Consider the following 144,179-nt stretch of genomic DNA (forward strand, 5'->3'; position numbering starts at 1 on the left):
TGCCATATGTATTATGTAAAGGCAGTTACTACTTGACCTGCCAACAACACCACACTTTTAATTAACATTTATTCCAGGTGAACACAAGTAATAATTTAACGTTCCTTAGATTATCTGTATCCTATCCTTTAATGCTACCCAGCTCAAAATCAACAGGTGACATATAAATAATAAACAGATTCTTAACCTTAAAAATCTGTTTCCCATGGTCACTTCTGTAGTACAGAATACTGTATGTTTCAACATCCAGCTGCAGATAACAGATATCTCTAGCTAGTTTAAGAAAAGAAAAATATATAATATAGAAAATTAGATGCTTTCAACATAATTGAATGATCTAGAAAAACAGTCTATAGGCTGGGTTTCTATGAGAGATTCCCAGAAGAACGTTACACTACTGGCCTGACAAGGAGGCTGTTGCCTACACTGTGGTTACTTAGCTGGGAAATCAGGAATCTGCTGCCACACCTGTTACTCCAGGATTTCACTGCTGCAACCATGTTCCATGCCAGCAAATCAGATGTTCTGATTTGCCTCTCTATAGGCATAAAGCCTGGTGACCAGGTACGGAGCAGAAAATGCAAATATCTCCATCACTGTGCTTGCAGGCAGGAAGTGCAGAAGTGTGGCCTCCAACTCACTTCCACCTTTTACCTTCAATAATGTATTTTAGCCTTATATCCATGTAATACATTTAGGCCTATGGCATTTTTTATAACCAATGTAGAGCAATAGACCAAAGTTTATTTAACTACTCCCATTGGATGGACACTTAGGTCGTTTTTATTTTTCACTAATATAAAAAATACTGAGACAAACATCTTTGTACAGACCGCCTTAAGAGCACATTGAGAGTTTTATCCAGCATAAAAGCAACCAAGTGCAATTTCTCAGTCATAGAGCATGCTCATCTTGAGCTTTAATAGATACTACCAGATTGTTAAATGGACTTTTTAAGTTGCTATATCAACTTACTCTCTCACCCATAACATCTAGCAAACCTAGACAAATTTTGTAATTCTATTTCTTAGGGTTTTATTTTCTTGCCAACAATTCACACAAATTGTTGCCAACACGATATTATTAAACTTGTTAAAACTTGCTAATTTCAGGGGTAAAATATTCCAACTTATAGTTTGAATTTGTATATTACTGTTTATATGTGAGATTGAGCATCTTTTTACTTATTTAATATTTTAATTTTATCTATGAATTTCCCAATTTACATCCATTGTTTCTTATTTTTTATTGGACTGCTTTCTTTTTTCCCCCTTGATTTAATTTGCCTTTAAACAATCTGGACACTAATTATTTATACCTTTAACTTTTATAACTTGTTTAAGCAGGCCTTATCTACCCTGAGGTCATAAACATAGTCTGTATTTTCTTATTTTATTTTTGTAGCTTTGCGTTTTTATTTTGACTTTTAAGTCAAGTAATTTTTTTTAATGCTGTGAGGTAGTCTAACCTTATTTATTTATTAAAAGAATTAGCCTTTGGTACCAATAGCTTTTATTTAATAGTCCATTCTGACTTAAATGCTACTTTTATCATAAATTAAACTTCTATATACACATCCATATTTTCTTTGCTTTGTACTATATTTCACTGAATAATCCTGCAAAATCATAGCCCTGTATTAATTTGCATAGCCTTAAAATGTGTTTTTGTATCTGAAGGGTAAATGCTCCCCCTTCTTAGTCTTTTCAGAATTATCTACTATGAATTTCTTATTTAACATTAAAATTTTCATATTACTTTAGGATTTTGATTGGGATTGTATGCATTTATATATTAATCTTTTATAGATTTTATATTTTTTAAAATATAGAATCTTTACATCTTTAATAAGGTGTAGTTTTTAGTAAATTTTAAATTTTATCTCAGTAAATATCTTCTATATGTCATGCTAGTTTATGTGTTGGTGAAGGTTAGTTACTCTAGCTGTTGCAACTAACAACCCCCAAACCTTACTTACATCATAGTATGATGTGGACCAAGTTGGGTAGTGCTCTGCTTCATTCAGTCATTTTGGAACCTAGATTGACAGAAGTGCTGTGTTATCCATGAGAGATTCCCAGGTTGCTCTGAGTGGTGTGCATAACTATTGTTCACATTTAAAATTGGTCATTTGCCCCACATTGCTGGAAGTGAGGCAGGGAAACTGTCCTTAATGTGAGCCCAGGAGGTAAATAAAATGATTCTGGCAGTCTCATAAAATTGCCTCCCCACCTGCTTAGAAAGTGCAGGAGAATAAACTAAAAAACTATTAAAATTAGTAAGAGATGAGATGAGATCAAGATGGCAGAGTAGGAGGACAAAGAACTTACCACCTCCCATGAACACATCAAAAATACATCTACATGTGGAATGATCCTCACTGAAAACTAACTGGAGACTGGCACACAGACTCCTATACTACCAAGGCTGTAAGAAAGATACACACAGAACTGAGTAGGAAGGGAAGAGAAGCAATCAGGTCAGGACCAGTGCCTCTGGGAGGAGACACGGGGACAGAGATACTCCTTGGGGAGTGAACAGTATGAGCTATATATTAGCTGTCCCAGGCCTGGGGTCAGACACAAGGAAGATGAGCCCCATTGGCTGGTCGGAGGGCAGGTGGGACTAACAAGAGGGCTATGGATTCTGCTTGTGAAGAGCATGCCACTTGCTTTCTTGCTCCCAAAGCAGGACAGAGAAGGTGGATTGGAAATTGTATGGGTAGCTGGATGGTTTCCCATGACCACCCTGCCATAAAACCCAGCCCAAGCCAAATGAATGCTCCAGCCCTGCTTGGGAGCTTGGCTGTGAGACACAGAGGTGACTCAGATCTGAAGCAGCGTCTGAGCAGAGTGGGGACAGCCATTACTGGCACTTACACAGGCAGCACATCAGAAGCAGCTCAGACCTCTGTCTGTTGCCAGAATGCCACAGCCCGTGCCCCACACAGGCCCCACCTTCCCTGCAGTGCAGCTCCACACCAGGGTGAGGATGACAGAGGCTAAGGGGAGAGATAAGCTGTGAGGTATAAAGGAGGCTCAGACCTGAAGTGGAGTCTGAGCAGGGTGGGAACAGCCATTGCTGGCACTTACACAGGCAGTGCATCAGAGACAGTCCAGATCACTGGTCCCATCTGAACTGCCATGGCCTGTGCCTGGGCCTGTGCTGAATACCCCTTGCCAGACCCTCTTGCTCTAGCACTGCTCCCCACTGGGACTAGAGTGCTGGTGCTGGGAGGATGGGGAAGCACACAATTAATGGGAACTTAGCCAACCCAGAACTGACCCTCAGGGTTTCTGCTCCAGTAACTTGGGAACTGACCACTCCCTCAATAGGGAGGTGATGATAACTGATCAGAGTGGAAGCCTCAGCTCATACCTGGTTTTGGCCATAGCCCCTCCATCTCCAGCCCCACTTACTACCAAGAGGATAGCTGCCAGCAAACCCTGAGTAGAGATGTGACTTGTTTTCATGTCAGGTCCATCTCTCCCACCAAAGCCACAGGGCACATGGGGACTGTATAGGGATGTGCTCACATAAACACTCCCTGTCAATACAGCAAAAGGTAACTGTTTCACCTAATTTCATAGACACAGAGAAAGTTAATCAAATGAGAATAAAGGAATTTGTTTCAATTCAAAGAACAAGAGAAAACTCCTGAAAAAAAATTAAGAAAACAGAAATAAACAATTTACAAGATAAAAAATTCAAAGCATTAGTAATAAGAATGCTAACTGAATTAGAGAAAAGAATATATGAACACATTGAGAATTTTTAACTATAGATATAATAAAGAACTGGTCAGAACTGAATAATACAGTAACTGAGATAGAAAACACACTGAAGGAATTATTAGCAGACTAGGTGATACAGAAGAATGCCTATGTGATCAAGAAGATACAATAATGGAAATCACCTAATCAGAACAGAAAAATGAAAAACAAATTAAAAAATAAGAGCAGCTTAAGGAATCTCCGGGACAACATCAAGCATAGTAATATTCACATTATAGGGGTCCCAGAAGGGGAAAAGAGAGAGAGGTGTGTATTTGATGAAATTATGGTTGAAAAGCATCCCAAATCTGAATAAGGAAATAAGTATCCAAGTACAGAAAGTACAGAGGGTCTCAAACAAGATGAACCCAAACGGACCCAGACCAAGACATCATAACTAAAATGGTAAAAGTCAAAGAGAAAGAGAGAACTCTAAAAGCAGCAGGAAAAAAAAATGGTCATGTAAACTTGCAGGCCAGGTGCGAGTGGCATGATATATTCAAAATGCTGAAAGAGAAAAACCTTTAACCTAGGATACTCTACTCAGCAAGATTCTTATTTAAAATTGAAGAAAAGATAAAGACCTTTTCAGACAAACAAAAACTAAAAGGGTTTATCAATACTAATCCTACCCTAAATGAAATGTTATAGGGTTTCTATAATAAGGGGGAAAAAGGATATAATAAGAAAAAAGAATTTATAGGAAAGGAAAAAACCAACTAGTAAAGGCAAATATATAGTAAAGGCTGAGAATCCTAAGTACTATCTGTTTAAAACAAGTAGATATGTTATAGGTCAACATATATGAAGCCCATTGTAAGCACAAATCAAAAATCTACAGTAGATACAGAGAAAAAGGAACATAAGATACCACTAAAGGAAATCATGAAACCACAGGAAAGAAATAAAGAAAAAAAGAACAGAGAAGAAATACAAAAACAAATGGAAAACAAACAATAAAATGGCAATAAGTATATACATATCAATAATTCCTTTAAATGTCAATGGACTAAATGCTCCAATCAAAGGCATAGGATGGCCAATTGGAATTTTAAAAATAAGACATTTTAATATCTACTTACAAGAGACTCACTTCAGAGCTAAAGACACACTCAGACTGAAAGTGAGAGAATGGAAAAAGATATTTCATACAAAGGAAAATGACAATAAAGTGTGGGTAGCCATACTCATATTAGACAAAATAGAATTTTGAACAAAGTTTATAACAAAAGACAAAGAAGGGCACTATATAATGATAAAGAGATCAGTACAAGAAGAGGATATTACACTTGTTAACACATACATGCACCCAATGCAGGAGCACCTAAATATATAAAGCAAATATTAACAGACATAAAGAGAGAAATTGACAACAATATAATAAAAGTAGGGAACTTTAACACTCCACTTACACCAATGGACAGATCATCCAGACAGAAAATCAATAACGTAACAGTGGTATTAAATGACACAATAGACAATTTGGACTTATTAGATATCTACAGAACATTCCATCCCCAAACAGGAGAATACACATTATTTTCAAGTTCACATGGCACATTCTCCAGGATAGATAACATGCAAGGCCACAAAACGTGTTTCAACGAATTTAAGAGGATAGAAATGATATCTAGCATTATTTCCAACCACAACAGTATGAAACTAGAAATGAATTACAGGAAGAAAAATGGGAGAAAAAACAATACGTGGAGACTAAACAATATGCTACTAAGAAATCAATGGGTCAATGAAGAAATCAATGAGGAAATCAGAAAATAGCAAAATAAGTGAAAATAGAAAAACTAATTTCCAAAATTTACTGAATGCAACAAAAGCAGTCCTAAGAGAGAAGTTTATAGTGATACAAGCCTACATCAAGAAACAAGAAAAATTCCAAATAAACAACCTAACCTATCATCTAAAGGAATTATAGAAAGAAGAACAAATAAAGCCCAAAGTTAACAGAAGAAAGGAAATAATACAGATCAAAGAGGAAATAAAATAGAGACCTCCCCAAAGTGGAAAAGATCAATGAAATCCAGAGCTGGTTTTTTGAAGATAAACAAAATTGATAAAACCTTTGGCCAGACTTACCAAGAAGAAAAGAAAGAGGACCTAAATAAACAAAATAAGAAATGAAAGAAGAGAAATAACAACTGATACCACAGAGATACAAAAATCATAAGATAATACTATGAACAGTTATATGCCAAAAATTGGACAAACTAAAAGAAATGGACAAATTTCTAGAAAAATACAAGCTGCCAAGGCTGAAACAGGAAGAAGTAGACAATCTGAACAGACTGATTACTAGTAGTGAAATTTAATTTGTAATAAAATTTGAAAACTCCCAGCAAACAGAAGTCCAGGACCAAATGGCTTCACAGGGGAATTCTACCAAACATATAAAGAGGAGCTAATGCCTATCCTTCTCAAACTATTCCAAAAAATTGAAGATGATGGACACTCCCAAATATTTTCTGTGACACCCCCATTAACCTGATACAAAAACCAAACAAAAAACTACAAATTAATAAAATTACAGGCCAATAACTGTGGTGAATGCAAAAATTCTCAACAAAATATTAGCAAACAATATCAGCTAACACTTTCTGAGCCATTACTATTTACCAGGCACTATAGTAAGCTTTCTCATAATTTAACAGTCTGGTGACAACCATGTGAGGTAGGTATTATTACCCTCATTTTTCAGAAGAGGAAGCCAGGGTGTGAGAGGTCTCATGTCATCTGTAGTTTGCTTTAAAATATTTCAACATACACAGTGTGCTCTAAATATATGTATTAGTTAGTTTGGGCTACACCCTTGTGACAGTTATGCCCTAATCAGGAATATACACTCCAGGGGTGGTGTGCCCACTCCAGAGGGAGCTGCTATAAGCTCCTCAGGTATTTTTGTCTCTCACCAACACTTGAAGTTTTTTCATTAGCCTAATGGATATTAAACATGAGTTTCCATTGGTAAAGTTAACAGCTTGTTCAACATATATGAATGAATAACATAATTTAAAGAACCCACTGGCATCAATGGTATATAAGACACTTAACCCTTATCAATGACCCCCAAGGCTGATCAACCCTTGTAAAAGGTCCTGTGTGCACCTGCTGATTCCAGAGGATTGTTGACTCCAACAAAACAGCTCACAGAATCCTGCCACTAAAATATAGCTGCATTATAGTTTTCTCAGGTTATATGTCCTGTAGTGGGATTGCTGGGTCATATGGTAGTTCTATTTTTAGTTTTTTAAGGAACTTCCATACTGTTCTCCATAGTGGCTGTATCAATTTACATTCCCACCAACAGTGCAAGAGGGTTCCCTTTTCTCCACACCCTCTCCCGCATTTATTCTTTGGAGATTTTTTGATGATGGTCATTCTGATCGTTGTGACAGATGAATGGATAAAGAAGATGTGGCACATATACATAATGGAATATCATTCAGCCACAAAAAGAAATGAAACCGGGCCATTTGCAATGAGGCGGACCCAGAGTCCACCACACAAAGTGAAGCAAGTCAGAAAGAAAAAAACAAACACCGCATGCCAACACACATACATGGAATCCAAAAAAAGAAAAAAATGTTTCTGATGAACCTAAGGGCAGGACAGGAACAAAGACGGAGATGTAGAGAATGGACTTGAGGACACAGGAAAGGGGAAGGGCAAGCCTGGACAAAGTGAGAGAGTGGCATGGACACACACACTACCACATGCAAAATAGAAAGCTAGTGGGAAGCAGCTGAACAGCACAGGGAGATCAGCTCGGTGCTGTATGATCACCCAGAGGGTGGTCAGCACGACAGAGAGGACATGGGGATATATGCATACGTATAGCTGATTCACTTTGTTATACAGCAGCAATCAACACACCACTGTAAAGCAACTACACTCCAACAAAGATGTTAAAATATATATTATATATATATTTATATATAGCTGCAATTGCCTCAGAGGTAACTTTTATGCAAGGAGAACTATGGGGAATCAATAGCTGGGATTCCATCAAGCTTACTGAACAGGGACTATGCATGTTTCATATGTGCTTGCTAGTAAATGTCTGTGTGTAGCAGAAGTCAGTCTGAGACCTCTTTTCCTTGAAACTCAAGAGTGAGGTTGTAGCAGTCACGTAACGTGGCCCCTACCACCCCAAATATTGAAGAGTGCCCAAAATCTACCAAGAAAAGTTTGTGCTTTGCCTACTTAGACTAGGTATGTTGGAATAAAAGGTTCAGAAACCTGCTCAAGGTCACACACCTGGAAGTGCTAAACTAGGATTAGAACCTGGAGTTATTTGCCACGCTACCCACCTTGTTCCATTGCCTCCCATGGGACTCAGAGTTGCAGGAATGGAATATGAGGTCAGGGTGCTATTACAGATGGGTGAGAGATAATTTTCAAATGCCTCATTCCAGGCAAGTTTGAGGCTCAGTTGTGGTTCACTCCAGAAAAACAGCCATTTAAGAAGTTTACCTGAGGCCTGCTAAATTGAAAATCCTTTCCTCTAGCTCAGCTAGAAGTGGGCCTCCACGCTATTCAACTACAGATATAACCACACATATCTATGTCAAGTGTGACCCTAGAGGGAAAATGCTCATTCTTGGGGTGTTGCAAGTGGCGCTTAAGCAAAGATAGCTGCTGTGACTTAGTCTTTTTAAGATTCTTCATTCTCTCCTTGGAGTCCTAGCCCTGATACGAAGAAATATAACCAGTTTATTGAAGAGCCAGTCCTTGCTGGTAACACAAACATAAAATAACTGTAGTTTTTCGTTTTTCATCACTGAACCCCAACTGTCAAGTGTTGACTCTTCTTTCCCTACTGGCTAACATGACATCTCAGGCAGATTTAGCTTTCTGGTTATCAAAAGTTATTTAAAAGCCCATGTAGTTTATACCCCCCATCTTATGTTTGATGCCACATTTTTTCTTCCAAATAACCATCCAGACTGTGACTGCAGGGGCTGATGTGGGGAGAGGTGGTGGTCTGCTCTCTCTCCTGCTCCCACATAGAGATGGGAGATCTGGCTCCCAGCCCACTTCATCCAATCCTAATCCCTCACTTCCTGCACCTGACAGTCCTACCCAGAGCTACTTTCTTCCAGGATCCCCGTCACCAAGTGAAGGCTGCTCTCTGGATGTCCTGGTAACTCTCACATCCTTATCTAACCAGTCAGTGATATTCGTCCCATGGTCATCCCCCCTCAATTACACATCCCTCTCCAATTCTCTTTTGCCCTACTCAGGTAGGTGGAGGGCAGGTCAACAAATCCACTGCCAAAGGTGATTCCGATCAAGGAACTATGGCTGTGATTGGCTGAATAATGGCCTCCCAAGATGTCCATGTTCTAACCCATGGAACAGGTGAATATGTTACCTTACATTGTAGGTAAGTCTCTTTGACTTTGCAGATGTAGTTCAAAGAAGAATCTTGAGGTAGTGAGATTATCCTGGATTATCCAGGTAGCTCCAAGGTAATCACATGGGTCATTTCTCTGTAGAATCCTTTGTTTTCGGCTTTGGCTCAGGCCATCAATTCCCAAGCCAAGGAAAAGTCCCACTCAGTATATTTTCCCCTTGGTTGTCTGGTCCTGAAGCAGTAGAGGCCACAGCACTTTTCTCTGAGGAATCTGATGTTCTGCAGGGTTAGATCCCAATCCCCTCATTCTGTATCTGGTGCTCTTTTCAGGAATTCAGGACTCTGAATAAAATCGGGCCTCCGAGTTCTGACATTAGGGTTGAACAGCATGGGGTTGCACCCAGAAGAAACCCAAGTTTGCCATTTTACTTCCTTTACAATTCTGGAGTTCAGCTGTGCGGTTCTGACTTAGGCCAGCTCGTTCTTCCCTGTTGTCAGCTGGTGGGTGGGCTGGAATGCTCATTCACAGGCAGCTGGCTGGCTGGCTGACTGGTGGGTGCAGGGCCCTCAGCTGCAATAGCTGGGCCGGGCTCCACACAGGCTCGCATCCCCCAGCAGCTTAGCCCAAGCTTCAGCACATGGAGACCTCAGGTTTCCCAGCAACATAAACAGCTGTTGCACTTTTTTTTTTTTAACATAGATACATTCCAGTACCAATTTATTTTTTTTAATTAATTAATTAATTTATTTATTTTTGGCTGTGTTGGGTCTTCATTGCTGCACATGGGCTCTCTCTAGTTGTGGTGAGCGTGGGGTACTCTTTGTTGTGGTGCACAAGCTTCTCATTGATGTGGCTTCTCTTGTTGGGGAGCATGGGCTCTAAGCATGTGGGCTTCAGTAGTTGTGGTGAACAGACTGAGTAGTTGTGGCGCACAGACTGAGTAGTTGTGGCTCATGAGCTCTAGAGTGCAGGCTCTGTAGTTGTGGCGCACAGGCTTAGTTGCTCCATGGCATGTGGGATGTTCCCAGACGAGGGCTTGAACCTGTGTCTCCTGCATTGGCAGGCAGATTCTTAACCACTGTACCACCAGGGAAGTCCCTGTTGCATTTTTATACACTAATAATGAACTATAGAGAGAAAAAGCAAGAAAACACTCCCATTGAAAATAACATCATAAAAGAATAAAATACCTAGGAATAAACTTAACCAAAGAGGTAAAAGACCTATACTCTGAAAACTGTAAAACAGTGATGAAGGAATTTGAAAATGCTACAAAGAAATGTAAAGATATCCTGTGTTCTTGCATTGTAATAAATAATGCTGTTAAAATATCCATACTACCCAAAACAATCTAAAGATTTTATGCAATCCCTGTCAAAATACCCATGACATTTCTCACAGAACTAGAGCAACTAATCCTATTGTGGTTTATAGGGAACCACAAAAGATGCTGAATAGCAAAAGCAACCTTGCAAAAAAAAAAGAACAAAGCTGAAGGTTTTGTGGTCCTTGACTTCAGACTAAAATATAAAGTTACAGTAATCAAAACAGTATGGTACTGACACAAAAACAGACATACAGATCAATGGAACAGAATAGAGAGCCCAGAAATAAACCCATGCCCTTATGGTCAATTAATCTATGGCAAAGGAGGCAGTAATATACAGTGGAGAAAAGACAGTCTCTTCACTAAGTTGTGCTGGAAAAACTGGAAAGCTTCATGTAAAAGAATGAAATTTGAACATTTCCTCACACTATATACAAAAACAAACTCAAAATGGATTAAGACCTATATGTAAGACCTGAAATTGTAAAACTTCTAGCAGACAACATAGGCAAAACTGTCTAATATAAATCAGAGCAATATGTTTTTTTGAATCTGTCTCCTAAGGCAAAAGAAATAAAAGCAAAAATATACACATGGGACCTAATGAAACTTAACAGCTTTTCCATAGCAAAGGAAACAATTGACAAAATGAAAAGACAACCTACTGAATGGGAGAAAATAGTTGCAAATGATATGACCAATAAGAGGTTAAAATCCAAAGTATATAAATAGTTCAAACAACTGAATAGCAAAAAAACTAACAACCCAATTAATAAAACCTGAATTGACATTCTTCCAAAGAAAACATGCAGATGGCCAAATAACACATGAAAAGATACTCAACATTTCTAATCATCAGATAAATTCAAATCAAAACCACAATGAGATATCAACTCACACCTGTCAGAATGGCTATCTTCAAAAAGACCACAAATAACAAATTTTGACGAGGATGTGGAGAAAAGAGAACCCTAGTACACTGTTGGTGGGAATGTAAATTGATGTAGCCACTGTGGAAAACAGTATGCAGGTTTCTCAAAAAGCTAAAAATAGAACTACCATATGACCCAGCAATTTTACTGCTGAGTATATATTTGAAGAAAACAAAAACATTAATTCAAAAAGATACTTGCACCCAATGTTCAATGCAGCATTATTTACAATAGCCAAGATATGGAAGCAACATAAGTGTCCATCAATAGATGAATCAATAAAGAAGATGTGGTATATACATGCAATGGAATACTACTCAGCCATAAATAGTATGAAATTCTGTCATTTGCTACAATGTAGATGGATCTAGAGAGTATTATGCTTTGTGAAATATGTCAGACAAAGACAAATACTCTATGTTATCACTTACATGTGGAATTTAAAAAATAAAACAAATGGATGCAAATAACAAAAAAGAAACAGACCCACAGATATAGAGAACAAACCAGTGGTTACCAGTGGGGAGAGAGAAGGGGAGAGGGGGCAAGATATACTTCTCTGTATAAAATAAATAAGCAAAAAGGATATATTGTACAGCACTGGAGAATATAACCTTATTTTTGAATAACTTTAAATGGAGTATAACCTATAAAAATAGTTGGATCTTTAGTCTGCACTCCTGGAACTAATATAATATTGTAAATCAACTATACATCAATAGACAAACAAACTAACAAAGAAACTAGTAACAGATTTTAGCAATGTAATTGGAACAAAGATTAGCTTATAAAAATAAATCTTCTCATATATTAGCAATAAACAATAAGAATTATAACAGTTAATATGACAGAATTTTCTACCTGATTTTTAATATTGTCTCCAAATAGAGAATATTTTGGTTCTTCCTTTCTAGCTTTTTAAATCTCTCATTTTTATTTTAAATTTCAATGCTGGAACATTTCATGATATTGAATTAAATGGGACTAATTCTTGTTTGTTGTAATAAAATTTAAATTGTTAAAAAAAAAAAAAAGCCTGAAATGCTGCTGGCTGGATTTCTGAAGTGTTTGTCTTGATGGAATTTCTCTCTTCATAACAAAACATGATTTTTAGACCATTCACTTGATAATCAGCCCCTACTTGTGTGGCTCTGAGATTTTCTCCCCAAAGAGACAATATTCTTATTGGTGAAGTAGATTTAACAGTGATTCTGCCTAAAGGTTTCTGGAAATTTTTTTTTTTTTTGGTTGGTGGGGAGTATGGTTTTAGAAACTAACAGTTGAATAAAAGTCTGGTGATAGTTTAAATAGTAACTGTCTATCAGAGTTGTTTCTGCATTTTAGTTGCCCACATAACCTACAGTTTACCAAACTATATCATTATTACTATTTATTATTGTTGGTGGAAATAGCAAAATTTATAGGCAGAAAACTAGGATTCAAGCTCTTCTTTCATCATTTATTGTTTATTGAGACAGCTACTTATCTTTTCCTTGTCTTGACTCCATTTTTAAAAGGCATTGAAAACATCTCTTTCTGAACGATGTGAACTGGACAATGTCTTTCTGTTTGGTTTCTATTATTAGTTCATCATTTTCCAAGTTTTTTACTATCCTTTTTAAAACTGATGACTTCTCAAACTATGTCTCCAGCATTGATCTCCCTACAGAGATCCAACTCAGATTTCAAAATCCCTTCTGGAATCTCCGTTTGAATGGAGACAAACACCTTGAATATACTTTCTCCAAGATACAACAGATCGTCTTATCTGTCAAACTTGATCATTTCACTGTGTTCTCAATTGCTATTCAATTATCAATGTTGTGTGTAAATATTTTCTTAAATGATACTATACTTTTGAAATATTGTCTTTATCTTTCAATTAAGTAATGCTACCCCATGTTTATGGCAAAGCTATTTTTAAACTTTTTCTCATATATACTGTGAAGGTTTTTTCCTGAATATGCTTGGAGAATACTCTCTCAATCTTGATGACTTGCATTTATGAAAGTCAGCCCTTTCTGTGATTAAATCAATGGACCAGAAAAGCAGGATATATTAATTGTGAACTGGATAATCTGGTTAATCATCCTAGCCCAAGATTTCTCTCTAACTGTGTTCTCTGTGAAATGACGTCTGTCAAATATATAACAACAATCTACTTCATAAAATTATTCTCTTCTTTTCTCACTCTATTTGTTCTCCATGCACGATACTATCCACTCCTGCAACTTTATTTACTATGTGTTTACCAAAGCATCACAAATGATTTCTCCAGCACAGATGACTCTGACCTCTAGACTAGCATGACCACATGCTGACTGAACACTTACACTCAGGTATTCCTTAGTTATCCAGGTTATCCATTGATTCTTCTACCTCATTTGCCCAGATGCTAAAACCAGAAGCTTTCTTGTCAGCCTTGACGTCTTTGAATAATCCACTCCCTACATCAAATCAATCACCAAATTCTAGTTATCTTTTCTTTAACCAGCTCTGAGTCAGGATACTTCTCTCCCTCTCACTGGTGTTAAGTTAATTTAGGTTCCCTCTTTTCTCACGCAGAATTTTGCAGTAACCATCTAACTGCTTTCCCTGCCTGTGGTCTGATTCACCTTCAATCCTGCCTCCAGGATTCAAACAAAATAATTTTTCTAAAACCAAAATCTGATCAAGCTATTTCCCTGCTTAAAGTCCCCAATCTTTCACATGGCTTATAAGAGGATTCAAATTGTGTCTTCAGATTATCTTCAAGGCCACGTCTTTCAACACCCACCTAACACATTTTACTAGGTTCCAAAATATTTTGTGCTCCCTATCACCAGTGGGGCTTTGCAAGGCTGTCTCCTCTACCTAGCACAGCTCTCTTAATCCCCCTCTTCCCATCCTTTATATTTTCTCACTTTCTTTCAATTCAATTTCACTGACCTGTCTTTTTGACCCCCTCTTCCAAGACGTAATGTTTTCTCACTCACGTGATCTAAATACCCTTTACTCAGTCTGCATTTTAGTATGTATCACACTGTAGTATAACAAACTGTGATAACTGTAAACTTTAATTTCTCTTTTATCAAATTGTAGGAGCCTTGAGGAGGGGAGGATTTTATTGACATTTTGCTCATTTTGTAACCTCAGTGCTTAAGACTTTGGCACACAGTGCCCATTAATAATTTAGTAAATAAAGAAATTAATAAGGATTACCTAAAACATTTGGAAAGCATAAAATATTATATGTAAATATTTCAAGTAGTGGTAATAAGGAGTACTTTTTAAAAAGAAATGAAATTATTATTTATTAGTTATTGCCACCCTTGCCTACTTTAAAATGAAACCCATGAAAGGACATGTTCTTTTGGAGTTTTCTACACTGAATTTCATGAACTTTTTCTCTTAAGGAAGATTTGTAGATGTGAATTCCAACCAAAAATGAAGCATTAGCTATTTTGTGTTCAAAATAAGAATTAAATATGCAAAGAGGTTCTGTCATAACTCCTAGGTCAGAACACACAGATTCTGTTTATAAAATTATATTTAGTAATGGAATGATTAAGTGAGAGGAGAGAGGTAATTTTTCACTTTAAAAACTACTATTTTGTTTATGCTCTCAGTTAAGGTTCAGCATTTTCATTCTCAGCTTTTCCTTTTCATATGTTTTTATTTTCTGTGTTGCTTATATTCCAATTAATTTCTCCCCAACAACATGTCAAATTATCTATTTTATCTTGAGTAGAATACACAAATAAAATATGGCCTTTTTATTGCCTAGTATATGAAGTATTTGAAAGGCATCTAGAAGTGTATAAAAGGATATATTCCATATAACCACCTCAGACCATTTTTCAGATTTACCATCAATAAGGAAGTGAATGAATATTCCCTTAAATAAGTGAAGTCATTCAGCATATAAATCTGATTTCTCAAATCCATGTATGAGCCTTAGAAAATAAAGCAGAACAAAAGAAAACAAACCAAACAAACAAAAGGAAAATCACAAAATGCCATCCCTGCCCAGTCACCACACAGGGAACCCTATTTATAGATATGATCTGTCCCAGAGAGCAGCCACTCAACCTCTTGGTGCTACTTTAAAATGACAGAAAAAAAAGAAACTAGTAGAAGAAAAGGCAAAGTTCATGAAGCAGAATAGTTTTTAAATTTAATTTCCTCATGGAGGGAAGAGTAGTTATTACATCCAGAACATGAGCAGAACAACATGCAAGAGAAACATCTGAGGAACAAGAACTCTTGGAAATTGAAAGTACAAAAGCAGAATTTTTTAAGAAGTTTAGAAGATAAATTTGAGGAGATTTCATAGAAAATAGAATGAAAAGTCAGTGAGATGAAAAATATGAAGTCTTTAAAAATGGAGAATTGGACAGGTGTGGACCAGATGGTCGAAAACCCCGAGCTCATCTCCTCCCACATGCACACCAAAATTACAACTATTTACAAAGTAACTATATACGTGAATGACCCAAAGACTAGCAGAAAAGATTCTCTACAACTAAAGATATAGAGAAAGGACCACAACAAGACAGGTAGGAGGGGCAAAGATGCAGTAGAGTCAAGACCTATACCTCTGGGTAAGTGACCCTTAAATAGGAGGATAGTCACAATAGCAGAGGTTCTCCCACAGGAACGAGGGGTCCAAGCCACACATTGAGCTCCTCAGCCCAGGGGCCCTGCACCAAGAAGATGAACATCTGAAAGTCTGGTTTTGAAGGCCACTTGGGCTTGCTTATCGGAGAGTCAGAGGGCTGTAGGAAACAGAGACTCCAGCTTTGAACAGGTTCCAAGTACCAGAGCACAGAGAGTAATTTGAAAGAAGCCTGGATCAGGCACACTTGCTGATCTTGGAGAGCCTCTGGGAGAGTCAGGAGGCAACTGGGACTCCCGCTGGAGATGTAGACACTTGTAGCAGCCATTTTTAGGAGCTCATTTTGTCATGAGGACACGGGCCCTGGCATGGGTCCATTTTGGAGTCTTCCCTCTAGCCTATTAATATTGGGAGGCTTCCAGGCCACCAGAGGGCCAGTACCAGTTTTTTACCCCCCTTGGCCCTGCAGCCAGCTGCACTGGAACGAGGCTTTACCCACCAGTAGGATAGTACCAGCCCTAGGCCCTGCAACCAGCTGCCTTGGGACCCAGCTTCACCCACAAGTTGTCAGGCACAAGCCCTGTGACCTCTGAGACACACAGCCAGCCACTCTAGGACTGGGTTCTATTCACCAGCTGGCCAGCAGCTACTGCCTGAGGCACAGCCTGGCAGCCAACAAGACCAGGGGCCAGCCTCACCTACAAGGGCATACACAGTAGTCCATCCTGCCATAACAGAAAGGTCCACACAGCCTACATGGCGAGCAGCTCTAGAGCATAGAGCTCTGGAGACCAGAGTAGAGTGTGCTATTGAGCCACATAGGACGTCTCCTACATAAGACCACTTCCCCAAGACTGGAAAATGTAACTAACCTACCTCATACATAGAAATAAACACAGAGTATTAGGAAAAATGAGGAGACAGAGGAATATTTTCCAAATGAAGGAACAAGACAAAACCTCAGAAAAAGAACTAAAAGAAGTGGAGATAAGCAATCTACCTGAGAAAGAGTTCAAGTTAATGATCATAAAAATTCTCAATAAATTCAGGAGAAGAATGGATGAGCACAGTGAGAATTTTGACAAAGAGCTGGAAAATATAAATAAGGACCAAACAGAGCTGAGGAATATAAGAACTGAAATTAAAAATACACTAGAAGGAATCAACAGTAGATTAGATGATACAGAGGAACAGATTAAGGAATTGGAAGACAGAGTGGAAATCATCCACGCTGAACAGAAAAAAAGAATTAAAAAAAATGAGGACAGTGTTTAAGAGACCTCAGGGACAACATCAAGCATACCAACTTTGCATTATAGGGGTCCCAGAAGGAGAAGAGGAAGAGAAAGGGGCAGAGAACTTATTTGAAGAAATAATAGCTGAAAACTTCCCTAACCTGGAAAGGAAAGAGATGTAAAGGGAATTCCCAGCATAAAGGTGAATAATCCCAGGTAGCATAAGTGCATCAGACTTTGAGAGCAGCCAGTCCACATAGAATCAGAACAGAAGAATCTAAAAGGGAATCTCTAAGGAAAATAAAAGAAGCTAAAATAATAAATTATCTAATGCATATGGGTATTGTTAGAGATCTATAATTCTTGCAAGAGTTTTGGGAAATAATTGTAATAGAATTTCAGTTAAGGTTCAGAGAAAGAAAAACACCACTATGATGTGTGTTCAGGGATAATTACTGGAATTAAGCCATACATGGAATTAAGCCATTACTGGAATTAAGCCATACAGCCAGACAAGCTGGGAATGTGAAGTCTAGGAGGGGCATTAAAGAACTAGAGAATTAAGCTACTAACCAGCCCTCCTAAAACCCTGGTACAGGTGGACAAGTTGGAGCTTGTAGGAAAATCTAAGAAGCCAAATATGTCTAGCCATTGAAGTGGGTCCCCAAGAGGGGAGCTTGTGGAGAGGTCTGTGGGAAGTTCTGTGTTGATACTGCATCTGATGGTGGACGTGCAATCAGTAAAGCCTGTAGTCTAGAAGAAGAACTGGACAGGAAGCAGAGGAAAGCAAGCCCAAACCGTGTTTATCTGTCATTATTCTGTCCACGAAAGGATCTTTGAAAACCAGTGCTCAGAGTTTCATCTCTACCTCTAAGATCTTGCACCAGGCTCTCTTTCGGATGACTCTAATCTGGGACCATGCAGAAAAATGAAGTCCAGAAAACAGTTCCCAGAATCATTAAGTTAACAGAGCAATTCAATATAGGTTAAAACAGCAATTAAGGAAAAACTATCCTAGGCAACTGTTAACACCAGAGGAAGAGACGTTTATACAAGAAACAAATATAATCAGAGCATTTCACTTGGCTCATCTCTGAATAATATTTACTCAATCATCATAAAATTATCTGACATATTGATTTAACCACAAATCATAGTTATATTGAATGCATAGGATGGAGGAGCATATTTGTATGGAGAATGAGGTAGAAAGTAAGATTTAAGCCTTCTAAATCCTTACATTCCATAATAAGAATTCTAAGTGTAACAAGTAAAACTGAATTAAAAAAAATCAAGGTATAGTAGTATTATCATGTTATATAGACTTAAGCATATACATGAAAGGAGAAAGCTAAAAGAGTTGAAGTTGTTTTGGGGAGGTGATGAGGGGTGGGATATGAGACTAGTTTTCATTTGTTTTCATAAGGCTTAGAGAACCTTTTGACTTTTTAAAGTATGTACGAGTAATAATGTAATAAAAATGGAACATTTTACAAAAATAATTAGGGAGATAATGCTGTAATTATATATTTAAGCAGAGTCAAAGCTATAACAAGATATTTCTATGAAAATTTTAAGATACAATCAGTGAAAAAGGGATCTCTACTCAAATCAGTGAAGAGGATATCACAAGAAAAGTAGGGATTAATAAAGTTGTCATAACTAATAAAACATTTCAGATTCTTTAGGTTAAAACCACCATATTTAGGTGTTATTAAACTTTTAGGAGAAACAACAATTTCATCCAACCAATCAGTAAAATCCATGTTGGAGCCTTATTTACTTTGTACTGATAAAACAATAGCAGAGGGCCAAACACCATTATAACTTAATTTAAAATATATTTTTATGTTTCCACTAGAGCTCATTATTGAAAATTAAACTATGAATTACTTAATTGCCTTAGAGCCATAGCTGACACGCAATTAGCTAATACATTGGTTTGTCCTGTTTGCAGTTTTGAGGATGACTTTTAACTAACACTGAGCACATTATGTTTTAATTAAACTCAATTAACCACTTGGAGAATGCTTCTCATAGTGAGAATTTCAGATATGCAAAGTCTTGGGACTTCTCTCATTGAAATAACCACAGTTTTAGCCCAAATGTTAAGAAATTTGAGGCCAATATTTTTGAAGTAAATCCTTCACCTAATCAAATAATTGTTCTAGGCCGAGTTGAGTTTAATGTTTAAAGTATTCAAGAGAACTGTAGTAAAGAATTAGAACATGCCTAAGAAGACAGTATTTCCATTTAAGGGCACTTTAAAAATTCACTGAGCAGGAAGTTATTACCATAATATTCTGTAGCCTTTCCTAAACCATCTGATCAATAAACAATATGATAATTGAAGAAGAGTTTCATATCATGACCTATGAATTTTGAGACAATATGAGCATTTTCAGGATTCTAGTCATTGGGTTAAGCAACATTCCTAGAAAGACATTAGAACATATTTTTTGCTTGAGATTCTTGAAGATTATATGTTATAAGGCTATGGACCCTTAAATTCCTTTAAGTTACATCCTTGTACCTTTTTATTAAGGGTGAAAGAGTAAGCTAATCTGTAGAAAGAGAGAGAAAGAAAGAGAGATGGAGAAGGAGAGGGGGAAGGAAAATACAACACACTGTTGTCCCTCAGTATCTGGGGGGTTGGTTCTAGGACCCCCACCTCCATGGATACCAAAATCCCTAGATGCTCAAGTCCCTATTATAAAATGATGTAGTATTTGCATGTAATCTACACACATCCTCCCATATACTTTAAATCATCTCTAGATTACTTATAATACTTAATACAATGTAAATACCATGTAAATAGTTGTAAATACAATGTAAATGCTATAAATATAAATAATACTTGTATGTGACAAATTCAAATTTTGCCTTTGGAACTTTCTGGAATTTTTTTCCCCAATATTTTCAGTCTGTGGTTGGGTGAGTCTGTGGATGTGGAACCTGCAGATCCAGAGGGCTAACTATACATTCAGAGAGAACTAGAGTACGTAAACCAAATAGAGAAAGAAAGAAAAGCTGTGTGACTCTTGATGTATATCCAGTTTCTTGTTCTAGATTCTTAAGGAGCCAGTCTCTGTTTCCTGCCCTTGAATTCCACAGGTACCCACATATCTGTTCAATATATCCCACACCAGCAACATCCATGCTAGAGTGATCCACCATCTCAGTTTTCCTGGAACTGTCCCAGTTTTAGCACAGAAAGCAATGTATCCTGGGAAACTCTTCACTCCCAGACAAATTGGGGCTCACAGTCACCCTAATCTGAGTATATTTTCTCTTAAGCTAATGTGATGTGAGTTTTGGGAAATGTCAACCAGGAAAGCCTTGATTAAGGTGGACACTTTAAGCCACGTGCAACTGGTGAATGTCTATTGTACCTGAAACCTAGGTTATACATCTTACCTTCTACTTTGTTCTGTTATTTAGAACTTAGGACATGGTGTAGCTGTGGGCAGGAGAGTTACCATAAGCAGAGATGGGTTAATTGTAGGTAAAAAAAAGCAGTTCAGATTGAGATGATCCATGTTGAAAGGAATTATTCTCAGAGTTAATCATTAGAGTATGTTGCAATTTTCAACCTCTTCTAAGTTATAACATTAGGTCACAGAGTTGTTTTAAGAGTGCAAATTTTATTAAGCAATGAACTGTACTGAAATAATGCTCTCTTTCCTTTCACCCACTTATAATAAAGTAAATGGTTTGCTCCTAATCTGTATATGTGTTTCATCGGGGAAGTTGTGCTTTGTAAATTGGTTTTCTGCCCTCAAAATCACTTGACTGTCAATATTTGCAGCTACTACAGTTTAATAACTGTATGATCTGCAGGAGAGGCCAATGGATGTGAGAGGCCAAGGCCATAAAGAAGCTGATGAGATGATTCCTTAAGAAATGACAGCAGTATCAGCCTAAGCAGCAGAGACAGACCACCCAGAGAGGCTGCCTCTCAGTGGTGGCTCCGCCAGCCACACCCAGTGTGAGAAAGAAATGCTGACAGCCTAGTTAAGAGGCACAACCCTCACCAATAAAAAGACTGTCATCAGCTTCACAGATGGTCTCAGAAAAGCCTCTTAGCCTATAAAACACTTATCTTACCCCAGATATCCCTAGCTTTCTGCACCTTTATTATGGTCCTAAGTAAATGAAGAGCAGTGGGAGCCTGAAGCATATTATTTAATGTGGATATCTTGTGTCCATATAGCTCTCTTATGAACATTTTATTTGACCCTCTCAAAAAACTATGAGGGAGGCAATGGAGTTACAATGATTCTATTTTGTTGATTAGAAATCAAGAAATCTCTGTTGTCGTGCTTGGCTGATTAATGCCACTGTGCTATTACTATTAGCTAACATTTTTAGAACAATTATTTTAGGCAGTGTGGGTTAATCACTTTAAGTGGATTATCTCCTTTACCTTTACGAACCCACTTTAGAGTAGATGACACTGTTCCTAATTTAGAGATGAGATGACTTGGGCCCAGAGGGGTTATAACTACTTGTCCAAGAAGAGTCAGAATCCAAGCCTGAAGTCTAAAATATATGCTCTTCATGTAGTCTAACCCTATAAGATAAATCAGTATTTTTGAATGCCTGTTACTTGAATTATTTTGCTTAAAAATTTTGGGGGGAGGGCCATTCTAACTAGTTTTAGACTGTTGTCCTATGAGTTTATGCTAATTATTTGAACACTTATCAAATGGATATTTATTGAGCACTTAATATATGCCAGGCACTATTATGAGTTTTACAAAAGTATTAGTTTAAAAAGTCACATTTTCTATATTAACATGGTTATGTTTGTTTTTCTGCAATTTTTCTTAATTAGTTATGCAAGGATGCTGTTTTCATTCTTACATGTGGTCTCCCATATGGAACAGTAGAACAGTAGCAGGAATCTTGTGGCTTAAACTGCATTGAGAGGAGGTTTGGAGTTAAGAGGACTCCATTAAACATGCAAAAGGCAACAGGAGAAGGGACTTGTTAGGCAGTAAAATGATTGGTGTTTGGGAGGAAAGTATCTCCCACTCCTCACACTTCTCTGTAGAAGAAACCTGCCCTGGAGTAACTCGACCTCTCTCTGCCTCCCCACTCACCCTTTCCCACATTTTCTGAGTTTGGTAGAAGGGACTGGAAATACCCGGCTCAATCTCTTCTGCATTTGGTTTGGGGTCTTGTTACCCGCTGAGAGGGTGCCTTTGAGCCTGCTTTTTTAAAAAATGTGCTCAGCAAGTGGAGCAGGTTTGCTCCTGGGTGGGGAAGTCTGCTGGTGCCCTGCATTGCCAGTGACTGGTGGATAAGTCTGCATAGTCAGGAAGGAAGTGTCACAGCCCATTAGGCTTAACGCTGATACCCATTCTCTAGTGAGTTCTTATGATTAAAATGCAGTTATTTCAGTCTCTCAGTTCTGCTTCTTTCTCTTAATTTTGTCAGAACTCCAGAAAGTAAAAGATGTCTTCTACTGACTTCTCTACCAATAATTGGTAGAGAAGAATCCATAAACCTGTATCTTCTCTGTATCTATCAATGATATTTCAGAATTGTCTGTCAATTTGCTATCTTCCTCACTAGAGAGACCAATCTATTAATTTTTAGTACATGATATGGATATAGCAAGTCCTTAAAAGGTGCCCAGTAAATGTTTTTTGACCTAAAATAAAAAAAGAATGAATGAGCTTCAGTTTTTCCCACTTGTAATATAAAGGGACTGGATTAATTTCTCAAGCTCCAACTAGGATCACCCTGAGGTTCTATAAGTGATACACGGGGTTTAAAAAATGCAGGAAGAACGTCCACTTCAGTCAGAATAAAGTAACAGAGACTGAATTAACAGACCTATCTTTAGCAAACAAACACACAAAAAACTGGTCAATATATATGAAAGAAAGATTTTCAGATATTGGAAAATTGGTGGCAACAGTGAGCCCTAAGAAAAGAGAAACAGATAAGGTGAGCCCTAAAATTGAATCAACTTATAGGCTGAAGGGTAATGATGTTATATTAGTAAGAGCTCCCTAGAGAAACAAAACCAACAAGATGTGTATGTATATAGTAAGAGATTTATTACAAGGAATTGGCTCATGCAATTATGGGAGGCTGGCAAGTCCAAAATCTGAAGTGTTGTGGCTGGTGAGCTAGAGATCCAAGAGGGCAATGTTCCAGTTTCAGTACAAAAGCTGGTGAGCTGGTGACTCAAGAGAGGTGATGGTGCAAATGAAATCCAAAGGCAGTCTGCTGGAGATTTCCCTCTTTCTTGCCAGGCCAGACTTTTTGTTTTATTCAGACATTCAGCTGATTAGATGAGACCCACCCACATTCTGGAGGGAATCTATTTTATTCAAAGTTCACTGATTAAATGTTAATATTATTCCCAAACATCCTCCAAGCTTACATATAAACATCAACCATCACAGATGGGGAACTTAAACAGATCCTATTCAGCTAAGGAGATAGTAGAATCTGTGGAGACCAAAGCAGCTAAAATCTGTGGGGACAGAATACTGGAGAGGAGAGAGTTGCACGGAGAAAGAGAGTTCTTGAAATGTGCTAGTGGGGCTTTTCTAGTCTTTTGCTGAATACTAATCTGAACTTGTATGCAAGTGCTTGATGGCAGGAAAAGTACCACCGGAAAGAGTAGGCAGAACAATTCCCAAAGTTCACAGAGGGCTGGAAATACATTGCTCTCACCACCCAGAGTGGAAAGATCTCAAAATATAGGAAACATCAAGTAGAATTCTCAGAAGTATACTGCCTTGTGGGGTAAAATGAGTCCTAGACTAAAGGCTGGTTTGGATAACTCTAACAAAAAGCTGGAAAGAGTCTAACACCAAAAACTTTACTTCATGCCAGGGTGAAAGAAAACCACACAACACTTTTTAAAGATATAAAACAATGTCCAGCAACCAAAGCAAATGTCAGGTCTGGTATATATCAAGCATTACAAGGTGTGAAGAGAAATAACAACATATGACCAATAACAAGGAGAAAAACCAATCAATAGAAACAGACTCAGAGATGATATGTGTATGATAGAATTTGTAGACAAGAACATTTAAACAACCATTGTAAATATATCTCATATGTTCAAGAAGGTAGAAGAAAACACGATCATAATGAGAAGAGAGCTGGTATATATACAAACAGACCCACATGACTTAGGGCTAAGTGAAGAGTTCTTAAACTTGATACCAAAGGCATGTTTCAGAAAAGGGAAAATTGATAAGTTGGCCCTTATCAAAATTTAAAACTTTTGCTCTTAAGAGGATGAAAAAACAGCTACAAACTAGGAGAAAATATTTTCAGACCACATAACTGACAAAAGACTTGTATCTATAATACATAAAGACCTCTCAAAACTTCACAGTAAGGAAACCAAACAATCCAATTAGAAAATGGGCAAAAGACATGAAAATGTATTTCACTGAAGAGGATATACATGTGGTGGATGTTCAACATCATTAGCCATTGGTAAAATGCAAACTAAATCCACAATAAAATATCACTATATACCTATCAGATGGCTAAAATTTTAAAAAGTACTGATAGTACCAAATGCTGACAAGGATGTGGAGAAACTGGATGACTAATACATTGCTGGTGGCTACATAAAAAATGGTACAGACACCCTGGAAAATACTTTGGTAACTTCTCTTAAAGTTAAACAGGCACTTACATGCTTCAGCAGTGGCAGTCACAGGCATTTAGCTCAGAGAAATGAGAACTTATGTTTACATATCAATGTGATGTGAATGTTCAAAGCAGCTTTATTCATAATAGCTGGGCACTGGAAACAACCAAAATGTCCTCCAGTTAATGCATGGTTAAACAAACTGTGCTAGATCCACACCATTGGATAGTATTCAGCAATGAAAAGGAACAAACTATTGATACACACAACTACTTGGATGGATCTCCAGGGATTATACTGATTGGACAAAAAAAAAACAGAGGAATTTCCTGGTGGTCCAGTGGTTGGGACTCTCACTTTCACTGCTGAGGGCCTGGGTTTGATCCCTGGTTGGGGAAATAAGATCCCACAAGCTGTGTGGCCAAAATAAACCACACAAATCTCAGAAGCTGCATTTTTTATAATTCCATCTATATGGATACAGTTTTTGAAATGACAAAATTATAGACTTGATGAACAGATCAGTGGTTGCCAGGGATTAGGGAAGGGGTAAGAAAGAAAGTCAGTGTGGCTATAAAAGGGTAGCAGAGGTGTCACTGGGATAGAACTTGCCTATGATGGTGGTTACATGAATCTACACATATAATACAGCTGCATGGAACTAAATACACAAACACACACAACTCTGCATATGTAAAAGTGGTGAAATTTGAATAATATTGGTGGATTGTACTGATGTCAATTTCCCCATTGTGATATTGTATTATAGTTATACAAATTGTTACCAATGGGGAGACTAGGTGAAGGGTACACAGGATCTCTTTGTATTGTTTCTCACAATGGTATGTGAATCTACACATACCTCAAGAAGGAGTTTAATTAAAAGACCCAAATGCAACTCAACAAATAAGTTTTGAGAGACTTCACTACTATAAAGAATGTTAAAGGACATTCTTCAGGAAGTAATATGATACTACGTAGACACTTGGATCTAAGCATAAGAATGAATTGTGTCCAAAATTGTAAATATATGGGTAAACATAACATTTTGTTCTCATTTTAAATTTTTTATTAAAATAATATTTGAATGTTTAAAGCAAATGTAATACCAATATATTGTAGAATTAACAGTATATGTAGAAATAAAAGGTATGCCAGCAATAGTACAAAGGCCAGGAGGTGGAAATAAAAGTACAGTATTGGGAGATTCTTAAACTCTGCATGAAGGGGTCGTATTGAAAATATTATTTAAAATTAGACTCTGATCAATTAAAGATGTATATTTTCTATCTGATTGCAACCACAAAGACTAACGAAATAACTAAAAAGATATAGCTAATAAACCAATAGAGAAGATAAAATGAAATCCTAAAAAAAATTAAATCCAGAAGAAAGCAAGGAATTAGGTAAAAGGAAACAAAGAGCAGATGAGGCAAAAAGAAAACAAACTAGATTGTGGATTTAAACCCAACATTATTAATAATTAAATAAGATATAAATTATTTAAACATCCACTTAAAATAAATATTGTTAGATTGGATAAAAATAAAGAGCTAACTGTGTGCTGTCTCCAAGAAACACACTTTCAATAGAAAAACACAGAAATTAAACATGAAGGAAAAGAAAAGATATCTCAGGCAAAAATGAAACCATAAAGATCTTGAATGATTATATTAATGAATGCAAAGAAGATTTCAGAAGAAGGTATATTATGAGAGATGAACAGGGACATTTCACAATCATAGGGGCAGATTCGTCATAAACACACACACATCTTAAATACATATACTGATAATAATTTCAAAATACATGAAGCAAAAACTGATAGAACTGAAAAGAGAAATAGACAAATCTACAATAGTAGTTGGAGATTTTAACACTCTTCTCTCAGTAATTGATAGAACAAGCAGCCAGAAAATCACAATGTTAGAGAAGACTAGAAAAATAATATCAAACAATAAAACTGACACAAAAGCTACAGAAGAAAATATCATTTACAAACACATATGGACCATATTTGAGACCAAAAAACAAATCTTAATAAATTTAAGATGATTGGAATCATACAGACCACAGTAGAAATAAACTACAAATCAGTATTAGGGAGATATATGGAAAATTCCCAACTGAATTTTATGGATGCAGCTAATGCAGTGCTTAGGGGGAAATATATACATTAAATGCTTACATTAGAAAAGAAGAAAAGACTCAAATCAGTCATCTAAGGCTCCAATGTACTGAGCTAGAAAAAGACGAGCAAATTAAACCCAAAATCGACATAAAGGATGAAACAATGAAGATAAGATCAGAAATCAATAAAATTGAAAGCAGGTAAAGCACATTGAAACCAATAGCTTGTTATTTGAAAAAGTTAAATAAAATTGATAAACCTGTAGCCAGACTGAAGAAAAAAAAAGAGAGAGAGAGAGAGAGAGAGAGAGAGAAAGAGGATACCAATTACAAATATCAAGAATGAAAGACCCTAAGAACCTACAGATATTAAAAAGATAATAAGGAAATAATATGAACAGGCTTTCTCAACCTCAACACTATTGACATTTATGGTCAGATGCTTTGCAACATTCCTGGCCTCTACCCACTAGATGATAATATCCTTTTTTCTCTTCCTGCCCCCTACTTGTGACAACCAAAAATGTCTCCAGACTTTACCAAATATCCCCTGGAGGACAAAATTCTTCTTGGTTGAGAACCACTAAACATTGCTATGGAAAATAGTAGTGTTAGGAGTAGAAGACCATTCTGAATTTCACAGATATCTGAAATTCACAGATATTTCCATATTGTATGTGTAAAAAGTGATTTCAGCAGCAAGTGATATGAAACATGACTGACAGGAGCATAAACAGTTTACTTTTCTCAAATGACAAGATACCCAGAGGTGGATTATTTCAATATCAACAATGTCAGGGCTTGAAGATACCGTCTCTGCTATTCTCTGATCTTTTTCTCATGGTCACAGGCATCATATCTGTGTTCAAAGCTGAAAGAAGGGGTTAGGAGCAAGACTGGCCTTATATGTTCCTTTTATCAAGAAAAGCAAAAGCTTTCCCATAAGCTCTCCCATACCAAGTGGACTTTCTCTGACCCCTCTTTGGGCAGACCTGGGTTATACAATCCTCCTTAGACTCAAAGGATGTTGGAAAGTCTAGTGTCTAACAAAGGGGAGCAGGATTCTTACGTTATAGGCTGAATTGTCCCCTCAAATTCGCATGTTGAAACCCTAAACCTCAAGTACCTCAGAATATGATGTATTTGGAGATATGGCATTTAAAGTAATTAAGTTAAAATGAGGCCATTAGGGTGGGCCTTAATCCAATCTGACTGGTATCCCTATAAGAAGAGAAAATTTGGACACACAGAGAGACACCAGAGGAGCACCCAGAAGAAAGACCATGTACGGACACAGAGAGAAGATGGCCATCTGCAAGTCAAGGAGAAGAAGAAACCAAACCTGCTGACACCTTGACATTGGGCTTCCAGGCTCCAGAACTGTGGGAACATAAATTTCTGTTGTTTATACCACCCAGACTGTGAGATTTTGTTACAGCAGCCCAAGCAGACTAATACAGCTTGGACAATGGTTTCTCAACAGAGAGTAGTACTCTGTAAGAGAGCATTTGGAAATGGTGGAGAACATTTCTGATTATTCCAATGACCAGGGAGTACTACTGGCCTTTAGTGTGCAATGTAAAGGGGAGCCCAAATTATTAACCATTGACAGTATAGTCCTGTACAACTAATAAGCTCCCATCCCTCTACTGACAGAAGCTTTCCTTCTGAGAAATGATGCTTAAAATAATCATTATCCACTAAGACTGCACATTTCAGTCCCCAAACAAAATCCAGAGTCCCATTGGTAAGCAAGAAATAAATGGCTGTTGACTGGAAATCAACAGTGCCTGCCATATATCTCTTGTTGCTTTGTGGTCCTTCCTGATACTAGACAAGAAGGGGTAATTCAAGATTTCAGAGAAACGGAGATAAATTATTAATGTTTCTGTCACTCAAGAGGTACTTGATTACAAATCATTTAAAGTATTCCTTTTAAAGTCAATCCATTTTTTGAAGATCAGTTGCTTTACAAAATGAGTGCTAAGTGACATGTGGCTTTCTTTTCAATCACAGAAGTTGCCAAGGTCAAATGTAATGATATAGTTTTCAAGCTCATAATTTTCCAGCAAAATCAATTTGAGAAAGAAAATAGGTAATAAAAGAGAGAAGTTAATATTAGCCCTTGGAATAAGTGAGAAAAATTAAGTGAAATTCATTGGTTTTGAAAAGTAATAGTAACTAAGTGTTCCTGAACTGAGGACTTCACAAATTTTTATGGAGCCTATATTCTTTCTTTTTATTTATTCCCAATGAGTAAGATAAGAATTAAACATTATTTTATCCATTTCAAAAATTTAAGTAAAATAAAGCTGAGTGAATTGCCAAGATTGTAAGGTCTGTCGGTGGTTAAGCTGGACAAAACACAATGGGACACTTGTGAAAGAGCAAAGGATTGATTGGCAAGTGGATGTTTCCTCCAGAGTTTTGCCTTCACAAGGGTTTTACCTGATTGGGCTTATTTCAAAGCAGCATCTTGTACAAAGGCGTATGTCAAAGTTCTTTCCTGTATAATTCTCTCTTAACTTAGACCTGCTTTTAAAAAAGCTCTTGCTACTTTGCTAACGTAATCTGAGTCTACAAGCACTATAACTGACCCCCTGATTTAGAAGGATATTGATTTTTTTTAAATTCGTGTGTTCAGATAATCTATATGTAATGCCTTTGTTGATACAGTTGGATTTAAATTCACTATCTTGCTTATTGTTTTCTATGTTTCATCTGCTCCTTGCTCCAAATTATCTGCCTTCTCTTGGATTAGTTGATTATTTTATATTATTTCATTTATCCTCATAGTGGACTTATTCATATATCTTAAATTTTTTTTACTAATTGCCCGAAGTCTTACAATATATATCTTTAAAAACCAAATATTATACTGTTTCTTAGTGTAAGAACCTTATAACAGTATGTTTCCAATTTCTCTTTCCCATCTTTTGTGCTATAGTTATGCTACAAACTCATAGCATGTTGCTACTAATTTGCTGTAGACTGTAAAATTATCAATTTTTAGTGCACAGTTTTCAGAGTTTTGACAAATGCAGTCATGCAACCACCACAATCAAGATACAGAACAGTTCCATTGCCCTACCTGTCCCAAATTTCCCCATGTCTTTTTGTAGTAAATCCCTCCCTCTACCTCCGGCCCTTGGCAACACCAGTCTGATTTCTCTCCCTGAGGTTTTCCCTTTTCCATAATGTCATATGGGTGGACTCTATAGCATTTTGCATCCAGCTTCTTTCACTTAGCATAGTACATTTGAGATTCATCCACATGTGTGACATGTGTTGGGGGTTCATTCTTTTTTATTGCTAAGTGGTATTCTATGGTATGACTATACCACAGTTTATTCACATGAGGGCTGGGAAACATTAGGGTTGCTTCCAGTTTGGAGTTAGTATGATTAAAGCTGCTACAAATATTTACATACAGGTATTATGATAGACTTAAATTTTCATTTCACCTAAGAGTGGGATTTTTGGGTTTATGGTAAGTATATGTTTAATTTTATAGGCAGTTTCCAATCTGTTCCCCAAAGTGGCTGTACCATTTTATATTCTCAATGGCAATGTCTAAGAATTTCAGTCACTTTATCTCCCCACCAGCACTTCATATTATTAGTATTTCTTTTTTCTTTTAGCCATTGTATTGGGTGAGTAGTAATATCTTGTGGCTTTAATTTGCATTTTCTTTTTTTTCCCATTTCTTTCAGTTTAATACTGTTCATTTGAGGATTTGAGATTTATAAGAATGCATTCTCATTAAAATTCTAAAAGTACAATACATAATTTTATGCAACCTTTTTACTTTACTTCCTTAAGCATTTTATAGCTTCTGGAATAGTTATCTAGTTATTACATTTTACAAAAATGATACCCTTAACTTTTCTTCCCAATTGCATTTTATTTATTTATTTATTTTTATGAACTATAGTTGATTTACAATGTTGTGTTAGTTTCAGGTGTATAGCACAAGTGATTCAGTTTTACACACACACACACACATATATATATATATATATATATATATATATATATATATATATATATATATATATATATGTACTTTTTCAGATTCTTTTCCCTTATAGGTTATTACAAAATATTGAATATAGTTCCCTGTGCTATACAGTAGGTCCCTATTGGCTATTTATTTTATATATAGGAGTGTGTATATGTTAATCCTAAACTCCTAATTTATCCCTCCTTCCCTTTCCCTTCTGGTAACCATAAGTTTGTTTTCTAAGTCTGTAGGTCTATTTCTGTTTTGTAAGTTCATTTGTATCTTTTTCTTCTTGTTAAGATTCCACATATAATGGATATCATATGATATTTGTCTTTCTCTGTCTGACTTACTTCACTTAGTCTGATAATTTCTAGGTTCATCTATGTTGCTACAAATGGCATATTTCATTCTTTTTTATGGCCGAGTAATATTCCATTGTATATATGCACCACATCTTCTTTATCCATTCCTCTGTTGATGAACATTTAGGTTACTTCCATGTCTTGGCTGTTTTAAATAGTGCTTGCAATGAACATTGGGGTGCATGTATCTTTTTGAATTAGAGTTTTCTCCAGATATATGCCCAGGAGTGGGATTTCAGGATCATATGGTAACTCTATTTTTAGTTTTTTAAGGATCCTCCATACTGTTCTCCATAGTGGCTGCACCAATTTACATTCCCACCAACAGTGTAGGAGGGTTCTTTTTTCTCCACACCCTCTCCCGCATTCATTTTTGTAGACTTTTGATGATGGTCATTCTGATGAGTGAGGTGATACCTCATTTTAGTTTTGATTTGCCTTTCTTTAATAATTAGCAATGCATTTTCTTAACAACTAACGATAATAAATATTTTTTCATATGCTTTTCACCATCTTATATTTTATGGTGAAGTGTCTGTTAAAATTTTTTGCCCATATTCTTATTGAATTGTTCATTTTCTTATTGTTGATTTTGAAAGGTTTTTTTAAAAATATATTCTGAATATGAATCCTTTATCAGATATGTATTTTGCACACATATTCTTCCAGTCTGTGACTCATCTTTTCAATATCTTCACAGTGTCTTTCAAAGGGCAATATTCCTTAAGGTTGATGAAGTCCAATTTATCATTTTATTCCTTTAAAAATTATGCTTTTGATGTTGCATCTAAGAACTTTTGCCTAACCAAAAGATACAAAGATATTCCCATATGTTTTCTTTCCCAAATTCTATAGTTGTACAATTAGGTCTATGATTCCTTCCAAGTTAATTTTTCTGTAAGGTATGTGCTTTAGATTGAGATGGATTTTTTTGCATATAGACATTTTGTTATTCAGCACCATATGTTGAAAAAATTGTTGTGATGGCCAATTTTGTGTGTCAACTTGACAAGGCCAAGAGACATCCACATATCTGATTAAAGATTTATTTCTGGGTGTGTCTGTGAGGATGTTTCTGGAAAAGATTAGCATTTGAATCAGTGGACAGAATAAAGTAGATGCCCCCCCCCCCAGCCAGGTGGGTATCATCAAATTCTTTGAGGGACTGGGTAGAACAAAGAGACAAGGAAGGTTGCATTCTTTTTCCCTGCCTAACTGGTTATTCTGGGACACCAATCTTCTCCTGCCCTCTACTGGGACTATCCACTCTCTGGTTCTCAGGTCTTCAGACTCAGACTGAACAACACTACCAGGTTTCCTGGGTCACCAGTTTTCAGATGATATGTCTGGGCTCTCTTCTGTTTCATTGACCTAAAGATTGATCCTTTCTCCTAGTTAATTATCCATTAAAATGACAAAAATAAGAAAAATGTGTTTTTAAAATATTTATGTTCATTTTAACCACATTTAGGAATCTTCATGTCTTTGTGTGGGCCCAAGTCTAGTGTCATACTCCATTTAGCTGAAGAATTTCCTTTAACATTTCTTATACCACAGGTTTCCTTGTAATGAATTCTCTCAGCTTTTGTTGTCTATAAAAGTACTGCATCTTTATTTCTGAAAGATAGTCACTGAGTATAGAATTCTCCATCAATAGGTATTTGGTTTTGTTTTTTCCTATCAGTATTTTAAAGATGTTTCTCATTGTCTTCTTGTGTACATTGTTTCTGATGAGAAATCTTCTGTATTCCTTATCTTTATTTTTGTTTTTTTCAGTACACAATGTATCTTTTCCTTCTGGCTATTGTGAAGATTTTCTTTTTATCATTGGTTTTCAGCAATTTGATCACAATATGCCTTGCTGTAGTTTTCTTTATGTTTCTTGTGCTTAATATTTATTGAGTTACTTGGATCTCTGAGATTATATTTTCCATCACATTTAGAAAATTTTCAGCCATTATTTTTTTCAAATATTTTTTCTACCCTCCCTCCCCCCTTCCATGGGGATGTCAGTTACATGTATATTGGGTTAGCTGAAGTTATCTCACAGCTCACTGATACTTTGTTTATTTTATACATTATTTTTTCTCTGTGTTTCTTTTAGTATAGTTTTTAAAACTATGTCTTCAAGTTAAGTAATATTTTCTTTGGCAATGTTTAATCTGCCATTAATCCTATCCAGTGTATTTTTCATCTCAGACATTGTAGTTGTAAACTGTGAAGATTTGAGACCTCTCTGGTACTCTGTCTGGCTGACTGTAGCCATCTTGATTTCCTCATAAACTCAGCTCTGTGCCCTCAACTCAGGAGTGGGCTGGACTCTGCTACTGCTCTCTTTCCTTGATCTGAGGCATATAAACTAACTAAAGGCACTAACTCCGGGCAAAAATAGTATTCACTTCAGTTGTTTCCCATTTTTCAGGGATCATTGTCCTTCATTACTCAATATCCAAACAATGTTTTGAAAATATTGTTTCATATATTTAGCCTAGTTTGCATGTTTCTTTATTTTTTCAAGAAGGAGGATAACTATGATTTATTTTGGCTCATATTCATTACAAGTGGAAGTCCCCTCTGTCACTTTTGTAACTTCAAGTTATACTGTCATTTCCACAATATACCATGTTCTCACCAGCCTCTGGTTTCTGCAGATTTTGGCTATTCCATCTCTGTCATATCCTTCCTTCCTTCCTCATCTGACACATTTTTTGTCATCTTTCACGTCCTTTAATTGAAATCTCTTCATTTATTCACTTGATTGGTTTTGAAGGCTTACTAGATGCTATCATTTTATTTGACTCCCAAAATATTCACAATTTGATTTTCTTAAATTTATCTAGTCAACAAATGATGAAAAAAGGGTTTGAATTCTGATCTCTATCACTTTGCCCATGTTCTTTGCATTATGCATTATTATTTTCCTTCATAATTTTTGAGCATCTGCAGTGTCTCTAACTTTGAATTAGAGTGCTTTGGAAATGGTCTTAGTTCTAGAAAACATGACTTTAATCCTCAAGTGTCTTAAAATATGGTTAACTGTAGCACACTTGAAATAAATAGATAATCATGTTAAGATGTTTAGGACAAACATTTAAATGGAGTGGCAGAGAAGATCCTTAAGAGATCATAATAGGCTATGATAGTTGATAAGTATTTCATTGAGGACATCTACATTGGAGAGGAAAAAGATTTAGATGGCTAGTGGGAAATTGACTAGATCAGCTCTTCCTAATTAGTTTTCTGAGGTTCACTGTATTCCAAAAGTGGATTAGAGATATGCCTAAGACATTAGTTCCCTCACACTCAGGGTGCCTGACCAAGATCAGAAATCATCCATTTATCCCCAACTGTCTAATAAACACTATCATCTTTTGTAAAGTAAAAAGACAGTGAAGTGCTGGGATAAAGTGAAAATGAGACACAGGAAAAGCAAATGAGAATAATAATCAGAACAGAGGGGAGAGAGGGGACAGCTTGTGATGAGCAATTTTGAAAAAGCTCAGATAAGTCAAGCATTGTGAGATTGTAGGAAGGCATTTAGACCAGTTACTGCACAAATATAATGCCTATTTGTAATACCATTTATTCAAAAAGAAAAGAAGAAGGAAAAAAAGAAAAGAAAAAAACTAGGATAGTACAGAGGAAGTCTTTCAAATAAAAATTATAGTCTCTAAATTCTTAAATTCATCATTTTCAGTCTGTTCTTCTCTTTTCTCCTTACTTTTCTGTGGAGTTTTATGACATTAGTTCTTTGAGGAAAGGGAGAAGAGTATTTGATTTTTATTTAATCACCTTAAACCTACTTTACTGTGGTAGGGCAATGCTATGAATATCAGTTAAAATATCTGAAAATATGTGTTTGAGAAGCAGTAGCTCTCATCTCTCCCTCTACCCCCACCCCCGACTCCTCAGATTAGATCAAGATCCTTCAGCTTTGTTAAGGGGAAGAAGAGTTGGACAGGAAGAAAGATAATAAATTTCTTATGCAGATCTCAGCCAGACTTTCATCCTGTTGTACCCCGCCTTCTTCCCATAGTCATCTCTGGGAGTGGAGGGTGGGCAAGCTCCCAAGTTCTCTGCCCCAGTGTGGCATGGGAGGGAGAGAAGTGTGTCTAAGGGAGATAGACATCAGGAATCCTCTCAGAGTCCCTGAGATGCCCCCAAAGATGTGGCATAGCCAAATATTTTACCATGATAAATGGTCAGATATGGTACTGAGAATTGGAAGACGTGGAGGGTTTCGAGGTGAGGACAAGGGAATACCCTTGGCAGATGGGAATTCAGACAGCTCAGTGGATGCAAAAATGGAGGAAGAACAATAGTGAGGAACTAGATTCAATGATGTGCATCTCAGCAGGTGACGCAGGCCTCTGCTGTCCCACCCACACTCCATCAACATAACCTGGAATATCCCATGGAACTTGGGTGCCATCACAGGGAGATGAAATCATAGGGGGAATTTTGAATCTATAACAATAAATCTTATATTACTGGATTTACCAGGAATCGCTCAAGATTGTATTTCCTAACACCAGGTACAATGGGGATTCAAAGTCAATATCCTACTGCTTTGTAAAAAAAATAAAGTTTTGCACACCTAAATACACATCTTAAAATTTTGTTTCCTCTATAACTCTACTCTGATTAGTTGATTAAACTACTAATGTGAGGAGATTAAGAAGAGAGATCCGTTGGTGGTAATTCTAACTTTTCTATCAGTTCCTACGATGTTTTGCCTCAGTTTCTCTATTTGTAGAAACAAAGTTGGCATGTCTCCTTCTCATAGACTAACGGTATCTGGGGTAAGGATACCATGTGGTTTCAATTTTTCAGAGTGCTGGTTCAGCTGTGTAAGTTTCACCATCAGCCTTAAAGATAGGAGGGAATTTTAAGTCTGACTTTTTCTGGACTTGGCAATCATTTTCCTAATTTTTGCTTACTTGGTGCTTTATCATATGGTAATGTATTCCTGTGACCTTGGGAGATATGTATATTCAAGGTAGAGGCTTGTGTGGAAAATAATATCTTTGATTTTATTTTTTAGAAAATAATGTGGTGCTGTGCTTCACCTTTGTAATATGAATGCCCTCAATGTGCTGAGTGAGTCCTTAGGGTTGAAAGACACTAAATTGATCCACCTACAATTAAACTTGGGCACCTGCAATTAAATCTATTAATGTCTAACATACCTCAGATGCTTATATTGACTTGGTTAGGATTGGCCCCTAGCTTAAAGGGAAAAGATTTCCTTGTACAGAATGTTCCCTGCCTCCACTCAAGGAGGGAGGCCAGCCAGGGGAACTGGCTGTTTATTTTTGAGCCCATGTAAAAGGAGCTCATGAGTAGACACCTCCTGCTGTAGACCAAGCCTGGCAAAGAGGTCATCTTTGTTGCAAGTGGCTGAGGAATTGCCTCCCCTGCTGATGATTGGGGATATTTTTAGCTACAAGCTGAAACTTTTCATTCTTGAAATTGTTTTCATTTCTACCCAAAGAGGCAAACTGCATGAGTCGGGGGAAAAAAAACAAAATAGGAGGTATAAGCGCTAATAGGAGCCGTGTGTCCATGTAAAAAGAAACCTGATGAAATTGCTTCCCCTGGTGCTGACAACTTGGTCCTGGCACCAGGGTGGTTCTAATAGCTGTAGGCTAAAAGAATCATTTCCATAGTGCAGCTCATAAGGATAATGTAAATTTCACTTAAGTATACATGATTACAGAAAATTGCACAGAATTGCAACAGACTTTGTGCTGTACTGTTTATGGAGCAATATAGATTTACCTTTTTTTTTTTTTTTCTAAATTCAGGGCAGGGCAAGACAAACTATTTGACTTCAGGAAAGGATAAAAGTCTACAGCGTTCCAGTAATGTGTATTAACATTCTAACACAGGCTTGCCACACATTTGCTGAGTGCTAACAATGAGTTGGGAAATGGGGGGGATTCTGTTGCATTTACCAGCTTTGAAGTATTTCATGAAATCTCTGAGTGTCCTCACTCTCTATGTGTTCATGGCAGATGGAAACTCTCCTAAGGCACTCATGGTTCAAGAGTTGTGTGAAGATACACCTAGGGCATCTGCTTTGCTGTGAACACCTCCAAGGCCTTGTACACATCTCTGGAGGCACTTCCTTGTCCCATTACATGTCACCATGGTTGGTGTATATGCTGGGCATCTCTACCCTCTTGTATGTTTCTAAAGAACAAGCACTGTGTTTTTCTCATTGAGCTCAAGCTCTGTACCTTATCCCTGTTAGGTCTTCAATAACTATTTGTCGAATTTAATTGAACTGGAATGAGATGATTCCTTCCATTAAAAACACAGAAACACCTGTGGCATGAACTGTTTAAATCATTATTAAAATCTTACTGTATTCTTATGATGGCAGGGCAATTTGTCAGATGTGGCAGAACGGAGATGTGCTTATGGAGTGTTTTGGCAGAGAACTAACACCCTAAAAGAAAGGGAAAGGAACTAACCTTATCAATAGAGATTAATGCCCATTCACTCGTTCAATCCTCACAGCAACTCTGAAGGAGATATTTTAATTCTAGCTTTACAGATTAGAACATTGAAATTCAGAGGGGTTAAATACATTTTCGAAGCTCATGTAGTTTGGATTTGACTCCGTCTCAGTCTAAATCCCTATCCTAAGGGTCTACCATCTTTATGCCACATTCCCTGAAAAAGAGGAATATCTCACCTGTGTCCAGTGGCAGAACCAACCTTCCATTTCCATTCCAAGTTACTTTTCCTAAAATGCCTTTCATTAAGCTATCTTCAGAGAAAGGACTATAAGATTCTGACTTAATCATATTTCAGCCAAAAATCCAAGAAGAATCCCATCAACTTCTCTCCCTCTGTTGATGATTGACTCATATTTTGAGTGATTCCTGGGAGTCACAGTGGCTTGTTGCTCAGAGCTGGCAGACTCCTCCCCTTCCCTGTGTATGTGCTCTGGCATACAACTGCTGCTTCTGGGTTATGGGGAATAATAACATTCCTTGGTGGTAATAGTGGCAGACAGGGGTGTCGAAGTTAGGCAGAAAGCTTTCCTGGGGGTTTGACGGGATTGAAAACTCAAGGTGAAGTATCTGCGGAAGGAGCATCATGTAGATTATGCACAGGAACCTGCTGTAGTAGAGAAAGATGACTCCTTGGCCATGAGTTTTCTTTTGGAAAAAACAAAAGGAGAAATGCCAAGGGAATACTTCTCCATTCCACGCACATCCCATCCCTCACCTACATATAGTAGTTAGTACGTTCATTTTCCAGGTACACAAACATAAGTCCTGGGATTTCCCTGGCAGTCCAGTGGTTAAGAATTCACCTTCCAACACAGGCGGTGCAGGTTCGATCCCTGGTGGGGGATCTAAGATCCCACATGCCGTGCAGCCAAAAAAACCAAAACAGAACAGAAGCAATATCGTAACAAATTCAAAAAAGACTTTTAAAATGGTCCACATAAAACAAAACAAAACAACCAAAAGGCCCTGTGTAATTATTCTATAATTACCTGGAAATTTCAATGTCATACATGAATTTCTATAAATATTATAGGACTTCTAACTTGCTTGGTAATTAGACTTGGAGTTCTTAAGAGAATCTGGGGTCTTTGGAAATGCTTTCCATAAATGTTTGTTATTGGTGCCACATGAAACAGAGTGTGACTGAGATGCACTATGACTTTTTGGCTTTCAGACAGCCTCCCTAGGTATGTATGAGTGTTGCCAACAACCAAGTCTGTCCCTTGTTTTAATTAAAATCACTAATACTACATATTGATTTAAAATAAGTACAAATTTGAGGTATGGAAATAGGATCCATATATTTCCTCTTCACAATCATAGCGGACACTTCACTACCTCCTGCATGTGACCCATGCAGGACCAGTGAAGGTGACCAAGTACAGTACAGAGAAGGGTAGTCATGTCAGCCTGTCAAGGGTGTGCAACACTGTGTTCCTTGATGAATTCACTCTCTCTGAGGCTTTCCATCACATCATATTGAAGTTTTCAAGTGTGAGGTGATCATTTTGGAAAACTTGAACACAACAGTAAAATGAATTTATATTCATATTTTTCCCAGAAAAGTTTCAAGCTTAAAAACCATCTCTTACTCATCTTTGTATGTATTCTTTGCTAACCATTATACAGTTCTTGAAATCCTGTGGTTTCTGCCTTTACTAACTCTTTTCAGGTTGCTCAGTTGAGACTAGTTGCTCAATAAATAGTTTTGGAATGAACAAAGGGAGGGAAGAAATGAGAAAGTAAAGAAATCCCAGTATTTATAATAAGGAGACTGGTACTCCAAAAGTCAATGGCTTAAGCCTTTCTAATGTGCAAATGAGGGTTGAAAGTTAAAAGCTTTGCAAAATGTATAAAATGACAAAAAAAGGGGAAGTAATCTCTAAACCCATTTTCTGAGAGTGAAGAATTAAGGAGGGATTCTTGAACTTTTATTGAATACATTTAAAGATAGGTTTCTTGTATCATGTGTATTAGATGTTTCAAAACTTTTTTTTTTTTTTTTTTTTGCAGTACACGGGCCTCTCACTGCTGTGGCCTCTCCTGTTGAGGAGCACAGGCTCCAGACGCGCAGGCTCAGCGGCCATGGCTCACGGGCCCAGCCGCTCCGTGGCAATGTGGGATCTTCCCGGACTGGGGCACGAACCCGTGTCCCCTGCATCAGCAGGCGGACCCTCAACCACTGCGCCACCAGGGAACTCAAAACATTTATTATAAGATCTTGAGTCCAAATTATGTGCTAATCAGAATTTGATATGTAATTACATTGTTATTATAACTTTTCACCTTTTCAAGGTGTTTATTGTATTATTACCAATGAGTTTTAGGCAAATAATTCTCAACTCGATGATTTCCTTAGAGATCAAAACTGTCCCCTCATTTCTCTACAGCAGCAGTTCTCAAACCTTTTGGTTTCAGGACACTTTTATACTCTTAAAAATTAGTGAGGACACCACGGTGCTTTTGTTTTATGTGGATTATATCAATATTTAGCATATTGAAAACTAAAATGAAGAAAGTTTAAAATATAATAGTTATTTTAATTAAAATAACAATAAGAAACATTACATATAAGCAAAAATAGCATTTTTAATAAAAATAATGTTTTAAAGCAAACATTAGTGAGATTGGCATTGTTTTATAGCTTGGCAAATCTCTTTAATTTCTGGATTAATAGAAGAGAGCTGGAGCTGAATTCTTATATTTCCTTCTGCATTCAATCTGTTGTGATTCATTGTTTAGTTGAGTTACACGTAGTTGGGAATGTGTGGAGTATTTCGCAAGATTTTCAAATAATTATGGAGGTTCTTTGATACTATACCAATACTTGACCAGCAGTAGTTTCTTAAAGGTTAGTGCAATGTGAAATCTGAAACTGTATCAATGAAATCTTCATACTCTATCATATTAAAATCAATCGGTCAGTCTTGTGCTTTTTTACACATTCATGATTTTATAACTTTTATAGTCATTTGCAAAAGATTGGTTTATTGAGTTGTGCAGATTTCCCAGAGGTTGACACATTTTATTACGTAATGTAAAAAAAACCACATTGCTTAATAACCTCACCAATTTCAACAGAAAAGTCAACTATAGGAATGCTGTTAAGCTACCAGTGGTGGAAAAACATTTGTTGGCAACAAAACTATCGTTGTTTTCCTCATTGTGACAGGCTCATTTGTTTTTCATTTTTGAGAGATTGTCAACCAAATGCCCAAATCTGAATGATCATAGTTTGTCTATAAGTTGGTCTTTCAGGTAAAAATGGTGTTCTATGAAAAAGAGCTTCTGGTTCAGTTCATAATTTTAAAAATATTCACAGGAGAGCTTTTTTAAATTTTTGAGACAACTTTCCTATTTCTATATGCAGCAAACATGCCTTTATGAGTACATTATCCGTTTCATCAAATATCACAAAGTCTGAGGAGTTGAGGTTTAATAAAATTAAAACTGTTTAGTGTTTCAGCAATAATATTCTTAAGTTAAACCAACTTTTTTTTCTGCAAACGTGTGAAGGTGAAATATAATTATTGGTACAGTTTTGTGTCACTGACTTAATTTACGCAAGGGCACAAGCAGTTTTATTTATCATTGTCTTCACAACATGTCATTTTGTTTGCAGATGTCAACCTGATGAAAATGCAAATCATGTCTTAGTATCATCATGAAAATCTGAAATACCCAGATTACATTTTGAGAACAGCTGTTCTATGACAATTAAATTAGGATTAAGTTCTATTCACCAAATATGTTTTCAGTGTGTATTCTGTAGAGACACTCACTTGTTCATCGAAGAGGAAGATAAGATGCAGTCTTAGCACTTGAGAAGTGGCTCTGTTGAGCTACACCTTTATTTAAAATCACATTACCTTTAAATCATCATAACTCTCTTAAGAACGTTTCTTGGCTTAATGGATTTATGCACAGTGAAGAACAATGAGGTGAACACAAATATTTAGTTGATGTGATTTTTGAGATGCTCACAGTTGTGATGAGCCAGACAGCCCCCATATAGGTAACACAGTATGATATGTTTTGAAATACAAAACACATAGGCCCTCAGGGGAAAAATCAACAGTCAGATGTGGATTGACTGAATTCTCTGGAAATAATTCTTCCCAAAGGAGAGAAGGGCTGTCTCTGCAAAACAACCATTTGCTATATCCTTATCCCGGAATGTCTTAAGTTATCTCTCCTGACTCTACCAATTGTACTCATTCCTTCCCTCCATCCTCACCTCATGTTTTAGCTGTAATTCATTCTTTGTTTCAGTAATGAAAAGAGCAGTGTATTTTTTTTCTTTCTCAGTAATGTGATCTTATGCACATACACACACCAGACAAAGGAAGTGGAATTGAGCTTCCAAAACTATATTAAACTCCATTATAGCCTTTAAACACAGTCCTCTTAGAAAATATTTCCTTCTCTGTATTCTTCTAAATACCACAGAATAGCTGTGGGGCAGTGGGACACAGTTATTAACATCAATAAAAAAAAAAGGTCATTATTTGATTCTTTCCATTCCAGCATTTAAAAAATTATGATATACTGATTTCACATAACAGAAGATAAACTAAATATTAAAATACTCTATTTCAAGTTGTGATGATTTATTTGGCTTTATATAATTATCATATTTCTGTCTTTTATTAACTTCTTACATTTTCCCATCTTTCTGGTAAAGGTAGACAATTATTTAGAGACTGCTAAGGATCAATTATGATAACAAATATTGATACATGTACAAAAAGACATATATATGTGTATTTCTATATATGTATATAAATGGATGACTAGACAATTTAGGGCACTTACAATGTGAAACACAAGAAGCCGGTACTGTGTTGAAGATTTTTGTGGATAAAGACTTTAGATTCGCTTTATTCTAAGTAGGAAGATATCAGTATCAAAAAGTCACCAATATAACTTGGCAATGTTGTTTCCAGGTCCCCCAAAGAAGTTGACTATTTAAGAGACTCAAATGTTTTTCACTTCTAAGGAGTCATCTCTGGTTGTTTTGAAATATACATGGGTGGAGAAATTCCCTTGGTTTTTTCTTATCTGCTTTCCATTCTGAATAAAGAGGCATCTAAATTCTGTTGCTCCAGCCAGCACTTTGTATCTTGAATTAAAAAAAAGATTTTTTTATAATAGAGGCAGGTCGTGGACAGATGAAATGGTCACTGCACTAATATGAGACAATCTTTTTGCTCCTTCTTTATACATTTATATTCCCCACCCAACTCCCCTTCTCAAGGGACTGGTCAAGACCATTCACAGAAAAACAAAACTTCGCTTGTTGAATTTGGCTTATTTGACTGTTTAGAAGGTGTGACAATTTTATTCCTCAAATGAAAGAGACAGATTTTGTAAGCCAGAACACACAAGGGAAATCCACTTTCCTTGAAAAGTCTGGCATCTTTTAACCTGGCACTTACAGCAGTTCTACAAAAGGTCTATTTTCCATTTCTACACAGTTTCAGAGAAGTTTAAGGCGAGTTCAAAGGCATAGCGGCATAGAATGGATGTGGGCTCATCAAGAAATGAAGAGTACTTGTTCACTACTTAGATGTCCTTGAGGACCTTTCTCAGGAACATTCCGTGCTTACCTGGTACTCCCTTGCATTAGATATTGTACAAAGATACCATATGTTTCAACCCCAGCACAAACCATAGGCCTTTATCTTTGTGTGATAATCTGAGACAACTGGATGATTCCTATTGTGTACCAGTACCAACAGTTTTTCCCCTAGAAAATTATACCACTTTCTGTTTTAAAATCTGGAAGTGCTGTGGGGTTTTCTCAAACTTTATTTGGTAGATTATTATAATGTACTCAAATAGGAGAAGACATATGTTAAGAATCTACCTTACATTTTATAACACTTCAAAGATTATTGAAATATTCTCAATGTATTAAATCATAAGAACTTTCTCAAAACATCACTAAAATTTTTATCTGCAAGTACCTGAAAATGCTGATATTTAATAAGGCAACCTCTGTATCTAACCAAATAACTCTGCATCTTCACCCGAAGAACAAAACATTTCAGTTTTTTATCCTGTTGTACAAAATAAAGTATATAGAGACCTCTCATTCAAAACCATAAAAGATAGTCATACCCAAACATACTTTAGACACCTGCCACTTACATGTTTGAGACTACAACCAAGGTCAAACTATCAGAAAAGTGAAAACAAAATAATCTCTGTAGGCATTTGTTCTGAGAAGCTCTGAAAATTTGTTGTATTACTGGAGCAACCATTCTTATTAGTGCCCTTTTGCAGGGGTATGGAAACTCTATTTAGATTAAAATTTCAAATTGTTTGTTTCCTATTAAAACTTCATTCTGTGTAGACATTTGATTTTGCTGGTGTCTCGGTGACACCAATGCAACTAGTTGAAAAGTGAGCATTTCAGGGCCGGGCAACTGGCTTGATGAACATCCCTTACGTGAATTGACTGACTTGGCTTGTTGTTTGGCCAGCTTCTTTTTCATGTAGACACAGACTAAGAGAAAAATAGCTCCACTTATTTCCTTTGGCACTTATCAGGCAAATAGGTTCTTGTAGTCAAGTTGTTCTCCAGTAATAGAAGAGCTAATAAATCTGACCTGAAGATTCTTCTCAGGATACCAATGATCCCTGAGTGCTTGAATCCTGTTTTTATCCACTCACAGTTTATAGTTTATAACTTGTTTTTTCTACCATTCATAAATCCCTACTGTTCTTGGCTGTAAAGGGATAGAATTTGGTGCTCTCTGAAACTTTAGAGTCTTAAAAAACAAAATACAATTTCAAGGAATTGAACATTCACTATCCTAATGGTTTGGTCAGTTGTTTTTTTAATTCTCATTCACACCCACCCTTCCCCCCTGCCCTTAACTGTCTAGGCAAGAATTCTCAGTGTCTCTGATTGACTCATTAACCAATCAGATCAATGCAGAAGCCAACTTTTGGTTCTAAATAAGAGTTTTAAGGAGTAACCTTTCTCTTATCTTAATGTTCCCAAAGACAGAAGTGCAAACTCAGGCTGGACAAAGCTCATCTTATTGGAGTCATAGTCTGTTAAGTATTATATTAAAAAAAAATGAGTTCTGAGAAGTAAAAGTTGGATTGTAAGGCCTTCGGCTTTCCCTGGAGTCACTGTCCTGGGGAACTCTAGCATCACAGTGATAATATCATAGGATGTTCTACTGACATAATGATTCTACATACCAGCAATTCTCTTTATCCTTACATTAGAAAAGAATTCCATATGTGAGCCTACCAGTTATTTCAATCGAAGGGCCAAGTGGTTTGGATAAAACAAGATCTTAGTTGAACCTTTGCCTTAAACTGAAATTGAACCTGAATCTTGTTTGAGGTTCAAAAAGTTGAGTTAACTTTTTCCCCTTTATTTTAATTTTTGTGCATCTCTGCACTTCCTGATTTTGGTTGGGAGTAGAAACCAAAATACCGCAAGAAAAGCTATTCTTGTTGCATTTCCAGCCTTTCAAAGCCAAAAAGCACTAGAAATCTCATGAAGAAAACAGTTCCCACCTAATTTCTAGCCCCAAAAGGTTCAGATAAGTTTGAATAAACTTTGGATAATGGTGTATCTATTACTTGGAGAATATCTAAGACAGGCAGTGATAAAAAGCTTTAAGATGATAGAAAGAAGGAAGGAAATAAAATGACAACAAATTGGACGTTTCTTCAAATTAAACTAAGGACAGTATCATAATCAAACCAGATCTTTTTTTGCTTCATGGCATAAAAGTCAGAACGTTATAAATTTTGGATGAAAAATTTGAACTTAGCTTTCTAACTTCTTAAGTGTTGACATTCACAAAATACTCTTCCCATTGAGATTATTACCTTTCAACTATTTAAAACATAATCACCAAAAGCCATTTTAAAATAATTTCATTTGTCAGCACATCAAGGATCTGTGGGAATAAAGCATAATGTATAATTATAATGTTTTTTGAGCTTAATTGTCTAACTGTTCACTGGTTCATTCAAGTCTGTGCAATATCTATTCTTTTATTCAACAAGTATTCCTTGAGGACTTGCTATGTGTGAAGGGCCCTATAAATTTCTGGGGAGCTGATGGTGAGTAAGATACATCTCCCCAAGAACTTACACTCTGGTGAGGGAGACAGGCACCTTAACTAGCTGGATCTAACAGAGCTTGCCAAGTGCTGTGTTAGGGATGGACAGGGAGGATTTGGGGAAGTTGGAAGGAGGTCCCTAACCTGGCCTGGATTCTCATGTAAGGTCTCCTGAAGGAACTGGTCTCAAGGAGGCTGTAGTGAGTAGGATAAAGTACCCTTTCTCTGGATCAAAGTCTTTTTCTCATTCTCTTATTTTTCCAGGGATAACTTCTCAGAATCAGGACTTGGTTGGCAGCACAAGAGGCCAAATAGAAATGATAAAACTGTGAAAGCAAAATTGGGACTTGAAACTCTGGGAAGGAGTTTGGGGAGGGCAAGGGTCAAGCTGGGGAGAGGGAGAAGCACAGTGTTAGGAATAATTGGCAGCAGGCAGCAACAACAGGCAGCAGAGGACACTGGGGAGAGGGCTGAGCATGAGCTAAGGAAGATTGACTCAGGGACAGAAGTCCAACTTCCCTTTGGACTCCACAGGAACAAGATTGTTATTATGATTATTGATATTCTTATTTAATATAGTTTGGTGTTATGGAAAATCATGGGTTTTGGAATCAGACAGACAATTTTAATTCCTGGCTCCACATCTTATAAGTTCTGTGGCTTTGGATAATTTACTTAACTTCACTTATCCTCTGTGCAATGGAGATGATGATATCCTGTCCTAAGGTTAATGTAAGAATCAAGTGGGAGCTGTTATGGGAGTGGGCCTGCCTGATCTCCAGTACCCAGCAATGCCAGTAAATGATAGTTTCCTTCTCTCTTGCTTCAAGGCCCACCCATTTGATCTCTTGACAAAATTTCCCTCTGAGCAGCAGAGTGTCCAATTTGCCTACCTCTAGCTGTCTCTCCTTAGGAATAGCATTTTCTCTTCTTTTTCACTGCAGCATTGGCTCTCAGGGATTCATAGTTGTTTCTATTCCCCCAAACACCATTTTAGAAATGAGGACACAGGCTCAGGCAGGTTAAGCAATTTGCCCCAGGGTACAGCTGGTAAATTATGGTGTTACCTTCAGATCTGAGCCTCTGTGAATCCCAAGTCTGTGTTCTTTCCAGAAAATCTCTCACTGTATCTGTATAACATGTAAGAGGTATACTTACTAGGAAAATGATTTTGTAGTTTGGTGTCTGTGCAGTGAGCTAGACTCCAGGGGCACCCATATTGAGAGGTCCTGTTTTGGAAGAGGTCTCCATACATTTCCTTATTTTACCAATGAAGTGAAAACAGGATAAAGAAAATCTTCATAATCTTTACTAACAACCAGGAGGGAATGAGAACTAAGCCATCCCCTACCCTTTTATCCAGGAAAGTGAGTGCTTCATTCTTTGAAGATAAATGCGTATCTGTTTAAAGATATTCTATATAAGTTGATCCAGGTATTAAAAATATGTAAGACAAATAATCCAACTGTCAGTGTTCTTGCCAAAAAAAAGAAGGAAAAAAAGGATAGCTTTACCCTGAATACAGACAGCTCATATGTTGGCCACCAGGGCAGATCTGAAATTCAAGTCTGTCTGAATTCATTGTATGAATTTGGAGTTTTTGCCATGGATTTCTCAGCTCCTTTTTAGAGAATGAAAGAGGTTATCATCAGTAGCACGAGGGTTTGCTATTTTCTTCTCACAGTGGATGGATACTTTGTCCAAGGAAAAGCATTTTAATTCTCTATGATTTTGTAGCTGAGAGGTTGCCCCAGTGGAGAGACATATTCCTAAACAAATGGTATGACATATATCTTTAGTCTTCTTTATGTATTAATATAGCCCAGATTTTTTAATGAACTTTCTCCTATGAGAGGACTCATTCACTCTTACTAAGGAAAACTTTTTCAGTAAAGACATACTCATAGCTGTCTGTTTTCCAGAAACTGCAGTTTCAGGATTCTCCAGGGGAGGATGACCACAAATGCCACTCACAGACCTAAATTAAAGTACTCATCTATAGCTGGTGTTTGAGGTTGAGCCATATACAAATAGAATTAGGGCCAACTTTTACCAAGATGACTCAAGAGAAATGGCCTGTTTCTGTACTAGGCAGGGACTCTCATCGACAGTGGCCTTCCTTGGTTTTGTGGTGTCCCAAGTAGAGTGTTTTGTGGACAGAAGGGAGATAGTAAATGAGTTAGGGAAGGAAATGGCTCTTCATATACAGAAGTCTCAGACCTCCATATTCTTTTTTTTTTTTTGGAAACAATTAAAATTTAATCAGAGGATAGGGTATAGACTATTCAGTAGTGTGAGGTCATTTCTAAAGGAAGATCAGATTTCCATATTCTTTTCTCATACCATGGACTGTTTTGACTTAAAACAAAGATTTCCTGCATTTCTTGGGAAGATTTGGAGAAAATAATAATAAAAGGTACATATTATGGGTTGAAATATGTCCCTTCAAAATTCATATTGAAGTCTTAAGCCTCGGTACCTCAGAATGTGACCTTATTTGGAGAAAGGGACTTTATAGGGGCAGTTAGGGTAAAGTGATGTTGTCATCCAATATGGCTGGTATCCTTATAAAAAGGAGAAATTTGCAAGCAGAAATATGCACAGAGGGAAGACAAAGTGAAGACACAGAGAAAATGGCTATCTGCAAACCAAAGAGAAAGGTTTGGAACATTCCTCCTCATAGCCCTCAGAAGGAACCAATTCTTCTGACACCTTAATCTTGGACTTCTAGCCTCCAGAACTGTTAGACAATAAATTTCTCTTTTTTAGGCCACCCATTTTATGGTATTTTGTTTTAGTAGCCCTAACAAATGAATGTATTACTATCTGCTGCACACTTATGAGTCAAGTACTGTCTTACCTGATTCACATACTTTTTCTCATCTAATTCTCACAAAAACTTATTAGGAGAGTTGTTACTAACCCCACTGACAGGTAAAAAAACTGAGGCTCAGAACCCTAAGTAATTTACCCCAGGTCACATACAGGAAGTGGTAGAATCAAGATGCCATTCCAAGATATTTCTGAAATCCCTTATTTCCACTATGCCATGTACTTCATAAGGGCAAAGGACTGATACTAGATTACACATATCAAAATAACCTTAACATATCAAGTCGTTTGCTTGTTATGGAACTTGGTGTTAAGTTCTGAGGACATAACCACCTATTAACTGCAATTCCTTTGAATTGCAAGCCTATGACAGTTCTCCAGGTTTATTTCCTGATTGATATTTGGGCAGCTATAGTAAAATAGTTCTCTAGTTTTAAGTTTTTCTTTTCTTTGCCAGACCTCTTTAAATGCAATACAATTGCTGATACTTGTCGATTGGTCCTTTTGAATTTCTGATTTGCAATTGTATTGAGGTAAGTGAATACAATGATTGATAGTTGGTTTGAATTTGCCTACTTTCATGTGATTTCAAGTATAACATTTTCTCTTACTAAAATACAATTAAACTTGGCATTGCAGATCTAATAAACTATACATATATGGGTATATATACATACATATTTTAACTCAGTTGCACTTATTGTAATTAATGACCTGTTTGGCCTTATTCCTGACATTTTGTTTCGTGTCTTCTGTTTTCTATGCTTTCTTATTTTGTATTTTTCCATCTTTTGTTGAAATATTTGATTTTTCTTTGTTCCACATTTTTTTCTTCTAGTGGTTTGGAAGTGAAATATCACATTCCAATTATTTTATAGGTACACTCAACATTTAATAAAAATGTTTACTGGGGATATTGAAGGAGCCTAACACTTCATCCTTTTTCCTCTTTGTATTCTGGAGTCACTGAGAAACAGATATAGAAGCCTGTTAGGAATTAAAACAGTATTCTCCTCAGTGCTGGTAAAACTGGATTAGAGAAGGAGCTATCTGAGGCTGAAACAAAGGTTCTACTTCTTTCCATACAAATGGAAAATACCCACCTGTAAGAAGGAGAGCAAGGAGCAAGAGGCTTACCCCAGTGTGCTAACCCCATGCCAGAGGAAGAAGAGAAATCATGGACAACTTTTCCCAAGCCAAACTCAAAGAGAGAAGAGAGAGCAAGAGAGCAGAGACAGAGCAAGAGTCATGAAAGGCTCAGCTGTGAATGAACAGAACCATCGGTGACCTCCACCCAGACTCATCAGTCAAGTAGATCACTTCTGGGACTATCTTAAGACCTGGAGACTTTTATTTAGAAGTTAAATCAAATGGATTTAAACAGTCACATTAAATATAATGTGAGATTATATTCACATTAAATAAAATATGCATATTTTGTATTTTTTTCATAATTTTTGAAAGATTTTAGTGATTTGGATTTTGAAAATATAGCTCTGAATAAATCTTAATTTATGCTCAGCTATGATGTCTTGGCAATAATTATGCAGATTCAGTTACTCTGATTAAGTGAAAATATTTATCTATAAATTGTTTTCAAAGGTAATTAATTTTTGAATACCATATTTAGCAATTAATAAAGTCATTATGTGGTTATTATTAGGAATATGATTACACACATTAAAATATTAAAATTTCAACTTTTTAGTTTTCCTTTTTGGAGAAAATACTTTTTTTTTCTAGTTCCAACATATTCATGGGTGCTAAACACTGGGCCTATAGTTCCTAATGGATAACAGTGTGATACACAGTTCTGTGGGGAAGAGCAGTTGGGGAGGGGAGTGGTTTGAATGACAAAACATTTTCTAATACTTCCTAGAACATTTCTAGAACAGTTTACTAGAATATCTCTGAGGGCATGAAAATTTCAATTTTAGGGACCGAGGATGGGATACTTGAAGAGTTAGAGAGATTTCAGAGACATAGTTATATTTCTATATGTCTTGATTTAATCAGTATCTATATTCTTCTACATATAAAACAAAAGTATTATGTATTGTACTTTTACTCCATCCTGAGAACTCTCATGTTGAAATCATTTATGACTTTCAAATCAAATGCTGTATTTTACTATACAGTAAAATGGTGCTATACATCACCAATTATTTAGACTTAATGATAAGATTTACTGATGGATAAATTTACTGAATGGATAAATAAAATGTTATATATATATACACACATACACACACAATGGAATATTATTCAGCTTATAAAAGAAGAAAATCCTGCCCTTTGTGACAACATGGATAAACCTCAAGGACACTATGCTAAGTGAAATAAGCCAGACACAGAAACACAAATATTGTAAGACCTTTCTTATATGTGGAATATTTTTTTAAAAGTCAAACTCATAGTAACAGAGTCTAGGACACTGATTACCATTGTCTGGGGTGTGGGGGAAAGGGGAGATTAAAAAGAGAAAGAGAGAGAAAGAGAAAGTAGAATGGTGGCTGCCAGGGGTTGGAGGGCAAAGGTCATGGGGAATTATTGTTTAATGGGTACAAAGCTTTATTTTTGCAAAATGAGAAGAGTTCTGGAGATGGTTGGTGGAGATGGTTGAATAACAATATGAATATACTTTATACCATTGAACTGTACAGTTAAAAATGGTTAAGATAGTGAGGTTCATGTTATATATATTATACCACAATCAAAAATGTTTTATTCTTTATATATATTAATGGATTTAGTTTGCTAATATTCTGATTGGAACTTTTGCATATATGTTATAAGTGAGATTGGTCAGTATTTTTTCCTTTCTTGCAATTCCTTTGTCAAATTTTTGTATTAAGGATTGGCTTCAAATAAAGAATTGGTAATAAATGCTTTACATCTGGAAAGAAAAAATTTACTGAACTTCTTGCTTTATAAACTAGATTTATTGTTGGATTTACCTTCTCTTCTGTAATTTTTTTATAGAAGGTAGATGATAAATTCTGAGCATACAGACTGGGTCTAAAGCTCTAGATTCAAAATTACACTTCTTTATGAAGAGAAAACATATGAAGCTATCGTTCTGGGGTCTTTTACATTCAGTGCTGCTAATCAAAAGACTGGCTGTCAATCTGATTTTTCAATCTTTGGTAGATAATATATATTTTCTTTTTCAAGACTTTTAGGATTTACTTTATATCAATACCTGAAGATATAAATATTGGTTAATTCCTCCTGCTCAATACTTGGTGGACTATGAATCTGAAGATCTGGGCTTTCTTTTCACTTTGGTGGGTTTTTCTATTGTTTCTTTATCTTTGCCTCAATTCTTTCTGTGCTCTTCTTTTCGAACTACTATGAGGTGGGTATGGATCATCCTCTGTGTCTCCTAACTACTCATCCACATATTTGATGTCCTTGTGTATTGCATTCTCAGAGAATTACTGGGCTGAATCTTTCAGCCTTATATTTTCTCTTTAATTGTATCCATTCTGACACTTAGTCCATCTTCGGAAATTTTTTTAACATAATCTTTTCATTTCTGAGATCTCTAGATCTCTAGATCTAAAAATGATGACATTTTTATAACTTTTTATTATTGTATTGTAAATGTGAGATCTCTTATCCTTCTAAAGATATGTTATTCTTTTAAACAATTTAAAATGGCTTTATTGGCATAGAATTTAAATACCATAGAATTAATCCATGTGAAGTATGCAATTCAATGGTTTTTGATATGTTCAAAGAGTCATGCATCTATCACCACAGTTGTTCTGTTGTTGTGGTGTGGTGTGGTCTATAGGTGTCTGTTAGCTCTAGTAGGTTTATAGTGTTGCTCCAATCTTCCATAACCTTGTTGATCTTCTGCCTAGTTGTTCTATTCATTATGAAAATCGTATTGAAGTCTTCGGCTATTATTGTTGAATTGTCTATTTCTTTCTTCAATTCTTTCGGTTTTTCCTTCATATATTTTGGGGCTCTGCATTTGCTGAGTGTATGTTTACAATTATTACATCTTTCTGATGGATTGACCACTTTATCATTATGAAATGTCCTTCTTTGTGTCTAGTAGTCAGAGGTTCCCACAACCCCCTCCTTGGGTTCTATTAATTTGCTAGAATGGCTCACAGAACTCAGGAAAACTTGTTTACTAGATAGATTACCAATTTATGACAAAGGATACCAAAGGATACAAATCAACAATCAGATGGAGACCTAGGGGAGGACCCAAACAAAGGACCTTCCATGCTCATATAGACTGGGGCCCAGCACAGTGGCCCATAGAATCATTCTGGCTCCAGTGTAGAAGCTCTCCAAAGAGGCTAAAAAGCTGTCCTTTGGGTTTTTACAACAGCTTCATTACACAGTCATGATTAAATAAGTCATTGGCCAACAGAAATTGATTCAAACTCAAACTCCTCTCCCCTCCTCAGAAATCAGGTGTGGGACTGAAAGTTCCAACCTTTTAGTCACATGACTGGTTCTCCTGGCAACCAGCCCTCACCCAGGGATCCAAAAGTCACCTTCATTAGCATAAACCCAACTGTCATGGAAAGGGCTTGTTATGAATAATAAGAACCCCTTTATAGCCCTGAAGAAACTGAGGACAAGAGACCAAATACTATAACAAAAGATGCTCCCATTGTTCTTATTGATCAGAAAATTCCAAGGGTTTTGTGAGTTGTGAGCCAGGAATTGTGAATGAAGACCAAATTGTCTAAGAAATATATTTTGGTCATCTGAATGACTATATGTATTTCTTAAAAACCACAGTATCACAGGTATCCATTGCTTCTTATGAGAAGTTAGCTATTAATCCTGATGGGGTTCCTTCGTATGTGCTCAGTCATTTTTCTTTTGCTGCTTTCAAGACCTTTGTTTTTGTGTTTTAGCATTTTGACAATGATGTATTTGGATATAGATCTCTTTACATTGACCTTACCTAGAGTTCATTGACCTTCTTGGACATTTAGATTAATGTTTCTCATTAAATGTGGAAAGTTTTCAGACCTTCATTCTCTTTTTCTTTTTTTTTTTGGCATCTTTATTGGAGTATAATTGCTTTACAATGGTGTGTTAGTTTCTGCTTTATAACAAAGTGAATCAGGTATACATATACATATGTCCCCATATCTCTTCCCTCTTGCGTCTCCCTCCCACCCTCCCTATCCCACCCCGCCTAGGTGGTCACAAAGCACCCAGCTGATCTCCCTGTGCTATGCAGCTGCTTCCCACTAGCTATCTATTTTATTTGGTAGTGTATAAATGTCCATGTCACTCTCTCATTTTGTCCCAGCTTACCCTTCCCACTCCCTGTGTCCTCAAGTCCATTCTCTACATCTGCATCTTTATTCCTGTCCTGCCCCTAGGTTTTTCAGGACCATTCTTCTTTTAGGTTCCATATATATGTGTTAGTATACAGTATTTGTTTTCCTCTTTCTGACTTAATTCACTTGTATGACAGACTCTAGGTCCATCCACCTCACTACAGATAACTCAATTTCATTACTTTTTATGGCTGAGTAATATTCCATTGTATATATGTGCCACATCTTCTTTATCCATTCAGCTGTTGATGGTCACTTAGATTGCTCCCATGTCCTGGCTATTGTAAAAAGAGCTGAGATGAACATTTTGGTACATGACTCTTTTTGAATTATGGTTTTCTCAGGGTATATGCCCAGTAGTGGGATTGCTAGGTCATATGGTAGTAATATTTTTAGTTTTTTGAGGAACCTCCATACTGTTCTCCACAGTGGCTGTATCAATTTACATTCCCACCAACAGTACAGAGGTTTCCCTTTTCTCCACCCCCTCTCCAGCATTTATTGTTTGTAGATATTTTGATGATGGCCATTCTGACCAGTGTGAGGTGATACCTCATTGTAGTTTTGATTTGCATTTCTCTAATGATTAGTGAGGTTGAGCATCCTTTCATGTGTTTGTTGGCAATCTGTATATCTTCTTTGGAGAAATGTCTATTTATGCCTTCTGCTCATTTTTGGATTGGGTTGTTTGTTTTTTTAATATTGAGCTGCATGAGCTGCTTGTAGATTTTGAAGATTAATCCTTTGTCAGTTACTTCATTTGGAAATATTTTCTCCCATTCTGAGTGTTGTCTTTTCATATAGCTTATGTTGTTCTTTGCTGTGCAAAAGGTTTTAAGTTTCATTAGGTCCCATTTGTTTATTTTTATTTTATTTATTTTGGTTTTATTTCCATTTCTCTATGTGGTGGGTCCAAAAGGATCTTGCTGTGATTTATGTCATAGAGTGTTCTGCCTATGTTTTCCTCTAAGAGTTTTATAGTGTCTGGCCTTACATTTAGGTCTTTGATCCATTTTGAGTTTATTTTTGTGTATGTTGTTAGGGAGTATTCTAATTTCATTCTTTTCCATGTAGCTGTGCAGTTCTCCCAACACCAGCTATTGAAGAGGCTGTCTTTTCTCCATTTTATATTCTTGCCTCCTTTATCAAAAATAAGGTGAGCATATGTGTGTGGGTTTATCTCTGGACTTTCTATCCTATTCCATTGATCTATACTCCTGTTTTTGTGCAAGTACCATACTGTCTTGATTACTGTAGCTTTGGAGTATAGTCTGAAGTCAGGGAGAATGATTCCTCCAGCTCCGTTTTTCTTTCTCAAGATTGCTTTGGCTATTGGCACCTTTTGTGTTTCCATACAAATTGTGAAACTTTTTGTTCTAATTCTGTGAAAAGTGCCACTGGTTGTTTGACAAGGATAGCATCGAATCAGTAGATTGCTTTGGGTAGCAGAGTCATTTTCACAGTGTTGATTCTTCGAATCCAAGAACATGGTATATCTCTCCATCTGTTGGTATCATCTTTAATTTCTTTCATCATGTCTTATAGTTTTCTGCCTACAGGTCTTTTGTCTCCCTATGTAGGTTTATCCCTAGGTATTTTATTCTTTTCATTGCAGTGGTAAATGGGAGTGTTTCCTTAATTTCTCTTTCAGATTTTTCATCATTCTTGTATAGGAATGCAAGAGATTTCTGTGCATTCATTTTGTATCCTGCTACTTTACCAAATTCATTGATTAGTTCTAGTAGTTTTCTGGTAGTGTCCTTAGGATTCTCTACGTATAGTATCATGTCATCTGCAAAGAGTGACAGCTTTACTTCTTCTTTTCCAATTTGGATTTCTTTTATTTCTTTTTCTTCTCTCATTGCTGTGGCTAAAACTTCCAAAACTATGTTGAAAAATAGTGGTGAGAGTGGGCAACCTTGTCTTTTTCCTGATCTTAGAGGAAATGGTTTCAGTTTTTCACCTTGGAGAACGAAGTTGGCTGTGGTTTTTCATATATGGCCTTTATTATGTTGAGGTAAGTTTCCTCTTTGCCTACTTTCTGGAGGGTTTTTATCATAAATGGGTGTTGAATTTTGTCAAAAGCTTTTTCTGCATTTATTCATATGATCATATGGTTTTTCTCCTTCAATTTGTTAATATGGTTTATCACATTGATTGATTTGCATGTATTGAAGAATCCTTGCATTCCTGGGATAAACCCCCTTGATCATGGTGTATGGTCCTTTTAATGTGCTGTAGTATTCTGTTTGCTAGTATTTTCTGAGGATTTTTGCATCTATGTTCATCAGTGATATTGGCCTGTAGTTTTCATTCTGTGTGACAACCTTGTCTGGTTTTGGTATCAGGGTGATGGTGGCCTTGTAGAATGAGTTTGGGAGTGTTCCTCCCTCTGCTATATTTTGGAAGAGTTTGAGAAGGATAGGTGTTAGCTCTTCTCTAATATGTTTGATAGAATTCACCTGTGAAGCCATCTTGTCCTGGGCTTCTGTTTTTTGGAAGGTTTTTAATCACAGTTTCCATTTCAGTGTGTGTGATTGGTCTGTGTATATTTTCTATTTCTTCCTGGCTCAGTCTTTGAAGATTGTGCTTTTCTAAGAATTTGTCCGTTTCTTCCAGGTTGTCGATTTTATTGGCATATAGTTGCTTGCAGTAATCTCTCATGATTCTTTGTATTTCTGCAGTATCAGTTGTTACTTCTCTTTTTTCATTTCTAATTCTATTGATTTAAGTCTTCTCCATTTTTTTCTTGATGAGTCTGGCTAATGGTTTATCAATTTTGTTTATCTTCTCAAAGAACCAGCTTTTAGTTTTATTGATCTTTGCTATTGTTTCCTTCATTTCTTTTTCATTTGTTTCTGATCTGATCTTTATGATTTCTTTTCTTCACTAACTTTGGGGGTTTTTTGTTCTTCTTTCTCTAATTTCTTTAGATGTAAGTTTAGGTTGTTTATTTGAGATGTTTCTTATTTCTTAAGGCAGGATTGTATTGCTATAAACTTCCATCTTAGAATTGCTTTTGCTGCATCCCATAGGTTTTGGGTTGTCGTGATTTCATTTTCATTTCTTTCTAGGTATTTTTCATTTCCTCTTTGATTTCTTCAATGACCACTTGGTTATTTATTAGTGTATTGTTTAGCCTCCATGTGTTTGTATTTTTTACAGATTTTTCCTGTAATTGATATCTAGTCTCATAGCGTTGTGGTTGGAAAAGATACTTGATACGTGTTCAATTTTCTTAAATTTACCAAGGCTTGATTTGTGACCCAAGATATGATATGATCTATCCTAGAGGATGTTCCATGAGCACTAGAGAAGAAAGTGTATTCTGTTGTTTTTGATTAGAATGTCCTATAAATATCAATGAAGTCCATTTCATTTAATGTATCATTTAATGCTTGTGTTTTCTTGTTTATTTTCATTTTGGATGATCTGTCCATTGGTGAAAGTGGGGTGTTAAAGTCCCCTACTATGATTGTGTTACTGTTGATTTCCCCTTTTATGGCTGTTAGTATTTGCTTTATGTATTGAGGTGTTCCTATGTTGGGTGCATAAATATTTACAATTGTTATATCTTATTCTTAGATTGATATCTTGAGCATTAGGTAGTGTCCTTCTTTGTCTCTTCTACTAGTCTTTATTTTAAAGTCTATTTTGTCTGATATGATAATTGCTACTCCAGGTTTCTTTGGATTTCCATTTTCATGCAATATCTTTTTCCATCCTCTCACTTTCAGTCTGTATGTGTCCTTAGGTCTGAAGTTGGTTCCTTGTAGACAGCATATATATGGTTCTTGTTGTTGTATACGTTCAGCCAGTTTATGTCTTCTGGTGGGAGCATTGAATCCATTTACATTTAAGGAAATTATCAATATGTATGTTCCTATTACCATTTTCTTGATTGTTTTGAGTTTGTTATTGTTGGTCTTTTCCTTCTCTTGTGTTTCCTGCCTAGAGAAGTTCCTTTAGCTTTGTTGTAAAGCTGGTTTGGTGGTGCTGAATTTTCTTATCTTTTGCTTGTCTGTGAAGGTTTTAATTTCTCCATTGAATCTGAATGAGATCCTTGCTGGTAGAGTAATCTTGGTTGTAGGTTTTTCCCTTTCATCACTTTAAATATGTCCTGCCACTCCTTTCTGGCTGGCAGAGTTTCTGCTGAAAGATCAGCTGTTAACCTGATAGGGATTCCCTTGTGTGTTATTTGTTGTTTTTCCTTTGCTGCTTTTAATATTTTTTCTTTGTATTTAATCTTTGATAGTTTGATTAATATGTGTCTTGGCATGTGTCTCTTTGGATTTATCCTGTATGGGACTCTCTGTGCCTCCTGGACTTGATTAACTATTTCCTTTCCCATACTAGGGAAGTTTTCGACTATAATCTCTTCAGATATTTTCTCAGTCCCTTTCTTTTCCTCTTCTTCTGGGACCCCTATAATTCAAATATCTGTGTGTTTAATATCCCAGATATCTCTAAGACTGTCCTCAGTTCTTTTCATTCTTTTTTCTTTATTCTGCTCTGCAGTAGTTATTTCCACTATTTTATCTTACAGGTCACTTATCCGTTCTTCTGCCTCAGTTATTCTCCTGTTGATTACTTCTGGAGAATTTTTAATTTCATTTATTGTGCAGTTCATCATTTGTTTGCTCTTTAGTTCTAGGTCCTTGTTAAACTTTTCTGGTATTTTCTCCATTCTATATCCAAGATTTTTGATCATCTTTACTAGCATTACTCTGATTTCTTTTTCAGGTAGACTGCCTATTTCTTCTTCATTTGTTTGGTCTGGTGGTTTTTACCTTGCTCCTTCATCTTCTGTGTGTTTCTCTGTCTTCTCATTTTGCTTAACTTACTGTGTTTGGGGGTCTCCTTTTTGCAGGTCACAGGTTCGTAGCTCCCGTTGCTTTTGGTGTCTGCCCCCAGTGGCTAAGTTTGGTTCAGTGGGTTGTGTAGGCTTTCTGGTGGGGGGGACTAGTGCCTGTGTTCTGGTGGATGAGGCTGGATCTTGTCTTTCTGGTGTGAAGGTCTGCATCTGATGGTGTGTTTTGGGGGTGTCTGTGGCCTTATTATGATTTGTTGTGTATTCAGGTATTCCAGAGATGCAGGGTACATCATGTTGATTGTGGAGATTTAATCCGCTGCTCCTGAGGCTGCTGGGAGAGATTCCCCTTTCTCTTTGTTTGCACAGCTCCTGGGGTTCAGCTTTAGATTTGGTCCCATCTCTGCGTGTATGTCACCTGAGGGCGTCTGTTTTCCACCCAGACAGGACGGGGTTAAAGTAGCAGCTGATTAGGGGGCTCTGGCTCACTCAGGCCGGAGTGAGGGAGTGAGGGCAGTGTACGGAATGCGGGGCGAGCCTGCGGTGGCAGGTCAGCGTGACGTTGCAACAGCCTGGGGCGCCGTGTGGTCTCCTGGGGAAGTTTTCCCTGGATCACGGGATCCTGGCAGTGGCAGGCTGCACAGGCTCCCGAGAGGGGAGGTGTGGACAGTGACCTGTGCTTGCACACAGGCTTCTTGGTGGCTGCAGCAGCAGCCTTAGCGTTTCATGCCTGTCACTCGTGTCAGCGCTGATAGCCGCAGCTTGCGCCCATCTCTGGAGCTCATTTAGGCGGTGCTCTGAATCCCCTCTTCTTGCACACCCCTAAACAATGGTCTCTTGCCTCTTAGGCAATTCCAGACTTTTTCCCAGACTCCCTCCCAGCTAGCTGTGGTGCACTAGCCCCTGCAGGCGTTGTTCACGCAGCCAACCCCAGTCCTCTCCCTGAGGTCTGACTTCTGAAGCCAGAACCTCAGCTCTGAGCCCCACCTGCCCCGATAGGTGAGCAAAGCCTCTCGGGATGGTGAGTGCTGGTCAGCACCGATCCTCTGTGCGGAAACGTCTCCACTTTGCCATCTGCACCCCTGTTGCTGCGCTGTCCTCCATGACTCTGAAGCTTCCCCACCCCACCCCCGCCAACCCCCGTGTCCTCCAGTGAAGGGGCTCCTAGCGTGTGGAAAGGTTTCCTCCTTCACGTCTTCCTCCCACTGGTGCAGGTCCCGTCCCTATTCTTTTGTCTCTGATTTTTCTTTTTTCTTTTGCCCTGCCCAGGTATGTGGGGATTTTCTTGCTTTTTCGGAAGTCTGAGGTCTTCTGCCAGCGTTCAGTAGAACTGCCTACAGTTCTGTAGGAGCTGTTCCACATGTAGATGTGGATGTATTTCTGATGTATTTGTTGGGAGGAAGCTGATCTCCACGTCTTACTTCTCTGCCATCTTGAAGGTCTCTCCTATTTCAGAGTCCCAGGAACACACTGGCTGGTCACTCACTGTAACGTGGTCTAGATTTAAGACTGTGTGTATGAGGGTGTGTTTTTACTCTCAACATTAAGCATGTCATGGGGGTTTCAGTCTGTGGCTCTGCAGATAGGGGGTTCACACACTCTCCTCATGGTTCCTGGATTACGCTTCTGAGGAAAGCAAGAGCTGTGAGTTGCTGGGCTTCAGCCATTATTTATTTAAATATTTTACTGTCTTTTTTCCTTTCTCCTCTTCTCCTGGTACTTCCATAGCAAATATGTTGGTCCACTTAAATGTTGTCCCACATTTCTCTGAAATTCTTTTCATGTTTCTTTATTTTGTAATCTCTGTTCTTCAGAGTGCATACTCTTGATTGATCCAATATCAGTTCACTGATCTTTCTTCTACTGGCTTAAATCTACCATTGAGCTTTTCTAGTGAATTCCTCATTTCAGTTATTATACTTTTCCACTACAGAATTTTCTGTTGTTTCTTTTTAAAAATTTTCTTTTTGTTTCTTTTATTTCTCTTTCTACCTCTTTATTGATATTCTCTATCCATTGAGACATTGTCATCATATTTTCTTTCACTTCTTTATTTATTTATTTATTTTTATTAGTTTCTGCTTTATAACAAAGTGAATCAGTCATACATATACATCTGTTCCCCCCCCCCTTCCCTCTTGCATCTCCCTCCCTCCCACCCTCCCTATCCCACCCCTCTTTCACTTCTTTTAGAATGTTTTCCTTTGGTTCTTTGAATATATCTACAATAGCTACTTTTAAGTGTTTGTCTGCTAAGACTCTCTCAAAAATAGTTTCTCTTGCCTGCTTTTTTCCTGTTTATGGATCACACTTTCCTATTTTTGTATATCATTTTTTGGTGGGGTAAAAACTGGACATATTAAGTAATAAATTGAAACAACTGAATAGATACTGATTTCTGTAACCTCTACCCTTCCCTGGCCTTATTCTTGTTTTTTTTTTTTTTGTCTTTTTGTCTGTTTGCTTTGTTTGTTTTTGGCTTGTTTAATTTTTAGTGATTTGGCTGGACTATTTCAGTAAATATTTCCACAGCAGTGTTTAACTTCTTCTGTTGTTCCTCAGAGGGCAGAGACTTTGGCATTTGCACATTCACCCTGACCCCTTTCCTCCAAGAGATGACAGCTGTTTTCACTGGGCTTTTACTGTGTTTTTTCTTGATCTTTCTATTAACTTTCTAGATGTCCTGCCACTACTGACATCATACTCAGCTGTCAGCCTCCACTAATTGCTAAGTGATCACGCTATTGTTTTTGACAACAGCCTGTGGCATAAATTGTTTCTCAATCTGATCCAATCAAATTCAGACCCTTTTGTAGGAATAGTCTTTTAGGGCAGTCTTTGAGGCATGCTCTGACCACAATAAGGCTCTTGTTAGCTGCCTTTTTTCCTGGTTTTCTTGATTAAATTTCTAGCTTGTCTACTATTTTGCTTGTGGCTAGCATGGAGCTACAAGTCTCTTCTTAATTGCTTGTCACCAAAACCTCCATTTCTTTTAACAGTGCCCTAAGCTTGTATTTTCCTATGCTCTCTCCCAGGTAACATTAATACTCTTAAGGAGAGGTCCAGAGTCTTCCATTTTTATGAACTGCCTCTCCCCCTTAGGAAGAAATTTTGCACCACTGCTCTAGAGCTTGAAGTGGAGACAATAGCCTGTTTCTCTCAGAGTGACCCCCTTGCTCCATAAGCAGAAGGATGTGTAAGGTGATAACCTTTGGCTTTCTTGGCTCACCTCTCCAGGTATGCAACCTCTTCTCTGCAGGTGAACTGGGGCAAGGGTGATTAGGGGCAAAAGTAATTGCATCTGGGGTAGAGTTTCCACAAATAAGGTTTGGGTAGAAGAAGGGAGCTCCAGCTCTCTCAGTCACACCTGCTTGATATAGAGCTTCTGCACACAGAGCTAGGAGTAATAAGAAATACTGGCAATCTGCTTCTCCTGGAGCAAAGCTGTAGCTCTAGACTGGGAACTGTGGGGATGATTTTGGGTGGCCTCAGCCTGCAGCAGCTTGAAGCAGGATTTTGGTTCCTGACCAGAGATTGAAGTCAGGCCATGGCAACGAGAGCACTGAATCCTAGCCACTAGACCAGGGGCTAGTGACAGGCCCTGGCCCATCAGCTTTGCAGAAATGAATTCCCAAGAAGACAGAAAGTAGCAAAACAAGTAAAGTGCTTATTAAGAGGAAAAAGCGTATGTGTGGATAGATACATGAGTGGACTCAGAGAGTCATTTCCTCGTGGTAGTTTGAATCACTTATATGGGGTATTTCTTCTGGGTTTCCTTTGACCAGTCATCTTGTTTTTCCTGGTTCTGAGTCCAAACTTGGTTTATCTTAGGATCCTCCCATGTGTGCGTGCACATCTCTTAGCTGAGATGGATTCCAACGAAGAGGCCTATGGGTAAGTAGACATCATTCCCTTTTTGACCTCCAAGGAGCCTTTCTGCACATGTATAGTTGGGAAGGTCTCCTTGGCCTTAAAGATGAGAAATATGTGGTCTCTATCTTTTCTCTGGGCAGGGCTCACCTCCTCCTCCTCTTCATCTTGTGCGTATCTGTCCACAGGGGACAAACGCCAGCTGTTCAGCCTGGGGCTCATCTATCTCCTGCCTCAGGGAGAGGGAGCCCCAAGTTCTTAATTGTACCCAACAGGAGTAGAGCTACTGCCATGCCGAGCTGAGGGTGGGGGACAGGGCATGCTGTGGTTCAAATGCCACAGACTTTCCTTGTTCTTACTAAGAGTTAGTGGAATTCCTTGAATAAATATTTCTCCATTTGCTGTATACCCTTAGGATACTTTAAAAAGACTAAATCATTATTTTTTATAATTTTCATCAGTTCAGTTGTTTTGCTGAAAAGAGTCTCCATGAGCTCCTCATGCCTCATAATGCCATTCTGGGCTGTTATTCTCTCTCTCTTCTTCTTTTTTTTTTTTTTTTTAATTTTCTTATATTGTTATTTATACTTCTCTGTTTTTAAGATAAGCATTCCCAAGAGTGTGATGATATACCAATCTGCTTGAATGTACAGAGACAACTGTCCTCATCTAATTGGTTGGTTAGAAAATATGAAACAAGAAGGTAAATACAAATGTGGGAAGGTAGGTGTTTATTAGGCAATTATATACTTCGAGTAACAAGAGATGGGGTTTTCCTTATACAATTAAGAGATCTATTTTCTTCTTTTTCAGAAAGACTAGGAGAAATGAAAGCCTAGCCAAATTGGAAAAGGAGAACCAGAAGTCTTGCATACTACAGACAGAACAATTGTTACTTTTGAAATTCAAACTCTCCTTAGAGTTTAGAGCTTAAAGGGCAATGGACTGAAACAAAAACAACGTTGGTTAAAAACAAGTGGTGATTCAGTTTAAATGCTGAGCAAAATTTAACTTCAAGTCTTTTGAGACCAAGCTTAGGCGTGTGGGACAATTTGGATATATTAGAAACCTGATCAAGATCTCTGATCTTAACAAAAAGAGATCAATCTAAAGAGTTTAACTCCCTCCATACCACCCAATCCTTGAACAAAAGGCAAGGGGCAGGGGATGGAGAAATGGAGGTTTAGCCAGACCTTTATGGCAAATAAAAAGTAAGTTTTGAAGCTATTTATAAAGGCTCAGATTGAGTTTTGTTTGTCAAGGTTGTGAAAAGTATTTGCCTTTTTATTAAAACCTCATGGGATTAAAATGAATAATGGTATTCCGAATCTGTCAGTGGAAAGTTGGGGTGGATAGAAGGTTCCTTTACTATCCCAAATCACACAATTACAAGTTAACCATTTAGGCATTGTGTCTAGTTAAGTAATGACCATTCAACACAAAAGCCTTTGTTAATCTAGACACAGAAATAAATAAGGCTACGTAGTTGGAAAAATTGTGAAATAAATGAGATTGGTTTTTTGTATGTTCATCTAATTTTTCTGTATTCAATTATTCAGTGTGTTTCATATTCTCCATTTGCCCCATAAGATCTGCACTCCACCCTGTTCCCCTTTCTCTGTGTCCAGGAGATTGACCTATCTGGAATTCATAGACTGGAATTCTTCCTTGCTCTTTGACTTTGACTTGCATTTGGCCAATGAAAGCCACTGGCAAGACGTCAGAGGGTAAGAGGAGAATCTGGAGTATTTTCCCTGCAACCAACTCTCTTCCTGGCCAGGGGTTGACAGACATTCCTCTACTGAAGGTACTGTTTCTGCCAGGGACCTCTCCAACAGCCTCAGCAATAGCCACAGCACTATCTGGAATTCCCTTTCCCTTTCAGGGCTACAAGCATCTTGCTGTTGGTAGCCTCTTGGTGTTTCTCCTTCTCTTATTCTTTTCCTTAGACTTTCCTTCACTGCTGTAGATAGTCTTTCCATTAAACTCTATTCAACAGCCCTGTGTGACTGTGTCTTCTATTTCTTGTCAAGCTTGGATGATATCCCACCTAAATAGTATCTCCTACTGTAGACCTAATTAGTGAGCCAGTTCTGGTCAAACTGTTCTTGAAACCTGACTTCCACCATTCATCATCTATTTTGTGTTTGTTCAGTTTTAGTATAAATGTACAGTGATTTCAGAATAGTTAACTCATGCTCCCATGGGTAACAACTTTACCAACTAAAGTTCAGTGCTTAGGTACAGTTCCCTTTGCCTTTAGTCTTGCTGTCTTCATTCAGTTCCAAAGTTATTTAGGTCTTGCTAATTTTAACTAATATTTAAAATTTTTATTTTATTCAAGAAATCTTACTGAGTGCCAGCTATGAGTCAGGCATGAAGTTTATAGTCTAGTGGGAGAGAAAAACTAGTATACCTAGCCCTTAACTTCATGACTCATTCATTCCCCAAAATCCTGCCTTTAAGTCCAAAGCTGTTAAATAATAAAAAAAAAGATCTTCATCTTTTTTTTTTTTTTTTTTTCTTTTGCAGTACGTGGGCCTCTCACTGTTGTGGCCTCTCCAGTTGCGGAGCACAGGCTCCAGATGTACAGGCCCAGTGGCCATGGCTCACGGGTGCAGTGACTCCGTGGCATGTGGGATCTTCCCAGACCGGGGCACGAACCCATGTCCCCTGCATCGGCAGGCAGACTCTCAACCACTGCACCACCAGGGAAGCCCAGATCTTCATCTATTTTAATGGAAAATTATTTGTTCCATCTTAACCCAAAATGCATAAACAATTTTCACAGCCAGAAACACATACCATTTGGACAATTTAAACAAGTTATATATGTAAACATATAAAGTGAACAAGTGAAGTTTGTTTATAAAGTATACAGTTATAAAGCTCTATTGTCATTGCCAAAGTAGGAAGAAGAGACTTGATGGCACATGTTAACTGGTAGGGAGGAGTATAAGGAGCCAATATTTTTGTAAGATGCCTAGAGTCAGGTGACGTTCTATCACACATGTATTTTATTGAATACTTAGAACTTTTCTCTTTAATCTTTCTGAACCAAATTGTTTTCACCAAATGCTTCAACCTTTAGATACAATTTTCTTGCTCTTAAATCACATTTGACCATAAAGTTAAAGCACAGAAAATCACCTTATGGAAAAATAAAGGCAAAAGAGGAGAGGACGTCAAAACACATGGCAGAAGCTCTTGCTCACAACAGACTGAAGAGTCCTAGAAGATGCTACCTCTTCATCTTTTTTTGTTTGTTTTTTTGAAATTATAACACTTTACTTTGTGCAATGTTTTGGTCCACTCTTAGCTTCTTTGTTTCATCCTTTCCTTCCTTTTTTTTTTTTTTTTTTTTTTTTTTTTCTGTACGCGGGCGTCTCACTGTTGTGGCCTCTCCCATTGCGGAGCACAGGCTCTGGATGTGCAGGCTCAGAGGCCATGGGTCATGGGCCTAGCCACTCCATGGCATGTGGGATCTTCCCAGACCAGGGCACGAACCCGTGTCCCCTGCATCGGCAGGCGGACTCTAAACCACTGTGACACCAGGGAAGCCCCCGATTTTTTTTTAAGGTGAAATTCACATTGCATAAAATTAATCATTTTACAGTGAACAATCTCCAGTGGTATTTTACTACATTCATAATGTTGTACAACCACTACCTTTATCTAGTTCAAAAACATTTTTATCACCCCAGAAGGATACCCTGTACTCATTAATCAGTTCCTCCCCCTTTTCTCCTCCTTGCCTTCCCACAACTCTAGCAACCACCATTCTGCTTTCTATCCCTGTGGATTTACCTATTCTGGATATATATGGAATCATATAATATATGACCTTTTATGTCTGGTTTCTTTCACTTAGCATAATGTTTTAGAGGTTCATCCATGTTGTATTGTGTATCAGGTCTTCATTCCTTTTTATGGCTGAATAGTATCCTATTGTATGTATATACCACAATTTGTGGATCCATTGATGGACCTCTGGGCTGTTTCCACCTTTTGGCTGTCGTCAATAGTGATGCTATGGGGCTTCCCTGGTGGCGCAGTGGTTGAGAGTCCACCTGCCGATGCAGGGGACACGGGTTCGTGTCCCGGTCCGGGAAGATCCCACATGTCATGGAGCGGCTGGGCCCGTGAGCCATGGCCGCTGAGCCTGCGTGTCCAGAGCCTGTGCTCCAAAACGGGAGAGGCCACAACAGTGAGAGGCCCACGTTCCGCAAAAAAAAAAAAAATAGTGATGCTATGAACATGCATGTACATGTATTTGTTTGAATATATGGTTTTCAGTTCTTTTGGGTATATCCCTATGAGTGGAATTCTGGGTGATATGAATATTCTATGTTTAACTTTTTTTTTTTTTTTTTTTTTTGCGGTACACGGGCCTCTCAGTCGTGGTCTCTCCCGTTGCGGAGCACAGGCTCCAGACGCGCAGGCTCAGTGGCCATGGCTCACGGGTCCAGCTGCTCCGCGGCATGTGGGATTCTCCCAGATTGGGGCACGAACCCGTGTCCCTTGCATCGGCAGGCAGACTCTCAACTACTGCGTCACCAGGGAAGCCCTATGTTTAACTTTTAAGGAGCAACTAAACTGTTTTCCACAATGGCTAAACCATTTTACATTCCTGCCAGCAATGTACAAATATTCCAATTTCTCTACAACCTCATCAACACTTTTTACTTTTCATTATTATAGCCATCCTAATGGGTGTGAAGTGGTATCTCATTATGGTTTTGATTTGCATTTCCCTAATGATGAATAATGTTGACCAATTTTTCATGTGATTCTTGGCTATTTGTATATCTTCATTGGAGAAATGTCCATTTGAGTACTGTCTTAGTTTATCTGGGCTGCTATAACAAAAATACCATAAACTGGGTGGCTTATAAGCAACAACTATTTATTTCTTATAGTTCTGAAGGCTGGGAAGTTCAAGATCAAAGTGCTGGCAGATTTGGTGTCTGGAGAGGATCCACTTCATAGATAGCCATTTTTTTGCTATAACCTCACTTATGGAAAAAATGAGGGATTTCTCTAGGGCTTCTTATACAAGGGCACCAATCTCACTCATGAAGGCAGAGCCCTCCCAAAGGTCCTACCTAATACACCCCCTTGTGAGTTAGGATTTCAACACATGAATTTTGAAGGGACACAAACATTCAAACCACAGGAACCACTTTGCCCATTTTTCAATTGGGTAGTTCGTCTTTTTCTCGTCAAGTTTTAAGGTTCTTAACATATTCTGGACCTTTATCAGCTATATAATTTTCAAATTTTTCCCCCATTTTATAGGTTGTCTTTTTGATTTCTTGATAATGACCTCTGATGCACTTACAGCCAGGCAAGCTTGCCTAGAGAGAATCATCTTGGCTGTGACCTGAAGCATACATAAACGTTAGAAGGAAAATAAAGAGCTGACGGTTTGGAGGTTGTAATGAGCATTGCTCCAACCAGAGGAAGCAACATATTCAAAGGCATAGAAATAAAAGATCATGGGATAATAGAAGCAATTCTGTTGATCTGGAGAGGATGAGAGTCAATGGACTACGAAGGGTCTTTCAAGTCAGGTTAAAAAGTTTGACCTTTATGCTGAGGATAGTGGGGATTCAACAAAATGTTTTGAATAGAGAATCAACATAATCAGCTTTGACTTACAGAAAGATTACTTTTCGCTAGTGGAGAGGACAATATAGTTGGGGGAGAGCGGGCATCCAGGAATTCGACTTAGTCATCCTGTGGAGAGATGATGGAGGCAGTAGTGCAGGAGAGAAGTCAGTGGGTAAAGGATTTTTAAGAGCTACAATTGGGTTGGGGTGCTGGCACAGCCGTTTCACACTTGGGAACTTGGGTCTGAAGAGGCCACCTGGGAAAGCGGCCTCTGCGTGCAGCACCCTATGAGCCAGTGCAACTAGACTAAGCACAAAGGAGAAGAAGAAAAAAAAAGATACATCAGAAATTCATCTACACGTGGAACAACTCCTACAGAACACCTACTGAACACTGACAGAAGACCTCAGACCCCCCAAAAGGCAAGAAACTCCCCACATACCTGGGTAGGGCAAAAGAAAAAAGAATAAACAGAGACAAAAGAATAGGGATGGGACCTGCACCAGTGGGAGGGAGCCGTGAAGGCGGAAAGGTTTCCACACACTAGGAAGCCCCTTCGCGGGAGGAGACTGCGGGTGGCGGAGGGGGAAAGCTTCGGAGTAGCGGAGGAGAGCGCAGCCACAGGGGTGCGGAGGGCAAAGCGGAGAGATTCCCGCACAGAGGATCGGTGCCCTCAGGCACTCACCAGCCCGAGAGGCTTGTCTGCTCGGCCGCCAGGGTGGGCGGGGCCGGGAGCGGAGGCTCCGGTATCGGGTTTCAGTCGGAGCGCAGGGAGAGGACTGGGGCTGGCGGCAGGAAGAGAGCCTGAAGGGGTTAGTGCACCACGGCTAGCCCGGAGGGAGTCCGGGAAAAAGACTGGAGCTGCTGAAGAGACAAGAGACTTTTTCTTCCCTCTTTGTTTCCTGGTGCGCGAGGAGAGGGGATTAAGAGCACTGCTTAAAGGAGCTCCAGAGACGGGCGTGAGCCGTGGCTAAAGGCGTGGACCCCGGAGATGGGCGTGGGATGCTGGGGCTGCTGCTGCGGCCGCCACGAGGCCTGTGTGCGAGCGCAAGTCACTGTCCACGCCCCCCTTCAGGGGAGCCTGTGCAGCCCCCCACTGTTGGGGTCCTGGGATCCAGGGACGGCTTCCCCGGGAAAGCGCATGGAGTGCCTCTGGCTGGTGCAACGTCATGCCGGCCTCTGCCGCCGCAGGCCCGCCCCGCACTGCGTGCCCCTCCCTCCCCTCGGCCTGAGTGAGCCAGAGCCCCCGAATCAGCGGCTCCTTTAAACCCGTCCTGTCTGAGCGAAGAAAGGACGCCCTCCGGCGACCTACGCGCAGAGGCGGGGCCAAGTCCAAGACTGAGACCTGGGAGCTGTGAGAATAAAGAAGAGACAAGGAAATCTCTCTGTGCAGCCTCAGAAGCAGCGGATTAAAGCTACACAATCAACTTGATGTATCCTGCATCTGTGGAATACATGAATAGACAACGAATCATCCCAAATTGAGGAGGTGGACTTTGAGAGCAAGATTTACGATTTTTTCCCCCTTTCTCTTTTTATGAATGTGTATGTGTATGCTTCTGTGTGAGATTTTCTCTGTATAGCTTTGCTACCACCATTTGTCCCAGGGTTCTGTCCGTCCTTTTTTTTTTTAATTAATTACTTTTTTATTTTAATAACGCTGCTATATTTTATCATACTTTATTCTATTTTACTTTATCTTCTCTCTTTCTTTATTTGTACCTTACCTTCCTCCCTCCCTCTGCCCCTCCTTTCTTTCTTTCTTTCGTTCTTTCCTCCCTCCCTCCCTCCTGTCTTTCCTTCTTTCTTTCTTTTTTTCATTCCTCCCTCCCTCCCTCCCTTCTTCCTTTCTCTCTTTCTTTTTCTTACTTTCCTCTCTCCCTCCTTTTTTCTTTCTTTCTTTCTTTCCTTCCTTCCTCCCTCCCTCCCTCCTTTCTTTCTTCCTTCCTTCCTTCCTTTCTTTTCTTCTTTCTTTCTCTCTTTCTTTCATCTACTAATTCTTTCTTTCTACCTTTTCTCCCTTTTATTCTGAGCCGGGTAGATGAAAGGCTCTTGGTGCTACAGCCAGGAGTCACTGCTGTGCCTCTGAAGTGGGAGAGCCAACTTCAGGACACGGGTCCACAAGAGACCTCCCAGCTCCACATAATATCAAGCAGCGAAAATCTCCCAGAGATCTCCATCTCAACACCAGCACCCAGCTTCATTCAACGACCAGCAAGCTACAGTGCTGGTCACCCTATGCCAAGCAACTAGCAAGACAGGAACACAACCCAATCATTAGCAGAGAGGCTGCTTTAAAACATAATAACCCACAGGCACCCCAAAACACGCCACCAGACGTGGACCTGTCCACCAGAAAGATAAGATTGAGCCTCAACCACCAGAACACAGGCACTAGTCCCCCCCACCAGGAAACCTACACAACCTACTGAAACAACCTTAGCCACTGGGGACAGACACCAAAAACAACGGGAACTATGAATCTGCAGCCTGCAAAAAGGAGACCCCAAACAGAGTAAGATAAGCAAAATGAGATGTCAGAAAAACACACAGCAGGTGAAGGAGCAAGATAAAAACCTACCAGACCTAACAAATGAAGAGGTAATAGGCAGTCTACCTGAAAAAGAATTCAGAATAATGATATTAAAGATGATCCAAGATTCTATTTCCAAGACTCAAAATCTTGGAAATAGAATAGACAAAATGCAAGAAACAGTTAACAAGGACCTAGAAGAACTAATGATGAACCAAGCATCGATTATAAACACAATAGATGAAATGAAAAATACTCTAGATGGGATCAATAGCAGAATAACTGAGGCAGAAGAACGGATAAGTGAGGTGGAAGATAAAATAGTGGAAATAACTGCTGCAGAGCAGAATAAAGAAAAAAGAATGAAAAGAACAGAGGACAGTCTCAGAGACCTCTGGGACAACATTAAACGCACCAACATTCAAATTATAGGGGTTCCAGAAGAAGAAGAGAAAAAGAAAGGGACTGAGAAAATATTTGAAGAGATTATAGTTGAAAACTTCCCTAATATGGGAAAGGAAATAGTTAATCAAGTCCAGGAGGCACAGAGAGTCCCATACAGAATAAATCCAAGGAGAAATACACCAAGGCACATATTAATCAAACTGTCAAAAATTAAACACAAAGAAATCATATTAAAAGCAGCAAGGGAAAAACAACAAATAACACACAAGGGAATCCCCATCAGGTTAACAGCTGATCTCTCAGCAGAAACTCTACAAGCTAGAAGGGAGTGGCAGGACATATTAAAGTGATGAAGGAGAAAAACCTCCAGCCAAGATTACTCTACCCAGCAAGGATCTCATTCAGATTTGATGGAGAAATTAAAACGTTTACAGACAAGCAAAAGCTGAGAGAGTTCAGCACCACCAAACCAGCTTTACAACAAATGCTAAAGGAACTTCTCTAGGTAAGAAACACAACAGAAGGAAAAGACCTACAATAACGAACCCAAAACAATTAAGGAAATGGGAATAGGAACATACATATCGATAATTACCTTAAATGTAAATGGACTAAATGCTCCCACCAAAAGACACAGATTGGCTGAATGGATACAGAAACAAGACCCATATATATGCTGTCTACAAGAGACCCACTTCAGACCTAGAGACACATACAGATTGAAAGTAAGGGGATGGAAAATGATATTCCATGCAAATGGAAATCAAAAGAAAGCTAGAGTAGCAATTCTCATATCAGACACAATAGACTTTATAATAAAGACTATTAGAAGAGACAAAAAAGGACACTACATAATGATCAAGGGATCAATCCCAGAAGAAGATATAACAATTGTAAATATTTATGCACCCAACTAGGAGCACCTCAATACATAAGGCAAATACTAACAGCCATAAAAGGGGAAATGGACAGTAACACACACATAGTAGGGGACTTTAACACCCCACTTTCACCAATGGACAGATCATCCAAAATGAAAATAAATAAGGAAACACAAGCTTTAAATGATACATTAAACAAGATGGACTTAATTGATATTTATAGGACATTCCATCCAAAAACAACAGAATACACATTTTTCTCAAGTGCTCATGGAACATCCTCCAGGATAGATCATACCTTGGGTCACAAATCAACCCTTGGTAAATTTAAGAAAATTGAAATTGTATCAAGTATCTTTTCCGACCACAATGCTATGAGACTAGATATCAATTACAGGAAAAGATCTGTAAAAAATACAAACACATGGAGGCTAAACAACACACTACTTAATAACGAAGTAATCACTGAAGAAATCAAAGAGGAAATAAAAAAATACCTAGAAACAAATGACAATGGAGACATGACGACCCAAACCCTATGGGACACAGCAAAAGCAGTTCTAAGGGGGATGTTTATAGCAATACAATCCCACCTTAAGAAACAGGAAACATCTCGAGTAAACGACCTGACCCTGCACCTAAACCAATTAGAGAAAGAAGAACAAAAAAACCCCAAAGTTAGCAGAAGGAAAGAAATCATAAAGATCAGATCAGAAATAAATGAAAAAGAAATGAAGGAAACGGTAGCAAAGATCAATCAAACTAAAAGCTGGTTCTTTGAGAAGATAAACAAAATTGATAAACCATTAGCCAGACTCATCAAGAAAAAAAGGGAGAAGATGCAAATCAATAGATTTAGAAATGAAAAAGGAGTAGTAACAACTGACACTGCAGAAATACAAAAGATCATGAGAGATTACTACAAGCAACTCTATGCCAATAAAATGGAGAACCGGGAAGAAATGGACAAATTCTTAGAAATTCACAACTTGCAAAAACTGACTCAGGAAGAAATAGAAAATATGAATAGACAAATCACAAGCACTGAAATTGAAACTGTGATAAAAAATCTTCCAACAAACAAAAGCCCAGGTCCAGATGGCTTCACAGGTCAGTTCTATCAAACATTTAGAGAAGAGCTAACACCTATCCTTCTCAAACTCTTCCAAAATATAGCAGAGGGAGGAACACTCCCAAACTCATTCCACGAGGCCACCATCACCTTGATACCAAAACCTGACAAGAATGTCACAAAGAAAGAAAACTACAGGCCAATATCACTGATGAACATAGATGCAAAAATCCTCAACAAAATACTAGCAAACAGTATCCAACAGCACATTAAAAGGATCATACACCATGATCAAGTGGGGTTTATTCCAGGAATGCACGGATTCTTCAATATACGCAAATCAATCAATGTGATACACCATATTAACAAATTGAAGGAGAAAAACCATATGATCATCTCAATAGATGCAGAGAAAGCTTTTGACAAAATCAACACCCATTTATTATAAAAACCCTCCCAAAAGTAGGCATAGAGGGAACTTTCCTCAACATAATAAAGGCCATATATGACAAACCCACAGCCAACATCATCCTCAGTGGTGAAAAATTGAAACCATTTCCACTAAGATCAGGAACAAGACAAGGCTGCCCACTCTCACCACTCTTATTCAACTTAGTTTTGGAAGTTTTAGCCACAGCAATCAGAGAAGAAAAGGAAATAAAAGGAATCCAAGTTGGAAAAGAAGAAGTAAAGCTGTCACTGTTTGCAGATGACATGATACTATACATAGAGAATCCTAAAGATGCTACCAGAAAACTAGTAGAGCTAATCAATGAATTTGGTAAAGTTGCAGGGTACAAAATTAATGCACAGAAATCTCTGGCATACCTGTACACTAATGATGAAAAATCTGAAAGTGAAATCAAGAAAACACTCCCATTTACCATTGCAACAAAAAGAATAAAATATCTAGGAATAAACCTACTTAAGGAGACAAAAGACCTGTATGCAGAAAATTATAAGACACTGATGAAAGAAATTAAAGATGCTACAAATAGATGGACAGATATACCATGTTTCTGGATTGGAAGAATCAACATTGTGAAAATGACTCTACTGCCCAAAGCAATGTACAGATTCAATGCAATCCCTATCAAACTACCACTGGCATTTTTCACAGAGCTAGAAGAAAAAATTTCAAAATTTGTTTGGAGCAACAAAAGACCCCGAACAGCCAAAGCAATCTTGAGAATGAAAAACGGAGCTGGAGGAATCAGGCTCCCTGACTTCAGACTATACTACAAAGCTACAGTCATCAAGACAGTGTGGTACTGGCACAAAAACAGAAAGATAGATCAATGGAACAGGATAGAAAGCCCAGAGATACACCCACACACATATGGTCAACTTATCTTTGATAAAGGAGGCAGGAATATACAGTGGAGAAAGGACAGCCTCTTCAATAAGTGGTGCTGGGAAAACTGGACAGGGACATGTAAAAGTATGAGATTAGATCATTCCCTAACACCATACACAAAAATAAGCTCAAAGTGGATTAAAGACCTAAATGTAAGGCCAGAAACTATCAAACTCTTAGAACACTCTATGACATAAATCACAGCAAGATCCTTTTGGACCCACCTCCTAGAGAAATGGAAATAAAAACAAAGATAAACAAATGGGACCTAATGAAACTTTAAAGCCTTTGCACAGCAAAGGAAACCATAAACAAGACCAAAAGACAACCCTCAGAATGGGAGAAAATATTTGCAAATGAAGCAACTGACAAAGGATTAATCTCCAAAATTTATAAGCAGCTCATGCAGCTCAATAGCAGAAAAACAAACAACCCAATCCAAAAATGGGCAGAAGACCTAAATAGACATTTCTCCACAGAAGATATACAGACTGCCAACAAACACATGAAAGGATGCTCAGCATCTTTACTCATTAGAAAAATGCAAATCAAAACTACAATGAGATATCATCTCACACCAGTCAGAATGGCCATCATCAAAAAATCTAGAAACAATAAATGCTGGAGAGGGTGTGGAAAAAAGGGAACACTCTTGCACTGCTGGTGGGAATGTGAATTGGTACAGCCGCTATGGAGAACAGTATGGAGGTTCCTTAAAAAATTAAAAATAGAACTACCATATGAACCAGCAATCCCACTACTAGGCATATACCCTGAGAAAACCATAATTCAAAAAGAGACATGTACCAAAATGTTCATTGCAGCTCTATTCACAATAGCCCAGAGATGGAAACAACCTAAGTGTCCATCATCGGATGAATGGATAAAGAAGATGTGGCACATATATACAATGGAATATTACTCAGCCATAAAAAGAAAGGAAACTGAGCTATTTGTAATGAGGTGGATAGACCTAGAGTCTGTCATACAGAGTGACGTAAGTCAGAAAGAGAAAGACAAATACCGTATGCTAGCACATATATATGGAATTTAAGAAAAAAATATGTCATGAAGAACCTAGAGGTAAAAGAGGAATAAAGACACAGACCTACTAGAGAATGGACTTGCAGATATGGGGAGGGGGAAGGATAAGCTCTGACAAAGTGAAAGAGAGGCATGAACATATATACACTACCAAACGTAAGGTAGATAGATAGTGGGAAACAGCGGCATAGCACAGGGAATTCAGCTCGGTGCTTGGTGACCGCCTGGAGGGGTGGGATAGGGAGTGTGGGAGGGAGGGACACGCAAGAATGAAGGGATGTGGGAACAGATGTATATGTATGACTGATTCACTTTGTTATAAAGCAGAAACTAATAAAAAAAAAAGAAATAGAAAAAGAAAAAGAGCTAGAATTGATGGCCTGGATCGCTGATTTGATCAGAGATCTAAGGAAGAAGCCATTAGAAACCGTTTGAAACATTTAGAACCCAAGAGTATCATTGATGCTTGCAGCAAGTACAGAGTTTGACTTAGTAGATATCAAGCACAGGACCTGACTCTCAGTTATTCATTTACCAAGTAGTTACTTAGGGCTTATAATGTCAGATACTGTTCTAGGCACTGGGGATTCAGCAGTTGGCAAAACAGACCAGATCCATGGTTATGGGTTTTTCAGTCTATCAACATAATATAGTGGAAGAAATGAAAGAATATGACTAGAGCATAGAAAAGAGTAGTGCAAGAAGAGCTAAAGAAGGAAGTAGGGATCAGACTGTGCAGTGTCTTCTAGACCATCAAGGATTTTGGACTTTCTCCTAGAAAAGTAGAAGTCATTTGTGGCTAACACTGTTGTTGACCACTAAAATCTTTTTGCCTTCTTCCTTAAGAATACAGTTGCAGCTGGACGTGGAGCTGTCTGGGAAGAGGCTGTATTTCCAGTATCACTTGAAGCTAGGTATTGCTAAGCTATTGCCAAAGCCAATGCCAAATGATATGTGCTACCTCCTAGTCTGAGCATTAAAATAGGTACAAACACCTCCATGTGCTTTCTCTTCTTATGAGTTGGAAAGCAGAAGTGCCCATGACCATAATTCTATAGTATGTAGATGAGAAAAGAGCTCTAGAGTTCGGGTTAGCAAACTATGGCCCATGGGCCAAATTTGGCAAACAGTTGTTTTTGTAAATAAAGTTATATTGGAAGACAGACACACCCAATCTATTACATAAAGCATATAGCTGATTTTTGTTACTGTTTTTACAATAGAAGTGTTGAATAGATGTAACAGAGGCCAAAGACTATAAGGCCTAAAAATTTGTTGGACCTGCCCTAAAGGAAGAAGAGAAATAAATAAAAACCTCAGCTCTGAATGATTATGTGGAACTAAGCAGCCTGCCCATCTAGACTTTTCTCTTTGAAGCTGTTACATGGAATTGAAATATAGATTTTATGTTCTGTAAGCCACTGTATTTTGAAAACTATTTTATATAGAAGGTTAGTCTTTACACTTTTGAAAATTTTAAGCAGGGAAATGGTAAGTTCTTCTGGCTTCTGTGTAGAAGGGCTTCAGGAAGAATAAGAGCAGCTAGGGGTTTGTTGCAATCCTGCTAGTGTGAAATGAAAATAAGTTAGATTAGGCTGATTATGGTAGAGATGAAGTGAAGTGGATTTGCTGGACACAAATAAGTAAATTCATCAAACTTTGGTATATAGGTACTTAATGAATGTTCATTGCACAGACCAGTGGGAATGTCTCAAGAAACCACATGCTCTGGTCCTGATGGCTGGTCCTGACAACTTTTATTCTCTGTGTCAGGCAGTGATTGACTACAGGCTGCCCAAGGGGGTCAAGCATACACTCCCATGTACCTCCAGCTCCAGATGCAAGGCAAAGTGACTCTGGCAGCCCAGGGGCAGACCCCACAAAGACAGTCTCTGGTGCAGGGACAGGACTGTTCAAAGCAAAACTGTTCAGAAGCTGGGGGCGTGGTGTGTAGAAATGGAAAAAGAGATCTGGGGAGACCTCAGCTGAGCACTGGAGGTGTCAGCTATACCCAGACAGATAGGATTAAGGGAGACTGCAGAGGACGTATTATCTGAGGCAGATCTTCAAAGATAAATGGGATTTTGTGCAGTGGATGAGGGAGGAAATGCATAAAACAAAGAGTTGCAGTATATAAGTGGCTATCAGCACGGTGAGGACTAGCAAATGTTTTTATCTGCTCAGCCTTCTGATAATTATGTAGTAAGGTTGCTACACACAACACCCTGTAATTATTTTGAAGCTAACCTCAGATATATCATTTCATCCATAAACATTTTAGTACATAGTTCTAAAAATAAGGACTCTAAAAAATATAACTAAAATCACACGATCACATTTGAAAGAAATGAACAATAATTCCTTAATGCCACTAAATATCTAGTCAGAGTTCAAATTTCATCAGTTGTATTATAATATATATTTATATAAAATATCTTAATTAATATATATCTACCTTTACACATAAATATGTGTGTTTGTTTTCAGTCAGGTTGTTTGACTCAAGATCCAAACAAGGTCTATGCAATGAATTTAGTAGGTATGTCTCTTAAGTCTCTGGTATTCTGTGGGTTCCTTCTCATCATTCACCTTGTTTTCTTGCAATATGTTTGTTAGAGAAACCAGGTTATTTGCTAAAAAGAGTTGTCTGTATTTTGGATTTCTCTAATTGCATCCCTGTGTTGTCACTAACAAGTTCCTCTGTTCTGTATATTTCCTGCCAATTGCTGGTTACATCTAGAGACTTGATGAGATTTACTGTTCTTTTTGTTGTTCATTTATTTTACAATAATACTTCCTAACAGAGAGCTGGATTTTACAGTATCTTGTCAAACTAAATATGCATTTACTTCTTGCTTTAGTAATGCTACTTTTAGGAATTACCCTCAAAAAACACCTCCTCAAATATAAAATAACATATGTAGAAAGCACATTTCCAACAGCAAAATATTGGGAGCAACCTAAATCATCATAAATAGGAAATTGGTTGACAAAACAATGGTACGTTTACACAATAGTACATGTAGCCTTTAAAAAGAAAAAGAATGAAAATCTCTATGAATGATATGGAAATTTTTTCAGGATTTACTAAGTAAAAAAATCAAAGAGCAAAACAGTAGATATACTTTGCTACAGTTTGTGTAAGAGAGAGAAATATATACACTTTTATATGTTCATATACTTGTATGCTTATTTTTACAAAAAAGAAACAAAGGGCCAATAAACCATAAGTTAAAGAAAATAATATTACCTTCAGGGTGGAAACAGGGTGAGAAAGTAGGAAAAGGGTTGACTTCTCAGAATATATATTCTTTTAAAACATAAAGGTTTGACTTTTAAATAGTGTAAATGTTTTTACATATTTAAGCATGCCATATATATACTTTAAAATAAAACTAAATAAAAATATATTATGAGGAATGATTTCTCACGACTGCATAGAACTTTCCCCAATAGCCATCCTATCAGACTATGGTCAGAACACTTCATGTTACAACTAACATATCTTTCAGTGATTCCCCAAAAGGGACCATTCGCTTTAACTCACTGTATAAAAAACGTAAGAGTTATCTAATACAAGGGTAGGTTTAGGTTGCATTTGTGTGTGTGTGTGTGTGTGTGTGTGTGATTGTAATGATTATTTCATCAACTGATTAGAGTTCAGGATACCCTAAATTGATATTTTGACTGATGATGTTGTCTTGTATTTTATGAGTTGTTTAAAACTGATTTGACGTTGTATCAATCCAATAGGTCTTATTTGAAAGAGAACCTTAAAATCACATAGGTGAGGATATGCATACAAAAAATAACTTGATCAAACACTCTAAAACCTCATATCCAAAGTAATGTTTTAGGGGACCTCAAAATAAAGATATTTGTAAATGGAGGCATTTCTTATAACCCATATTAGCAATACGTTCCCTTGCAGACCTAAAGGAGAAAACATCCTAAAACAAAATGAATGGTGTAGCAAAATTAGTGTTGCTTTTCTCTTCTGGATGCTCAGGTCTGTTATGTGACTGCATTAGGAAGTCATTATTCTACAATTTGGGAAGCTGTAAAAAGTATTCTTAGATAATTTGGACAGGCAGCTAAAGGGAGTAATTTCCTCTATACAGGTGAACATGGAAAAAAAAGTGAAAAGCTAAATGGTGATACTGTAAAGGGTATTTGTGAGCCCACATCAAAGAGGAGAAAGAACTGCTCCAAAGAGGGGAAAATGCAGTGTGAGTATCGTTGAGATGCACTGAAATGTGATTGAATGGCTTAGATTCTGGAACAAGTATGCAATAGTCAAATATGACACCTTCAGAGGTGTCAAATGATTTCTCCTTAGCTGGGAGAATCCATACTTTAGTGCCAGAAGTCTGTAGACTTCAGCACATGTCTCATCCACCATTGGCATCTGTGACCTGAAAGATGAGAGAATTCTCCAGTGATGTTATATAAAAATAAAATATTTGGTCGCTGATTTGAGAAGAGAATTGTGTCTGTTTGCCACTATCCAACATTTAAGGCATCAATGGAGTGGGGGCCTGGTGTATCAGAGGAAGATATCTGGTCTTTCACGTCCAGCGGCTTTGGGTGAACTGGGGCCGGGTACTGGCATCACCAGTAGATTTTTATTCTCATGATTTTCTACAGCTTTTAACGTTGCTTATGACTTTTTTTCAAAGCTTCCTTAAATTTGGCTTCCGTGAGCTGGCACTGTCTTGGTCCACTTCTCTTCTCCCTCGTTTTTGTTTTTTAAGCGTTTATACTTTTACTCCTAGATTTTATATCTGGTCATATAAATTTTATCACTTTTGTAAATACCTTGTCAGTATTTTTGGGGATTTCAGAGAATACAGTCATATCATGTGCAAATGACGATTTTTTTTTGTCTCCTCTTCAAAACCGTATTTCTCTTTGCTGCGCTATTTCCATGCCATAGACTTAGAACAGTCTTAATAGAGTTGGAAATTTTGAAATTCCATCATACTTCTGATGTAGTGAGACCCAACGTTCCCTGCACTGCCCCAGCAATTACCCAGAGGTACAGAGAAGTGTAGAAGGTCACAAGGAGTCACTGGACCCCAATAATGCCATGGTCACCTCCTGCAAATAGCTCAGAGGTAGGGGGAAAGTTGGTGAAATCATCATAGAGACTTACCTCCTATTGTTTGAAATTCCTGAGCGTTATTAAAGACGTTGCTGAGTGAACCAGAAGAAACCGGTGGGAAGGAGTCTCTCCATGAAACTCCAAGTTGGCTCAGCCTCCTCAACAATGAAATTCTGAGTCACAGGCACATGAGAGAGGGCGCCCTCCCTCTGTGTGCCAGGCCTCAGGGAAATTCACAGGCTAAACCTCCCACTTGCTCTCTCAAACCAGCTTCCTCTGCCTTGTCTGAACTCTTTCGTGCAGATTTGACTCTTTCCCATCTCTTTGACTACTTTGAAACTGATGCTTTGCTTACTGAGATGCTGTTTGCAGTTACTCTTTTGCTCTGTGTCCTGCAGTCTGGACCTGAGAATCAAGACCCTCACTTTCCTAGGAAGGGACTATAGGTAGATCTTGTGCAGAGACATAATCTCAGAGAGTTTTTGTGTTTTCTTAAATTTTTAATTTTTTTAATTGAATGAAAGATTCTTTAAATTCTATAGTGCTTCACTGTTTTCATAAATTTCACACATATGATTTCATATAATCCCATAATAACCCTTTTTTTCCACCTACCTCTATACTACCCCTCCCCCTTCCCTCTCCCCACTGATAACAACTAGTTCGTTTTCTGTACCTGTGTCTGTTCCTTTTTCTTTTATTCACTAGTTTGTTGTATTTTTTAAAGTTCACATATAAGGGAGATCTTACACAATTTGTCTTTCTCTGTATGACTTATTTTACTTAGTGTAATACCCTCCAGGTCCACCCATGTTGCTGCAAATGGCAAAATTTCATTCTTTTTTATGGCTAATATCCCATTGTATATGTACCATATCTTCTTTATCCATTCATCTGTTGATGGACACTTAGGTTGCTTCCATGTCTTGGCTACTGTAAATCATGCTGCTTATGCAGATTGGGGTGCATGTATCTTTTTGAATTAGTGGGTTTTTTATTTTATAATATTTGATTTAGATTTGAATCTATATTAATTAAGGATGTTGTTCCCTAGTTACTTTTTCAAAAAGAGTGTTCTATCATTGTCAATTTTGTTGGCTTTCTAAAGTGGATTGTACTTTTCATCTTTTTCTATGGCTTGGAATAATTGTAAAAGTATTTGAATTATGCAGTAGTATGTTGGTGTTTGCACACAACCAGCTTTAGGATCTGGCTGGGTGGGGTTGGGTATGCCGTAGTTTGTAGGGAGTGAATGCCAATTTCTGTATGTAAATACTTCCACCATGGCTGCACCTAAAGGTGGGAAGAGATCCACTGGTGCTAAGAAGGTCTAGTACACCACAGGGATTATCAACTCTTAATTATAAGGAGTTGTGGAAAAAGTCACTTTCTTTATTGGGATATATATTAGGATATTAGAATATTGTGCCAAAGACTTGCTAGTTGTTCACTACAAACTTTTCCCTTCTCTCCCTGGTACACAGATAATTGTGTAGCCTCCTTTGCCCATTCCCTTAAGTGGCCCTGAGACCAGGTTCTGGTCCAGGAAATGTGGACAGAATTAATGTAAGTCACCCCGAAGACTGGTCAATAAGAAGCACCATTCTCTTCTTCCAATCCCTTCCTGCCAAGTGCAAAGAGAGGGTCAGCAGAGGACTCCGAACCTCTAGAGACTGGCGAGTCCACATGGTAGCAGGACATGTGTCCCTGAAACACTGCTTCAGGGAGTCAACCACACCTGTTCAGACTTGATGTAAATGAGAAATAAGCTTCCATGTATTAACCCGCAGGGATTTCTGGACCTTTCTCTTACAGTAGTTAGCTTATACTGATTAATACAAATATAACAACCATTAATTTGTTTCAAGTATCTTTCCAGGAAATTGATCTGTTTATGTTTCTACTTCTTCATGGCTGGATTTTGGTGATTTATGGTTTGCTGGAGAGTCATCCATGTTCTCTAGATTTATAAACTTGTTGCCAAAAAGCTAAATATTTGCTTTAAATTCTGTTTTCATCTGATTGTGTTTATGTCTCCTTTCTTGTCCCATTTCAATTATATTATTATACTCTTGTCAATTTTTCTCCTAAGGATTTTATCTATTTTCATTTCATTCTTCATCTATTTCATTCTTTTCAAAGAAGCTGCCTTCTTGAAAGGCAGGATCCTTGAAAGGATTTCTTGTGTGATTAATGCTTAATGCTATTTTTGTTTTGTTTTTTATTAATTTCACCTTTTAACTTTACTAAGCTTCTCCTACTACCTTCTCTCTTTTATATGTTGTTCTCCCTCTAATATCTCAAAAAGAGTACTAAATACCATTATCGCTACCTTCTCCTGAGAACATTTAATGCTGTACATTTTCTTCTCAGTAAATTTTTAACTTTATCTCTCATAGGTTTTGTCATGGATTTTCACTTTTTATTGCTTTTAGTTTGTTTGTAATTTCAGTTTTTACTTGTTTGGTCTAGGTTTTATTCAGGAACATATGTCTTAGCCTCCAAAATATAGCTTAAAAAAAGTAATTTTTATATTTAACTCAATTTCATGTTATTTTGTTCAGAGAACGTGACCTGTAAAATCTTTATTAAAAAAAAATTGAGACTCACGACCAGATTGATTTATTCCCAATTTTGGGGATACATATGCCCCCGTACACACACTATTTTGTTTATCATATTATATATTGCTGTTGGATTTGTCCATGTCTGAAAAAGCTATAGTAAAAAGATCTCACAAGAATAAATTTTTAAATTAAGTTCTTGAATTTCTAATAATTTTATGTTTTTGGTGCATTTGAATTTATTTCTGGCAAATTTTCTTCTTAAAAAAAGTTTTGCCTTTTATCATAATCTCATGTCTCTTTGCCCTCCCTGAAGCATTAAACTTTGGAGAAACCAGCATCCAGATCTGCTTTCTTTTTGTTTGCTTTTGCACATCATTGAATTACTTATCACAATATTTTTCAGTTCTTCTATATCCCTTAGATTTAAGAGTTTTTGTCTTAAACAATATAAAGCTAGCTTTTGTTTCTTTACTGTATCTTGACTATATCTATCTTTCAAAAGGGCAATTCAGACCACTGAAATATTTGGTTTATTCCCACTTTATTACTTTAATTTTAGTCTTTATGTCACTTAGATTTTCCTCCTTTTCTTCTTATTTTATTATTAAAAGTCATCATTCCTTTTCTTCTTATTTTATTGTTAAAAGGTATCATTCATTTCAATTTTCCCATAGTTTTAGAAGTTATATTGTTCTTTTCAATTTTACTAGTAGTTACTTTCTCATCCCTAAAATTCAAAAATACTCTCTAGTATTAAATAAATAACAAGTCATGATAATCTTGATTTGAAAAAAGATGTCAGTGTGCAGATTGAACAGCTCAAAATTAGGGTAATTTTCCTCTACTATTTCTTTTATTATTGCCTCTCCATTTCTGTTCCTTCTATTCTATTTGAACATTTTACTATTTGCATGATTGGCTACTTGGATCTATTCTCATCTATATTTGCTCAGTGACTATCCTGCTTTTAGTTCACTCACTGAAATTTTTAATAGGAAATCAAGAAGTTTATTCTGTAGTAAGGATCTCCTTAAGTGTGCATATTATTGTTGCTATGAATTTTGTGAATATTATCATCTGTCTCATCCACAATTCTGTTTCATCAGAGGCTTCCTAGTCTAGGTATTCTACTTGCCATTTCTTCTTTTGGATTTTAGATCCCCTTATATGTGTCATTGCTTATCTTTATCTGCTCATGGTATGCTATATCTGGGGGCTCACACCAAGTCAATGAAGTCTATAGAACAGTGACAAACAGACACGTGGAGAAGGACACAGCTCTCTGTGCTCTGGTGAACTGTTGGTGTACCTGCTAGTAAACCGGCAGCCTGTAGTTGAGTCACCGGGGGTAAACTCTCTGCCCCAGTACTTCCAGGGCTAAAGGGTTATAGGTCCCAAATTCAGGGATGGGGATAGCTCTGCAGAGGTCTGGGAGATCTAGCAGGTCTTTCTAGGAACACATACTTGGGACTCCATGGATCTCTCTTGAGTATAGAGGGCTCCGATTCTTATCCCTGTCTTTGGTTCTCAGGCTCCCATCTGGTACAGAAAGGAACAAAGCCCTGTGCCTCAGTAGAGATTATGGTCCAGTACATAATCCCACTTTTGGGGCTGCTGTCCCACCAGAGAGGAGGATCAGAATTGGAAGATGAGAGCAGAAAAACAGAATACTTCCTAATATAATTATTTTTTTATCTTTTAATAGTGGAGCTTAGCTCATGTGCACTAATTGTTTCCTTTATTTTATTTTGTTACATCAACAATTATTTATTTTCTTTAAAGAAGAAGTGTTATTTTATTTTATTTATTTATTTATTTTTAAATTTCTCCCCTGGGACACATACAACATCTCTTTGATGGGTTTAGGCATTTATAAAAGGCAAGAAGAAACAGTGACATCTTCTTTTTCTGTGACCTGCCCTAGAAAAATCCCCAAAGCAATGAATTAATAAGGAATTAGTAAGCTATATGAGATAGAGGAAGAAGAAAATATCAGGAGGACAAACATGCTATTTTTAACATGACATCCTACTGTAGATGAGAAGTGTATTTTAAACTATGTCAATAGTTGCATTTGAGTTTAATGGATACATATTTAATCCTACATTTTTCTAATTATCAAGGCATCCAATTTTGTTTAGAAAGAATTTGTCTGATAATTAGAGGATATGGTCTCTGGAATCTGATTCCTTGTGCTTGTGTTTGGTGTCCATTACTTACTAGCTACGTGACTTGATTAGTTTCCACATTTATAAAATGAGGACATAAACCTCACTGGGGTGGTCCATGAATGAAATAATACAAGCAAGGAAACTAGAACGGTGCTAGAATGGTATCCAACACATAAGAATTTGGGAAATATCATTATTATCATTCTTATTAACAATAGTTACAGCCATTATGTATTCTTAAATCAATGTTTTATTTGGTTTCCATGATTACCTCCAACCTTTTATATAATTTTCTTTTACATTGAGTGTTCCTTTATAATATCGATGGGGAACATATCTTAGATTTACAAAACACTATTGGTCATAAATCTAGTCCAGTAGAGATCTAACATCAAGTGCTCATAGAAATAAAACAAAACACTCTGCTTTGCAATCTATCTGCTTATTTTTAATGGTATAATTTATCAAGACAGTGGACGATAATAGCAATAAGAATATGTATAAGGCATTATGCTATTCTACTGTTTGTTGGTGACAGGAAAAAGAAAAGCTAATATTCTTCAACAAGGTAATTGTAACCAATTACTGGAACTCCTCAGTAATGTCTAGGTTTCATAGATAGAGACTCTAATGGCTCTAAAATACTTTTATTCATGAAATTTCTGTGGAAAGATAACTTCAACCCAGATTTTCTATTTAAAATACTGTTTTTATAATGTTTTTCAATAGCACATGGTTTCTTATGAGCACAGTTATCACCATATCTATGGTATTTCTGTTCTTGATTTTGATTCATTTCCTGATCAACTGGGATGAATAATTCAATAATTTTTTCAGAAAAAGGTCTATATTTTTATGTCTGAATAGGAAAATAGCTTTCTAACACCTTCTACATTTATTATAATTTAGTCACAGAAAAATTAGTTGTAAACTTTTTTTTCTTTCTGGAAACTTGGAAGATTAGTTTTTCTTTTCCTACACATTAAAAAAAAAAAAAAGAGTGCATTTCCAAAATTTGTATGTGGGATCCACCTCCTTCTCTTCTCCCTAACATTGCCCATTATTTTACATGAAACTCAGGAATCCTTTTAACCTGTGTACTCAAATATTTGCCTTATTAAGGACATTTTTCTTATTTACTATATTTTACCAGTTTTTTTTCCCCATTGTTTTGTTCCTGTCTCTTCTGGAATACCTATAATTCTTAAGGGGAATCTCCCTTTTCTGTCTTTCATATATAACAACTCTCTTATCGTTTTTATCTGAGAACTGCAATAGCCCCTATAAATTCATTTTCTCTGAATGTTTTATCTCTTTGCTGCCCTGACTAAAACCAGGCTGTTCCTTGGGGTCAAGTTCTCCCATGTGTCCTCTGAAGTAATTTTTTTTTCTCTTGAACCCCACATACATCAACACTAGAAGGTGAGGGGATGGTCTCCCTGCTTGCAATTACATTCAAACAATCCATCTCCCTTTCCATTAAAACAAAAACAAAGCTAAACAAAATCTCCTCTTTGAAACTTGGGCCATCCAGCTACATTAATTCTCTGCTCTACTTTTTTGCTGTATCTATCAACCCTCTATCACTTCCCTGCACTGACTGAAGGGATTAATTCTAGATTCAGACTTTCTAGGAACCTATGTGATGAGTCTTTTTTCTCTTGTTTTCTTTCATGATTTTCTCTGAGTCTTTAGCTTTTAACAGTTGGACTCTGATGTATCTAGGAGGGGATCTCTTTGCATTTTTCTACTTTGAGTTCATTGTGCTTTTTAATGCTTAAATTAATGTTTTGCATTGCATTTGAGATATTTTCAGTCATTATTTCTTGAAATAATTTTTCTGCCTCTTTCTCTCTCATCTCTCTTTCTGGGACATTTAGTACACGTATGTTGGTATGCTTTAGTCCTTCAAAAGCTCCCCATTGCACTTATAATAACGTCCTTTATATTTTATGATGGTCTATGAAGGCCCTGTAGGATTTGGCTCCTGTCTTCATTTTCAACTTTATTTCATGGCAATCTCTCTCTTTCTCTCACATCATGTTCCAGTTACAAGACCTTACAATTGCTTCTAGAGCAAAATGTATGAAGGAGGAGAAATGTGCCTAATAGCCTTTGCAGTTGCTTTTATCTTCACCTCAAGTAGTTTTTCTTATTCTTTACATGGATCTTTTGTCTTAGCCCTATCATAAAGGTCATTTTCAGAGAGGCCTTTCTTAACAATCTTATAGCTTCTCCCCGTCCAGATATCGTCTACTATAACATTCAATTTATTTCCCTCTTGGTAGATTAAAAATCTGCAAATTTTGTCTATTATTTGTTTACTTGTAATTGTGTACTGTCTCATTAAAATGTAAGCACCATGAGGTTGGAATCAAATCTATCTTATTTATTCTTATATCTCCAGTGTCTATTACAGTGTCTGACATATAGTAAATGCTCAAGAAATAAATGTTGTATGAAAAAAATTAATCTGTTTGATTATTAACTCTGAATTCTGGGAGATTCTCAAGCGTATGTTCTAGCTTACTGATTCAATGAAGATTTTAATTTGCTCTTGAAATTGGGATTTCCTTATATTCTGTTTAAAAATAAATATAAACCCTCAGGCCAGTGGTTCTGTATGTGCTGGTATTTCAACCTATTTGTTTTTATGGATCCTGATCCAATTTCTTCATGTGTATTTTTAGGTCACAAAGAAGATGACTTGTATTTTTTTTTCTCTTACAAAGTTATTATTAGAAATATGGTTTTCTCTATCATTGTTCTCAACAAATGGTCATCTCCCTCATCCCCCTGGGGCATTTGGCAATGTCCAGAGACATTTTTGGTTGTCACAGCTGGGGAAGAGTACTGCTGGCACCTAGTGGGTAGGGGACAGGGATGCTGCTCAACATCCTGTAATGCACAGGGCAGATCCCCAAAACAAAGAATTATCAAGTCTAAAATATCAATAGTGCCTAGGTTGAGAAATTCTGTTCTAGGTAATACAGGGGAGGAAGGAATATGTCAAATAACATTACTGAAACACAGTGAGCAAAATCCAGAAAACAAGAGATTCAACATGAGACACAAATAGATTGAAAGAAAGAAAAGAAAAATAGGAAATTAAGGAGGGAGCGAGAGAAAAAGAGAAGGAAAGAGAGATCACACTTATAGATTAAAAAAATCTTAAGAGATATGTCAACCAGTTTCAATGCATAGGCCTTATTTTGATCCTGAGTTGAAGAAACAAATTGTAGACAAACATTTAGGAGACAATTAGGGAAACTGGAACATTGAATATTTGATAATACTAAAGAATTGTTTTCATAATTTAGGTTTAATAGTGACATTTAATTATGTTTTACAAAAGAGCTCTTATATTTTAGATATATGCAGAACTATTTATGAATAAAATGATATGATATCTAAGATTTTCGTCAAAATAATCCAGTGGGATTGGGGAAAATCGGTAAAGTGCATAGACAAAACAAGTATTAATCATGGATTAATAATTGTTAAATCTGATTTATTAATACTATCTGTATTAGATTTCTATTGTTGTATAACAATATTACTACTTAATGGCTTAAAACATACGTAATCATTATCTCACATTTTCTGTGTGTCTGGAGTCCAGGTTAGATGAGTCTCTTGCTTTGTGCCTCACAAGGTGCAAACAAAATGCCCAACAAGGCTGTGCTCTCATCTGAGATTCAGCTAAGGCAAGGTCTGCTTCCAAGTTTACTCAGGTTGTTGACAGAATTCTGTTCCTTGTGGATTGAGGGATTTGATTTCTTTTTGGCTGTTGGCCAGAGGTCATGCTCAACTCCTGGTTGCCACTTACTATTCCTATCATGTCAGGTTCCCCAAGATGGTCTCTTACGTCCACAAAGCCCACAAAAGAAAGCTAGAGTACAAATGAAAGGAGGCTATTGGATCCACCAAATTCTACTGGCAGGAGTTAAGCTAATAAAACTTTGCAGCTATAATCCTGTTCTACCTTTCAAGGAAAATGAAGGATGCCTCAGAGGAAAGAAATGAGAGCCCAGAGGAAGGAGTCACAAGAGCCACAAAGGAATTATTCCTAGGCTTTGAAATTTAACCAAGAAACTCAACAATTAGCCTGACTAGATTTCTGAATTGCTATGGATCAGTAACTTCTTCATATCTTCTACTTCATCCTATAAAAGGGAATGCCTATAGCTGCTATTCTATTCCTGTCCAACCTTTAAATATTGAGGAAGTAGGGGACAGATAACTTGTCTGTTTAGTTTCATAGATCCACAAACTAAGAAGAGTAACACCCAAGAAGTCTCATCCATACCTGGACCTGATTAAATTGTGAGGTTCTGGATTTTTAGTAGCTATTGTAATGAGATGATATTTCAGGGCTCCTTGAGAGAAAGTGACTCTATTTTGCAGATAGCAAGGACAGGAATAACTGGGGACCAGAGGGAAGTCTGTGGTAGACAGACTCTTAAGGTGGCTCTCTATATCCCCACTCCCTCATGTTCATGACTTTGTGTGATTCTTCCCTTGAATGTGGACAGAAACTGTAACTTGCTTCTAACCAATAAAATGTGACAAAGGTGAGGGATGTATGTGACTACATGTGCACGATTATGTGATTACATTATAGCAGATAGTAGTTCTCATCTTGCTGGGGCCTCTCTCTACCTTGCTCGCTTTGTGAAACAAACAGTCATGTTGGAGAATCTGACACGGATGGAGCAGCAGGTAACCATGAAGAGCTGAGTGTGGACTCCAGCCAAGAGACAGCAAGAAGCTGAGCTTTCAGTCCTACAGCCACAAGGAACTGAATCTTGCCAACAGCATGGGTGAGCTTAGAAATGGATCTTTCCCCAGCTAAGCCTCAGATAAGAGCACAGCTCTTGACTGATAGCTTGATTGTAATCTTGTGAGGCACTGAAAAGAGGGCCCACCTAAAACATGCCTGGACTCCTGACCCATAGAAACTTGGAGATAATAACTATGTATTGGTTCAAGCCACTGAGTTTGTGATAATATTGTTATACAGCAACAAATAACTAATACACTGGTTTTTATTTTTATGTATTTTGAAATATTATCCTTATAAATAATTATGTATAATTATATATAATATATAATATTGAAAGTATAATTATAATAAATTATTTTAAAACGTTTTTTTACTTTTTAGGATCCTTTTTATTGACTTTATGTCGTTGTCTTTTGGTAGGCTTTATTTATTTTCTTAATTTTGTTTGCCAACTCTTTATTGAGCAGAAGTCCCTTCAGGCCTGGGATTTGCTGTCAGAGTAGACTAATATTCTAAACCAGTTCTCTGCTTCCATCAATGTCTGTTCTAATGAGGAATTAGAACTCCATCCATTCCCACACCAGCCCACCTCCTGACATTAAGGATGGTTTTAACCACCTGCTCAGTGTGATGCTCAGTAGGCATTCACATGTTGGAATGTGCAGCTCTTAAGTAGGTAGGCATTTTCTCTTGCTCAGATTGTCTGGTCCTGTGACTAGGCTAGAGATTCAGATGCAGTTTACAGAGCTCCTTTAAACAATATAGAACATGAAATACTTCACCCCCAGCACCTGCTATGTCCAGTGTGCTTCCTCTTTATACCCCTTCTTATAATACTTTTTGTTAGGTGACTCAATTATCCTGATACCAATCAGGGTTCTTGGCTTTCCCCAATCAATAGAAATTGGTAAAAGTCCAGTCAAGAAATTCAGGCCAGACTTTACTGGGGCTCCTGAGGTCACAGGAGGGAGTAAAAATGAGTAAGAGGTTCCCTTGCTTCCTCCCAGATGCGGGGGATGAGTTTGTTCCTTATATGGGGTGAGGGTAGGGGTATGTCCTGGGGTTGGGTAGAAGGGGTGGCTTAGGTGGTTTGCCCACCCCTTTCGTGGTGTTGAGTGCAGAGGGCATGCACAGTGCCCTGCTTTTGCTCCCAACACCCTGTTTTTGCCCCCAGCTCCTCAGAAGTGACAGTTGGAGGGGTTTTTTTGGTTGTTTTGTATCTTTTTGTCCATAATTTGCCCCCAACTGCACATGCACACAGTTATTTTTAGTCCCTTACAGTTTCTTTGTATTCTGTTCCTCGAGGAGACGTCTGTCCAGGTACAAGCACTGCAGCAAAGGGTCCCAGGTCCCAGCCTGTATCAATCCCAGGATATAAACTTTCTGTAACTGTACACTCCATTCAACCTCTTGCCGTGATGTCCAGGAATGTTAGTCTCTAAATGGAGATAACAAGAAAAAGTTGCTGATTTGGGGGAAGGGCTGAATGGGATGGGAGAGCAGAGAATGACAATGATTTTGCCTGACACACAGTTCCTAAGCATTTGTTGCATGGGCTGTTGTCTCTCTGAGTTGTACACCCTCTCACCCTCTAGGTTGGGGCAAAGTTTTGTTACCTTCTTTGGGGCCCTCTGTTCAGTTCTGATTCAGAGGGTGGAGTATATGTTGTGTAATCTAAGACTATGTATTTCATTCCATTCTCATGGGTGATCCATTCAGTGGAAATTCTCCCCGCACTTTGGACTAAGGTCTTTTCTTATTTTTTATTTACAACACTGTCATCATTTTGTCTTTTTGTTTAAACTCATGAATATTTTAATTTAATGAGAAATTTCGAAAAGTTGTATTAGACATAGTGTCTACTACAATCTTAACTTCTAAATCTTAACCTTTTTTAGTTTATTTGTTTTAATGAACAGTTATGGAATTGGGAAAGGACACTGACCTTTTAAACACATTTTGTACTGAATCTAAGTCTGCGGCTATCACTATTTTTCTACCTTCTTCTTTTAAAGAAAGGTATGAAGAAAATAGAATTCCCTGAATATTGTGTACCTCATATATGACAGAAATGGCACAAGACCTTTTTACATACAATGTTGCAGTTACTCTCATTTAAAACCCTGTGAGTAGGTGTTTTTCCATTTAAATGAGGAAACCAAGTTTTAGAAAACATAAACCTTTTTTCGGAGATGCATATGTTGAAAATGGAATTCAGATCAAAGTCTTTTGAGCTCAAGTGGTATAGCCAGGAAATTCAAGACCCAGTTATTTGGACAACCTTGAGTTATTTTATTTGCTTTCATGTTGGTCAGATATGGGTACCATCTTGTCCTTTATGTAGTGTGGCTTATGAATATCCTGGGTCTTTGAACTGGGATTATACAAATGGAATGGGCTGGATAAGGCCATGAACTATGTCTGCTGTGTTTCTCAGCCAGTGGCTTATATGAGCATCACTCAGATGAGCTCCATGGAACCTGGATACCTTCTATAGTGCCTCCTTCATTTGGACACAGTGAGGCTGTTGGCCAAGTTATCTTTCTCAGTGCTGATATATTTTGCCCAATCCACATTTTGGAACATAGTTGGCTTGGTTGTTTGGAGATGTCCTTCCAACATTCCTGCATCTAGAAGGGCTCTGCTTCCTCCCTTTATAGCATGTCCAGTTGCTGCTTTCACATGGACCCTCATTCCCACTCAAACACAGTTGCTTTACCTTCTGAGCCTCAAATTATGAGTCCTTCTACATTCTGTTGTTCTTCTCTTTCAGCAAGTTCTCTCTTAAGGTTTAATACCACTTTTCTTCTACTAGGGTTCTTTAAGTCCCAGTCACTTTCTTGTCTTGGTAACCACTTTTCAGTGGTTACCTCTACCTCCTTTTCCAGCCATATTTTAACAAACATTTAAATTGAACTGCATCTTAGTTATATGGCTTTCTTTTTTGCCATTTTTAGGAAGAAAATTGTTTCTTAAAATACCAAAGTCTATTAATCTAAAACTTCCCGTAATGTCTATATCGAATGACCTAAGTATTTGTACTACTTATGTGTCAGCATAATTCTCAAGAGAAAAGCATGTCTTATATCAACTTTTTTAAACAAATTTTTGGTTTTATTTTGAGGATTTCAGCCAGCTTTCCTTCTACTCTTGTCCAAGTGAAGGTTATGTCTATAGAATGGTATGGTAGAGACCCTCATTTCTTATTTTCTCCATAGTAAAGTCCTCTTCTTTTCTGTGGGTAAAGCTGCAACATAGATCTCCAAGATTCACATGTATAACTAGAACATGGTAGATCAAAAGCATATAAGTCACCCAATTTTGGGGTCAGTTCTGCCTTGGCCCAGGATAAGGGTCAATACTTAATATCAAAGACCAAAATCTCCTAATGGTTTACAAAACTGGCTGAGAAGCACAGCAGAGGGTATCGGACCATTCAACCCATTAATGCATGGGTTGGTAAACTTCTCTGTAAAGGGTCAGGTAGCAAATATTTTAGGATTATGGACCATATGATTTCTATTGCAACCACTCAGTTGTACCATTATCATATGAAAGCAGTCTAAATGAATAGACTTAACTGTGTTCCAATGAAAGTTTTTTTTTTAATACAAAATCATATTTTGCCTGTGAGCCATGGTTTGCCAACCCCTGTACTAATGCTTGGACAACTGGAACATAGAAGCTGTTCTGAAGTGAACTTTCAAAAGAACTAAAGAAAGCAATCAAAGTCAAAGATGTATATGCCTGTCACTAAAACCCAAGGCTCAAAGCATGAATCCTGGCTCCATCAAATGCCTCTTAACGTATTTGGTTATAACTGCTTCTAATTTTGTTCTGTTTTGTCTGCAAACTCCATTCCCTGTCTTCTTTTTCTCAAAATTCATTGTTCATTGCACCAGATTTGGGGGCATGATGGGAGGCACCAGTAATAACACCCTTTTTGCCTATCCAAGTTCTGAACCAATGGAGAAATAAAACAAGGAAGTTGACATGTGGAGACCGACATTTTACTTTTATAATTATGAAAAGCCAGATTGGAGGCTGTGGCTTGTAACTGCAGGTAAGTGAGTTTCCTAGTATGGAGTTCCAGACTCAGACATTCTTATCAGCCTAGAACTCCTGCTCCCTGCAGGTAGCTTGCATTCAAGGAAATGGAAGAAGGAAGGGCTCTGCTTACTTTTTCTGTTCACATTTACCATCCAGGTAAGTAATTCCACCTGACCTGGGCAGGTGTAAGAGAAGGAGCCAAGAAAGTCTAGAAATGCTGTGCTAATTTCCTCCAAAGTGGAAGAAGTATTCCCCACTTATAACGTCAATTCAAGCCATGAGTTCAAAAAGACTCTTTTGGGATAAACAACAAGGTCCTACTGTAAAGCACAAGGAATTATATTCAATATCCTGAGATAAAACATAATGGATAAGAATGTTAAAAAGAATGTGTCTATGTATATAACTGAGTCACTTTGCCGTACAGCAGAAATTAACACAACATTGTAAATCAACTATACTTCAACAACAAAAATTTTTTTTTAAAAAGAAAAAAAGGACTTCTGTGTTGAGATGAATAAGGCAACTGATGATACAATAACAGATGGAGAAATCCAGCAGGATTTTTAGGCTGAATGACATCCACAGAACTATTTTAAGTTGTCATGTTTTAAATAGTGGTCCTGTTCTGTTGCTCCCCAAAGGATGTGGGAAAGTCAAGAACATTCTCAAAATAATTTGTTTGATGAAGTTCCAGGTTTCTTATCTTTATAACCATTTCTTCTGCAATAACCCAAAAGCCTTGAGGGCAACTCTTCTTGGTCTGCATCAACCCTTTCTCTTTCCCTATACCAGCACCTAACACAGTGATGGTCAACTAGAAGTCCTTAATAAATATTGTTTAAATAAATGAATAAATACAACCTCCTGAGGTCTTTAGTTCCTACCCTCATCATCTTGTTTGAAGAGTTAGTAATAAGTTTCCCATTCACAGTATCTGCCAGTCTCTTTAAAGATCCTGCTCTTCAGCACATAGAAATTTAGATTCATCTTACTATCCTGTTTTTCTGATTGTTCTTAAGAGAAAAAGATGGAAAAGTAACACCCGTACCCAGTGCATAGAATATAGCAGGAGTTGATGAATATACCTGAAGTCCGATGATAATTTTTGTATTAAAGAAGCATCTACTAATTGTGGCTACTTCATATTTGGAAATTGATGTTGTCTCTGAGGCCTTCAATGAGGTCAGGAAAATATAGAGTCTCCTTTAAAAAGGGAAAATGAAATAAAAAAATGTTTCATATTTTCCTTGGTCTGTTGCTTAAGAAGGTTACTGTAGGAAATGTAAATAGACCACAGGAAGCTTTAGAAACTCAGCTCCTTGATTGGAAAAATAGAAATTCTGTTTTTTACGGAAATAAAGTAATTCTATGAAAATACAAAATGCAGTTGGTTATCATTTAAAAAGGGTTAGTCTTTTGGATTATGGTTTCTTTGATATAGTACAACTTTGGCACAGGGATTTCCAAGTATATTTCTGAAAGCAAAATAAATGGAAAACTGTTTTCTCTCTTCATTAATGTCTTGCTCTGTTCTATTTGTGGAATGCCAAGAGAAGGAGCACACAGAGTTTCTCTGGATCCCTTTCAGAGAGAGAAGAATGAATGGGGTAAGGGAGTTGACCCTGAAAGAAAAGAATCACTCAATTTGAAGAAATAATGCTTCCCCAGACTTAGAGCACACGTAGATCCTCCAATTGTGAGAAATAACGTTTTTCCTAGATCTTCAAATCCCATTCCCCTTGAGTGAAAAGAATCCAAAGAACGTGGAGAGTGGAGAAGATTTTTGTTTGTTTATTTGTTTACTAACTATAAAGTCCTCATGACTCTACCAGGCTTATAAATTTTGCTTTTTGGATGATTCTTTTCATTTCCTTCCCAAAGACACATTTCTTTTCCTCTCTTCTCCATTTGCCTTGAACTTTTATATGCTCTCTTGGTGAAATTCAACTTAACTCCTTTTCTTTCTTTGAGTAAACTTTAGTGAGAAAATTGTAATATCTTGAAGAAGATATTTTTAATAGGTACTCATTTTTTTTAAAACTCAATCTTTAATCATCATGAATTTACTCTATTTCTTTTTTTTTAAAATTTATTTATTTATTTATTTATTTTTGGCTGCGTTGGGTCTTCGTTTCTGTGCTAGGGCTTTCTCTAGTTGCGGCAAGTGGGGGCCACTCTTCATCGCAGTGCGCGGGCCTCTCACTGTCGCGGCCTTCTCTTGTTGCGGAGCACAGGCTCCAGACGCTCAGGCTCAGTAGCTGTGGCGCACAGGCTTAGTTGCTCCGCGGCATGTGGGATCTTCCCAGACCAGGGCTCGAACCCGTGTCCTCTGCATTGGCAGGCAGACTCTCAACCACTGTGCCACCAGGGAAGCCTCTAGGTACTCATTTTTTAATCAATATTTTTTGATCAATGACTACATGCCAGGGCCTGGGGAAACAGTGGAGAATAAGTCAAACATCCCTTCTGTCCATATGGGACTTAACTGGCTTTCTGAAGCCTCTAAAGCAGAGGTCAGCAAACTACCGCTCACAGGGAAAATCTAGCCCATTGCCTGATTCTGGAAATAAAGTTTTATTGGAACAGAGTCATGTTCATTCCATTACATATTGTCTATGGCTGCTACCATAGCAGAGCTGAGTAGTTGTAACTCAACCATTAGGTTGGCAAAGCCTTAAATATTTACCCCTTGGTACTTTACCAAAAATGTTTGTCAACTGCTGCTCAGGAAGGAAAGCTATTTCCTGTAATACTAGAGCTAAGGAAAGAGTCAGCCAGTGAAGGATTTCTGTGGAAGGACATGTCAAAGCTTACTAGTCGACTCCCAATATTCATTTTGTGCTTCTTTCCTTGAAGAATAGATCTAATTTTCAGTTGTGCAGGTATCACCTGGAATATAGACTGCTTTTCCTAGTCTCTTTTGCAGATGGAGATGGCATTGTAATTAAGTTCTGGCCAATGGGATGTAAGCAAAACTGTTATGCGAACTTTCTGGAAGTGTCCATAAAAGACAGAATGTATTCTTCTTTAGCCCTGTCTTCTTCCTGCCAGTTGCCATGCAGTCATCTGGGACCATGGAGCCTAGGAATAGTGAAATGGCAAGAGAAAGGACTGATTATGGAGCAAATCATGCTAATTTTGGACAACCTTCCTTGGAATTTCATTAATGTGAAGGAGAAATAAACTTGTATTTTGGTTAAGCCACTGTTATCTTGGCTTTTCTGTCAAGTGTAACTAAACTCTAGAAGAATTTTTATCTAATATCCATTTTTTACTCCCTCCTCTGTGGTATAAACCTTTGATAATTGTTTTTAACTTTTTATTGAAGTGTAGTAACATATAGAGAAGTATATATGGCATGAATATACAGTTCAGTGAATTTTTACAAACTGAACACAGAAGCATAACTAGCAGCCAAATAATAAAGAGAATAATACCAGTACTGCAACCAAAATACCACCCCCTCACTTCCCTTCCAATAGCTATGCCCACTCAGGAATAACCACTCTCCTGACTTCTAATTGCACTGATTACTTTTTCCTGTCTTTGTTTATTATACAAATGAGTTCACACAATAAGTACTCTTTTATGTCTGGCTTCTTTTGCTCAACATTATGTTTGTGAATTTTATCCACATGGTAGAATGTAAGCATGGTCATTCATTCTCACTGCTATATACTATTTCATTATGAATATACCACAACTTGTTTATCCATTCTACATTGGATGGACATTTGAGTAACTTCTCATTTCTGACTACTACAAACAGTTCTACTATAAACATTTTAGGACACGTGTTTTGGTGAACACATATACAGGTCTTCTGGTGAAGACATATCCCCACTTTTCTAAAGTTTGCTTTATACCACTTTGCTTTTGTGAAAGATCTCCACTGGCACCTGTTTTTGCCAACTGGAGGAAATCCAAAGAGGATTTTTGCTTTTACAAAAAAAAGCAGAAAGAGAAAACTATATTTAATATCCTGTAATAACCTATAATGGAAAAGAATCTGAAAAAGTATGTGTGTGTGTGTGTGTGTATATGTATAAATGAATCACTTTGCTGTACACCTGAAACTAAAAAAACATTGCAAATCAACTATACTTCAATAAAAAAGTGAAAACAGTGTTCAGCATTTGTTTTGCAGTGAAATGTTATAGAGGCAACATGCACCCTGAGCAGTGAGAAGAGCACTTTCCCTGGGAAACACACTTAACATCTCAGCATTGTGTTTGAACCGTGTCTGTGAGTATCTGTGGTTTATCTTGATTTATTTTGTGCATCCATTAGCAAGATGTGTCCTAAGGTAATTGCTTCTTCTCTTTATGCCATCTCAGTTTATGAAAGTTTTCATAGGAGTGCTCTCCTTTCGTATAGCGGGGGGAACCTGTACCCATTTCTATTTGTTATATACCTAGGAATGGAATTGCTGGATCAAAAGGTATGCATAGGTTCAACTATGATAAATACTGTTAACCGTTTTCCAAAATGACTGAACCTTGTTACATTTCCACCAACCGTGTGTGAAAGTTTTTATTGCTCTAAGTGCTTGCTAACCCTTGAGATTTTTCTTATTTTTCATTTCAGCAATTTTCGTGGGTATGTAGTAGTACTGCATTGAGTTTGTATTTTCATCTTTCTCATGACTTATAGTATCAGTTATCTATTGCCTCAATAATGCTGCATAATAAGCAACCACAAAATGTCAGTGGCGTTCCACAATAAGCATGTGCCAATCCCAAGAATGGAGTCATCTAGGGGCTGGTTTGGCAGCTCTGCTGTTCTTGGCTGGCATTGTTCACATGCCTGGTGATGCCAGTCAACTGATTGGCTGAAGATGGAGTGATTGGGGTTACTGATCTCTACTCATCTCTCATTCTCCAGCAGGCTAGCCCCAGTATCCTCATGGAAAAGGAACAGGTGCAAAAGCAAACAAGTCCAGTGGTGCAAGGGCTTTTCTGACCTTTGTTTGCATGACATTTGCTAATATCCCACTGGTCAAAGTGAATCACACAGCCTAGCTTAGATTCAGTGTCAGTCAGTACTACAAAGTAACACGCTAGACGGCATGGAGACAGGGATGGAAGAAGTGATACATTTTTGTGATCTATCACACCGATGAAGTTAAGTACCCTTCAGATGGTTACTGGCCATTTAGGTATCTTCGTTTATGATGTAGCTTCTTAAGTTATTCCCATTTTTCTCTTAGGTTGCCAGTCTTCTTCTCATTGATTTATGGATCTTTATATTTATAGATATGAGTCTTTTATTGGATGTATATTGTGAGTAGCTTCTTCCCCTCTATGAGCTGTCTATTTCTCCCTCAATGATGTCTTCTGAAAAAAAAATAGAACTTCTTAATTTTAATTTGGTCAATTTATCGATTTTTTTATGTTTAATGCTTTTTGTGTTTATTTTAAAAGTCTTGCCTACTCCAAAGTCATGAAGATGTTTACTTATGTTTTTCTCTAATATCTTTTTTATTTTATCTCTCATATGTAAATCATAACTTGTTTGGAATTTATATTTGTGAATAGATTGAGATAGGAGTAAAAACATTTTATTCCTTTATGGTTATCTAATTAACCAGGTAGAAGTTATTGAAGAGTTCATCCTCTTCTTAGCTGTATTGCAGTCTCACCTTTGTCATAAGTCAGATGCCCATGTATGTGTCAGTCTGTTTCTGCAATCTCTTTGATATAATTTTGAAATACCATAGCCTAGTTTGGACCGTGCTTTGGGAGTTAATATCCAGTCCTGTTTCTGTGCCTAGAGAGATGTGGTAAACATCAAGTTGGATGAGCCTGTTGACTCTCACGTGAAGTGATTTTTTAGTGCAGAATTTAGGTTTGAACAGTGCAAAAGTTTGTTTCATACACTTATTGACTGATGGGATAAGAATAAACATGTCATGAGGAAACTTTTTTTTTTTTTTCTGGCTCAGTACATTGAGCAAACTATTTCTGAAGTGTTTGTAGCTCACAATTTTTCTTTCAGTCTAATCCACAAAGCTTCAGGTATGACATCTATTCCTAGGGTAACAGCTTATGTCTATTATGGCTTTGATGGTTTTCACACTAGGATTTTGGTAGGCACAAGCGTGTAGAAGATTTGCTTCCTTTCCCTCTGCCCAAGGAGAATTACATAATAGAATGATTATTATTTTGTATGAAAAAAAGAACTTTCTTATTTGTAGAATAGTAAGAAACATGGGCTCTAAATTTCTTGATGGAGAATCAGGGATAGAGAATGACACTCCAAACTTTCCAGACCATTTGAAATTGCAGCCTAATGGGCCAGAAAGGGAAATTTTCATCATGATATGCCTGAATTAATGTGATTCTCATTCAGGCCAAAATGCAAAATGTTTTGTTACTCTATATTGTCTGCCAGGAGTGAGTGTATATCAGAGATGGTACAGTCTACATAAATACCAATTTTTAAAACTTGTCATCTGGTTAGGTTTTGGGGGCTATTTATTAGAGAAAGAAATGGTTGAAAATGCAGGTGCCTGATTTACCGTTGTAAATGAGTAAATAAATTTTCAGTAAGAAAAGCTGGTATAGTATAATCATCATCATCATCATCATCATCATCATCATCATCTAATAAGATCCCAGTCTAATTCACCTGGAATATATTTTCCTTACTATAATTTCTCAGGTTTTCTCTTTGTATATAACTATAAGGATGATATGTTTTAAAATATTTTAATAGACCCAGAAAGATAGATTTAATTTACTTCTAGTGCAGTGAGGAACTGTGAAAACTGAAAAGAAGGTGGTATTCAAAGCTGAGTACAACTTAGAAAATGACATTTTCTTCATATAATTTCCTCTTTGTACCTCAATACAAAGAAAGAGAGGGGAAAGCTATTTATCTGGTGGCTTAGTGTTTGTCCTCTTTATCCATAGAGGAAGAGACACTCCTTTATCGTCATAATTATTTAGTCACTACACTCAGTGGGTGTTGTTCAGTGGTCACTGTCAATCAGCAAATAAATGAATCTGCCTTGGATCATTTCTTAAAATTTTTATACGTTTATGTTGCATCTGTCTCACTTGGTTATCAGCTTTCAGGAGATAAAAACTGTATCTTCATCTCTTTTGAAGTCTCTTCTATGTTCAGCATGCTACTGAGCAGAGACCAGATACTCAGAATCTATTTTAAAAGATAGAAGTTCAATAATCAATATTAAAAAAATCCTAGTGTTCTTTCCACCTTCCAAGCTATATTTGTATTCAATATCTAGAGAAGAGAGGTATAATATAATAAAAAATTATGAAGACTTAGATTAGGACTGTAGTAAGCAGCATTAGAGGCGGATAGCCATTAGAGGAGACAAAATAATTAGTAAAACAATAAGAAGGGAAACTGGAAACAGTTTAGAATCAAAGGAAGAAAAGAGTTTCAGAAAGAAAAGAGTGGTCAATGATGTCAATGTCGCAGAGAGGTCAAGTTGAGGGAAACTCGAACCAAGTCTTGAAATTTGGTAAATAGAAGGTCACTTGTGACTTCATGGAAAGCTGTTTCAATAGAATGGCCAACAGTAGTGAGGTCAGCAATGGTGAGCTGAGGAGTGAATAAGAGAGGCATGGGGAAACATGAGTGAGGACGTCCTCTCAGGAAGTTTTAAGCATTTTGAAGAACAATTAGTGTTGCAGGAGTTCAGAGAAGGAGAAGAGCAAGGCAACTTCATGGAGAAGTTGTCATGAGGGGAAGGGAAATTCATGACTCATTTGGGAAAAGAACAAAAATAATGGTTTGAGCTTAAAATGGCACACACAGGGGTGGCCATTAGGAAAGTGCAAGAGGAGAAATATACTAGAAAATTGTCATGATAGAAGCCATGTGACATGATAAATGGTTGAGTACAGAAGGTTGGGGGAGTGGGTGATTTGGAAATTTCAAGCTTGAGTTATTAACAATACAGTGGTTCCATGAACAGAAACAAGGCACTTTGAAGAATAAGTAGATTTTGCAGGAGCCAGAGAATGAGTTTACTCGAAAAGTTACTGAACATGAGGTGCAAATGGAACCTCTTGGTGTGACAGTGAAGATGACAGTTGGAATTGTAGGCTAGAGGAGCGATTTTACACCATCCGGTCATTGCATCCCCATGCTTGATTTCCCAGAGTTTGACATGTACAACCTCTTTGATTCATAATATAACATCATTCTTATTGCTACTGTTTATCGACTGAGTCCAAAGCACATTTTCTAGTCTACATCACTAATAGTCTTTATTGATAGTTCATTTGACAATCATTTACTACACAAAAGGACCTCTTCTCTTGTGGTATGATGCATGAAAAGCACTTGATATGGTGCTTAGTCACAACAGATACTTGATTAAATGTCATGTCCCCTGACTGCAAGACCCTCATTAGCCCCTTCCTCCCATGAAATCCTACTTACTCTTTGTATCAGTTTTCTATTGCTGTTGTAACAAACTACCACAAATTTAGGCGTTTAACACAATAAAATTTATTTTCTTATAGTTCTGGAGGTCAGAAGTCCAAGACAGGTCTTCCTGGGCTAAAATTAAGGTGTCGGCTAAAATCAGAGCTGCATTCCTTTCTGAAGGGGAGAATCTGTTTCCTTACCTTTTCCAGCTGCCAGAGGCTTCCCACATTCCTTGTCCTGTAGTCCCCTTCCATCATTAAATTCAACCATATGAGTCTTTCTTATATCACATCACTCTGACACTGACTCTTCTTCTGCTTCCTGCTTCCACATTTAAGGATCCTTGTGATTCCATTGGGTTTACTCAGATAATCGAGGATAATCTCCCCATTTCAGGTCAGCTGATTAGCAATCTTAATTGCATCTTCACTCTTAATTCTCCTTGTCCAGATAACACATTCTATTCACAGATTCTGGGGATTAGGGTGTAGGTATCTTTGGCAGGCATTATTCTACCTACCACACCCTTAAATGTCACATGTATCACTTCTTATGTAAAGCACAGGATGACTCCCCAAAATAAAGTGAATCATGTTTTTTCAGTATTTCTTTCACACATAGTGGTTACCTCTTATTACAGCTTTTAGCAAATTGTGCTGTGATTATTTATGTAATAGTCTGACATCTTCACTCCAGGGAAGCAAGGGCTTAGTATCTGGCAAAGAGCAAGCTCTGAATGAAAAACTGGTGAATTAACAAATGTGGAGGAGGTAGGTGGAATCTTGGTAGGGTTCTATTAGCAGGACAAAGGGTTTATGATAGGGATGTGGATTTCAGGGCCATTTGTGATAGAATAGGGGTAGATGAATGAAAGTCAGAGAAATCCACGCATTTAGAGACAAGGCAGAGCAGTCGTTCTCAATGAAATGGGTACAATCAACTAACAACAGGCAATGACTAGAAGCTGTGTCATTTTATCTCCCACTATATTGCAATTTAGGGATAAGTTGTTTATGAACTCTTATGTCATTAGGAAGAGAGCCTAAAATGAAAGGAAGGCTGTATGTAGTGTCATGTCATAAAGAGATGCCATAATGACACAAAATCTGAAAAACCAGTAAGTGTTCTCTTTTTTTTTTAGGTATAGAAAACTAACACAAACAAATAATAATAACAATAAGAAAAGAACCATCCTTGTTTATCCATCACTCTCCTGCGAGAGTGGTGCTTTGATTTAAATGATCAGGATATTTCTATTTCTTTCTTAGTCTGAGCTATCCCTTGGGTGGAGAAGGTCAACGTTGTGTTGTATGAGTGTGACGCATATTTCCTTCAGGCAGCAATCGACTTCCTTTTTCCGATTCTGTGCTCCCCACACACACGCTGATAAATAGTCTAGCCTCCGTAGAGGAACCACTCACCAGGAAGGGCGTGCCTGGTTCACATCTGACCAGTCCTGTTCCCAGGCCTGGTGGTGGTTGGCCACTGCAAATTCATTAACTGTGCCTGGTTTATAACTGTCTTTGTGTGTGTTATTAGAATGAATCAATTTTCCAGGGTCTAGTCAGGATTCTAATAACTATAATGGATCTCAAAACATGTGGAAGACCGGCCCTTGATCACAGCCAGCCCAGGAGAATGTAAACTTCTCTGAAGCCTGTCTGAGCACTCTGGCTGTGAGTGCTACTGTGATGGTTCATTTTGACTCATCCACCTCCGCAGCTTATGTGATGGTGTGCTTCTGTGCAGTGGGGAATAGGGTAGTCATTGAGCTTCTTAAATACCTAGGGGAATAAGATGGTAAAAAAGGAGCTTTAGAGAGATTAATCTGACATTGCTGTGCACAATCGATTAAAGGGTAACAAAAGACAAAAGGTAGTAGGTGAGGGGGCCGTAAAGATGCTGCCTGGGTAGGCAAGGGTCTGCAGTGGGAAATGAGTGATGGGGGAGTTTTGTCAAGACATCGTGAAGGAAGAAACTGACCACTACCATGGATATGGGTCTGAAGAGGAAGCAGCAACCCAAGATGAGTCTTTGATTTTGATTATGGACACCAGAGTGAGGCTAATCTGAGAGAACCTGTACTTAAGAGATATTTAACCCAACTTTTGGTGGTCCCTGAATTAAAGGTGTGAAATAATTTCAATATAACTTTCTTTTTTGAAAAAAAAAGTCAGGTGATTTAAAAAATTTTTTTTGTTAGCATCAACTTATATAGAAGATTAGCACCCAGACATATTTTTGAACTACAAGAACAGTTTCCTTGTTTCAAAACCTTAGCTCTCATTGCTTTTCTGTTATTTAGTAATGACTGATAAATTAGTTCAGGAAGTAAGTATAAAGCTAAAAATATTCTCTGAAATATAATGCTCAATTAGCAGAAAATGATAAAGGCAGTTTAAAAATTCAATTGCCTACCAGGAAAGATCAACTTTATGTGACGGGTAGGTACCAAGTCTCTTCCTAAATTATTCTAACTGCCTAGAATCATGCAAGAAATATTTTGCAAAGTTACCTAGAATTCTAACCAATACCTAGGAAGCATGACTTGTGGGTGAAATCTGAGCAGGTTTTTAGAGCCCTTGATGGTACCAAGCTACACAGCATCTTCAGGAGACTTGCATTTCATTTACATTCAAGGTCATATTAAATTTTGCGTAAACACTCTTTGGCTGGGTTCCATATCCAATACTCCTTTCAAAAGTCATATCAAAGCAAAAGTAAAGCTAAGATAAATAAATAAAATTCATAAAGAACAAAAGCCTCACTGTCTGGTCTGGTAAATTTACCTGACTCTGTTCTCTCTCTCTCTTTCACACACATACACACTTTTTAAAAAATCCTTAATTGAAAAATTAAGCCTCCAGGAGCCAAAACATACACTGCAAAGCTAAAGACGTTTGGGCATTGGCATCTCCAAGAGCCTGGCATTTGTGACTGCTGTAGCTAGTGTTCACACTGTGAAATGGCTTTTGATTTACTGCTGTCATAAAACAGAAATAGGTGTGACGTTAGGATGATGTGCGATTTGTTCTTAACTCAAAGTACTCTGGTGGCCTCTTAAATTTATTATAACATCTCATATTAGGAAAATGGAACTAACTTGACAGACTTATTCCTTCAGGTCCCACAGAAATTGTGGGGATTTCCCTCCTGTGTGTGGGGTTTGAGGAAATGGTGAGAATGGAGAGATGGGAAGAGGGGGAGAATTTGATGGCACTTGGCCATTTGATGTCCTTGCGTTAAAATAATCAACTTAGAGTTGGAGGTGTTGAGTATTAAGCTTAGGTTTCTCCATGGACAATTAAAAGCATTTCTAAAAAATCATTTAGGTTCCCATTTTACTTTGTCATCTTTACAGTTTTCACTCCAGTGTGAGGGTCCCAGTGGGGCAGGTTTCTTGCCAATGCTTAACAACATCCATGCTGGCTTATGGCAGCTTGATGGGGCAACAGGGAAAGAATAGCTCAAGTGGGCCACCCAAGACCTCAGCATGAGTGAGTAATCGTAAAGGTTCCCCACCACGTGTGTTAATACTTGGAAATATAGAACTGAATGTCAACAGTTTACTTCTCCCAAAAGCACTCAGATCTGAGCATGGAGGCTAAGGATAACACAACACCAGCCTGGACTCGAGAAAGGAAAGTATATGTTATCTGTTTTAAACCACATGTCAAAAATGAGTTTTTCTTGAGCTCTCTTCTTTGGGGAGAAAAAAATATAGAAGAGCTTTTGGTATCAACTGCTTTGCCTTGGCACTGAGTAGCAGCTATGAACACTGAGATGGGGTACCCATACCAGAATGGCAAGCACATCCATTATTACTCAAAAACAAAGCATTTGGTGATAAAAGATTGGGCAGGAGTTCTCATTCTGCTGTTCTAATCTTTAGAAATCCTCAAAACTTCTCTAAATTTCAGGTTTCTCACTGACAAAGGGGAATATAATCTTTGTCTACCTAACAGATTTACCATAAAGAAGAGTGAAGCTTGTCTTTGTTAGAGGTAAGGGTGTGTGTGTGTGTGTGTGTGTGTGTGTGTGTGTGTTTGTGTATGTGTGTTAGGGGTGGAGAGGAGGTTTTGCCTTGTGTAAAGTAGAGTGGATTTAGTGAAGTTGGAAAGGGACACCATGTTCCCATACCCACTGCAGCGCCAAGTCAACACCCACGGTAAAATCTAGCCCTTGCTGGAGTATTAACTATCATCGGAGGAGGCAAAAGCATTAAATCCCTTGGCAAGACTGCTATGAATAAGCAATTGCTTATGGTCTTACCCCACAGATTCCTCTGTGAAAGTTAAACTGTAGGAAAGAGATATCTGTAGTGCTTCTACTTTTCCTCCCAAAGTCCTTCCATCGGTTAGTGTGCCAAAAGAAAGGATACTGCTCTTGGGAAGCCATTATAATGATCCTGGGTAGCCTGACCTCCTTCTATACACTTTGGAGGTGATGTTCCATGATGGCTGCACAAAGCCCTCTGCAACCTTGATCACCGACCCTCAAGATAAAATGGCTTACCTAGGCTTAGTTTCATGGAAATTGCACTGTATCAGAAGTCAGTATAACCCACTTCTAGTCCTGACTTTCACTAACTCCGAGCAAATCACTTAACCTCTCTGAGCCTGTTTCCTAGTTTACAAGATGTCATGGGTCAGGGCCTGGGGAGCTGGATGAGGGAGTGGACTAAGTGTTTAAGTTTCTTCTCAGTTCAGACATTCCTGATAGTGATGTCCTAAGGCAATGTCATCAGATGGAACAGCTAGAACATGCTTTGTCTAGTAGGTGGGGAATAACAGAAATAGCTATCAATTATTTAACTTTTTCTATGTGTAAGAAACTTTTCTAAGCAACTTACATACATTATCTCATTTCCTCCTCACAACAGTCTTATGAAATAGGTGTCACTGTTATACATAATTGATGGATGAGGAAATCAATGTATAGAGAAATACTGATTTTCCCAAATAACACTCTGGGAAGTAGTAGATGCAACATTTGAGCCTATGTTGTTTGTCTTCATGTTCTTTAGATTCAAATTATAGTGGCTTTTTGCAACATTATTTTTAGAAGAATTTGAAAGCCTCAGTAGGAAAGAATTCCATGATTGATTGTTGATGTTTGCCAAGGGCTTGGAAGTGTAGAGTATGGGCACTCATGCTGAGTGCCTGCTGATCTTGGTTATAGCATGAATCCTCAAGCATTCCTGAATTATCAAGCCCAGAGGAATATTTACATTTTAATACAATGCCTAGATACTTTAACTAAGACCTTTAGCAGGATAGGACATACTGGGGCAGATGCAACCATGTCTGTCATTGAAAAGACAGAGGCATGTAGCATAAGCCTCTCCCCACCAGAGATCAGTAACTTCAACATTTATTCTCCTACCCCTCATCTCCTTGTTTGTTGTCTCCAGAAGTTCATAAGTCTTTGGAAGAAATCCAAAGCAATTCCTCTACAGAAAAAAAAGATGGGACCTTCTGCTTTAATGCAAACAAACAGTGGGATTCATGTTGGATGTCTCAGATGGTAGGGAGGAACGTGCAGGTGTGAAAATGTCTCCTAGGCAGTCCAGCCTTGATGCCTTGCATTTCCACATGACCTGGATTTACATATGGAGAAAGAACATATCTTGTTTACTGTCCCCAGATGGTTTGGATATTTTCTTCAATGGGTAGAAAGATATACTTCTCATATTGCTAATAGAACTCAATTCATGTTAGAGATTTAGCCTAAGTTTAGTCTTGAATCAGCTGTCATTTTGGAGTAAATGTAAATGTACGTATAGAGGAGAAAAATGAGTATATTTTAAACACTTTTAAACAGACAAAATCATTAAATAGCAGAAGCTGGAATTTGATTAGTTATATAGAAGGTCAGTTTATCAGGAAATACCTTTAAGGATAATAAAAGGACTAGCATGAACTGAGTGCAGGGGAACTCTATTTTGGTGGCCATCCATCTTTTTCTTCAATTTGTTTCTTTTTTTCCAGGGTACCTCGTCCAGACCTCTCATAGCACTAACTATACTGTGCAGTTTATGCACATGTCTGCTCTATTACACCCAGAGTCTCTCAAGGGAAAGGAATGTCTCTAATTCATCTTGAGGCTCCCCAGAGTCCAGCACAATGCCTTGCATGTAAAAAGTATCTTTGTCAACAACTACTGTAAAAATGCTCTATAACCAGCCACACTAAGACTCATCATCACACAAAACTTAGCATTTATACTCTAGAGCATTGCTCTGAGGTGAACTGTGGATCAGAACATGTAGGTTATGCTCAGCTGGGAGATTCTAATCAAGCTGTTGGCTTGGCTCCTTGCTGTAGGCTATGCTCCAGTCTGTCCCTAGAACCAGGTTGAAGGGACAGCAACTAATCAGAAGAAACTATTTCCCATGGCAAAGGCAGTAGCACAAGAGGATAAACTTCACTGCACACCCACACTTCAAATATTTCATTATGTCATATCCATTAGTATTTAACTGGCCAAAGCAAGTCACATGATCAAGCTAGACCTTCACTGAGTGGCAAAATATACTCCACAGCTAGTGGAAGAAACTTCAAAGCCACATGGCAAATGACGTGGATGCAGGATAGAGTGAAATATGAATGCAGTCTACCATCCTAGGTACTCAATGGAAGCTTAGAGAATTAATGAGTTTGTGTTCCTACACTGTTTTTTCATACTTTTTTGAGTTCCTAACTAATGACTACATCAAATGCTCTAGCGGTTTTTTCACAATAGTATTAGTGGTTGGTAAATATTAAATAATTGGGTGCCTAGAGATTATTCCCATGTGATCTGAACTAGAGGGATTCACTCAGGTATAGCTGGCACTCTGCAAATACTCTTTCTGGCAGAGTATAGCATTTCTTTTCATGATCCAGGCTTGAGCCAAAAGAAAACAAAAAAGAATCAAAAATGGAAAAAAAAATTATAGAAATGCCCTCTAGTGTTTGAGCTCATACACATGGGGTCTATTGTTTTTAGATCTTTTATTTGAAGACTGGTTTGAACCAGTCAGTTTAACTCACCTATCCCCAACCCACGCAGAACTAATAGAACTTTCTTTGAAAGACAGTGGAAGCCTATAGCATGTGCAGCTAGAACTCTAACAGCAAAGGCCCCCCCAGGAAGTTGCTGCTCTGCTGGGACCCTAACCTTCCTTCCAGAACCACTGAATGACTTCTGTCATGTCTCTATGAGGTCGACACACCTGCTTTGAACATCAATTTGCCTGTGCCTCTGGATTTCCAGGTGGTGATTTTTATTGCTTTCCAAAGTATGAAATTTGAACTTAGCTTTTCCCTGATGTCAGATTAGCAAAAGCACCTGAACAGTGAGCTTTTTAAATAAGGTGGCTATTTCTGGTGGTTACTTCATATTTTAAGAGCCCATTAGAACTATATGGAGAGTTTGCTAAAAGACAAGAAGAAAAGGGTTGAACATTTAAAGTTTCAACTGGTCATCTCTCTACTAAAATATTAGGTGTGGGCTGGCTTACATACTTTTTTAATGTTACAAACCACACATCTGAAGATAGAATAATAAGCTGCAGTGGCTAGAGATGGAGTTTCCTTGTTTATTTTCAAGGACACTTAGGATCTTTTATGTTGGTGGAGGGGTATGGAGAAAAACAGTCCTGGATGGCACAGGACTCTGCTGGTGGCTTCAGTGTGAGGTCATTTTACACTAAAAGTCACAGAGCACAATCTGATCCTTATAAACTCATAACCTATTTTACCAAACCAAGTAGTAACAAACAAAACACCCCACCAGTTGTGACTTTACATGGTACCTCATTTTACAACACCAAGGCTGAAATGTTAAGCAAATAAAATAAAACTCTGTATCACTTGCCATGCAAATTGGTTGCCTGAGGTATAATGATCTGATTAGCCCTTGCAAACCCTTGCTTGTATGTGCAAATGTGAATCAGAGACCTCTCACTAGACGATAGCTAATCGCTTTGTGCCAACGCTGTCTCTACTGCATGGAGCCCAGTGCTGAGGCAACTTGGCAGACCTGTTGTGGTTATTCTATGTATGAAGCAAATGGAACTTGTGGAAATAAGTGGAGCAGCTCTAAGCATACAAAAACCCTCTATTGTCCACTTTTATTCTAAAAAAGCATGCATTTGCTTTATTTATTTGCTGTATTTCTGATCTGTCACAAAATCTTTCCTGCAGAAAATCCCAAGCATTTCTGGTGTTTCCTTAAAGCTTTATTTTCAATCAGCAGACTTCTATGAGTTTTAGTTCTACCTCTGTGAAGTAATAATACTGATTTTTAAAAAATGTTTTAATAATGTCTTGTCAGTTGGATAGGAATGTAAACCATTGTGATCATGTGATGCCCTAGCGTTTGTTGAGCTTAGCAGTTTCATTTTGCAGATAAGAAAACTAAAACTGAGAGACACAAGGGCCTGTTCAGATAGCAGAACACCCAGACTAAATTCCAGATCAGCTACCTCCTGTCAAATGCCCTGTTCACCCTCCCAGGCTGCCTCCTCAGTAAAACCATAGTATAATTTGTATTGGATTTTTTATTTTTTATTTATTTTTTTTTTCTGGTACGCGGGCCTCTCACTGTTGTGGCCTCTCCCATTGCGGAGCACAGGCTCCTGACGCTCATGCTCAGCGGCCATGGCTCACAGGCCCAGCCACTCTGCGGCATGTGGGATCTTCCCGGACTGGGGCACGAACCCGCGTCCCCTGCATCAGCAGGCAGACTCTCAACCACTGCGCCACCAGGGAAGCCCTGTATTGGATTTTATTGGTCTGCAAACTGAAACTGAGAAGCATACAATGAATACAACTGGCAATTAAGATTATGAAAGTGGTCTTCCCCATTCTTCATTTAAACTATTCTCTACAAAGAATTTCTTTTTGTCCTTTCCTTAAGGGTAGGAAGTTAAGGATGTAAGAACATCTTTGCTGCATTCCACAGCGGTACTATCCAATGTGGTAGCCACTAGCCAAATGTGACTATTTAAATTTAAATAAAGTAAAATAGACAACTAATAAGGACCTACTGTACAGCACAGGAAACTCTACTCAATACTCTGTAATGAGCTATATGGGAAAAGACTCTAAAAAAGAGTGGATATACGTATATGTATAACTGAATCACTTTTCTGTACAGCAGAAACTAATGCAACATTGTAAATCAACTATACTCCAATAAAAATAAAAAAAAAAGAATTGGTACCCTATTCAGTACCAGGAAAAAAATACATTTAAATAAAGTAAAAATTAAAAAATCAGTTCCTCAATCGCAGTAGCCACATTTCAAATGCCCAATAGCCACATGTGGCTGGTGGCAACTATACTGAACAGCACAAGATATAGAACATATCCACTGTCCCAGAAAGTTCCATTGGATGGTTCTGCTCTATTGTCAGGAAATAAATTTTTCTGCTTTCCATTCTCTGAATTAGGTCATTGTTGAGAACATTTTTCAGAGTTATTGGTGGAAAAACATTCCTCAATGGGAAAGTCCTGTGTCTTAGTCCATTCAGTCTGCTGTAACCAAATACTGTAGCTAGGTGGCTTATAAAATACAGAAATTCATTTCTCACAGTTGTGGAGAATGGGATGTCCAAGACACAGGCAGATTCTGTGTCTAGTAAGAGACTTCTTTTTAGTTCACAAAAGGTCCTCTTCTCACTGTGTCCTCACAAGGGAGAAGGGTTGATGGAATTCTCTGGGGTCTCTTTTATAAGGGCACTAATCTCATTCATAAGCGCTCCACCCCTCACAAACTAATCACCTCCCAAAGGTCCCAGTCCTAATATCATCACATTGGGGGTTAGGATTTTAACATATGAATTTTGGGGGACACAAACATTCAGTCTATAGCATCCTGACTTCTGTCTCTGTGTCACAACCTTAACACCACCTGCCTGTGAGGCTGATTCTTGTGTGCAGGAGTTTGGGTTTTCAGGTTATCATGTTCATATCAATATTTCTTTCTCAAACAAACAAACAAAGACATTTCCATTCAGTTGGATTTCTAGAGGAGAAATTAGGTGCTATATTTTATTGGAAATATCTATGAAATGAAAATTCATCACTTTCATTTTTACCTTCTAGCAAAAACAATCATTGCACTTAAACATAAATAGCTGTCAATTTGAGTTTATAAGTGTGGGATCATGAGAAAGTAAATTTTTATGTCACTTTACTGATGAACTAAATGCTATTGAAGTACCAAGTCCAGTGAGAGTGTGTTGTCATCAATATTGCATATCACAAATATCAAATGGATATATTGGTATTTCTAGGTAAACAATTTTTTTAAATTATTTGGGCTTCTAGCACTGCCTCATTGTTGTAATGACTTATCCCTTTGACAGTGTGAAATGTGTTTGATCTTTCAGATTTTAGAAGAAAAAATAATTGTGCAGTGATCTACTACAGTGAAAGTCTTTGTAAGGTAAAGGAAATTAAAATAGTGACAAAAGTAACGTGAGCACTGCCAGAACACTAGAGTATTATAAAAACCTATAAATAATTAAATATAGTGATTTGGGGGAGGGAATGATGAAAAATGTCCTATCTGGAGCAGTATGCATAGGGATTAAGAAGGCAGACTCCAAAGCCGATCCCACTGACTAGATAGACTTCAAAACCCAGTTCTACAATTTTCTAGCATTGTGTGACTCTGAGGAATTTAATTAACTTCCCTGAGACAAATCTAGAAAAGCCCTTATAAGGAGGATGCCACTGCAATTGGGCTGCATTTGTAAACTAATTCCCAAATCAGCTTTCTATTCATCAGAGCCTCCTAACATTTCTGACCTCTAGTTTTTAACTCTTGCTTCATTTTTCTCTTTCTCTCTACTCTGTCCATCAGCTTATCATCTACAAGGCAGCTCCTCATTCTCGTGGGTCTGGATCATCTTTGCTCTATGTACAGTGCAGAATTGCCCTGTTGAATCCGAGACCTCCAGCATTTTTCCTGGACAGCAGCTAAGTGCTTGCCCTCCTGAACAACGTGGTCCTTCACGATCTGCATCTGGCAGGATCTCTGAGTGGATGTGCTCGTAAACTAGACCTGTTTCTCACAGCCTCCTCCATGTGCTCCTACAGGGTAGTCCTGACCTGCAGAGATCAGCCCTGACCATCTATCTCTTCCTCTTTCTTCCAAGGCCCTGAGGACTGGCAGAGACTTCACCTAATTAACCTGTCGCCCTTTGCCGAGCCCAAACAAAGGTGCGATCAGTGTTAACTGAAGCAACAATGCTCAAGATTGTCTGATCTGTTACTCCTTAAAGAGTTCTTTATATGTATAGTGATTTGTCCTGGGCACTCTGGAGAGTGGAAGTCATTTAAAACGTGACCTTTCAAAAAAGGAACTTACAATTTATTTTGGGAGGTCAATCATACAATTGAAAAGTGTGTTGCAATAGTAAAGATAGGTTTCTGGATTCTGTAGCTCTTGGGGGAAGGTTCCAAAAATTAGTCTATGTGAAATTTCCACTGTCTTGCTAGGAGTGAATATTTCCTTCCTGCAGCGTTAAAACTTCTTATGTGTTTACGGCTATGAAAGATTCAGGTCCAGCCCAGGAGAAGGTCTGGTTCCCAGGAGATAAGCTGAGTTTATGATTCTAAGGAAGGGAATGAATGTAGCTATTCTTCCTGGCACCAGAGGAAGAACGGTGAGAAACAAAAACATTCTCTTATTAATGTCAGCAGGGCTATACATATTGCTAAGGGCAAATTGGTGATGTCAATGATCATTTATTAAAATTTGTGGTCTTTCCTTGCTGGTAATTTGTGGATGGCTAGTGTGATTATATTCGTTGGTAAAGAAGGTCACTGAATTATTTCAGATTTCTGACTCCTGAGACTGACCCTAGGAACTGATCCCACTGGGCTGAGAGATGTAGCTAGGAGCTACGCAAGGTGAATGAAATGTAAGGGACCCCTGACTTAGGCAAGACAGCCTATTGGTGTGACAGACAGTGAGTCTAAAAGGAGGAAATTAACCAAACATTGCAGTGGTCGGGCAAAATTTATCAAAGAATTGGGGCCCTGGCGTTATGTTTTACAATGAAAGGAATTTAACATAAAATGAAGGAAAAACAAGAAAATTGGAGAAGTAAGAACAGGTTGCATAAACCTCCACATTACAAGGTCTAGGTTTCCTCACTATCTTACCACAGTCCACTTCCACCCAGAGTTCCCAGCTCCTGTGCCCTTCCAGATGCTGCCTGGGAACTCACTTGCCCACTCCCTCCCTCGCCCCTTCCTTCCACAGGAGACTCCTTGTCACACAGAAAGAATGGGAGGGAGGTGGGGGAAAGGATGATGTCATCCTATGTGTGAAAGTTTGTATGATTGCTGTAGTATTTTCTGGACTATTTCCCACAGCAGTTTCCTTCATGGCAAGACAACGTCACCAAGTACAAATCTCACATATGGACTGTCCTGGGGTCAGATGGCCTGAGGAAGTTCAATCAGCTGAGACCAAGCCATTGAAATTGAACAAGGCCAGAATCAGGGTGAAAAGAGGGAAGCACTCCCCTTGGGTACGTAATTTAATGGGAAGCCAAAAGAGTCAATAATCAAGATAAATACTATTTTAGTATATAATACATTTAATACAATATTTTAAAAACAAAATATTATTATTTAAATAAAGACAGGGTGGTGCTGCCTGCTTGTTTTATGATTCCGTTGTTGTGCAGTGAGAGAGGGTCGTTTTCAATCAGCCCTGGGGTCCTGGACCCTGAGACCTTTTCCTTCCTCACCAGGAGGGTTGACAAGGACAAGACTTGTGAACAGATTGCACAAGGCAGAGCTCTATATGCAGTCGTGTTTGATGGTAGAGCTTTTATTAACTTTTCCCATTTGGCTACACCTACGGAAGGGTGTTTTGACAAGTGCAAGTAAGGGTGCACATTTTTCTTTTTGCCTTAGGTTTCAGTACGACTGGGGATGGCGCTGATATCGAACAATCCATTCAATTTTTTTTTTTTTTTTTTTTTTGCAGTACGCGGGCCTCTCACTGTTGTGGCCTCTCCCGTTGTGGAGCACAGGCTCCGGATGTGCAGGCTCAGTGGCCATGGCTCACAGGCCCAGCCACTCTGCGGCATATGGGATCTTCCTGGACCGGGGCACGAACCCGTGTTCCCTGCATCGTCAGGCGGACTCTCAACCACTGCGCCACCAGGGAAACCCTCAGTTTTAAAGAGGGTGGTGAGTAGGGCAACTTCCTACAGAAGAGCCTGAGGGTAGGGCAGCTAACAGCAGGCGTCCCTAGTGCATTGCTCACGTGTTAAAGGCAGGGGGACAGTAACCTATGCAGATCAGTATGACAAGTGGCAGAAGTAAACCTTGTGATTCAGATGTGAATTGAAGTTGAAATATGGAGTGGCAGGCCAGGGCTCCTAGCCCTCCCCTCTACACTTGAAAAGTCCTTTTCCATTGCTCACTTATCAAAGGGGTATATTGTTTCATTGAGGATGATCCAGGACTAGGGAAGATAGTGAATCAATGTTAGGAAATATAAAAACATAAAACAATTTCAGAGAGAGCAAATGAATAATAGGAAAAAAGTCTGGAAGAGGAAACCAGGACCAGATTTGGAAAGATTTAAAATGCTGATATAAGGAGTTTTAATTTGAACTGTAACTTAGGACTTCTGATTTAACACAGGCACCTGGGTAGCCAGTCTAATGCAGTAGAAAGAGCACAGGATTAGGAATCAGATGTACCAGGTTTGAATCCCAGACATTTATTGGCTGTGAAACCTTTGGCAAATTATGTGTCTCCTCCAAGTTTCAATTTCAACATCTATAAAGAGAATGCCTAAGGCACTGATTATTATACAAATAAAATAAGTACAACACATGGCTTACAAAAATCACTCCATAAGTATTGACTATTATTAATAAGTTCAATCATATTAGATTTAGTGATTGAATGACAAGGAGCAGCTAGAAATCTAATTTGATTTAATTCCAGCAAGACTGAGACAGTGATGTTACCATGGATACCAACTGATTGATATCAAGTGTATTAGTGTCCTATGCTGCATAACAAACTTAGCAGCTTAAAACAATGCCTAAACATGTATTATCTCACAGCTTCTATGGGTCGGGCATGGCTTATCTGGGTTCTCTGCCTAGGGTCTCACAAAGTGGCAACCAAGGTGTCACTTGGGCTGCATTTTCTCTGCAGGCTCGACTGGGAAAGAATCTACTTCTAAGCTCATTCAGGCTGTTGGCAGAATTCATTGGCTTATGGCTGTATAACTGAGGGCCCCTATGTTTTGCTGGCTGTCAGTTGGAAGTGGTCTCGGGTCCTGGAGGTCACTGCAGACCTTTGCCATGTGGGTTTCTTCCACATGGCAGCTTATTTAATGAAGTCAGCAAGGGAACCCTCTTGTTCCATCTGCTAAATTAGAACCATGACATAACATCATCACAGAAGTAATATTCCATCAGCTTTGTCATGTTCTACAGGTTAGAAGCAAGTCACAGGTCCTTCCTGCCCACATCAAGGGGAGGGCATGACATAAGGCACAGACACCAGCATGTGGGCACTCACTAGGGGTCTCCTTACGGTCTGTCTGCCATACTGAGTGAATAGGAAAATCTGAAGGAAAAACCAACTTTGAGCTTCAGATGAAGAGTTTCGTCTTAGATATGTTCCAGGTTATAGCCAGAACAGCAAGCAATACAATCCAGTAAAGAGGTGGAAATAGAAATTCAGAATTCAAAAGAAAAGTCAGGGATAGACTATGGATCAGGTGGTTATCCAATATAAACAGTCACTGGAACTGCAGGGGACAGATTCAATTTCTGAGGAAGAAGGGATACAGAAAGAAGGATAGTAGAATGAGCCTAGATCTCTGGGGTGTGGGAGGAGAGGTATAAGGCAAACAGCAGAGTGAACCGCCACTTTGAAAAAAAAGAATAATAAGAAATAACAAATAATAATAATAGAGTATTAATAAAAACTATTATTTAAAGAGCAAATCCTCCTAATGTGTCAGGACTACTTAAAGGACATTACATATACTGGCTCATATAATCTTCACAAAGCGCTGTTAAATGGTACCAATACTATTCCCATTTTCCAGAAGTGAAAGCTGAGGCACAGAGCATTTAAGTAGCTTGTGGGAGGTGACACAGCTAGGCTGATGCTAGAAACTGGCATTTGGCTGCTAAAGAAGAAAACAGGCAGGGCAACTTCAGAGAGGCCCAGTCCTCACACAGGAGGAGTGACTCACCTTGTCAGGGTGACTGAGATCCAGAGATTGAGTGGCCATTGTTAGGAACCATGTCAACAGAGCAATAGGTGCAGCAGGCAAAGGCAGGGCTAGGAGAGGATGGGGATCAGAGAGTAGAAGTTTTAACCATTGTGGGCTTAACCCTTCCCTCAGAAAAGGGACAAAGAACCCCAGCAACTTCTCAGCTTCATTAGATTCTTGATGCCTATACCACATAACAGCATTTAGTTGTTTGCATGACTGTACTGCACATGCTCCTAAGTATTTTATGACATATCTCCAATCTTTGTCTCATTTGTACAGTGGGCACAGTACAACGAAGTCATTAAAAAGTTAGACTGCCTTTCAAATTATGGCTCGGTTCCTTAACTAGCAACTAGTTAAGCACTTCCTTGTCGTTCAGTTTCCTCATCCAGTAGTGTAGATCATAGAAACACATGCTGTGGTTGTGAGCTCTAATTTAGCTAATACATAAAATGTGCCTAAAAGGCCTGTAAATGCCAACTCTTACTGTTCCCACATCTTCCCAATTTGCTGGTAAGCAACCCATGAAGAGAAGCATGTCTTCTATTATTTGTTAATACCCTCCCCTCACACCTCGAGTAACCAGCATAATAGAAGGCGTTTGATGGTTCCTGGAAAATTTGTGGATAAAGTAAAAGAAATATCACCAGGAGAAATGTAAGAGAATCACAGGTGGTGGAAGAGGCGAAAAATCAAAATGAAAGTTAAAAGAAGAAACAGAATGTGTTTTTTAGAGGGGAAAAGGGGCATTGGATAGGAAAGTATCATGTGCCAATGTGACATTTGAATTAGGGCTCAGAAACTGAGACCCATGAGCATGACTTGGCCTTTTCAGCTCCAGCTCATGCTGTGTGTACAGTGTTCCCATCATCAGGGCATTGATAGAATGAATGCATGAAAAAGCCACAGAGGTTTTTTTTTCGTAAACCCTAAAGCTAAAAACATATATTACTATTACTGAATTATTGAGGTGATCATTGAGTTTCAACATGAGTTACCATCAAGCTTTAGTGATTTTCCTGTGGATTACCTAAGTTTAGATCTGAAGTTTTGTCACCCATCACCCTGCTTGAGGTCCCTTGTCCGTGTCCCAGGTGGCCATGCAGCTGGAACCAATTTCCCACTTCACCTCTACTTTTTAGGTTTGGGTCCAGGATGGTTGAAGAAGACAGCCATTTGTAGGTCAGGTAGTACGGGAGGACCTGACCTAGGAAGTTATGCTGAGGTGGGCAGGCATTACCTGGACAGTTCAGAAGTCAGATCTGGTTTGGGGTGAGCCTTCTGGAGCCTAGATTTAGAGTAGGTCCTTAGTTTAGCATCACTAGCTGAAGAAGAAACCAGGGTCTTAAAAAAGAGAGAGTTTATCTCCAACTTTTTCACAGGATCAGGACTGATCCGAGGTTTATCCCCAAGTATTAGCTACTGATTGGATGTCACTAAATTCTTGATTTAATGAGAGTCCCCCCTCCCCTTTCTTAAATGTAATTGCCCAGTTACACAAGAACAGATCATGGCTGGGGCTGTCAAAGGATGCTCAAGGCAAGTGGGCAATCCCGAGAGACAGATCATGTCACCTTGGGAGTGGTATATTGACTGGGTGGTCTGAGCAGAGGATTAATATGAGGAAGGCTGGGGTGCCTGCTCCTTGAGCCGGGGACAAGTCACTTACAGTAAGGGCTCTGTCTCAGGTCCCCAACATGGAGAATGGGGTAGATGCCACAGGGAAGGCAGATGGAGTAGAAGTGTCCATTGCTGCTTGTTCATTTTTCTTGTTACTCTAATAGGCTATTTTGCTCAGCTTTTCTTTTTTAAGAGGGAGAAATTCCTTTCCTAATTAAAAGTTATCCTTTGGGTAACAGTTAATTGGGAAAGTTAATATTTGTCTCCCCTCCTCTTCTCTACTTCTTCCCCCAAGTCCTTCTGACCGCTAAACACTACTACAACCACCAACACACATCTAGAATTAACCCTTTGTAAAGAGAACCTCTTCAGGAAGAACATTTCCACCTTGAGAGGAATGAAAAGATTTCTAGAATCCTAAGCTGGGGCAAGAGTTATTGCACAGTATCTAATAGTACATATGCTTTGGAGGGCAGGGAATGAACATGGTTTTATGTACAATATATCCAAATATGAGTAATAATAAGAGAAGCTTTATAACTGAATTCTGCCACATAAATATTTTGACTTTTAATATAAAAATTAATTTTTGTAATTTAATAACATAACATGTAAATAACTTATAATTTATGTAAATCATTTGCCAACTGTTTCAGCTTAGGTGTATTTTCAGGCACACGAAATGACCTCTGAGGTTTCACTAACTTAGCTGCTCTTCACAGTCGAGTGAAAGGCTCCAACCAGATTTCAATAGAAGACGGTACTGCTTTGGATAATATATCAATGAAGGTGATTGTGTTTTCTTCAATATTGAAAGTGAATCTAGCTTGGCTAATAAATTATAAATCATTACCATAACAATTCATGCTAAAAGATATAGTCCCTGTTGTCATTCAATTTGCAGACCCAGGGACAGCACATGCCATCCATAGTTAATTTTATGTATCAACTTGATTGGGCCATGAGATAACCAAATATTTGGGCAAATATTATTCTGAGTGTTTCTATGAGGGTGTTTTTTGGATAAGATTAACATTTAACTCCATAGACTGAGTAGAGCAGATTGCCCTCCATAATGTAAGTGGGCCTCATCCAATCAGTTGCAGACCTGAATAGAAAACAATAGCTGCCCTTTCCCCAAATAAGAGGGAATTCCTCCTGCCTGCTGGCCTTGCAAGTTGAACTGGAACATCAACTGCAGACTTTGGATTTGCCAGCCTCCATAATCACAAAAGCCAATTCCTTATACAAATATCTTTCTATGTATAACCTATTGGTTTTGTTTCTCTTCTGGTTTTCAGAGAGAACCCTGAAGAACCCTGACTAATACAACACACCATGGTTGACATTTTGCTATTTCTTGGGGTATTATATCTAGTGTGTAAGTGGTGGTGCTCAGGATTTTAGATAGAGATCACAGTATATATACAGATTTGTCTTCATTTTTTTTCACTTAACATTAAGTCATTTTTACCCTATATCATGGTGTTATCAGAAAACAATTTAAAATATGTGTGATATTTCATAATATGGATATGCCATCCCTCTATTTTTGGACTTCAGGTTATTTTTGCTAACATACATAAAACTCCAGTGAACATCTCTGAATGCAAAATTTGCCCCTAATTTCTGATTATTTTCTTGTGGTAGGTCCTCAGGAAAGGAATTATTAGGTCTGGTCCAGGCTCTAGCCAGCAATGCTTGGAAATACTTGGGTCACCTGAGCAATGTTTCAGGCTCTGGTAACTGAATAGCACTTCTAATAGGGAGGATGATTAATTAAGATGCAGGGAAGTAGCTTAAACAGAGATACTTACCTGATCCTCTCTGCCAGGTATTTGTATTTATAAGACCTTTGCAGGGGTTTTAATGGTTGACCATGCCTGAAAACTCTCTGAAAGCTTCATACATGTTTTTGAAGTCTAGACAATATGTATACTTGTCTTATCTTTTCTCCTCAATTACAGCCAGCTACAACTGAATTCATCAGTGACTCAGCTCTAAAATGGATTCATTCTATCCTTCATGTCAAGCTTGCTTCTCTGACACTCCTGAACTCCAATATGTTCATTCTTCTCAATCTTCGCTTTTCTTATAACCATGTTCTTGACACTATTTTGAAGCTCTTCCAGCTTATCTAATTGGTGTTCATTCAATATTAAGTCAGGGACATCATCCCACTGTCTGAACTCCTATGGAGCCAGATTGGATATCCCTTGCCATTCTGTTCAGATGTTGATTCTCTCTTAAGAAAGGCTGAGTCAAGACTCCCTTCTTTCAAAACTAACTTGCCTTTCTTCTGCTTTCCTGTGCCATAATTTCCACTTCTGTGGTCGTTGAACAATGTAAGACCACTCCAGTCCTTGTCTTGAGCAATGTCTACTTAAGAACCTGGATCTTTCTCTTTATCATTCTTATTAAAATAACTAATGGTCAATATCTTTCTAGAGTCTGAATGAGGATTGTGTTTTTTGTTAATCAACAGTAGTTATCTATTATAGTTAGAATTATTCTTTTCTCTCTCTTAGGGGCATTTGCATTTCAAAGAGATGTTACTAGGGAAACAGATCTTAAATCTAAAGAAAAACATCTTTACAGATGATATTTCACAAACTATGTGGTGGTCTGGTAGGGATTTGGGGGAGATTTTTGATAAGAGTTACCCATGAAAAGTCATCAAAAAATGAAACTGTTATTCAGTAACAAATGAGAGGGTCTTGAATTACAATCATAATAATTCACATTTTTCTAAGCAACTTTCAACATTTGAAATGCTATACTTTCGTGTAATATGAAATTTAAAATTCAACAACCCACGACACCAATGCAAGATACTAATAATGGGAAACTGAGGGCAGGGGGAGAGGGAGTATCTCTCTCTGTACTTCCTGTTCAATTTTTTTGTAAAGCTAAAACTGCCCTAAAAATAAAGTTTATTAATTAAAAAAAAAGTTCAACAACACTGTGAGATAGAAATTTTCATCTGAATTTTACAGAATCCCAGATGTAGAGCAGTGTTAAGTGCAAACTCAGATCGGTTGGCTCAAGACTCTGGTCAGGATCCCCACTTGTACCACTTCATTTCCTCCCCTGTGGAAGGAGAACCTTGAGCTTGCCTGTTTACACTTTTGCTTCACATTCATCTTCAAGGATTGGACAAATTTGTCCCTCCATTAGGGAAAAAAATGAACCAACTAACCAGCCAACAAACAAAACCAGCAAAGAGCGGGCATGTGAACCTGCAGAGGAATTGTACAAACTGCTAAAACCCAAATCTCCTTATGTTTAGTTTTTCCCTTCAAGGGCAAGAACATGACAATGTTTTAGAGTCTCTCATCACTCAGAGTTAGTTCTAAACTACTGAAATCTAGTGACTCCTCCTGGTATAGAGATTCCCTTATGCCAAGAGTAAAGAAAACCATTTTTCTCAGAACCCAAGGGTGTAATCAAGGAAGAAGACGACAGCATCTCTGTTGAAAGACCCACCATTTGTGTTTGTGATGGCAGAGAAGGCACAGAAAGCTTCTGAGAGCCTGTGATACTTTTAGCAGGCGTCTGGCATTTGAGGCAAGACCATTTACCCATAAAACTGCCTTCTCTTTCAGCTTGGTAACCATGGACTCTAGCCAGAAGCGACTTTGGCTCATACTTGTCCTTTCTGAATTCCTCTAAAGAGTGAGGGAGAGAAAGGAGAGAATTTTTTTCCTTTTTAGTAAATTAAATTAAAATAAACAAAACATCTACTTATATAGTTAAAAATCCTTGGAAAAGTACAAAGCTCTGATTGTATGGATAGAAACCTAGATATTTGATAAATGTAAAAACACCCACACGCACACACAAAAACACTTTTTTTACTTTTAAAAATGGATTGAGACCTCATAGTTCTGAAGCCAGGGCACACAGACTTTCACTTACCTTCTCTGGTCTGGCAACTTCATTCTGCTGGCAATAAGTTTGGCTTGTACAGTGAGATTTTGAAGAGAGGTCTGAGTTTGATTAACTGTGCCTTTATGAATAACATCCTCAGAGAATTCCAGGCTATGTTCAGACTCTCAACTATAGCAGCCATGGAGCATTGGTGTATGGCTAAGCTGTTCCTTGCAATCTTCCTTGAAGATTCTGACAGATCATAACTCTTCCAACCTATGGCAGTCATCACCTTTTTGGTAGGGTGATATTCCTAACATTTTCATTTTACTCACAGTCTTCAGCTGATTTGTCAGTTTATTGGGAAGCATTAAATCCATTTTGGTATGTAGTTTGCTCCCTGCTGGAAGTGGCTAATCAGACATAGACTTAGGATGTTCTCAAAGGATGAAGACATACCTAACTGGAGGGTTAAGACAAGTAGAAGAGAAGTGGAAAAAATCCCTAACCTTATTTATAGCTGTTGTAATTTCCTACAGCTGTAAATAGTCTACAGCTATAAAATTTAGTCTTAGAGTCTCCCTTGGTGAGAGTTGCTGTCTGTGGACTCTTCAGATCATGGAGAATCAGCAGTGGTGGTAAAATGCCAGGGCCATACCCATGGCAAATACAGCTACCACGTGGAGGAACTTTCTCGGTTGGTCTGTCAATTGGTAAATGCCATTAAGTGGAAAATCAAACGGCAACTAATGTTTTTTCCTCCTTAACAGAGACCACCAAAAGTGGGATAAAAGGCCATTAATCTTTCCTGTGTTAATTGAGAACACTGGATGCCATTATGAAATCATTTCCTTTGGAGTCACGCTACTCATTTAAATCCTTGCTCAAGTTTGTTGAAACTGTAATGGTAGTAGGCGTTATCATGTCACAGGGTACCATACTACAGCATGATGGCTTTCCATTCTACATGGTTCATAAAGCAAAATAAATTTTGAATAACCAATGGTGAGGGTTTTAATTGGTATATATTTTCAAGAGAAGAAAATGTTCCAATCATAATATACTGCATTGGTAATTCAGTAAGTTTTCTCTTCACTGTGCTATTAAAGATGCAAGATATTCATATTATGTCATAATTTTCTACCTCTTTTCTGCAGAAAGGCAAACATTTCAGAACTATCATATATCACATGTGTGTGTGTTTTGGAAAGTGAAAAGACTTTTGTCTTATTAATTTTTTAAAAAAAATCAGCAATATCTCTAAGAGAATCATTTCTAGGAGAACAGTCTTCTTTATGGAGTTCACTATAGTATGGAAATCCAGAGTAACTAAGAAATCATCAAGCAAACCAGTTTATTTGTAATTCCTACTCAATCTTCTTTCCTTTTAGGAATTTCTCTCTTCCTATCCTTCTACACTAACCTCTACACCAGTACAATATCTCCAATCAGCTTTTTGTACAATTCCTCTTGCTCTGAACCTTTGCCCTCCACCCCCTCATCAAATTATATTATTTATTCCTTCAGAAACAGTGACTAAAAAACAAACAGGACTTCATTCAGCACCAAACATTTCACCAGCAATGATGGATGAAGACCTCAGACTACTATATGAAACATATTTTCAACTCAGAATTTCATATTTAGCCAAACTATCAATCAAATGGAAAGCCATTATGAAAGTCTTTTTTAGAAAGGCAAGGCTAGGCAAGGACCCCAAATGTTTATCTTCCGCAGACCCTTTCTTTGAAAGTTATTTGGACATGTATACCTATTAAAACTATTCTGTACCTAATTCCCAATTTGGAGTGTGACATGGTTTCTCACACCACCAAGCAATTCTCGGACACAAGCTGGGTGTCCTACAATTCAACTCAATTCTGACACTATCTACCTGGAGGTTGCATCAGATCCCACATGTTAAAGGCTCAGTCCTACAAGGCTGCACACACACACCACCCCTGCCCTACACAGACACCTATACATACACACTTCGGTTGCCTATGAAAAACCCAGGTTGTTACATGTACTTCTGACCAATGGGCTGTAAATCAGAGGGTTGGGTTTCAGACAGGAAGGAAGGAGGTAGGGCACAACCATTAAAAGAATGACACAGTCATTGAGAAATCAGGATATGACAAAAACTGGTTAGAACCTACTAGGCCCAAGGTGGTGGAAGATTTGACTTCCAGCAGACCTTGAGCCTTGGTACATGCAATTGTAATATGTTAGCACATGCTACATGACACACCCACCAATGCCATGACCGTTCCAAGGCTGACCATAAAAGGCCAAAAAGTGAGCGATGGCCCAATTCCTGGAAATCCCCTTTCCCCAAAATAGTTGGAGTATTCCTCCCACTCGTTAGCATAGGAAATTACCCAGCCCATAAAAACTAACAACCCCACACCCCAAGGCCGCTCTCACTGGACTGCATTCTGCCTATGGAATGTGTATTTCTCTCTTGAATTCCTTCCTGTGTGAAGCCAAGGACCCTCATTTGGCAGCCCATCCCAGGAACTCGCCTGAGACCTGGGACATGAACATTCTCTCACTGCCCCTTTCTCCCACAACAGGTTAATTTGCTAGAGTATCTCACAGGACTCACTAGATTTCTGGTTTATTACAAAGGATAAGAATCAATAGCCAAATGAAGAGATATACAGGGCAAAGTCTTGAACAAAGGGACATCTGTACTCATGGAGTTTGGGTTTCAGCACATGGAAGGCTTCTGCTTTCCCAATCTGAAAGTTCTATAACTCTCTCCTTTAGGATTTTTGTGGAGGCTTCATTACATTGGCTATTGGTGATTGATTCAACCTCTAGTCCCTCTCTCCTCCTTGGAAATTACCAGGTGGGAATGAAAGTTCCAAGTCTCTATTCAAGGTTTGTTCCTCTGGCAACCATCCCCCATCCTTAGGTGCTTTCCAAAAGTCACCTCATTAACATAAATCCAGTTGTGATGAAAAGGGGCTTGTTATGAATAACAAGACACCCATCTCACCTTTATGGCTCTGACGTGATCTCAGAAACTGAAGATAGAGACCAAATATTATAACAAAAGATGCTCCCATCGCTCCTATCCTCAGGAAATTCCAAAGGTTTTGAGAGCTCTGTGCCAGAAACAGGGATGAACCATGAACGAAGACTACATATATTTATTTGTTATGTGTGTGTGTGTGTTTATATATCTTATTATAAATTACAATATCACACCTATAAAACAAGGGAGTAAATCAAGAAAAACAAACTGTGGGTTCCAGGAACCATTGGATTAAAAGCAAGAAAGGAATGGCATCTTATACCAGATTCATTGATTTGTAGTAGCTCTAGAAAATCCAGATTGTAACAAAAGTATAGAGCTCTAGCTACAGGTGGAAAAAATCTGAGGATATTCTCTTAGAGACAAAAACCAGATTGTAAAAACAAAGACAACTCATTCCAATTTGATTGCAGGATCATGTTTATTTCAGTGGCATAGGATTATGATATTGGATTGCTGTATGTGTGTGTGTGTGTGTGTGTGTGTACATATATATATATATATGTTAGGTAGCTAGTCAGACATGAGCAGGTACTACCCCATTCTGGAGGGGGTCATCTTTCCCTCCCCAACCTGGACCCTGGTAGTCAGAGCACACCCTGAGATCCTCCTTCCTCTAGTCCAGGACACCAATAAGTTTAAAGCCTTTTCAGGACTAACAAGGATAAGACTGTTACCAAGTCCAAGCTTGCTCTGCTCGCTGCAGACAGGCCAATGAATCGGAGACAAGGTGTTGAGGCAGAGAATACGACTTTATTTGGAAAACCAGCTGACTGAGAAGATGGCAGATTAGTGCCTCTGAAAAACCATCTTATCTGGGTCTGGATGACAGTTTCTTTTATAGAATCAGAGAGGGAGAGGCTTTGAAGGAAGTAAAGTAAAAGGGCCATCAGGCTCCTGGAATGAGCAACCTCGGTGAGGGGATGTGTTAGTTTCTTCTCTTTTGTGACCATCCACAGGTGAGCAGGGTCAGATTGTCTCCCAGTGAGCTGAACAGCAGAGGGGCAGGGTTCCCCAAGGCAGGCCATATGTATGATTAGAATAACAAAAAGCAACGAAAAGCAAAGGTTAAAGTCAAAGAAACAGATCCCATGTGGAGTCCAATTTAGCTCTTCCCTTCCCAACGCAGGTTGGTACAGGCACACCAAGACGTAAAGTGACTCGACGTAACCAGGGCCCATTATGCATTAATTATAATAAATCAGCCTTGCGGTTTTTGCCCCCCACCATGGGTTTCGACTGGGTGCTTATGGGTAAGTGCCTGCACACTCAGGAGAAGGTTATGTAACCTAAAACTGTCAATCAACTTGTCAGTTGAATGACATAGAACACGGGGAGGGATGGCCACCACTCTAAAAAACCCAACCCTGCCTTCACTGCGGGGCTGTTTCTGGTTTCCACACAACCCTCTCTCGTTCCTTCTTGAGAGTGTAATTTTGCTTTGCTTAATAAAACTGTGGCTACTAAAATCTGCTTTATGTCTCTCAACTGAATTCTTTCCCTCTAGAGGGCAAAAATGGAGGAATTGCTGTTTTGCCAGTAACATATATAAGGCATATAAAAAGAAATGTAAATATAGCACACTATGCTCTCAGAGTTGAGTCATTTTTATGCGGGCACAATGTAAAGACTGTTCATTGATGTTCAATTTCTAGAATCAACTTATAAACAAAGTGCAGAAGACATAATTATAGAATGAAATAGAAATATGTTTATTTTAGAAGAAAGGAGGAGATATGGAAGCAAGTACTGGAGTACTAATGTCTTTACTTCACAAAATGGGATCTTGAGGCACACTTTGTGCTGGATTAAAGCAGTGAACGCTTCCGCATGCTGCTTGAAGTTGCAAAGTAACGGGCAGAGGATCTGAGGGCAGTAGCGTTCTCAGTCTGGATTAGGTAGTGCGTCAGTCAGGATTCTTAACTGGCAGCAACAGAAACCACCTCTGTCTGACTCAAGGAAAGCCTCTTTTAGAGGACTGGAGAAACTGAGGCTTAGGGACCAGGAGCAATTTAAAAAATCACACAGCAGAAGTGATCTAGCGGCAGAATTCCTTTGTTAGCTGAGCAAGGCATGACAGTTTGTACTGCCAACACACTTGGCATGGGAGGCTGGGTGTCCTGATTAACACTGCTGCTACTGCTACCCAGGAACTTAATCTTACCACAAATGTGCCTCTGGGGGCTTCATCCTACTATCTGAGAGGAACAGAAGATCTGTGCTTTCAGAATGCTAATGTTTTCTGGTGGAGTACCGGAAGCCTTGTGCCTGGCAGGGACGGGTGGGCCAGGTGAAGTCATCCCTGTGCTGATTGGGTGATGGGTCTTGGGGGTGGAAGGGACTGCCAGTGCCATGCTTCTGCTTTTCCAGTTTGGACCCCAGAGCTGTGACATTAGCTCACTAACCTATCGCTAGGGAACACCTCTCTCTTCTGTCACTCACCACAGGCTGAGCCATAGCCTGGGAGGGGAAGGGGCAAACTCTCTTTAATCAGGGCCAGGGTTATGTAACCTCTTTTATCACCGCAAGGGTGTGTCTCCTGAAGCTGGCAAGGAAGGCAATAAATAGCTTTCAAGTGTTTCATTTAAAACCTCAAATAAATACTTTTTTTTTTTTTACTTCATTTGCTTTGTGAGACTTTTGAGTTTTATTAAATTTTTTTGTAACTTGAGAGCATAATATTTTAACCCATCAGCCCTGGAAGTCAAGAAAGACACAGGATCTTAACTAAGTCATGTAACATTTCTGGAACTCAGGTTTCCTTACTGATAAAATGGATTAGTTCTCCTCTCAAGTTATTTTCATTGAACATTCTATGATTCTGTGATTGAATTCAGTAAATCCATTTTATATTCCTGTGTATGGTCTGCATTTTTTTTTTCTGTCTTCATGAGAGACATTACCAACAGCTTCAAGGGGTAAAAGTAAAAATTTTATCTTTACAATTCTAACGCCCCCCCCATCCCAACCCATGAAAGAATCTGTTGATTACATACACATATGAGTCAGGGAGAAGGATGTAGAGAAAACTGGTTGTGGTTTTAGTGGCTTAAAAATAAGTCTCCACATTATTCACAACAACCCCAAAGTTAAACAATCTAAATGTCCATTAACTGATGAATGAATAAATTAAATGTGGTATATCTGCACAATGTAATGTTATTTGTCAGTAAAGAGAAATGAAGTACTGATATATGCTACAACATGGGTGAATCTTCAAAACATTCTGCATGAAAGAAGCCAGACACAGAAGACCACATACTGTACGATTCCATTTACATGAAATATCCAGAATAGGCAACTCCATAGAGACAGGAATTAGATTAGTGTTTGCCAATGTAAAAATTAATAAACAGAAACTTCATTAAAATAGAGTCAGGAGGCCCGAAGGGAAAGCTCTTACACCCTATGGTGATAACAGAGCCTAACAGGAGGAAGAAAGACTTCCTCTACTTGCCTGGCAAGAGCACAGCCAGTGAGACACTGTCACAACTCAGCCAATGAAAAGCCACTATACCTTGAACTCTCAATTCCTCCAGTTGACTCTGCTTACTAGAACACTCCCAACTTCCTTTTCCCCTATTTGAAAGAGTTCTTCTCTCCTTTCTGTTCAGGGACTTGCAGGTGACTCGCCATTGTTGCAGATCTTGTACTTCAATTATTTGCTGATCCTGAATACACCCATTTGGGCTCTATTGGTTTTAGGTCAACATGTTGGTGATCAGTACGGGGATCCAGAGAAACCCCCGACAACTCTGAGGCTGGTGAGCCAACAGGTGCCGTACCCACACTGAGCCCGTTGTTGCTCACTGCTTTTCTCCCAAGCCCTGGAGTTTGAGGGTGAGTCTTTCTCTTGGATCCAAGCTTCCTTCCTCTTTGCATTTTGAAACTCTCCAGGTTTCATTTGGGATCACCTTTAAAGCTTCGTCCTTTCGGTTAAGGCCTTGTTCTGTCTTCAAGTACTTATTTGATACTTTGGCTTGACTCTTCGTTTCAACTGGAACTCTGTTAGCTTTCAGCTTGATTGCTTTTGGTAGAGGGGCTGTTCCACTGAAGACTTCATCCTGCTCCTCAGGGACTAGACTGTTCCCCTAGATCTTTCTGGTGTTAGGCCTGACAAATAGCCTGTTTGGGCTATTTGGGTTGTACAAAAATTTTTCTTTTACTCGAGAGAAAAACCTCTGGGAAATGGAATCTGAGTTATCTAAATATTTGAGGGCACCCCCCCTCCCTAAAGGGATCCCAGTTGATTTTATGTTTAAAAGTCATGGTCCTTCCTCAAGTGCATTTCAAACTAAATGGACCAATCTAATTAAAGGCAATTTAGAACATCAATAGCTATCGTGGAGAACTTCTGAAATTCCCAAACTTGCTTTTCATAAAACTGAATTGGACAACCACAGCTCTAAAATTTCCAAAACTGAATGGAACCCCTATTCTGATTAGTATTCTCAGGCTTCCAAATGTTATCAGGAGTCTAAAGTTGCCTCTTAGCAAAATAAAAATTTAAGATTGACACAAACAAATGATTAAAGAAAGATAAAATAGCAACCAGAGCCTCCTCCTCCTCTCTCCCAGCACCTCTGTCTCAGGTTCTACCTCCAGTACCATCTTCCTCCTTTCCTTCTAATACCACCTACACCTCCCCATAGCCTCAGTTCCCCCACAATGGTTCTCTCACTGAACTTCCATCTTCCCCTCAAACTCTGTCTACTCTCTTTTCTTCTGAACTTGTCAGAATCTGTCCCTTTAAAATGAATCCTTCTGAGGACCCAGAGGCTAAACCCTTAATTTTTATATTTCCTGGACTAAATCTGAACTGCAAGCCATACTCAAAGATTTCCCCCAACATAACTGAAAATCCTCACAGATTTGATGAGCAATTTAATATAGACATTTAAACTTATCAGCCAGGTTTCTCTGACTTACATCATCTAGTTCATATGTTTGTTGGCAAAGACCAGACCCCAGTGTTAAATGAAAACCACTGATTGGGAAAATCCTAAAATGTCTCTAGAATTACAACTGGGAGACCAGTCTGCTAACTTATAGGATCAGGCTCAAGTGATCTCTTGGTGACTTCATTGGCTAATTAATTCCTAGGGCTTTTCCAAGGTCTGTTGATTGGAACAGAATTCAGACTTGCACATAAAAATCAGATGAACATGTTCATGACTACTGCAATCAACTTTATTTATTTATTTATTTATTTTTGCAATCAACTTTAGATTATTATTATTCTTTAACTTCTGGTCTTCCTGTAGAGGTTGATCCCATACATGTATCTTTTAATGGTTTATTAATGGGCTGGGACCTTACCCTTCTAGTAAAAAGAACCAGGGTGGAATAGGAAACTATGTCCACTCCAGATTTAGTTAATCTGGCAAATCAGCTCTCTCACACTCTAGATGAGTCATCTAAAAGGAAGACTGCCAATTTTTTTTTTTTTTTTTTTTTTTTCCCCGGTACGCGGGCCTCTCACTGTTGTGGCCTCTCCCGTTGCGGAGCACAGGCTGCAGATGCTCAGGCTCAGCGGCCATGGCTCACGGGCCCAGTCTCTCCGCAGCATGTGGAATCTTCCTGGACCGGGGAATGAAGCCGCATCCCCTGCATCAGCAGGTGGACTCTCAACCACTGTGCCACCAGTGAAGCCCTAACTGTTAAAATTTTTAACCTTCAACTTCAGCAAATTAAGGCCCCTAAATGATACCAAAACCCTCCTAGTTTCTGTTATTATTGCAAAGAGCCAGGGCATTGGAAAAGAGATTGTTACAAATTTAAGCACCTCAGGTTTTTAATGAGAGTCCTTATTTCTCACAAATCCTGAAGGCTGATCTGGGTGATATAAAGTTCCCTAGAGGTTCTACTTTGTTGCAGTATGTGGGTGATTAGCTTCTTTTCTCTCCTTCTCAAGTCTCCTCACAGGAGCACAGCATTCACTTGCTAGAGCTTTTAGCCTTAAAGGGACCTATGGCTGCTGAGTAAAAATTGCAGTTTACCCAAACCCAGGTTCAATATTTAGGGCATTTGATATCAGAATATATGCTATAGCTAGATCCAGATAGACTTCTCAGTGTCATAAATTTCCCTAAACCCAAAGCTAAGTGCCAACATTAAGGTTTTCTTGGGTTAGCTCGTTATTGCTAAAATTGGATTCCAAATTTTTCTCTTAAGGCCAAACCTCTGGTTGTTTTACTCAACAATAACTACTCCCACCCAAATTTATGGGAAGCACAGAGCAACATAGGCTTTAAGGCCTTAAAGGAGAGTTTGATAAACCCACATGCCCTAGGGCATCCCAATGATCCTTTTTTCCTTTTAGTGTAGGAAAAGGAAGGGAATGCCTTTGGGGTACTCAGCCCCAAACACAGGGGCCACCACTGACCTGTTGGGTATTATAGACAGTAACTGAGCCCTGTGGCACAGGGATACCCCCTTTGCCTTAGGGCCTTTATGACCACTGCCCTTTTGGTTAAGACCACCAAGAAAACCATTGTGGGGTCCCCTTTGACTATTTTTGTACCTCATGCAGTAGAAGCTCTCCTGAATTCTCATCACACTCAACATTTCTCAGCCAGCCACCTCACCTCCTATGAAGTCCGTTAGTTAACTGCTCCTCACATACCTCTTCTGTGTTGTAATAACCTTAACCTTGCTACTCTTTTCCCCTCCATCACTAATGGAGTCCCTCACGACTATTTAAAACCGACGGATCATCTCCTGACTCCTCTTGATAATCTGCAGTGAATTCCTTTGGGTAATGCTGACTTCTCATGGTTCACTGAGGGTTCTTATTTAAAAGAAGACAATGGCAACTATAGTGCTGGTATGCTACTACAACTCCTTTTGATGTTGTTGAGGCAGCATATCTACCTATAATTACTTCAGCCCAACAGGCCGAATTATATGCTCTTATATGGGATTATACTTTATCCAAGGACAAAACTGCCAATATTTATGTTGTAGTAGATTATGCTTTCAGAGTAGCTCATGCTTTTGGAATGCTGTAGAAGCAATGTGCTTCCTTACTTCCAGTGGAAATAAAATTTAAAATGATCACGAAAAAGTGCTTACCTTACTTGTCCCACTTGTCTAAAATACAGCCTGTGGAAGACTGTTTGTACTGCTCTTGGACATTTTAAACTGCCTAATGAACCATTTGAGGTCTGGCAATTGGACTTCATACAACTTCTTTTGCCTCATAGATACAAATATGTTTTAGTCATGGTCTGTGTGTTTTCACACTGGACTGAGTCCTTCCCGAGCAGACAGGCTACTGACTCTTATGTGCTTAGCGTCCTTTTGGAAAAGATTATCCCTACCTGAGTAATTCCTTCATACTTCATAGTGATTAAGGAACCCATTTTACTGGTCAGATACTTCAACAAGTCTGTGCTGTTTGGCTGGTTTTACAGCACTTTCACTGTGCTTACCACCATCAGTCCTCTGACTGAGCTGAATGAGCTAATGGTATTATTAAGACTCATTGGAAAAAAAATTGTAGAGTCTTTCTTTCCAAAAAGCATTGTCAAAAACATTGCCATTTTTCCTTCTAAACCCCAGATCCTTTTCAAAATCTCAGATTTTGAAACTCATAAACTCTCACCCTTTGATATAGTCACAGGATGGCCAATGATCTTGCCTTTTTGACCCAGACAGGATAAAAGGAGGGATATTCCAATATTAGAAGGCTGAAATTGCTTCTATTAGAAATAATGATGCTGGGCTTCCCTGGTGGCACAGTGGTTGAGAATCTGCCTGTTAATGCAGGGGAGACGGGTTTGAGCCCTGGTCTTGGAGGATCTCACATGCCGCGGAGCAACTAGGCCCGTGAGCCACAACTACTGAGCCTGCGCGTCTGGAGCCTGTGCTCCACAACAAGAGAGGCTGTGATAGTGAGAGGCCCGCGCACCGAGATGAAGAGTGGCCCCCGCTTGCCACAATTAGAGAAAGCCCTCTCTCAGAAACGAAGAATCAACACAGCAAAAATAAATTAATTAATTAATAAACTCCTACCTGCAACATCTTAAAAAAAAAAAAAGAAATAACAATGCTTTGGTAGAGCAATCTTTTCATGGTGAGCTCTTGGGAGATGAAGACCTTATTGTCACACCCTGCAATCTGAAGATTTTTTCTATTGGAAAAGACACTTCAAGAAGAACTGTTTTCAATCTCTCTGGAAAGGCCCCTATCAGGTACTGCTAACCAATACATGTGCTTTCAAACTCCAAGGAAATAGACTCTTGGATTCACATGACATACCTAAAGAAAGCACCAATCTCTGACTGGACCTCCTGGAATCTGAGCAGATGACAACTGATAAGACAGCTTTCCCAAGATATCTGGACCAAGCCTGTTGGACATCTGTCTGCCAACCTTTGATGATGACCTAACACTTCAGATGATCTCCAGTGTCTATGATCTTGATAACATAAGGGTTTTAGACAAAAAGTGCTGAGAGTTCTCCCCCTTGCTCCTCCTTGCTACTCCAGTGTGACCTCAATAGTTTTCTATCTGTGCACTTTCCCTCTGGTGTGGAACACTACCTTCAGGAAAGGTCCTTCCTGACATTGAAGGACAAAAAGCTGCTGGAACTGAAAAGTCAAACTTGATCAGTGATGCTTTCAGAGAAAGATCTTGATCAAAAGAGGGGAATGTCAAAATTAATGAACAGAAACCCCAATTAAAATAGAGTCAGGAGGTCAGAAGGGGGAGCTCTCGTGCCCTATGATGATAGCAGAGCCCAATAGGAAGAAGAGAGATTTCCTCTTCTTGCCTGGAAAGAGCTCAGCCAGTGAGAAATTGTCACAACTCAGTCAATGTAAAGCCACTGTAGTTTGAACTCTCAATTCCTCCAATGGACACTTTGTTTACTATAGCCATCTCAAAGTTCTTTTTCCTTCTTTAAGAGAGTTCTTTTCCCCTTTCTCTCTGTGTGTGTGTGTGTGTGTGTGTGTGTGTGTGTGGTGGGGGAGGAAGATTTGCAGGTGGCTTGCCTTGGTTACAGACCCCAAATTGCAATTCTTGGCTGATCCTGAGTAAACCCATTTTTGCTGGAGAAGTAACCAGCAGTCTATTTGTTTTAGGTCAGCACCTAGGACTAGGGGTAGAGAGGGTTGGGGGATAATGCAGACTGACTGCTAATGTTCTCATTAGAGTGACAAATATATCCTAAGATTGATTATGGTTGTATAAAACTGTGAGTTACTAAAAACCAGTGGGTTATAGAATTTAAGTGGGTGAATTTTTGGCATGCAAATTTTATCTCAATAAAGGTGTTATATAAAAAACAAAAACAAGGGCTTCCCTGGTGGCGCAGTAGTTGAGAGTCCGCTTGCCGATGCAGGGGACACGGGTTCGTGCCCCGGTCTGGGAAGATCCCACATGCCGCGGAGCGGCTGGGCCCGTGAGCCATGGCCGCTGAGCCTGCGCGTCCGGAGCCTGTGCTCCGCAACGGGAGAGGCCACAGCAGTGAGAGGCCCGCGTACCGCAAAAAAAAAAAAAAAAAAAAAACAACCCCCCCACACACATCTCTAGTCCCCCAGTCAAGGGTTGGCTGCTGGGAAGAAGGGGTTGGAATTTGAGGGTCTGTGTGACGGGACCTCAGGAATTGCCTCCAAAGGTTTGTTTGCATCTCACTAAGTGGCAGCACAAGTGAATTCAAGGAAATTTGACCAAAAGCTGTAATCCTTAGGGTTCAAGTTTATAGAGAGTGACCTTCTCACTGAGAAGTCACTGCAGAAGGAGGCTCTTTGACCTCACACAAGAGGTAATAGTGTGAAGCTGTCCTCTGGGCACAGCCTCTGGGGCTGGCTTTACTGGCATGATGAGACTTCTCCCTGTGAGCTGTGGCCTCTCTCACAGAGGTGCCTCTGCCACTATGTTTCTGAGTAGTCACGTGTGCCTAAGACACACCCAACCATATTTCCAAATCTTCTCACTTAGCTCAGTAGCAATGAGTCTCCTGTCTTTGAAGAAAGGCTGCGACTAGGACAAGGTCTCCCCAGCACTGTTACTTTTATTTGGTCCCCATTCCACCTTCCGACGTCTCAACAGTGTTGGTTTCTGCAGGGCAGCCAGTGCCTCTGGGCTTTGAAGCGTCAGCACACTGGACATTCATAAACTATCAGGGCTTCCTGAATGGATAGAGACTTGAAAGAAGTTAGAATGGGATTTTGCACATTGCTGCTCTCTGTGGAATGAGGGACATTGAGCACTGCACCCTGGGGACAACTTGGGACATTCTGTTTGCTCTACAAGGTAAGTAGAAGTCTTTAGTTAGGCATTCTTTCATTCAGTCATTTATTCAGTTAACCTTAGTTGAACACTTACACAATCTGCTACATTCAAGGGGGCCAGAAGGGAAAAATGCTTTGCACATTGGTGCTGCCCTGGGGCTGCTCAGGGTCTACTGGGAAGTTAGGCACAAACCTAAACAGCTATAACAGAAAGTGGAATCTGGTGCATTTTGCTTTGGGGATGAGATGCCTACTTAGATAAGGTAACTCTTAAAGCTGTTATTTAATGATAAAATTAATCCATACATACAAAGAGCTTTTATAGAATATCAGTGACAGCATGTGAGGTCCTAAACGATAGTATTTTATTAAAAATTTTCACAGAAGACTCTCATGTACAGCCAGAGTTGAGAACCACTGCTCTCAACAATTTATTAAAAAGTAGAGAAATAATATAGCTATAGTCATTACATATCCTGTTAACAAATTTTGGCTATATAGCTTAACAGAATTATTTTCTGACTTGTGAATTTAGTTATACAGAAAACATTTTTGTCAAGCAATTGTTTTAAATCAGTAGTTCTCAATCTCTTTGGTCTCAGGACCCATTACACTTTTAAATATTATTGAGGATCCAAAGAGTTTTTGTTTACGTGTGTTATTTCCATGGATATTTACTGTATTACTGTTTTATAAATTAAAACTGAAACACTTTAAATATATTTTGTATTAATTTATTTTAAAATAACATTAACAAACACGCTAACACCAAGAGCATAGTCTTATAAACAATAACTATATTTTCAAAAACAAAACAGTTTCATGAGAGGAGAGGCACTCTTTCATTTTGTAAGTCTTTTCAATGTTGGGTTAATAGGAGACAGCTGGATTCTCTCTCTGCTTGGCATTCGATCTGTTGTGATATCTCACGTGATCTAGGCTCTGAAAGACCTCACTGGACCCTCAGGAAAGAATGCGACAAGGCAAATGACATTTTAGCATTATTATGAAAATAGTTTCAATGTCAGGGACTCCACTGAAAGATTCTCAAGGATCCCACATTATATGAGTTCTCATAACAACTCTGTCATTGAAGAAGAATGAAGAAACTGAGGCTTGGGAAGGGAAGGAACCTGCCCAGGATCACATGGTGGCGACAGCAGCACTGGGATTTGCTCGCAGGTGGCTGGCTGTGAAGTGGGAGCTCTGCCACCACACGTCACCTCTCAACAGTTCATACAATACTTAACGGTCACTTGATTTCTTCACTCATCTATTGCTGACGTTGATAGGATATTTTTCCCTTAGACTTGTTTGAAGAACTTAACAAACTCAAGAGTAGCTTTTCTTCATTTAATTCAAATAGCTCAAAGCAACTTTCTAATGCTTTTGGATTACTAAGCACTATTAAACAAATTATCAAATTACTCTTCTCATCCCCACAAATTTAAAATTATTGGAAATGATTATAATACTTGCAGTAAGAACTTGATTTGTTTTTCTTTAGTTTTAAATATGGTCTGTTCTATTCTAACCCAATATTTAACATCTTAATAAATTTAGTTTTCAAAAAATAAACCCCAGCAAACATTGTTTCAATGAAGTGCAAAGGGGATAGAACCTGGAGAGTTTCAGATTTGCAATTAAATTTTTTTATGGAGGAATTTTAATGAAGTTTTCTTCAAACCACAAGTATATATCTACAAAAGCTACAATTACTGAGCAAAATAAGGCTCTCATTACATCTTCCCTTCCTACAAGGGCAATGTCTTTTCCTATTAACCATCAGCACTGATCAGTGTTTCTTTATCACTTATAATTCTCCTTTGTTATGGTAAATAAAGCCCCAAATCACAAACAAAACCGCTATATTGGATAACAGATTTTGCTGTGGATGTTATTGTTTTTATGTTTATTTTTGTTTTTGTTTTTGCCTTTTTTTCCTAGATGTCAGTTGCAAGTCCTAGGTCCCTATGACCTTCCGAGTAATAGAATGCCCCACACAATGTAATTTGTGCTCACTATTAGGTCTAATTATAACTATTCATGTTGCAAGTACTCAGACAGTAGAAGAAATAAATGACTGTTTTAATGTTCTCATACCCACAAAAAAACATTAAAAAACATGGAAGCACTCTGATACATAAATACTTTTTCTTCGATCATCTTTTTAGCAAGTAGTTGTTAAGATAAAGCTTTGAACACAAACTCATTTCCAAGATAACTGCAGAAAAAAATTGGAAAGCTCACTAAAAATATTTCCCTTTGTTTCTAAGGGTATCCCATTTAATCTTTGTTTATTTCCTTATGAATCTTAGAATAAATGATAGAGACAATTAAGTTTTTTCTTCCAAAGATTTAAATTGGATAAAGTAGACAGTTTACACAGCAATAGTCTACATGTTATATAACAGGTTCAAATAGCTGTGCATACATTATTAGCCATATTTATCTTAAATTCTTTTACTCTGTGTCACAAAATTTTAGAAGTTTTTTTCTTTTTTCTAAATTTTGGTATGAGAATTATACTATTTTGCATAGACTTTCCATTTTGATTCTATATTACACTATGAAAATAGCCCCAGTGGAAGAGATTGGTAACATTGGAAGAACTGGGAGGAAAATTCTGAAATATAATCTTCAAAACCTCTTAAAATATATATATATATATGTATAGCTGATTCACTTTGTTATGAAGCAGAAACTAACACACCATTGTAAAGCAATTATACTCTAATAAAGATGTTTAAAAAAATGAGGTGTTTTAACTTCAAAAAAAAATAATAACAATAAGGATTTGATCATTATTAGTTCCCTCTCAAATGTGGTCCAGTTTCTCAGAAATTATATGTTTATGGATAAAGTTTCCTGTATTTTTTTGAATAAAAATTTAAAAAATGATTTATATATCTCTCTTGATATAATTATATTTAAGTACTTTTCTCATCTAGTAAAATAACAAATACAATTAGATTAACACAATTTTAGAAATATATACTATTTAGTTTTCACTAATGTACAATCACAATTAATCATTTTTAAAGAAAGAACCTTAGAACCTTTATTTTTGCTTTTTTGAACTCATCATTATTAGTGGGTATGTTAATGATTTTATCAACAAGTCTGTTATTTCTCAGAATGCCAGAAAGCAAAATCTTTCACCTGACAGGGCAACACATTAATTCCAGGACTTTTATAGAAGTATCTTACTAAAAGAAGAAAAAATGACTCTTTTATATTTGTGGCAAATGAATCTGATAAAATAGTAAAACATAGAGTTTTTCCCAATCCTTGTTGCCAAACTGTTGGAGCTTCTATAGCATCATGCACAATTATTTCATTTTTTTGTTTGAGTAAAATAAAATTCTCAGCCAAAGTGGAAATTTGCTGGTGGGGTAATCTGTAGATTTGACATGGTAACCAAGCTAATGGCAAGATATCCAGCTTTGGTTTTCTTTGCTACAACTTCTATTTTAATGTAATTATCTTCATTGTATCAGTCAAAAGAGCTGAAACTGAACAAATATTTGTTGGATATCACATGTACTGGTAAATTCTAGATAGATTCCAACTATAAGGAGAAGTTTACTTACTAATTTGGATGCCAATGTTACCTGGGGGACATTACACTTCTTTTTCAAAGGTTTCTTTTTCATAGCCTCATTTAAAGAATATGAAAAAGAATATATATATATATATATATATATATATATATATATATATATATATATATATATATACATGAGTATGTAACCGAATCACTTTGTTGTACACCAGAAACTAACACAACATTGTAAATCAGGGTAGACTTAAATTGCCTTTAGCACTTGCTTTGTCACTAAAATAAAAGTTTATCACTAATTTCAAACGTACATCAAACAATTGCAAACCACAGGCAAAAATTTGCCTTGAAGGTTAATGCCTAGAAACACACCTTCATCATTTTTGTCATCCCATTAGGTTTGCCTTCTTACAATTGCATAATCATTTATTTTTTAAGACAAACAATCTTGTGTATTATATAAATTAAAATAAACTTAATTTTATTTTTAAAATAAAGTCTATATATATTTAAGAGGTGCAATATGATGATTTGATGTACATATACATAGTGAAAGGATTACTACAATCAAGCTAGTTCACATATTATCTGCTCACATAGTTACCATATATTTTGGTGATGAGAGTACCTGAGATCTACTGTCTTAGTAAATCTCCAGTATTCAATACAATATTTTTAACTATAGTCATCATTCTGTACATTAGATCCCTAGACTTATCCATTCTCTATAACTGCAGCTTTGTACACTTTGACCAACATATCTCCACTTCCCCCACCTCCGCATGCTTGGTAACTACCATTCTACTCTCTGCTTCCAAGTATTCAACTTTTTCAGATTCCACATGTAAGTGAGATTGTGCTTTTTTTTTTCCCCCTGGATCTGGCTTAGTTCAGTTAGCATAATGTTCTCCAGTTTCATACATGTTGTTGAAAATTGCAGGATCTCTTTCTTTTTTTAAGGATGAATAATTTTCCATTGTGTTTCTTTATCCATTCATTCACTGATGGACACTTAGATTGTTTCCATATATTGGCTATGGTGAGTAATGTTGCAATGAATATGAGAGCACAGTTACCTCTTTGAAGTACTCATAGAGATTCATTTCCTTTGGGTATATACCAGGGGAGGGACTGTTGAATCATACGGAAGGTCCTTTTTTTAGTTTTTGAGGAACCTCCATACTATTTTCCATAATGGCTGTACTAATTTATATTCCCATCAACAGTGTACGAGGGTTTCATTTTCTCCACAACCTCACCAACACTTATCATTTATTTTAATATTTTTAAATAATAGCCATCCTAACAGGTGTGAGGTGCTATCTGATTGTGATTTTGAGTTGCATAATCCTGATGATTAGTGATGGTGAACACATTTTCATATGCTTGTTGTCCATCTATATGTATTCTTTGGAAAAATGTCTAATCAGGTCCTTTGCCCATTTTTTAAATTAGGTTATTTGTTTTATTGCTGTTGAGTTGTATGTGTTCCTCATATATTTTGGATATTAATCTCTTATCAATATATGGTTTACAAATATTTACTATCATTCCATTGTTTGTCTTTTCACTTTTTTGACTGTTTCCTTTGCTGTGTAGATTTTTTCTAGTTTTATGTTGTCCCACTTGTTTATTTTTGGGTTTTTTTTTTGCCTGAGCTTTGGTGTCATTCCAAAAAGTTATTGCTAAAACTAATGTCAAGGAGATTTTCCCCCTATGTTTTCTCCTGGGAATTTTATGACTTCAAGTCTTATACTTAAGTCTTTAATCTATTTTGAGTCAATTTTTGTGTATGGTATAAGAGTCCAGTTTCATTGTTTTATATGTGGATCTCTATTTTTCCCACCACTATTTGTTGAAGAGACTATCCTCTCCCCAGTGTGTATTCTTGGAACCCTTGTCAAAAATTATTTGACCATATATGCTTGGATATATTTCTGGGCTCTCCTTTTGTTCCACTGGTCTAAATATCTGTTTTTATGTCAGTACAATACTGTTTTGATTACTATACGTTTGTAATGTAATTTGAAGTCGGGAAGTATGGAGCCTCCAACTCTGATCTTCTTTCTCAAGATTGCTTTAGCTATTCAGAGTATTTTGTAGCTCCATACAGATTTTAGAATTGTTTTTTCTATTTCTGTGAAGAATACCATTGGAACTTTTATAAGGGTTGCATTGAATCTGTATATTGCTTTGAGAAGTATGTGTATTGGAACAACAATAGTGTCAAAAGGATTATACAACAGGATCAAGTGGGATTTATCCCTGGGATGAAAGGTTGTTTTAACATTTGTAAATCAATTAATGTAATACATCACTTTAACAGAATGAAAGATAAAAACCACATGATTCTTGAAATAGACACAGAAAAAGCAGCTAAGTCAAACATCCATTCATGATAAAAAACTCTCAACAAAATAAGTATAAAAGGAATTTTTTTTCCTTAACATAATAAAGGCTGTTTATGAGAATCCCACATCTAACATCATGATCAATGGGGAAAATTGATAGCTTTTCCTTTCATACAAGGATTTGATACAAGGCAAAGACACCCACTCTTGCCACTTTTATTCAACATAGTACTGGAAATACTGGCAAGAGCAATAAGGTAAGAAAAGGAAATAAAAGGCAACAAAATCAGAAAGGAAGAAATAAAATTATCTCTGAATGATCCTATATGCATAGGCATTTATTTTACATTGTATTTGAGACCCATTGATTTGGAGGGGAAAAAAGCACCACTAAAACATACACACAAAATATATTCATCATATTTTGATAATATATCTTTGTTTTTGTGAGTAATAATGCTATATCTGGATTTTGGTTTTTTAGGCATATGTTATGTTGGGATAAAGGCGACCCAAATATTACACTTTTGTATTCTCCTTGAGTTCTGAATCAGTTGAGAAATTAAACAAAACATAATAAATCAGGTGGAAATCATAATATCAGATTTATTATATGTAAAGCTGTTATTGGATAATTAGGCTTTTATCTATGGGCAAGTGGACCTTTAATACTCAATTCCAAAATTAGGCAGAATTAGTCACCCAGACACAAGCAGTAGTGGAAAAATCAAGCTCCCTCCTCCCTGCATGGAGTACTGAACCTAATTCAAGCTTTCTGCAAGGCAGCTATTCCCCAAGAGAAAAAAGATATGAAAGGTCTAGGACAGCAGTCTCAAAGTGTGGTTCTAGGATGAGCAACATTTGCATCATCTGGGAACTTGTTAGAAATGCAAATTATCAGGACCCTTCCAAGACACTGATCAGAAATCCTGGGGAGAGGATGCAGAACATCTATTTAACAAGTCCTCCAGGTGATGCTGAGGCAAAGTAAAGATTGAAAACCAACAATTTATTCTCAGTTTCTTCTTCCAAACCAGTTTTATTGAATTAAAAGGCTTATTATATTAGTGGGACTACTTTCATATGAAAGAAAACATTAGGAGTGGGGAAGGAGTGTTTTGTCCCTAAAATTTATTTTGAATTATAATACTTATTGACTTGATTGACTTAGTTTTACTTTAGAGTAATATTATTGGAAATAACAGATCATTTGAATAGTTTATGGGTACCCAGGAACAGAATAGTTGACACTGAGATTGTTTTAGAAAAATGTATATATACCTACAATAAATGTGAATGATAATTTCAGTCTTCATAATTGTGATCTAAACAAGAATCCATGTTTACAATTTTTTGCCTTTCTTTTGATGATTGGCATATGAGGCTTCTCTAGTCAATATTCAG

Source organism: Mesoplodon bidens (genome assembly GCF_964165515.1).
Source record: "Mesoplodon bidens genome assembly, chromosome: 11".
NCBI lineage: Eukaryota > Metazoa > Chordata > Mammalia > Artiodactyla > Ziphiidae > Mesoplodon > Mesoplodon bidens.